The sequence below is a fragment of the Eubalaena glacialis genome, chromosome 6 (genome assembly GCF_028564815.1).
Source record: "Eubalaena glacialis isolate mEubGla1 chromosome 6, mEubGla1.1.hap2.+ XY, whole genome shotgun sequence".
Classification (NCBI taxonomy): Eukaryota; Metazoa; Chordata; class Mammalia; order Artiodactyla; family Balaenidae; genus Eubalaena; species Eubalaena glacialis.
In genome coordinates this window covers 152,504,893-152,649,071 of record NC_083721.1, presented here as the reverse complement: position 1 = coordinate 152,649,071, position 144,179 = coordinate 152,504,893, and the positions used below count along the sequence as shown (strand labels likewise).

Here is a 144,179-nt window from a genome sequence, read left to right as displayed (position 1 = left end):
GTCCCTCCTTATCTCTTGTAACAGTCTTTATTTTAAAGTCTATTTTATCTGATACGAGTATTGTTACTCCAGCTTTCTTTTGATTTCCATTTGCATGGAATATCTTTTTCCATCCCCTCACTTTCAGTCTGTATGTGTCCCTAGGTCTGAAGTGGATCTCTTGTAGACAGCATATATATGGGTCTTGTTTTTGTATCCATTCAGCCAGTCTGTGTCTTTTGGTTGGGGCATTTAATCCATTTACATTCAAGGTTATTATTGATATGTATGTTCCTATTACCATTTTCTTAACTGTTTTGGGTGTGTTTTTGTGGGTCTTTTTCTTCTCTTCTGTTTCCTGCTTAGAGAAGTTTCTTTAGCATTTGTTGTAAAGCTGGTTTAGTGGTGCTGAATTCTCTTAGCTTTTGTTTGTCTGAAAAACTTTTGTCTTCCCCATCAAATCTGAATGAGATCCTTGCTGGGTAGAGTAATCTTGGTTGTAGGTTTTTCCCCTTCATCACTTTAAGTATATCCTTCCACTCCGTTCTGTCTTGCAGAGTTTCCACTGAAAAATCAGCTGATAACCTTGTGGGGAGTCCTTTGTATGTTATTTTTTGTTTTTCCCTTGCTGCTTTTAATATTTTTTCTTTGAATTTAATTTTTGTTAGTTTGATTAATATGTGTTTTGGCGTGTTTCTCCTTGGATTTATCCTGTGTGGGACTCTCTGTGCTTCCTGGACTTGGGTGACTATTTCCTTTCCCATGTTAGGGAAGTTTTCGAGTATAATCTCTTCAAATATTTTCTCAGACCCTTTCTTTTTCTCTTCTTCTTCTGGGACCCCTATAATTTGAATGTTGGTGCATTTAGTGTTGTCCCAGAGTTCTCTGAGATTGTCTTCAATTCTTTTCATTCTTGTTTTCTTTATTCTGCTCCTCAGCAGTTATTTCCACCATTTTGTCTTCCAGCTCACTTATTCATTCTTCTGCCTCAGTTATTCAGTTATTGATTCCTTCTAGTGTATTTTTCATTTCAGTTATTGTGTTGTTCATCTCTGTTCGTTTGTTCTTTAGTTCTTCTAGATCTTTGTTAAACATTTCTTGTATTTTCTCAATCCGTGCTTCCATTCTATTTCTGAGATGCTGGATCATCTTTACTATCATTACTCTGAATTATTTTTCAGGTAGGTTGCCTATTTCCTCTTCATTTATTTGGTCTTGTAGGTTTTTACCTTGCTCCTTCATCTGTGACATATTTTTTTGCCATCTCATTTTTTTTTTGTATGAGTGGGATTGTGTTCCTGTTTTACTGGTTGTTTGGCCTGAGGCTTCCAACACTGGAGTTTGTAGGCTATTGGGTAGAGCTTGGTCTTGGTGTTGAGATGAGGAGCTCTGTGAGACCTCACTCTGATGAATATTTCCTGGGGTCTGAGCTTCTCTGTTAGTCCAGTGGTTCAGACTCAGAGCTCCCACCACAGGAGCTTCCCACAGACCCTGGGCTCACAAATCAAGATCCCGCAAGCCATGTGGAGTGGAAAAAAAAAAGAGAGAGAAAAATAACGAAGTAAAGAATAAAATTAAATTAAACTAGGAAACTAACAGATATGTTGGAAAGAATGTAAAAATAAAAATATAGATGAATCCACAACCAGAAGGTACATCAGTACTACAGTAGTAAAAAAGAGGAGAGAAAGGGAAAAATCAGAAGGGTGGGATGGAAAGGCCTTGGCTATGGAGGGTGGGGCCTAAGCAAGGATGAGGTTTGGGCAGTGGATGGGGCCTATGCTTAGAACCCACAGGGCTGGAAACGGCCCTGGGGGCTATAGGGGGTGGGGCTTAGGCTCAAGGAAAAGAAGGGGCCCAGGTGTGCCCCCAAACCCGGTCTCAGAGGGCAGGGGACCTCACCTGGGAGCCCAACAGGCTTCCTGGGCTCGAGTGGGTGGAGCAAATGCCCTCCTCTCCTCTCCTGCTTCTCCGGTCTGGGGTCTGGGGTGGCAACTCCTGCCTGCCTCTCCTGATATCCCCAGCCTCCCTCCTATGCCCCCAAGGACCCACGTAGCCTAGAGGGGGGTTTGGAGGGCAGGGGATTGGCCTGGGAGTTCAGCAGGCTCCCCGGGCCCATGTTGGCAGGGCAATTGCCCTCTGCTCCTCTCCCTCTCCTCCCCAAGGACCCCTCCCACCTGCCTCTCCTGTTCTCCCATTGGCCTCCTTCCTATGCCCCCAAGGACCCACATGACCTGAAGGGGGCTTTGGAGGGCAGGGGATCAGCCTGGGAGCTAGGCAGGCTCTGCTGGACCATTTTTATACACTTAGCAAGAAGAGATCATGGAGGATCATGAGAAAGGATTTTATTGGCCTACCTGGAAGTGACGTGTCTCACTTCTGCCATATTCCATTGGCCAGAACTCAGTCACATTTAGCCTCAGAGGAAGATGGGAAGTGCAGTCTAACTGTGTACCTAAGAGGAAGGTAGTAGTATCCTATTGCTGTTCTAACAAGTTACCACAAATTCAGTAGATTAAAACAGAACAACTTTATCATCTTATAGTTCTGGAGGTACGAAGTCTTAAAATCAAAGTGTTGACAGGGCTACATTCCTTCTGGAAGTTCCAGAGGGGAATCTGTTTCCTTGCCTTTTCCAGCTTCTGGAGGCCACCTGCATGTCTTGGTTCATGCCACCTTTCTGCACCTTCAAGGCCATAAGTATAGCATCTTCAACCTCTATCTCTCATTCTGACCTCAGTTCTTGTCATCATATCACCTTCTCTTGCTCTGACCCCACTGCTTTTATCTTATATAGACCCTTGTGATTACATTTGGCCCATGCAGATCATGTAAGATAATCTTCCCTTCTAAAGATCCTTAACTTAATCACGTCTGAAATTTCCTCTCTTTTTCTATGTCAGGTCACATATTCACAGGTTCTAGGAATTAGGATGTAGACATCTTGGACATCTTTGGGGAGGCTTATTCTTTCAACCACAATGGGGGAAAAGTTTGAGGTGAATATATAGCAGATGAATTAATTAACTATGAGAAGAGAACAAGCATTTCCCTGGGTAGACAGGAAGATCATCTTTGACTTTCTTCAACTGAGTATAGTTCCCTAGCAAATTGAATAAAGTTTAAAGAACTACAGTCTGGAGAATTCAAGCAAGAATAAAATAGGGTTCCAATTTAGAAGAAATGGGACAAATGTCCAGCTCCTAGAACTAGAGTGTAATATGAAGTTTTCTTTCTCCCTTCCTTCCTTCCTTTCTTCTTTCCTCCTTTTTTTTTTTTCTTTTTTGAAAGAATAAGGCAGTAGACTGTTGTTAGAATAACATTTGGCTGGCTCTCTTGTCTACAATAAGGTGTCTCTGTCTCTCAAATTTCTTCTAAGACTCAAACAATGATTTATATGTAGTACCTCAAGATCCTAGACCTGAAAAACTAAAAGTCCTCCAGCAGAAGGTCCCCAGAAGGGCAAAATATGGTTAACACTGTGTTAATTTTATATATCATAATTCTAAAATATTTGTGTTTGCAAAATAGGAAACTTTCCCAACATTAATTAAAATATTTTTGTTAACTTTTGGCAGGAAACTGCTATTCTTAACCTGAGGACAACAGATTTAGAAGAAAGGTTTGGAAATATTAAACAAAAATGGACTTTACAAAAAACAACAACAACAGCAAGAGCAGACTTTATGACTATATAAAACTTGCATACCTATAGCACTAAATTGACTACAATCACAGAAAAAAGAACTCTATTTCTCTCTCAACTTCATAATATTAGAGATATTACATATGTAAAAATTGATTTTTAAAAATAACACCTCTGTTCACCTTTTCCAAATATGTTGTCAAATCTGAATTCCATGGTTCTTTTTCATTCTCATTAGGGTGTTGTGAAGTAGTACTGTTGGTTGAGGTTGTTAGTCACTGACAACAGAATTGACTATAGCTATTAATCAGATGAAGATGTGATTTGGTTCAAGCAGTTCACAGGGGTTCGGTCTTAGATGTTACTAGGTGAAGAACAATGAAGCCAGATGCAATGAAGCTCTTCACTAGAAACATCAGTACTGACATCCCCTACCAGATGCCAGGGCAGAGCCACCCTAGCATATATGTCATATGCCTAGACCTCAGAACACACCCTGTGGTCCAGAATAACTATACCCCTGCTTGCCAAAACTTGGATCTTCTCAGTGTGGGGCACTGCTTCGATTTTCTCCCTTCCCTGCTAAGACATGTGGGATTGTGTCTGTGTGGTGCAATTTAGTTTACTTGTGGATTTCTACCTTCATAATAGTTTTGTTTTGTTTCGTTTTGAGCCATACTGTGAGGCATGCGGGATCTTAGTTTCCCTGACCAGGGATCGAGCCCCTGCCCCCTGTAGTGGAAGCGTGGAGTTCTAACCACTGGATCACCAGGGAATTCCTTGACAGTTTTTTTTCTTTTTAATTTTTTTAATCTTATTTATTTATTTATTTATTTATTTATTTTTGGCTGTGTTGGGTCTTCGTTTCTGTGCGAGGGCTTTCTCTAGTTGCGGTGAGCGGGGGCCACTCTTCATCGTGGTGCGCGGGCCTCTCACTACCGTGGCCTCTCTTGTTGCGGGGCACAGGCTCCAGACACGCAGGCTCAGTAGTTGTGGCTTACGGGTCCATTTGCTCTGCGGCATGTGGGATCCTCCCAGACCAGGGCTCGAACCCATGTCCCCTGCATTGGCAGGCAGATTCTCAACCACTGTGCCACCAGGGAAGCCCTCCCTGACAGTTTTAAAATATAATTTTTAGTGTGACAGTTTCTATAGCTCAGGAAGACGAGCTAGAATCTGTTGAGTCAAGCCATCTATAGTATGTACCATAAGCATTAGACTTTCTTCTTTGGAGATTTTTTTTTTTCTCCCTACATGTGACGTAGGGGCATGTATGGGGCATTGTGTACTTTTGCCAAGATGGAAGGTCAGTAATAGAAATTACATGGACCCTGGGTACCCTTGACCTCTGCCAGGCTCACAGTGATTCTGTAGCATCTCTGTGAAACTTAGAGACTTACTGCTGCCCCAGGCTGGATGATTTTATTTTCAGTTCAGTGCAGCATTATGTTTATCTCAGGCCTGGGTTTCAGAAATCAGAAGAAGATGAGTTTTGATCCCAAATATTATGGAATCTCTGTGTCATAGCATGATTGAATATAGCAGCCCATGGCAGCACATACTTGGAGGCTGGTGTGATCTTTTTCCCTCTGACCTCTTGTTGTCAATGAGGACAGGAATCAAGCATGAACTTTGTCAGGAGGAATGGAGGCCATAAATTGTATTAATACATATTCATTGAGCGCATGTACATTTACAAAGCACTGCTTCGTACATTCTTAAAAGTCTTGGAAGTTAAGCAATTGCAAGGCAAAGAAGGCATGATTATCTTCATTTTAAAGACAGAGAAAGTTCAGCTTAAATTGAGTTATCCAAGTTCATAGAGCTAGCAAATAGCAAAACTAAAACTCAAATCCATATCTTCTAATTACAAACCTACTGCTCTTCGGACCACTCACATTTGCATTTTATGGAAGAGAAGGGTTAGCACCTGAAATACTCATATGTAATGTTCTATGTGCTGGACACCATCTCAGATACTTTCACTTGTTATCCCACATTTCTTCCAAACAATCCCCTGGGGTAGGTATTATTACAGGTAAGGGCACAGGCTCAGAACTGCATCCCACAGGTGATAAATTCCAGAGTCTGTGGAAAGGGGGCTGGCTGTGCTGTGTCTATCAGACTCAGGACCCAGTCCCTTGAAGAGGTCTCATAGACAACTCCTTTCTTTGCTGAAATTTCCTGCCCCACTGATTTCTGGAAACTGGCATCTGTATCTCAAGGTATGCAAGGAACAGAGTTATCATGAGGCTTTTTCCCTGTGTGCTACATCATTCTACTCACAACTCAGGCCCAATGTTCTCTTCAGTGTCCCTGCTACTGATCAAGTATGTCACTAAGTTGCTTGATTGTAAGAGTGGAGGGATAAGCTAGAACTTACTGTTCGGGAACAACATAATTAAAATATGGCTGATACCTGTGTACCCCCCAATATCTCAGTTTGGGGAGTTGCTCACTAAGTTTAAAATTTACCATTTGACACAATTCCCTCACTACACAAAACCTAAAGATATTCACAGCAGCAATTTGGCTATTATTCAAATATAGCCAAAAAGTGGAAACAACGCAAATGCCCATCATCCAATGAATGGGCAAACAAAATGTCTATCCGCACAATGGAATGTTATTCAGTCATAAAAAGAAATGAAGTGCTGATATATGCTACAAATGGATGAAATTTGAAAACATGATGCTCTGTGAAAGAAGCCGGACACAAAAAAACCACGTATTGTATGATGTCATTTATATGAAATATCCAAATCAGGCAAACCCATAGACACAGAATGTAGTTGAGTAGTTGCCAGAGGTTAGGGGGAACAGCAATGGAGAATGATGGCAAATGGATATGGGGCTTATTTGGGGGGTTATTAGAATGCTCTAGAATTAAAGAGTGGTGATAAATATACAACACTGTGAGGATATTAAAAACCGTCACATTCTACCCTTTAAAATGATAAACTTTATGGTCTGTGATTATATCTCAATAAAGCTGTTATTTAAAAAAAATAAAAATAAATGCTGCATACAAAAACACTCAGTCACTTTATCATACAGAATTCATCAAGCATGTGGCTATAAGCTTCTTGTAGCATTTAAGAGCTTTTCAGCATCACATTGGATGTATAGCATTCTTTCTAGAGAAACCTACATTTAAGTCTTTGGAGAGTGAAGTAAAAATAAACTCTTGAAAAAATACGCTTTGGAAAAACAAATCTGTGTATTTCTTTCAATGTGTTTTGATTTAATTAAAATGGCTACCTGCAGAATTTTTCAAGGTTTAAGTCTTTCTTCATTCAAAATATCTTAATGGAGTAGCTACTATGTGCAGGATACCGAGCAAAGGTCTGTGTGAGAGCTGTTATCAAAGGAGAGCCCTTTCAGAGGAGGACCAGGCAAAGATAATGTTAGGACCTCACAAGGAAGACGGCACGTGCCCTGAGACTCCTGAAGTTTTAGTCTTGGGTCTCGTGCTTGGACGCCATTCCTGCTCTGGCCACAGCAGAAGTTGCTTACTAAGCTCTTTCCCACGGATCGCAAGGACTGCCTTAGAAATCTTTACAGAACCCTGCTCCACATGGACCCTACCATTCACTAAACACAAAAGTTGAAACTTATTTGGAGGCCAGATTCATCAAACCCCCTCATTATTAGGCTCAGTGAAGACACTTAGTCACAATTTCAGTACTGATTTAGGACAAGAATCTGAGTCTCCTGATCTCTGTGCTTTTCCCTGTGAAATGTTACATATTAATAAGTAAAAGGTGAATGGTAGCGATATAGGGCTTTAGAAGAGGAAAGAAGTATGGGCCTGGAGATTGAGAACCCTTCACGGGTGGTACAGGGCTTGGATAAATGAGAGGCAGCGAGAAAGCCATGCCAGGACCCAGAAAATGTGTGAAAAAAAGGACTGAGAATAAGGACAGAATTTGGGGGATACATAGGGTATATAGGCACCTACAAGATAAACCTTCAAGGGTATCAGTAGACTCCCCTATCCTTCAGAAATGTGCTCACTAGCTACTGGTACTTGAAAATCAGCCATTTTAACCTTTGCACATCACCACTTGATAAACAAATGACCTTGGGAAAAGCCACACATGGAATTCCTTCATTTTACAAGGATTTATTGAGCAATTAGAAAATGCCACGTTCTGGGCTAGCTTGGGCACTCAGTGAAGGGGAAAAAAGGCTTAGTTCCTGGGAGGCACCTTGGGGAGGCCGACAGATGTCACGGGCTTTGTGAAGCTCAGGATAAGCACAGCCATCTCCCACCTTCTTTAGAATGGATTGTGCGTTGGGTGTGCACGGAGGAAAGGACACGAGTCTAAGTTGGGGTCAGAGGGCTGAGGGCATGGAAAGCCAAGCTGATACATTTGAACTTTATTTCATAAACCACAGAAAGAAGATAGGACTTGTGAATGGAGTCTCCAGGACCTCTGCTGAGGAAGGAGTCCCCAGAATGATCTTGCCCCAGTCTCTGTTTCCTTGAGGGACTACTTGACAGACAAGGCGATGGTTTGTCTGAGGCCAGCCTGCTAGTGGTAGGACCCCGGGCCTCTGATTCCTGGGCTTGCTGTACTACATGGTTCACATTAATTCCCAAATGCCTGATGGGTTGGAGCTAGAATTACAATGAGGGGCAATGTGACCTAGACAAAGCTGGTTCCTCACCATCATTGTCTGTTTATTTTATTTGTTTTCTATGTTCCGTCACAGCAAACGAGGAATACAGCCAGCATATGGATAACACGTGAGTGAGCCACGAAGGGACTGTCCTCACCCCAAGGTGCCACTTCCCTTTGCCTCAGAGAACTGTTCGGTGGGCAGGGTGCTGGGCCTGAGCTTGAAGTGACCCAGCTGGATACAGAAAGATGATGCCGTTTGTCATGAACATCAAGATGCCACTCCCTACTAGATGAGGGGATTCTCCTTAGCACAGAGATTCTGTGTTTTTGGTGAAGGTGAAGTTTTTTTTCTTTTGGCCGTGCAGCTTGGGGGATCTTAGTTCCCCGACCAGAGATTGAACCTGCACCCCCTGCAGTGAAAGCGTAGAGGCCTAACCACTGGACTGCCAGGGAATTCCCAGAGCAGTTCTTGAAGCTGGTTTGAAGGGAGACTTTTGTGCCTGTGGAATGTTACGTTCTTCCATTTCTCCCAGGGCTCTGGCCCCGTGGGTGGCCACATCTAGGGGTGTATCTCCTTCAAGGAGAATGAATTAAAAATAGAACTTAGTGAAATACCAACCTGAGACCTTCAGGCAAAATTGAGAAATAGCAATGAGACACAAGCATCTAGTTAACACAATTAAAAATTTCCTCCCTGGAAGAGAAGAGTCAATTACTTTTTTAAGCAGTAGGTGAATTCTGATGCATAAATTCACTGAAGCTAAGTAAGTGTTAGCTTCAGTGAATCAAATGTAGGAAGACCCTGAATGAAGTCAATAGGAAAGGATCACATAGTAATCTTCCAGAACATCGATCAGTGGCTCAAAGATACAAGAATGATGATGTGAATGGGGCAATAATGGAGTAGAGGGGAACAAGGCAGATGGTGGCTTGCTGTTGACTCTGCAGCCATACGGAACCTGTCACCCAGGCCCTTACTTCATCAGAGATTTTGAAAAATGTGGCTGTCCTGAGATCTCTGAAGATTTCCAGTCAAATCCTCCTGGCACCCTCCACTTTGACCCTGCATTTTAGATGTTCAATTTAGACACCTCTTACTTCTAGTTTTTCAGCTGAACTCTTCACTCTGCTAATCCTGATAGCTTCTTAAGAAAGCCAGCTTGTGTTTGTTAGAGTTTTGTAGGATCACAGGAGAAAGAGGGCCCATCTCACACTCCCCAACCCATGACCTGCTCTTCTGAGTGCTTGGCCCATGCAACATCCATCCATTGCACCTACCATCTTGTCTCCAACGAGCTGCCCTTCCCAGGAGACAAGGGAACCCACAACTGTGGTAACAGGATGCTGCCTGGCTATAAGAGATAGGCTGGTACGCTAGACAGAAAGCCAAAGAAATTTCCTTTTCAATAAAGGAGGCAAAATTTACCTTCATTTTCTTCAATGTACAGCATTTACGCTATTTTCCCCTACCTATTTTCAGGAAAGATCCCTCCTGGGTGATGGTTAGTGACCTCACTCAGTTATTTCTATGCAGTGATTTACCCCAAAAGTAAATTGTTAAACAGATAAAACATTACTTTTCTGTATTGTCTAAATATTTTCAAGCTTCCTTGAAAGCTTGAAAAGCTGTCATTTTTGAAATGGCCGATGGTGTAAGGGAATAAAAGAATAAATGAATGACATAAAGCCAAAGGGTTAGTACTTCATCCACCCACCCTTACCTACCACATGGATTTGTAATTAAATATCCAAGGTATTATTTAAGAAAGCTTTTAAAAGTGAGGTCAGTTTTGTTTTGTTTCAGGAATTTTGTTTGTTTATGTATGTATATATATATGTATTTATATTGAAGTATAGTTGATTTAGAATATCATATTAGTTTCAGGCGTAGAACATATTGATGGTTCAGTATTTTTATAAATTATACTCCGTTTAAACCCCTCGCTCCCCAGGGAGGATCCCCAAACCTGGGGTACCCCCCTGCTCTTCTGTGTGGGTTCTGACCTGATCGCTTTCTTCCCTCCCTCCCTGATTCCATGTGAATCTTTCTTTACAGCCTTGGCTGTATAGGAGTCTTTCTTCCAGCCTCCAATTTGTTTTCAATGAGAATTGTTCCACATGTAGATGTATTTTTGATGTGTTCATGAGAGGAAGTGAGCTTAGCGTTGTTCTACTCTGCCGTCTTGATTTTTATTTCTCCTGTCTTTTTTCCTCCCCACTTCCAAAAGCACCATGACATGTATGATAAATATGCTCAATATAGAGAAGTCAGTCTCAACAAGAATCGTAACTAATGTTTTTGTTTTATCCGTTTGTCTGTGGTTGTTGTATATTTTTCTGTCAATATTATTTGAGAGCTTAAACCCTTTCAGTACTGACATTTGATCCACACTTCTGGATACAAAAAAAAAAAAAAAGTTTTCCTTAGTATTTTTTAACCTTGCGGTGCTTTATACAATTCAAATTTTAAATAACTTTTTACTTTAAAAAGCCATCAGAATGTGACAGATCTGACTTCATATGTTGGAGACCATGACCCACCTATGTAATCTATGTCAGTGATGGATTTTACAAGGTCCTGGGGCTCCTGCTTTACAAGGTTTTGGGTGTCTTCAAAGAGTTGTTCATGAGATGGACCTAAGACCACCATAGCTAATGTCACTGCCATGGGGAACCACTAGAGTTTGGATTTATATGAATGGTTCCCCCTTTATTCCTTCACAATAAAAAGAGTCCCAGTAAGCCTTCACTCAACAAATATTTATTAATCTTTTTTTTTAAACGAATATTTATTCAGAGCCTACTTTGAGCCAGGCTCTAAGTTCAGCACTGGAGAAGTAAGAATAAAAGTAGGGTTTTATAGGATTAATAGGAATTCATGTGGATTGGCTATATATTGACCCTGAATTGAACTACAGCCCTTGGCTAAACTTATGTCATCTGCCAAATTCCAATGTGATGGGTCTTTCTGGAGCTGACCACTTATTTTTCCTGGTGTATGAACTCCAGTTGAGTTATAAAAATCTCCATCCTTTGGACACCTTCTCATTCTTCCAGAAGGATGCTGTAGAATCCCAGAAACCTCTCAGTTGAAAACAATTTTTCCTTGAGAGGGCATTATTTCTACAAGATTATCACAATTGTTGTAGTTTTTTTCTTTAGAAAAGAAGTGGATCAGTCTTTGTCCTCTTTAAACTTTTAAAGTGATAAAAATCATCTACAAGCAGAGCTGTAGATGTCAAGTGAAAGTTTCACAGATAAAAATAGAAAACTTTTCTCCCCCTTCATCTCCAGATCCAAAGAGGCTGAGAAGTCTAGAAGCATCTTATAACCCACATTGCACCTTCCATTCATGAAAAATCTATTTCTCTAGAAATGTCCTATGGCATATATGTTAGGGTGGTCTGCCCTGGGAAGCAAAAGGGGTAAAGGGAGGAAAGGCTGATGAAACAGAGAGCAAAGAATAAGAACTGAAAACATGAAAAGATAATGACAAACACAAAGAAAGGAAGTAATAGGGTAAATCGGTAATTACAGGGATAAGACAATTTTTTAAATTGTCTTATCCCTGTGACACCTACTATTCCTTGATCTTATTTTTTAATGCGGCAATATTTTAAGTGAGGTAAAAAACACTTTAAATCATGTAGTGTGTTAGGCATCTTCACAGAAGGCTTGCTTTTTGAGAATAAGGTAGCAAAACATTGTGGCAGAGAAAAGCTTTTATGAAAGGTTCCCTTTGTGTTGATTGAGGTTTGCAAATCTGCCCCTAACAAGAAGGGTTTGCAATAGAATTATCCGCAATCAACTCGCTGAGCCAAGAAATGGTTTCTTATTTTATCCTGATTTTTAAAAATTAAACCTAATGTTTAAACCCCAATCCTAGAATGATCAAATAAAGTTTGTCCATTGGTGACTTAAGGAGCAGAATTCAATGGCTGGGACTCAAAACCGAGCTACAGTGAGAATAAAAAAAAAAAAAAAAGTCTGGTGGATTGGGTGAGGGATTCATTATTAATTCTAGTGAAAATAGTACTGTTTCCAGAATAGTTTTACAGTAATTTCAAGGAAAGTAACTTTTTACAAATGGGTCATAGCATCACTAGAGACCCACATGTAATAGTTACGAGAACTAACGTGGAATAAGATATCATTAGGAAATTCAAGCTGAGCTTCACTTGGACAGAATGAGTGAAGCGTGAAAATGACACAAAGGATGTTAAAGTTTAAAATCCTTTCAAAGATGCTATTTTTAGAAATATGAGAAAACTTGATTCTCCTTTCCCACCCAGGCCAGCACTAACTACTGTCCACTCTGGAGCACACTGGGAGGGTGTGTGCTCTAGTTATCAGCCCTAGTTATCTGGTTGAGATTCATCAAGTCTGTGAGTAACTAAAGGAGGGAATTGCTGCCATGCCCTGGAAGGACCACAAGAAAACCAGTTCACCTTGGTCACCTTTTAATGGACACGAAGCCCAGCTGGTGTTCCCAGGGTCTGGGCTAAGGCAATGTGTCTTGTTTTCCAGTACCAGCGGGCATCTTGGTCACATGGCTGGCCACATGTAAAGATGTCCGGTCTGATCCAAAGTCATTTACCCAAATCCATCCTCTACACATCTCCTCTTCCGGTCTACTGACTTGGGGGTGAGGGGGAGAGGTACTGGTCATGTTTCCAAGGCTTTATTTTTGCCTCTTGTAGTTTATTTTCCAGTGCCCACTTCTTTCTTCAATCTTCCTTTTCATTCCCAGGTCCTGATGGTGATTCTTTCCCGTCAGTTTCTCTGAATATCCCCTGGGACGTTTTGCCTCCAAGGCTCTGGGTGACTCCTGTCAATTGTACCCCAGTCTCTAGATGAGCACATTCAGCCCCTGCCTCCATTTAGATGTGTGGCTTTATAAAGAAAAGAGGGTCTGAGAAATCTGGAGTCACCTTAAAATTATTCTTTTCATCATAGACAAGACAATGACCGTGTAGCCTGTAATGCACCCATGAGTGTTCAGATTTGGAAGTTCTCCTGAGTCTGTCGTCCTGTGCTCCTACCCACAGCCATGATCTTCCTAGATCTCCCCTGACAGTGTCATCTACTGCCCATGTAAAGGCCCCCGAGAGGATGAGGGACTTGCTCTTCAGAGCGACACTCAGTGTGTGTGGGGGGATCTCTGAGCTGTGAGTCCCCTCCGGTCCCGCTCTTTTCTGAGCCAGATCTGCCTCCCAGTACGTATCACCCCCTGGCGCTGAGCTGACTTTCCGGAGCTTGAGGAAATAAGTTCCAACCCACTTCTGAATAATCACTCTTCCCATATTTGAAAATCATAGCAAAATTTCCCCTGTTTTTCAAACATCATTGTATGTGTAGATTTGTTGTTCTAACGACAGCCTCCTAAAGATACGGGTTTTGTCAATGTTCCTCTTAAGGCATTTGTTCCAGAAACAAACATGCTCCTTGTGAAGAGAAGAAGTGGGCAAATATGGCTTTGGCTCAAGACTCTGTACCTCATTTCTCACGGCTAGATTATGAGTTGATGAAGGACTGAGATCTTGTTTGATTTTCTGTATGCATAGGGTTTAACACTGGACTTGACCTAGATTTTTTGTGAATAATTGAATGAATAAATAACAGCAACATTAATCTATTGACTTAATTTGCACTTGCATTTCAGCTAAAATGTGTACATATTTTATATTCATTAGTCCTATTATTTCAGATCTCTTCAACCAAAACTTGGGCTATTGATTTCTTGGACCTAAGGTGTGGAATATTCCATTTATTACATTACAGTTTATCATTTTAGATTTGATCTAATGGACTGTGTCTTTTGCTTCCGAACTCTTGAACACTTTTCAATGGCTGGACAATTGTGGGCTAGCTACCTCATGGTGTCCCTTTTCCCACCATTCCATTGAAGGAAGGAGGACCTGACACAGGTTATATTGCAGTGTATTCCTGGGGAGATTTGACAGCTGGAGAACCCTGCGTTGTCTTTCATTTTATTAGCCGCATCCCCACTCTTGGGAATCCTGCCTTTTCCTTACGTTTTCCATGTGCACCTACAAACAACACCTTCTTAAAAGTGAGTTCCAAACTCACTTCATGGAGTTGCATGGTCATGTTAGGGTAGAAAGTTGCTCTATTAGCCACAGCATAACTAGCAAAAGTGAGACCTAATGCAAAAAAGTCATGAGGACCCACAGACCACAAAATTGTGAGCACATTTTCTCTCCTGTGAGCAGGGGATTTAGACTTGGTTATGAAAGAATGTGGTATTGAGAGAGGCCATGATTTTTTTCCCATTTTTATTGAGATAGAATTGACATATAACTTTACAATTGTTTAAAGTGTAAAACATAATATTGTATATGGGAATGTATATGTTGTGAAATGATGACTTTGGGGTTTTTTCCTCTCCCTCTCTCCCTCTCATCACTGGCTAGAGCACAGGGGTTTCTCTGAAACCCCTAAGGCAGCTGCTGACTTGTATATGTGCCCCTGGTGGCTTACTGACAAGAAAATACACTAAAGCCAAGTGTTGTCCATGGGCCAGAAGCGTCAGCATCACCTGGGAGCTTGGGAGAAATGCAGAAGCGTGAGCTCCAGCCCAGACCTGCTGAACCCGAGTCTTGATTCTATCAACATCCACCAGTGATTTCCCTGTCTATAAAACTGAGAAGATGGGCTTCCCTGGTGGCGCAGTGGTTGAGAATCTGCCTGCTAATGCAGGGGACACGGGTTCGAGCCCTGGTCTGGGAAGATCCCACATGCCGCGGAGCAACTAGGCCCGTGAGCCACAACTACTGAGCCCGCGCGTCTGGAGCCTGTGCTCCGCAACAAGAGAGGCCGCGACAGTGAGAGGCCCGCGCACCGTGATGAAGAGTGGCCCCCGCTCGCCGCAACTAGAGAAAGCCCTCGCACGGAAACGAAGACCCAACACAGCCAAATAAATAAATAAATAATAATCAAAAAAAAAAAAACTGAGAAGAAATTAAGCTATAGAAATGGGACCTGGAGTAACCCAAGAAACTTAAAAAATACTGATACCTGTGTTCTGCCCGTACACAATTCTGACTTAATTTGTTTGGTCTGTGACCTGGCCAGTGGACTTTTTAAAAAAGAAGTCGCCCCCACGTGCAGCAAAGTTTGAGAACCATTGTCATCCACAGCATAGTTTCTGTAGACCTGCACGTTACCACAGGGGGTTCCCAAAACTCCTAAGCTGCTGAGGGATTGAATCTGTGCTTCCTGGTAGCTTCCTGACATGAAAACGTACCAGTGCTGTGATTCACGATCTTGGCTGCATGTTGGAATCACCTGGGGACCTTAAAAAATACTGATGCCTGGGTCCCACCCGTGAAGATGCTGAGCTACTTGGTCCAGGCATGAACACCAGGACTTTTAATGTCCTCCCAGGTGACTGTAAGGTGCAGCCAAGACAGGACCTCCCTGGACCAGATCCTAAAGGCCACAGAGCTCACATCATTTGCCCTAGTCACTCCTCCCTGCCTCCCTCTTACCGATCTCCATCCCCTGCTAAATTTTCACAGGGACTGACATGACAGACTCGAATGAAGAAACTGCTACAGAGACTTTGTCTCCATCTGGAGTAAGTTGGGCGCTCACTTCATGGGGCCTGACGGAAGGCGTTGGCTGCCAGGCATGGTTCCCACCAGCTATTTGACTTGTTGGTCATCCTATACATCATGCCCAGATTTCTTTCTTTTATTTACTGTCTCATATCTATACAGTCAGTTCTGTAACTGCAAAACATAACTGAAATATTAACCGAAGAAGCAGCCCTGTCTCGCTCCTGTTTTCCTGCTCTCAGTTAGGCTGTCTAGCTACGATCTGTGCGAGGAGAAGCTGGCAGGTTGTAGGGACTCAGCCTTTGTGTGTTTCACATCAAGTAGTTGGTCTCAGATAGAAGCTCCTTCCTTTCCCATGTTGTGTCTAGGGAGCTACATCTGCTCCCCAGTGATCAGGAAGGAAGGGAATAGCTTCTCCACTCAGTAGATCCCAAAGAGGGCTTAAAAAAGTCCTTAACTGAAGGGGTTCTACCCAAAAGAGTAGAGAGCCGAGGTAGGAAGATGGAGGGTATGGCAACCCATCCTACACCCACTTCTGGGAAATGCACATGAAATAGCTAATAACCTGCAAGCCTCTTAAAGGAGGGGTCAGCCATGGACCTCCTTGTTACTCGTTTGTTTTTTTCTTCCCACTTCCTAAACTTTTTCCCCTAAACTTTTCCCACACTTTTTCATTCATGTCCCCGTTGTCCATTTTTTCTTTTGGGAACCACCAGACTTACCAAGAACATGAGCAAATCTTAGTCTCCATCTCTCTCTCCTTTTTTTAAAATTTTATTTTATTGAGGTATAGTTGATTAACAATATTGTGTTAGTTTCAGGTGTACAGCAAAGTGATTCAGTTATACACATAGACATATTCATTCTTTTTCAGATTCCTCTCCCATTTATGTTATTACCGAATATTGAGTACAGTTCCCTGTGCTCTACAGTAGGTCCTTGTTGGTTATCTATTTTATGTATAGTAGTGTGTGTATGTTAATCCTAGCTCCTAATTTATCCCTTCTCCCCACATCTCTCTCTCCTAATGTCCTGTAAGTTTTATAATCTTGGACATTGTTTGTCAGTCCTTTTTCTCCTCTGCCTCGTTGCTATTGCTCTGGTCTTGGTGTCCAAGACTCACACAGCAAAGAGGTTGATCTCAGCTCCCATGCATTCAGGGTGGGGAACTACAGAAGTGGGGAGGGAAAGAATGAGAAGGTTGTTCTTCTCCAAGAAATGGATGGTTCTCTCCAGGAAAATCTAAATTCAAACACACCACATGACTGCAAAGTTTAATTTCCTTCCTGGATTCTCAAGTCTGGACAACGTGAAAAAAAACAAAACAAAACCCAAAAAACCAACCAAACAAAAAACCCACAACTGTTCCTCGTATTAACTTTGACTTTTTCTTTCTTATGAACTAATAGCTTGGCCTTATAATTTCTAAGAAACCATTTACCACTTTCCCTGAGTTCTATTGAAAAGCATCCCAAATTACCGTGACAATGAGACTTTCTAAACCCAAATCACAAATCCCTAAGCCCTGGAAGATGTTCAGTCAACACCACAGAATGTTAGTCATCTAGAGTTTCTAACTAAAGGAAGGAATTACATGCTTCAGATTATTTGGAAATTGTGAGATACTGAGACACAAACACATCAGACATAAACAGATAACATTGTCAGTTTGGCTTAAAAATAAAACCTCTATTCCAAAATAATAACTGAGGAACTCTGTGTATGTATGTCTGTGCATGTTAAACATTGATACTCAGAAGCTATTTATATCATCCATAAAACATTTAAAAAATATCAGTAAATGGCCTATATCTTTCCTATCTACAATGGAGTTGGGATAGGAAATCTCAAAATGTAACTATTTTATTTTGAAGTTTAGCAGTTCTTTTTAGGTTGGTAATATGATTTTGTCCATTAATACAGGCTTTTGAGACTATATTTCAACTTCTAATTCTAATATTTTGACACAGAACCACACTCCCAGAGTAGAAGAGAAAGAATTTGGCTTCAATTCTTTTCCTAAAAGCATGACTCCTGGTTTCCTATTTCTATAATGGGATTTTGGGGGGAAAGTTTGAAAAGTACCATTATTTTCTTTTAGTGATCATATTTTATGTCACAGATATTTGTCAAGCCTTCATTACACCATGGCTCCCTTTTTCTTCTGTACATAATGAAAAAAAAAAAACATCAAGGGAGAATTGACACTTTCCATGAGTTTATCCTGAGGTTGGAATTCATGTACATCATATCAATGATATTTTAGTAGTACACTGGGTACAGTAAATTCCACAGCTGAGAACAATGAAAATTGATAATGTTTCTGTTCAAAAGAAAGCTACATGGGAAAAAATTGCTGTCTCTTTCTTTCTACAAGAAATCCTTTGATTTAATTTACATTCTTTGAGTATGACAATTTGTTTTAAAGGCACAGAAGCATTTCCTGCATGACAACAGAGACCCATTCAGCCACATTTTTGTTTCCTTCTTCTGGAAACAGGGGGCAAGAAATGTGGAGGCCAGCCTCCAATGAGATGACACAGGAGTTGGTTCACCCTGCTCACTCCTGGCTGACTCCTTGCTTTCCTCTCCTTCCCTTTTCAGACTCAGTCTAATCCCCACCTTCTTCAAGGAACCATCACCAGCTCTTCCTTCCCAGTTACTCTTTCTTCAGATAGACTGTAGTCTCCTGAAGTTTAGGGACCTTGTTTCATAATTCTCATACTCTTACAGTGTGTTAGGTACATGGCAAATTCAGTTGACTTTTGCATTCATTGAATCAATAACTCATTCAACACATGTTTGTGGAGACTCCTCTGAATGTGAGGCATTCCTCTAAGTACAGTGAAGGCAACAGGGGACAGCACAGTCACTACACCTTATTTAGTAGAATGGTTGAAACTTCAGGAAGAAGTATCCCTTAGGGAGCTGTAGCAACCAGCAACAGAAGATGTGCCATCTCCACTTCTGTCCTCTAAGAACTCTTTACACTCAAGCTTCACTGGGGGGTATAAGTTCAGGCTCACAGACCAGGAAGGTCTCAGGATGCTGAGACACAGCCTGGCATGTCCCTGGGGTGGTCCTATCAGATCACAGTGGGGCAAGACACCCTAGAAATGTTGAGATAATTAGCATGGATGGAATCTGACTTTTCATTCCTGTGTCCTTTACATTATGGGTCACGTCGAGGAGGAATCAATCATGCAGGCACCTTGATTTCTCCCCAGTTGTGGTGTTCACTCCTCTCCTTTGACCCCAGTATTCAAATGTCAGCTCTGGGTAATGACAGATAGAGGATGAACACCTCTATGTCTTAGAGAAGGGCAACTTTATTAAAGGGGTTTCTAAGAGGCTGAGAGCAATTCTAGGGTTTATTTTTCTCAAAAACTATGACATTATTTACCATTTATTACTTGCAGTGTGCTAGGTATTTGTTTTCATTGTCTCCTCTTTATCACATTGTGGAGAGAAATTCCTACCTTGTAGGAATGGCCAAACAGAAGACATCCAACCATGGGCAGATAAAGGGTTGACATATATTTATTAGCCACAGGTACTCACAGCCCAGGGAAGAGAGCACTTCATGTGTGCAGAGTTACATAGGGGTTGCGCTGAAGAACAGAGTAAACAGACAAGGGCTGTGGAGGCAGGCTTTGTAGTACCAGGGAGACACGCTGGGACCTGGGACCTGGGCCCCTTTGCTGCAGTGCTTGCACCTGGGCAAACTTCTCCTCCAGCAACAAAATACAAAGAAACTATGAGGGACTAAAAATAGCTGCGTGCATGCACAGTTGGGGCAAATTATGGACAACAAGATACAAAAAGACCAAAAAGCCCAACTGCCACTTCTGAAGAGCCGGAAGCAAAAGCATGGGGTCAGGAGCAAAAGCTGGGTACTGTGCATGCCCCCTGCACACAAAACCACCAAAGGGGTGGGCAAAACACCTAAGCCACCCCTGCGGCCTGACCCCTGGACCTGCCCCTATCTTCACCCCCTATAAGGAACCATCTCACTCCCCCTGGGAAGTGAGCAAGGGAAACTGTTACTTGTTCTCACTCCCTCCTGCTGAAGCAGGGGCCCCAATAAAGCCTTGCCTGAATTTCTTGGCTGGCCTCATCAATTTCTATTAATTAAGGAGGCCAAGAACCCTGGTCGTTATCACCAAGAAGGTGGGGAACCCCTGCTTCCCACAGGAAGAAGTGATTGGCTTGTTGGAATAATTCTGTGGGCTGGCAGGAAACTGAAGCCTGCTATTCAGGGGTAAGCAAGGACCGTGACAGGCTCCCATGATAAGGAGAGTTGTTTGGCCTGGGGAACTCATCCATGGGAGCAGAGTGGTAGGGGGGGGAATTAGTAGTTAAGCCATTCACGCCCCTCCCAACTTCACCAGCTGTCAAAGCAGCACATAAGATTGAAACTTACTTATTCTTAGGTCTTATATCTCAGTATTATAGCTTGACACACAATATCTCATTTAACCTACATAATAACTCCTGTAGTTATTCTTATTTCTTACTTTACAGTAAAGAACTGAAGTTCGTAGAATTTAAGTCACCTCAGGTGACTTCTCAGGAAATGGAAAATCCAAGATTCATAGCACCCTATGGCTGTGATATATGCAGTGATACAGCTTTGAGGGATTCTTTGCTAATAAAGAATACCAGGCCAACTAAGAACACATTTTGACACCATGATGTGAATGAGAAAGTGAAGGGGAGATTCTTGATGCTTCTGCCATGTACATAATGTCTTCTCAATGAGCTGCAGCCCCAGTGATGGGAAGCCTTTGGATACAGTGAATACCTTGGTCCTTAAGCAAAGTGCTAATTATCTTATAAAACCTCCATTCCATTCCCCATGGGTTCAGTGTCCTCTGAGTTTTATGAAGTTTTCAGGCCAATCTCAGGGAGACACTTTAAAATGTAGACACATGACTTGGAATAATTCTAATCAACTTTATCTATGGTGAATTTTGGAAATGAGCTAAATATTTACTGATATTCATACCTACAGTTATTTGCTTTTTATATGAGAATCAGATTGAACACAGTAGAGTGGCATTTTGATATTGATGGAAGGTTTGCCCAAAGAATTTTACAAAGTAAGGGCATGGCTTGTTTCTATGCACAACACACGCATACTTTATTTCCCCTTGAAATAAAGTGTGTCCTCCAGTCTTGGAATACAGTAGAACCGACCCATTTCTCCCCACTGATCTTGGGGACCATTCATTTATAGCAGTAGGCAAATTCCTTGAGGGCACCTTTTTGCTCATCCCTATTGGTGTACTTCTAAGGTTATTTCTTAGGGTTTGTAGTAGTCAGCTACAGTGACATAATACCACATAACAAACAACCAAAAAATCTCAGTGCCTTAAAGGAGAGTTATGGACTGAATTGTGTCCCCTTAAAATCCACATGTAGAAACCCTAACCCCCAATGTGATGGTAGTAAGAGGTAGGGCCTTTGGGACATAGGATCAGATGAGATCACGAGGGCCAAGCCCTCCTGAACGGGATTAGTGCTGTTACAAGAATCCTGAAAGGTCCTGCTTCTGTCTGCTCTCTGCTATGTGAGGATACCACGAGAGGATGGCCATCTGTGAACCATGAAGTGGGTTCCCACCAAACACTGGCTCTGTCAGCACCTTGATCTTGGACTTCCTGGAGTCCAGAACTGTGAGGAATAACAAACTGTGTTTGTTTTTTCAGGCAACGTGTCCATGGTGTTCTGTTATAGCAGTCTGAACAGATTAAGACAAGGAGGAAACATTTATTTCTCTTGCTCTTAGTTCTGACAGTCAGCAGGGGTGACTCTGCTTTAAGCTACTGGATGATTTGCTTCAGGAAGTTTAGGGAGTCTGCTTCATGGGTCTTTCATCTTCTTTGGGCCAGTGGCTACCTGACGCATGTTTTTCTCATGATGGGTAGCAGGAGCACAGGGGGGTGAGTGCAAGTATTTGATGTCTTTTAAGGCCTAGACTCTAAATCAGCACACTGTTAATTCTTTCCAGAAAGAGGTAGTGCTGGTCACATGGCTGCAGATAAGATGTGACGGTAGCATGGTCCGATGTACCACAGGAGTATTTGTTTTCTTCCTATTGGTTTGTTTTTTTTTTTGAGGTTAGTTTGTGCTTTTATTTGCCAGTATAATTTAACCACAGTGGCTTGCAAATTTTTTGATCTAAAAAGTACATTTTATATCACAATCCAACAAACACACACACGTATAATATGTATACATATATAAAAGTGAAACAAAAGTTTTGCCAAAAATGTCTACCCTGAGTGTTAATTCTTTTTTAAGACTTTTTTTTTTTAACCAAGGATGAACTGCACTGACACATCATAGTCACCAAAGTCCCCAGTTCATCTTAGGGTTCACTTTAATGAAGTGAATACACCCACTTTTAATAATTATTAAGATAATTATTAAATGTGTTTCACTTGTACCTCCACCCATTCCTCCATCCTCTGGAGTATTTTTTTTTTTTTAACATCTTTATTGGAGTATAATTGCTTTACAATGGTGTGTTAGTTTCTGCTGTATAACAAAGTGAATCAGCTATACGTATACATATATCCCCATATCTCCTCCCTCTTGCGTCTCCCTCCCTCCCACCCTCCCTATCCCACCCCTCTAGGTGGTCACAAAGCACCGAGCTGATCTCCCTGTGCTATGCGGCTGCTTCCCACTAGCTATCTATTTTACGTTTGGTAGTGTATATATGTCCATGCCACTCTCTCACTTTGTCACACCTTACCCCTCCCCCTCCCCATATCCTCAAGTCCATTCTCTAGATCCCACATGCCTTGGTCTGTGTCTTTATTCCTGTCTTGCCACTAGGTTCTTCATGACCTTTTTTTTTTTTTTTTCCCTTAGATTCCATATATATGTGTTAGCATACTGTATTTGTTTTTCTCTTTCTGACTTCTGAATAATATATTATGTATATGAAAGGCCACTTCAAAGTGTCATTTAGTTTAGGCAGAGCTAAAACTCCAGGAAAAGGAAGACTAAAATCATACAGGGACTGCTTCATCCCCAAAACTGCTTATTTTTCTTACTTTTGATTTTTTTTAGATGGATCACTAAGTTGTGTTTTGACGATATCTCTCCTGTTTAGGAAAAATGAGAAACTAAATTTACTGCATACTTTCCCAAGGAAAAGAGTGTGTGTTATGGCTAACAGCACCCAATCTGTCATGGAGAAGAGCAATTGGAACATTAATAAATTGGGATTCAACATGTACCCACAATGTGATACACTGTAATTTATTATCTTAAGACCTTTTACCTTAACTATAGCTGTCAACTCTCAAAATGGTTGGCACTTTCTCAGTACTGACATGTACTGTCATATAGGTGAAAATCAAATATTCCTGTAGTTATTAAATTGTATAGTCTGTTCCTTATGATGGACAAGAGTTATTAAATCCTGGCAGCTTGGTTAAGACATACAAATTGTTAACTTGGATAAAGTCCAATGTCGCTTAATTCACAAAATGTCCAGCTAGGCCTCCCCATGACAGGCAGTAGCTAATTTCAAGAGTGACAAACACAGGCTTGGAATGACGTATACTGATACAAGAAGAGGCAGCGTAGCCCTCTATGTATGAGAAGACTGTGGTTACGGTCTCTATTCTGCCTAACTAAATCGTGGGACCTGGAGAGTCACTAAAGGATGTTGGGTATAAATCCTTATGTAGAGAATGAGGATAATAATTATATATAAGGTTCTCAGGCTTAAATGAATTAACTCACGTGTTAATTATCATGAGGATGACAAACATGGAGCAGTACTGTGAGGCTGCCGCTGGAGTCCGATCATGGTACTGAAATCCCTGCTGTACCTCAGAGAAGGCATGGCTTCAGTGTGTCAATTGCTCTCTTCACGCTGCTGTTCCCTCATCTGTAAAATGTGAACCATAATAGTTTCTACTTCAGGGACTTCCCTGGTGGCAAAGGGGTTAAGAATCCGCCTGCCCATGCAGGGGACACGGGTTTGACCCCTGGTCCTGGAAGATGCCACATGCCTTGGAAAAACCAAGCACATGTGTCACAACTACTGAGCCCGTGTGACACAACTACTGAGCCCTCATCTAGAGCCCCTGCTCTGCAGCAAGAGAAGCCACCGCAACGAGAAACCCGTGCACCACAACGGCGCCCCGGCTCACCACAACTAAAGAAAGGCCGCGCACAGCAACAAAGACCCAACGTAGCCATAAATAAATAATTAATTAATTAATTAAAAAAAAATAGTATCTACTTCAGAAGGTTGCTCTGAAGAGTAACCAAGGAAGGCCAGGAAGTGCTCAGCTTGATACCTAGCACATAGTAATTGTTTAATAAATGTTACTAGCTGACGGTGATAAATTTTCATTATTTTATGGTAGATGTTAAATTTCTGCAACACAGAAGGGTCCCAGGGAGAATTTTCTTATATTGAGTCTTAAAAACATTGCACTTAATCTTATTTTTTGGCAACTAGGATTACCTTTATAATAGAACATTTTTTTATTGGCCTTTTAGACTCCATGAGATGCCATTTGAGTGGCGTGGGTGAGCTCAAGGTATGGGCATCTCATACTCTACTCTCCTGAATGAAATATAGAGGTTGCCTAGGTCTCCCAAGCAGCAGGTCCCCACGTGTGTGGGAGGAGCTAAAAAGACAGAGATTCCAGCTGGTTCCAGCTCTCAGGTCAAGTGTTAGACAAGGAATTTAATAAACTGCGTTAGCCTGAGCTCAGTCATCTCCCTGCAAGGTGACAAGCAGTTACGGCTGCTGATTTAAAGCCTTCATTAAAAGAGGTCTTCAAACGAAATGAACTTCATCCTTTTATGACAACCAGAAGGAAAAATGTAAGACCATTTAATCTGCAATGCAGTTGAAATCAAACCTATTTTTGGCTACATCAGGTTGAACGCGACAGTGAAATCATGTGGCCCGGCTAGAATAATTAGGCTGGTTTTATGAAGCCTCTTCACTGATTCCATTATTTTCATGTATAATCATTCGACTTTAGGGTTGGAGCACGACCCCAGCAGTAACAACTATGAAGATGATAGTGACCATGATGATGGTGACCACGGTCATCTCCCTAACCTCTCTCCAAGTCACTGAAACTCCATCTCCACTGCCACATCTCTGCCCAATTCATTGGCGTGTTCTACCTGGATCTAGTGCAATAAATACCTGGGCTCCTCATCCCCAATCATCCCACCGCTCCTGACAATTCGTTCTGACCACTTCTGCCAGGTATCTTTCAGAAATGCAAAAATTGACTACCCTCTCATCTGGGCTCGAACTCTCCAAAGGATCCCACAAGAGGCAGTGGGAGTTTCCAGGAACTTCAAGATGGGAAAGGCAGAAGCCTAGTGGGTTTGGGGGATAGAGGCAAGAGATCATTCTGGAAAACCGGACAGAGGCGGTCAGGAAGGGCCATGTTAGCATTAAGGGGCCTGGTCTTGCCATTGTTGAGGGGAAACAGGAAGCCATTACATGCCTCTGCACAGCAAGCATAGTATGTCCCTTTTCTGCAGATGTGTACAGACAGAGAGGTCCAGAGGGAGGCTGAAAATATCAACAGGAGTTCTGAGTGGTGGGATTTGGACTACTTTATACTTTTTGCTTCATGTTCTTTAATATTGCTCTCATTTGCTACATGATTGTCTTCTCAGATGTTTAAACACAAGTTATTTTTATTTTGTAAGCGAAATAAATCCTGTGCCCTTTTTGCCATACCACAAGGCAAATTGAAACACTGGCTTAATTGGGCCTCTCTGCTCTTTATGCCTTCACAGCAACTGAATCTGTGGCACAATTAACTGTTTTCTGATGGGCTTCCTGGTGTCTAAGTTTCTTGCCTGTAGAAAAGTCTTTTGAGTCTCTAGCTAACTGGTGCCAGCTGTGTGCACCACTGACCAAAGGTAAGCCAACTCCAGTGACTGTCTGTATTGCTCTGTGAAAGGTAAGGGTCTTCATGTACGATACTGGTTGGAGTTTTCAAAGCCCCTCATCAAGACGTGATCATTGAAGTTGTAAACTGAGCCAATCTACCCTGAAAATGGCTGAAAAGGAATTGATAAAAAAAAACTTTCCACTTTTTAATGTTTTTTTATTGTAATCAATATTTTTTAATTGAAGTATAATTGATTTACAATGTTGTGTTAATTGCTGCTGCAAAGTGATTCAGTTACACACACACACACACACACACACATTCTTTTTTTTATAGTCTTTTCCATTACGGTTTATCATAGGATATTGAATATAGTTCTCTGTGCTGTACAGTAGGACCTTGTGGTTTATCCAAAAAACTTTCCACTTTTCAGCCCCTGCTTTTAAGGACAACTAGTTTAATGGAGTGGCTGGGATTTTTAACTCCGGGGAAATTTTCTAATGAAGCTTGGACAGGAGGTGGAATTCAGATGTGATTAAATAGGGGACACGCAAATGATTATATCATTCCTCCAATTAAGTTGTTTTATTACCTATGGCCATTTTCCCCTTTAAAAATAGTCTTTGTGGGGCTTCGCTGGTGGCGCAGTGGTTGAGAATCTGCCTGCCAATGCCGGGGACACGGGTTCGAGCCCTGGTCTGGGAAGATCCCACATGCCATGGAGCAACTAAGCCCGTGAGCCACAACTACTGAGCCTGCGCGTCTGGAGCCTGTGCTCCGCAACAAGAGAGGCCGCGATAATGAGAGGCCCGCGCATCGCGATGAAGAGTGGCCCCCACTTGCCGCAACTAGAGAAAGCCCTCGCACAGAAACAAAGACCCAACACAGCCATAAAAATAAATAAATAAATAAATAAACCCAAAGTTAAAAAAAAAAAACTGAAAATACAGTATGAATTCAACTTCAAAAAAAAAAAAAAATAGTCTTTGTTTTCTGGAAATGGAGCCAGCACAACCTGATCACATATTCACTCTGTCTCTTGTTCCTATACATCCACACGAAAGTTCTCATTTCTTAGAGCTATTATACTTACTTTCCAGCCCTGCGGCATGTCCAAAGGACAGAGGTAGATCCATTTCAAAAACCAAATTCTCCCTGGAAACTAAGGGCAACACAGGAAGATCCAGACATGCGATGGCATACATTGATTGATTGCATTTCTTCACATTTCTCATAGTGCCTCTCAAGAAAACCTTCAAATTCTCCCTGGGAATCAAGAGTTAATGTGATGTCTTAGCTTGTTAGGGCTGCCGTAACCAAGTACCGCAGACTGGGTGGCTTAAACAACAGAAGTGTATTTTCTCACAGTTCTGCAAGTCCAAGATCAAGGTGCCAGCATGTTGGTTTCTCCTGAGACTTGTCTCCTTGACTGCAGACGGCACCTTCTCTCTGTATCCTCATGTGGTCTTTCTCTGCACATGCATCCCTGCTCTCTGTACATGCATCCCTGCTCTCTGTGTGTCTTGATCTCCTCTTCTTACAAGGACAACAGTCAGATTGATGAAGGCCCATCCTAAAGACCTCATTTTAACTTAATTATCTCTTTAAAGGCCTGTCTCCAAATGCAGTCTCATTCAGGAAATTCCCTGGTGGTCCAGTGGTTAGGACTCGGCGCTTTCCATGCTGGGCCCGGGTTTCAGTCCTTGGTCAGGGAACTAAGATCCTGCAAGGCGCACGGCATTGGCAAAACAAAACAAAACAAACAAACAAACAAAAAAACCCCCACAGTCTTGTTCTGAGATACTGGGGGTTAGGACTTCAATATATAACTTTGGAGGGGACACCACTCAGCTGATAACATATGGCATCAGTTGGAAAGCACAAAGGGAGGAAAAAAACAATAAAGCACTAAAATATTACTTGTTGTCTTTAAATAACAGTAACAACGACAATATGATCTACCAACTTTGAGTAGAGATGCATATGGACTTTTTTCAAAACCCCCCAAAAGTCAAGTGTTCTCTTGAACCAGATCATTACTCCTCTCCTTGCAAAGGTGCTCATCGTTCATAAATGAGAGGTGGATCAAGCTTCCCGCAAGGCCCAGCTCTCACCTCTTACCTGGAGACACCTTGGCAGGTCACTTAGCATCTCTAGGTCTCAGTTTCCTCATTTGGAAAGTGATGCTCTCATACCCTGTACCTCCTCCTTTCCAAGGAGGGTGAGGGAATTATATGAACAAAATCCATTTGGGGGCTGTGAGTTTGTGAGGCTTGAACTTATGTTTGATTCTGAATCTTGTTGATTCGGGCAGATGTAGTTTCATAGCAAAGGATGATTGGATATCACACATTTGGGAGACATGAAAGCAAGGGGAAAGAAATGATAAAAAAATTAGAACTTAAGCAATACAGAATAAGAAATGAGTCTAATAGAGAATAGACTGCTGGTTGCCAAGGGGGAGGGGGCTGGGGGAGGGATGGAGTGGGAGGTTGAGGTTAGCAGATGTCAGCTTTTATACATAGAATGGATAGACAAGGTCCTACTGTATAGCACAGGGAACTATATTCAATATCATATAATAAAACAAAATGGAAAAGAATATTAAAAAAGAATATATATGTACAACTGAATCGATCTGCTGTACAGCAGTAACTAACACAACATTGTAAATCAACTCTACTTCAATTAAAAAAGAGAAAGAAATGAGCCTAAAACAATCTATACATTTGAGAGAAATGTAAAAGGTGGGAAATAAACATAAATGTTTTCCCTGTTTAATGACATCAAGGGTTTGAGGGGTCTTAAGGAGATACTTAAAAACATGCAAATAATAAATTAAAACCAGTCAGAATAACTGACAACTTACATGTAACAGCAGGTCAAAATAAAGGAAATTAAACTGCAGCTAGATGGATTATGAGATCCTCTATAGTTACTAAATTAGCAGCACGGATTTTCTTTTTTTTTTTTCTCTTAATTTCCTGGCATGTGAGGCGGAAAGGAGAACTTTATTATGGGCTCATGTGACACTCACTCTGTGTGAGAGGAGAGAAGCTGACTTTTTGTGGCAGCAACGTTTTGAGAAGCACAAACTCTGATGATCCAGAGTGGGTCGCACGTCCTGGCGAGGGAGGGGCCGTGTATTTACCCACCAAGTCCCCAGGAGTTGTGGCTTGTGGGCCGCTCCTAGAAGGTGGCAGCTCCCTGGTGCCTCCAAGCTTCTGTGTAAGTGCAAAGTGTGCTGTGGAAGCCAGAGAAAACCCTCTGGTGAATGCCTGCCAGAGCTTCCAGGGTGATTTGCCTGGTGCAGATGAATATGGTAGGACCGAGGGAGATGGGGCTCCACAAAGCAGGGCCTTGAGCACCACCCTGAACCCCGTCCCAGCGGCAACCCGGTAACTGAGGGTCATCGTTCCCAGGACTGAGAGCTACACATGCATGTGTCCCACCAAGAACGTGGTTTCCTTTACGCGGCCGTGGGATTTCAGGGCTGGGCACAGGAGGATGGGTGTGAAAAGGGGATGAACTGATGCGGTTCGCAAGCACAGGCTCTGCTAACCAGCTGAGTGAAAAAGCGTGCTTCTTTTCTTTTGAACTTCCTTTCTCCCTTGTGCCAATTAAGAAAAATCTCTTGCTCTATTCTCCTCCATTTATCCTCATGAAATTTAAGGTGAGACTTCATAAAATGAAAGGATGCAGCATAACTAAACACTGTGGCTAGATGACTAGACCTGGGCTCTGCTATTGCACATCAGCCGAGTGATCCTGGGTCATTCTGGACCTCAGTCTCCTCATCTGTGTCATGGGAACAATGATAGTATCCACTTGGCAGGGCTGTCGTGAGAACGAGGGAAGGTACAAACAGAACTTAGTACTATGCAAAGTAAACGATACCTGTAGTGAGGGAAAGGTAAAACTATTTGATGAAGGGTTCTCCTATTTTATATAAGGTTCTTTATCTGTGACTTACACACAGGGATTCCTCAGCCCGTGTTTTAATATGAAGATGAAATGTCTTGTCAATGTCAGTTAAAGTCCATCCTGTTTGTCCCCCCAGAGCCCTGCTTCCAGGTAGCGCTTTCTCGAGTTTTCTTCACTTCTCATTCTCCTCTTGTCACTGCAGCTTGTTTCTCAGAGAGCCAGGGAATGAGCATGACTGTCGGTGAGGATGAAAGACTTTGAGAGCAGACCAGCGTCTTTCCTATATCTTTCTTCCAGAAGAAATGTGGACAAGCTAAGGAAGCTGGATTTGTGTAAATTAGTACCATCCTCCTTCCTATGAGCCACTTTATCTTACTTTTAAAATTTTATTGGAGTATAGTTGATGTACAAAGTTGTGTTATTTTCAGGTGTACAGATGCAGATATATGTATATAAAGGTATACATATACATCTATCCATTCTTTTTCAGATTCTTTTCTCATGTAGGTCATCACAGGATATTGAGTAGAGTTCCCTGTGCTATAGAGTAGAAACTTGTTGGTTATCTATGAGCCACTTCATTTTAAAATCTATTCAACAAGCAATGCCATTAGCTCAATAGCTGGCTTATTCATCTTTAGCCCAACAGCCAGACTTTAGATCACCTTTCATCTTGCAAATGCTTCTCTGAGGAAAAAAAATAAATGAAATATAAAAGAAAAAAAGAGAATTTTGGTCCCAACCCCAGAGAAACCCACAATGTATTCATTACAGGCTTAGCTTTCGAGGTCAGATCCAGAAAACTTTTGTCAGTTGGAAGCTCATATGGCCACAGGCAAAGAAAGTAAATGCATTGATTCTTTTTTGAAAATAGTGAGCAAAATGTAGGCGATCCATCAGCTAAAGAAAGAGTACGGTTCACAAACTTGATCGACTCAGTTGCCATTAGTGACAAATGTAAATGTTTTCACTGAACTTGGGGACAGTCTTGAAAATACATCTAATAATTTCCCTGGAAAACCCAAACCTGGGCTATCTCTAGATCAAATGACTGACAGATAGATTTTGTTTTCATTGCTCCCACTATCTCTTTTCCTGATGCTTTTGGGACCCAGTTCCCCACATTACCCTAACATGCGTGTGGACACACGCTCGCACGCACGCACGTGTGACAGCGCACACTTCTTAAGCGATTTACACCAGTTTCTGGTTCTTTTAACGTTGAAGAAGTTAGAACCATAAAGAGAAATGGATTTCCTTTTACTGTCACTCACCCATGAAACATAGGGCTCTATGTGGCCCTATGAAGATTCCATGTGGTCTTGTGGCCTCAAGATCATAAATTCCCTGGGTTGGATGGAAAAGGTGGGCTTTGAGGAGTGCCTCCTGCTGGGTCTATGTGACCCACTAATTCATGTGGTATATTTGGGACCATCCATATAATGAGTTTGGGCAAATGTGGGGTGAGGAATTCAGGTCTTCCTTTTCCCTAAATCCTACTTCACCTATTTGGATTTGGAAAGGGCTGAGGAGGGCATTTGCAAATGTGTGGTAAATGAATTAGCCTCGGGTTCACTTTGTCTGGGTCAGACCCAGCCAACTTGATGAATCAGTGGTACCACTTTGGGAAGCCAGGCTGACAACAGCTCTGGAAACAGAGTAGAACGTCACATAAGGGCAATCACTCCCCTTTTGCCTGCAGGGCTGTACTTGACCACCCTCGGTTCATGCTGCTACTCCAAGAAGCAAATGCTAATCATCTCTCCCTACCCAGGAAGGTGCATCAAGATCATCTTCTCCATCTCTCCATGGGGAAGCCAGATCATGCACAGCAGAGAACACATTATCCAGGGCCTATTTGTGAAAGGGAAAATAATCCTCTCATCATATCATATCTTAACATTCATAGATATTCTTTATTACAACCCTGTGGCAATGTAGGAACCTTAAGTGCCTTCCAAATCCTCAAAGACACTTGCTGATAGCCAATGATGTTTTCACAGTGTGTAATACTATGTTGTTCTGTTTCTTTGAAGACTGGGGAGCAGTTTATCAGGAGAGGCAGCCAGTGTCCTATTAGGGACACTGCATGGGTATATGGAGATGTGAGCGCTAATCCCCAAGCCTGTAGGGATTTCAATGAGAAATCAGTGGATGAGATCATCTCTAGGAGTCTTCCATTCCTGACATTCTAGGAGTTCACCTATCTCTAGTAACGTGAACATTTAATTAAGCAGAATTTTCCACTCTCCAGCTGTGCCAGACAAATGAGAGAACTCACTGTATGAGCCAATAAGAAAAACCTACCCACACCCCAGGCTGCCTTATGCTGGTGGATGTCAGAACAAGAATTATTGTGGGTAATCAAAGAAGGATATAAAAAAGAACAACACGTACATGGCAGACTTTGTATATCAGTGCCTTATGATTTGCCAATGCGTTCTTGAAAGTTAAATCTTCCATTACATAACTTTTTATCACTTTCTGAAAAATGTTTGAGTCGGGTTGGCATGTTTTATGATTTGCCTTGCTTCAGAGATAAGCACTTTGTCAACGATTAGATTAAAATTCCCAGGTATTTTTTTCATTTAAAAGGTTGAGGTTAGGGAGGGGTAAATTGGGAGTCTGAGACTGGCAGATACACACTACTATATATAAAACAGATAACCAACAAGGACCTACTGTATGCACAGGAGACTCTATTCAATATTCTGTAATAACCCAAAAGGGAAAAGAATCTGAAAAAGAATAGATACATGTATATGTATAACTGAACCACTTTGCTGTACACCTGAAACTAACACAGCATTGTAAATCAACTATATTCCAATAAAAAATTTTAAAAAAATACATGAGGGTAACTTTCTCAAGTTTCCCACCGGACATTGAGAACTATTGAGATATTTATCTCTGTGATATATATTGATACTATGTGAAAACAACTGCTGAGATAACCATTATTATTCAACAGCTGCAGATATTTCAACCCATGTTAAATCCTGGGAAGAGGTTGAGAGACCACTGGGTTCCAGTCTAGGACTCTCTGAGACTGGGGCTGAGTCCCTACCCTGTCGCCTCTGCTGGCTGCATTGATGCTGTGATAGCCTTTAGGTGGCCACCTCTGACTGACCAAGATCATACGGAAGGGAGTCTCTAAGCCTGGGCAAGATAAGCTTTGACAGATCTATGAAGGCCTGTGAATAGTGAACCCATTCCTCTGGCAGATGCAAAAGAGAAATAAAAGTATTTCCTGCATATATATGTGGAGCCTAGAAAAATGGTACAGATGAACCAGTTTGCAGGGCAGAAATTGAGACACAGATGTAGAGAACAAACGTATGGACACCAAGGGGGGAAAGCGGTGAAGGGTGGGGGAGGTGGTGTGATGAATTGGGAGATTGGGATTGACATATATACACTAACATGTATAAAATAGATAACTAATAAGAACCTGCTGTATAAAAAAAATAAATTAAAAAAAAAAAGTATTTCCTTATACCAAACAAGCTTCCAAGACACTAACCAAGCTCCTCAGGAAAAGCTTCACGTTGTAAGTCCCTTAGTTTAAGCTGAATTCTGGGAAGAAATTTAGTTTGGAAAGAGTGTCCGTTCATTCAACAAACTCCAGACATTTAATGATAGAAAGTAAATTTTCTGACTTGATCTGAGTTACTCCCAACCCTGTACATTGTAAAACTGTGTAACTCACATCTCTCCTTTTTTTCTCAATGCATTTTGTTGAGTATAAAGAATACATGCTTATATATGTATAACTGAATCACTTTGCTGTACACCTGAAACGAACACAACATTGTTAATCCACTACACTCCAATATAAAATAAAAATTAAAAAAAAATAAATAAAGGTTGAAATTAAAAGAGTGATGCCAAAGGAGAGAGCTGAGCAAAGAAGCTGTTATGTAGAATATTTAGAAGGGAAGATGCCATGTGCCTCAGATAATAGTTCGTTTCAAAAACCTTACAGCCCTAAAATAAGTTGCTCTCCGTGTAACGTAAACATGTGCGAGGGTTTGGAAATTAAGGAGCGTGTTGGAATCAAAGCCAGAGCGTGCACATTGGGCCTTTTTCTATATAGCCAGCCGTGAGCTTCAGGAAGCACTTTCCACTCCCTGGCATCATTCCTATAGGCTGATGGGAAGAGTATTTCCTTTCAGTCTTGGCCCTGAAGGGGTCCTGTAGCCTGTTATTTGTTTAAAAAAAAAAAAAAAAGAATTAATTTTCTCCTCCAACAGCTTATATATTCCAATTCATGGCAATTTAAAAGATTAGGTTTTTTTAAGCACTTGCACTTATGGCACTGCTAACTGGAAACATACAGGCAGGGAAAGGGATTAACCTAGGATGCGCTTTTAACTCTACGTATGTGGAGAATTACAAACTAAAATGTGGGAATTGAACTTGGCCACATCTGGATAAGACCAGGACTCTACGTCAACACATTTCAGAGGTTTTTTTTTCCCTTGACAGGTGCTTTCACTCAACTAATATAATTGGGCAGTAGGGAAATAAGCTCTTATTCCTAAGAATATACAGATTATTTTGGAAGAAGCAACCTGAAATGGATTATGTGATTTATGAAAGCTTTTCTAAAATGAATGTGATTCACACACTCAGATAAACACAATTAATTTATTGACTGTTTTAAAAGGTTGTCTTAGCAAAGTCTTGATTTTTCTATTCTTTAGGGAGAAAAAAAAGCATATTCTGTTAGGCATCTTTCTATGGTAATACTCACAGAGATATATTATAAGGTTGTCCTCCAGGGGGTGTTAAATCTCCAGCAAAGCTCCAGTGTTGCTGCAAGGCGTTCAAATCCAGTTAGCACAGGCAGATAATGTGGCTTCCTTCTCACGGGGATGCAGGAGTTCTAGGGCTCGCATCCTGAATTTCACATCTCAGGCTTCTACACGAGACCTCGTACTTTTCAGTAAAGCTAACGCAGGCATGAAAAGCCGGTGGCCGTGAGGTGCGTGCCGTGAGCCCAGCCATACTGCTCTGAATGTCAGACGGCAAATCTTGGGCTGGCTGATCCTCAGGGTTCGCACTGCTAAACTTTGCAAGACACTATTGTTACGGATAGAAACCATGGTGCTTTCCAAGGGCAGAAATGTGATTCCTGAAGGCCCAAAGATAACCTCATATGAGCTGGAGAAGGCTATGTCCGTCAAAATGGCAAAGGATCCTTCCTTCCTACTTAATCCCCTCAAAGGGCTATTTTTGCTGTTATTTCTTAATGAAACCATCACTTGGGAGTCTGCAAACCTCTAGGTCTGGCAAACCAGCAACTTGAAGTAGTAAAAGTCTACGACGGCAAAGCATACAGTATAGCAGCTAAGAGGTCTGTTGGTTCTGGAGTTGACTGACTGGGTTTCAATATCTGCAATACATCTTACAAGCTTATAATACTTCTCTAGGATCCTGAATTAACTACTTAAACTCCTGCATCTCTGATTCGTCATTCACAGAAGACTATCTCATAGGGTAATGGTAGGATTAACCAAGACAACACAAAGAAAGTGTTTGGTGTAAGTGTTCCATAAACAGTATTAGTTACTTTTATTCCTGAGTCTGGTGTCGAGTTCCCATGACGTGGCTCCAGCCCTGTCTCTCGCTTCCTGTTACATAGACCCCTTCGTCCCACACACCTCCCTACTTTTATCCCTGTGTTCTGCTTCCTTTACCTTCCTCACCTACAGCATCTGATGAGATCCCACCCAAGTCTCAAGGATGACCTTTAACTGTAGCTTAAACCCAAAGAAACACAATTCCCTCCTCCGAGCACCAAATGAGCTTTCTCCTATCTCTGAACAATGTCAGGGACAGACTATCTTGATACACAGGTGTTTGCATTTGTCAAATATATGGAACTGTACACTTAACATGGGTGCATTTTTTAATATGTAAATTATACCTCTATCAGCCAACCCAGTCAGAACATAATGAGAAGACCTCTGTCTTTGGAGTCAGGGAGACTTGGTTCAAGTTCGAGTTCTGATACTTTCTACTTGGCAGGTCACTGGACTTCTTTCGCGCACGGCTTCCTCCTCTGCAGATGGGGTGGATGTCACTTTCTCCTCTGGGTGTCAGGGTTTGGAGTCATAGTATACAAATGCCTTGCACCATGCTTGCACACAGTTGATGCTACATGATTATTAAGACCTTCCTTTTTGGCATGGCTATTTCTATGTTGGTCACACACCTCTGTCCACCAGAAGGTAATCCTGAGGACAGAATATGTGCTCCTTTTTTTTTTCCATGTGTCTAGCATAGAGTAGAAGTAGTGTGTTTTGCTAAACACACCGACTTTTAGGTAGCAAACACCTAGAGACATCCCAACTTACGCCTCTGCAGGTTGCCACGCTATGTATTATCACTTAAGTTTGCTAAGGCTTAGTATTTTGAAGTCTGACATATTTTCCTCGGCTGATAACTCAGCTATGGCGCCCCAGTGTACAGTAGAACTTAATAACATCTCTCACTGTGGTCATTCTTTAGGTTCACAAGAGTTGTCTGTTTCTCTTTAAAGCAATGGAATGACTGTACTGTTTTCTGGACCAATAAGTCACTCTGTTTTTCATGGTTCAAAGTTAGGCTTTTATTTGGTTTCAAATTAAAAAAATAAATTTCATTATTAAATACTGAGATGGATAGAACTAAGGTTCAGAGAAGTAGCTGACTCAGGAATATACCACCAGGAGTACAACGGAGGGGTGGATCACCTAAACGAAAATGATTTGTTATGCTGTCATGTTTGTTAAAAGTTCAACAGTGGCATGATTCAAAAGAAACTGAGATACAAAGTTTCAAATGTTTACAATGGATGAGAGAAGTAAACCACTTATTCTACTGCAATCCCAAACGGATTTCTTTTTCCATGCCAGTCAGTTCGGACACTACACCACTGTACTAATATCGTCGGGTTCGTCGGCTTTCTTTTGCCTGCTCGGCAGGGATTTCAAGTATTCAAGGTGTCTTCGCGCATCTTCCTGATTTTGCCTCACATAATACACCACATACGAGATCACCATGGTGAACCAGCCAAACATGGTGACCAGCATGGCATAATCAGTCGTTTTTTTAGGGAGGTTACAAAGGTCAGCATCATTGGCAGCGTTGAGGAACGGTCTCCCGGCGTGTTCATCCAGCACGGAGGTCTTGCAGATCACATTGTGGGCTGTCTCGTGATTGGACACCATGCCCCTCAGAACTTGCTGAAGCGTACAGTCGCAGTGCCAGGGGTTGTTGGCAATCCTGGCCCTGGCCTTCAGGTTATTGAAAGCGTTTTTGTGCACGCTCTGAATCCGGTTGTCAGACAAGTCCAGAGTCTGCAGAGTTTCAGCGACTCCTTTGAAGGCATGCTCATCGATAAACTCAATGCCATTTTTGGACAGGTTGAGAACTCTTAGTTGATGGAGGTCCTTAAAAATCTCATTGGGGATGGATGTGATCTGATTGGAGTCCAGATACAGTAAGACTGTTTCAGGAGGAAGATCTCTAGGTATTTCCTTGAGATTTGCATTGCTACAGGTGACATTTAAACCCCCAGAGGAAGAACAAAGACAGCCCTTGGGACACATACTGGCGGAATGAAAGCACAGTATCATAAGAACAAAACTTTGTAGGAGGAGACACATGGAGAGGGAACGAGTTAACCACAGGTCCACCAAATTCATGCTGGGATGTCAGCATAATCACAAGCCCATTCTTCATTTATTCCAACAAGCAAGTGTGGCAACGCTTCCAGCCCTGTCCACACTGTTGATTTCCTTCTTGCGTGGTTCAAAGGGCTGCAGCTAATACACGTATCTCTTCATTATTCCGGTCCATGCTTGGGTACCTAAAGGAAAGGAAAGCAGATGCAATTAGCTCTTTTGCGAAGGGAGGTACATTGCAATTAAAAATGCTCTCAGGCATCTGGCATTTTATGTGGGCAGGAGAGTTGGTTATGCAGGTAATTTCCATCAACACCACTGGGAGTTATCTGTGTAATGGGGTCTCCTGCTCAAATCCCAGGTCCTGGGGGAAAGGACTGTCAATAAATGACATTTCCAAATGATGTTGACTTGTTGTTCGTTGTGCAGAATTGGAGCAGACAGTCCAGATTTCTCTCATTTCTACTGGCCTTCATCACATCCTGAACCCTTTGTAAATTTTACAGCAATAAGATGTAATTACCCCTTTGCTTCTTCCTACAATAACAGAGGCATCAAGGCAACTGAGCCCTTCACTTGGGCAGCAGTGAGAAATCATACTGATATTTTACAGTTAATGACCATAGATAACAATATCTTTCATGGCTTTTGAATGGATGCCCAATTTGGACTATTTTCTCTAAAGAAATCTCTTACTTGAACTATGGAACATATGAGTGCATTCCATCCTTCACAACAAAATGTTGCTAAGGACCTACAGCGTGGAATCTCCAAAAGAGTTGCCTCCTTTGTGACCTCTTAAGATTACATTTTACCCGGAAGGATGGCCTTAACTGAATTTCCAAAGGATTCTCTCTTTGTTTTCTAAACAATGTATCCCCTCTCCAATAGATCTTTAAATATGACACACACCTCCAAGCCTTTTTTTTTTTTGTATAAAACGAGAATTAAGAAATACTAGCCTCTTATATGTAAGTCAAATCATTATGCTGTGCACCATAAACTTATACAGTGCTGTATGCAAATTATATGTCAATGAAACTGGAAAAAAATGATGTAATTAGCAGCCAAAGAAATGTAACTATAAAATGAGATATGAATGTTTTTCTTCTATCAATATAATTTTTGAAAATACCATCCATACGCTTATAAGAATAGTATAATATAGCATCCTCATTAACACATCTTTTGAGAATATGTTTTGGAAAGAAATTTGGCAATATCTATTGAGAACATTAAATTTTATATACATATACATCTCTCTCTCTATATATATATATATCTTTTGACATTGTAATTTTCTTTCAAGTAATCTGTTCTAGGGAAATGTTCTAAAATTAAACAAAAATTTACCCCCCCAAAAAAGAAATACTAGGCTCTAAGACTTCCTCAATAGCCTATTTTTCTTTCTAATCATATATATATATATATATATATATATATATATATATATATATATATAAATAAATAAATATATATATATATATATATATATATATATATACACACACACACATGTATTAGTGTTGGAAAAAGGCCAAAAGTAATTGCAAAACTTTAGTGATGTGAGCAAGGTTATGAACTTACCCCAGAATGGAGATGAGACATAAGTGAACATTCAAAACTACTCTCTCATGTAAAGAGGACAGGCATCCTCACAGGATAGGCAAGTGGATCTTGGACAGATTATGTGACTTGTCCAAGGTCAAATAGCTTGCGGGTGGTAGAGACAGGAATCAGGCCGAAGACTTTGTTCTGACTCATTAATCTCACAAGTCTTTCCACTCCCCTTACAGCTAATTCCCAATTCCATCCGCTCCATGAGGGCAAACAGAATCCAGGGATTGCTATAACTTCTGATGCTGTTACGTTGCTACTCCATCCCTCATTAAGGACCCCATCGGGTCCCAGGGAGGGGGCCCTCTGCCTTGTGGAGGGGATCCATGCCTGACTTCCGAAGATTCTCTCTCAGGATCTGAGAAACAAGGAGAACACTCATTCCCCTTACAGCAGTGAGCAACAAATGACTCTCTGCAAACTTGTCTTTTCTAAAGATCCCAGATGGATAAATACAGAGGGAAATGACTCCAAATGTTACCAAACGCACAGAAAGGAAGATTAATGTGAGCTGAAAACATAATGAACTGGGTTGTTCATCACGGAAAAAATAAGATTAGCAACAGCAGCATGCAATGAATGTGCTTTTGGAATCCTGAGTCCCTCCAATGCCAGAGATGCTAGAGATGAACCCCTAGGCGCACTAAGCCGTGTGTCAACAGCTCATTTCATCTGCAGTGGAAGTTGAGTCCCTCCAATGCCAGAGATGCTGGAGATGAACCCCTAGGCGCACTAAGCCGTGTGTCAACAGCTCATTTCATCTGCAGTGGAAGTTGAGTCCCTCCAATGCCAGAGACGCTGGAGATGAACCCCTAGGCGCACTAAGCCGTGTGTCAACAGCTCATTTCATCCGCAGTGGAAGTTGAGTCCCTCCAATGCCAGAGATGCTGGAGATGAACCCCTAGGCGCACTAAGCCGTGTGTCAACAGCTCATTTCATCTGCAGTGGAAGTTGAGTCCCTCCAATGCCAGAGATGCTAGAGATGAACCCCTAGGCGCACTAAGCCGTGTGTCAACAGCTCATTTCATCTGCAGTGGAAGTTGAGTCCCTTCAATGCCAGAGATGCTGGAGATGAACCCCTAGGCGCACTAAGCCGTGTGTCAACAGCTCATTTCATCTGCAGTGGAAGTTGAGTCCCTCCAATGCCAGAGATGCTGGAGATGAACCCCTAGGCGCACTAAGCCGTGTGTCAACAGCTCATTTCATCCGCAGTAGAAGTTGAGTCCCTCCAATGCCAGAGATGCTGGAGATGAACCCCTAGGCGCACTAAGCCGTGTGTCAACAGCTCATTTCATCTGCAGTGGAAGTTGAGTCCCTCCAATGCCAGAGATGCTAGAGATGAACCCCTAGGCGCACTAAGCCGTGTGTCAACAGCTCATTTCATCTGCAGTGGAAGTTGAGTCCCTCCAATGCCAGAGATGCTGGAGATGAACCCCTAGGCGCACTAAGCCGTGTGTCAACAGCTCATTTCATCTGCAGTGGAAGTTGAGTCCCTCCAATGCCAGAGATGCTGGAGATGAACCCCTAGGCGCACTAAGCCGTGTGTCAACAGCTCATTTCATCTGCAGTGGAAGTTGAGTCCCTCCAATGCCAGAGATGCTGGAGATGAACCCCTAGGCGCACTAAGCCGTGTGTCAACAGCTCATTTCATCTGCAGTGGAAGTTGAGTCCCTCCAATGCCAGAGATGCTGGAGATGAACCCCTAGGCGCACTAAGCCGTGTGTCAACAGCTCATTTCATCTGCAGTGGAAGTTGAGTCCCTCCAATGCCAGAGATGCTAGAGATGAACCCCTAGGCGCACTAAGCCGTGTGTCAACAGCTCATTCATCTGCAGTGGAAGTTGAGTCCCTCCAATGCCAGAGATGCTGGAGATGAACCCCTAGGCGCACTAAGCCGTGTGTCAACAGCTCATTTCATCTGCAGTGGAAGTTGAGTCCCTCCAATGCCAGAGATGCTAGAGATGAACCCCTAGGCGCACTAAGCCGTGTGTCAACAGCTCATTCATCTGCAGTGGAAGTTGAGTCCCTCCAATGCCAGAGATGCTAGAGATGAACCCCTAGGCGCACTAAGCCGTGTGTCAACAGCTCATTTCATCTGCAGTGGAAGTTGAGTCCCTCCAATGCCAGAGATGCTAGAGATGAACCCCTAGGCGCACTAAGCCGTGTGTCAACAGCTCATTTCATCTGCAGTGGAAGTTGAGTCCCTCCAATGCCAGAGATGCTGGAGATGAACCCCTAGGCGCACTAAGCCGTGTGTCAACAGCTCATTTCATCTGCAGTGGAAGTTGAGTCCCTCCCATGCCAGAGATGCTGGAGATGAACCCCTAGGCGCACTAAGCCGTGTGTCAACAGCTCATTTCATCTGCAGTGGAAGTTGAGTCCCTCCAATGCCAGAGATGCTGGAGATGAACCCCTAGGCGTACTAAGCCGTGTGTCAACAGCTCATTTCACCTGCAGTGGAAGTTGAGTCCCTCCAATGCCAGAGATGCTAGAGATGAACCCCTAGGTGTACTAAGCCGTGTGTCAACAGCTCATTTCATCTGCAGTGGAAGTTGAGTCCCTCCAATGCCAGAGATGCTGGAGATGAACCCCTAGGCACACTAAGCCGTGTGTCAACAGCTCATTTCATCTGCAGTGGAAGTTGAGTCCCTCCAATGCCAGAGATGCTGGAGATGAACCCCTAGGCGCACTAAGCCGTGTGTCAACAGCTCATTTCATCTGCAGTGGAAGTTGAGTCCCTCCAATGCCAGAGATGCTGGAGATGAACCCCTAGGCGCACTAAGCCGTGTGTCAACAGCTCATTTCATCTGCAGTGGAAGTTGAGTCCCTCCAATGCCAGAGATGCTGGAGATGAACCCCTAGGCGCACTAAGCCGTGTGTCAACAGCTCATTTCATCTGCAGTGGAAGTTGAGTCCCTCCAATGCCAGAGATGCTGGAGATGAACCCCTAGGCGTACTAAGCCGTGTGTCAACAGCTCATTTCACCTGCAGTGGAAGTTGAGTCCCTCCAATGCCAGAGATGCTGGAGATGAACCCCTAGGCGTACTAAGCCGTGTGTCAACAGCTCATTTCATCTGCAGTGGAAGTTTACCTCCCTTCCATGTTTTCCTTCCTTCAAAACTTCATCGCATGGCATTTGGGGACTGTAGCAATTGTCTAGATGGGAGAGAAAAAGCACGAACAGGTGTGGAGGGGAGGACACTCAGAGAAGAAAGAGTGTGGCAGTAGGACAAGGCAAATGTGGCTGTGAGCAGGACATGAGAAGGACACAGGAGATGGGAGAAATGAGTGTGATTAGAGAAAACAAAGGGAGTCCCTGTCATCAAGCGACTTCCACCACCTGAGTATGTGCGACCTGAGTATGTGCTGAAAGAAGGAAAGCCTTCTCTGGAGGACACTCCACATCTCTCCAGAGACTGATTCCAAGTCTATCTGGAGGAAAGTGTTCTCCAATTTAGACTCTAAGTTCTTTGAGGGCAGGGACTTGTTTCTACCTTGTGTAGAGACAATAGTAAACAATTAAGAAGTGAAAAGTACACTGGGTTTGTATTTCAGCTCTAATCCTGATGAGCATTATGCTATCTAAACCTCACTCCCCTTCTCTTCATATAGAGATTATAAAAGCATCTAATAACACTGTTGACTTGACCATTATATGAGATAATCCATGTAAAGCATTTAGCACAATGCCTGATAGATAGTAAGTGCACAATACTTGTTAGCTAGAGTTATTATTATTATTCCAGATACATTCCGAACTCCTGGCGTTGTGCCTGGCCTGTATGAAGGACTAAATAAATATCCATTGTATGAATGAACCAATGAAGTATTGAGCAATCTAGCTGTGGTTTTCCTTCCCTACGGTGATTATTTTTATTACTTCGAACATAAGCACTGCCTCATCAAATGTCTGTTGGTTTTACATGTCAAAATGGTGGCCTTTCGAAAAATCACAAATGCACACTCCTATTTGAAGAATAGAACTTTTTCCCAGTACACGTCTCTAGACTTAATCTATTGTTTCTCCAGAATGATCAGTCCAATGGTCATGGTCACAGACAAGAAATGGTGCAACGTTTCTTGAGATGAAATCCTTCATGCCCCAAATGGTCCACCTGAACACCGGATGGAATGCCCATTGGGTGTACAAATACCGAATATTCCTTGCATTCAAAGAGGTTGGACTCAAACTATTTCATTTTCTCTCTATGATCCATAAAAAGGGAATAAAATCTTCTGAGATTGGCTGGATCACTGGGTTGCCATGACAGCCTCTAGAGCCTCCACTCTCATCCAGTATAAAGTGACAAAAGATGCAGGATGTACAGAGCTGAGCCCTTAGATGTCCAAATACATCGAATCAAGGTTATCTTCAGCAGGAAGGACAGAAGAGCTGCCTCTCCACTCTATTGGGCTGAATTACTATTTTCCAAAGGGATTATCAACTTGGCATTGCCTTAAAGTACTGGAAAGGTAAACAGTGATTCCTAGGAAAGGAAGCCGTGGGGAGATGTGCCTCAGAGTAAAACACTGGACATTCTGCAGACATCAGTGTTCATCCAGCAGAGGACAGAGCTAAGGAGAAGCCTGGAAACCTAAAGCTCCCTCCTGCTCTGTTCGTCATCAGGTCTACCCGCAAACCCAAAGTAGCAAACAAGCCATACTGCTGGTGGAAAAGATGCCTCCTTGCTAACTTCAGAATGAGTGGGTGGAACACAGTGAAGGCTTGGGGTCACACTGGTGATGCAATAGTGGTGGCAGCAATTCCCGCCTGCCCTCCTGAAAAGGAAGAAGACCCACCAAGAGGACAGCCCAAATTAAACAGCATCTTTTCTACCTCCTGACTCCCCCTTCAAATTTCTCAACTCATTATACTACCCTATCCTCATACCCTCATTCCTTTCAAATATGTCTGGGGCAACCAGGAAGCTACAGGATTTCTAGATGTGTTGTTCAGGTCTGAGCTGTGCCCCCAAAGAGGGCCATTTTATCCCTATATCCATGTATTGCTGCCATTTCCCTGTCACACGAGTTTCAGAGCTACAGCAATTAATGCTGGGATTGGGTGTCAACCATCAAATACTGTTTCCAGAAGAAAAAAAAACACACTTGGCAGCCTGCCTGAGAAAACTGTTCTTTCAGTGCTGATTAAAATCTCTGTCTTGGGCTTCCCTGGTGGTGCAGTGGTTGAGAATCCGCCTGCCAATGCAGGGGACACGGGTTCGAGCCCTGGTCTGGGAAGACCCCACATACCGCAGAGCAGCTGGGCCCGTGAGCCACAACTACTGAGCCTGCGTGTCTGGAGCCTGTGCTCCGCAACAAGAGAGGCCGCGATAGTGAGAGGCCCTCGCACCGCGATGAAGAGTGGTCCCCGCTCGCCGCAACTAGAGAAAGCCCTCGCACAGAAACGAAGACCCAACACAGCCATAAATAAATAAATAAATAAAAACAACAACAACTCTGTCTTGTTTCCTGTTTCTTTCTTCTCATCATTAGGGGATACCCAGGGACACTCAGGGCTTTATGAACTCTTTGGAGATAGCTATATGCCTTGATTCAGAGAGGAATACCAGACACACCAATTTCTTCCAATTACCTTCCATGCAGCTCTGCTAGCAAACAGAAGGATTTGATTAAAAGGCCAAAAATAGAAAAACAGGAAGGTATTTCAATTTAGGACATAAAATTCAAACCAATAAAAAACCATAAAAGTAAGTACTTAAAATTAAAACTTCAATACGGCAAATATACAAAGTGAAATGACCAATGATAAAATAAAAGGCTGATTTCTCTAATATACAAGAAGGTCTTCCCAGAGGAATAAGAAATGGATCCAATAGAAAAATGGACAGAAAAACAATATATACAAATGGACAATAAATTATTGAAAAGATTCTTGATCTCACTGACAGTAAAATGAATTCACGTTAAAGTACCTCTCATTTTGGTTAAAATTAGGAAGACTATCTAGTGTCAATGAAAGGGTGAAGAAGAAAGCACTCTCAGACACTTGATGAGGGAATAAATGGGGCACTCTTTCTGTAGGAGCAATTTAGGAATATCTATTTCAAATTTAAGAACACATTAGATTGACTTGTACTGATGTAAAGATTTCCAAAGATGACCTCCAAAAACAGCCTGAAAAAGGGTTAATAGAAAAGGGATTATAGTATAATTGCATTTGTGTAAAATTTTTAAAAAGAGGAGGTAAATATGCAACCACAGGTATATAAGTTATACATTTACATATGCATAGATCATTTCTGAAAGGATGTATAAGAAACTGTTAATAGTGGTTAGCTCTGAATAGTGGAACTCAGGGGCTGGCAGGGGGAGAAGAGGAATTGTCTTTTTGTTTCATAGCCTTCTGTATGGTTTTGACTTCTTATGGTATAGAGGTGTTTTGTTTGCTTTTGGTTTTGTTTTACAATAAAGATTTAACTGATTTAATACAAAAGGACCAGGGGTTAGCTGAAAAAAGCAATCCAAATGTAATGCCTCTGAAAGCAAGTTTTGAGCACATGAGTTAAAACAACGGTGGCCCAGAGGGACAGGCAAATGAGAAGATGATAAATTTTGAAAAGCTGAACATTTTTCAACAAGAAAGACTGAATATACAAAGGGACAGTGGTGAGATCCTATATAAAAATAGAACCCTAACCCACAACCTGCAGCAACCAGCCTGGAAAGTTAAACTATGACCTGTAGTTTGTACCAAAATCACCAGGATTTGATCAATAATTCCAGCTTCCCTGATCTTTGTCCCTGCTTCCAACGTAGGACCAAACCAGGGAAAACCAAATCTGCTCCCATAACCCATCACATAGGATGCTCTGGTTCTATTTTGCCCACCTCTAGCTTGCCCACGCCAAGAGCCTCCAATCAGGGCATATTTGAAGGTTTTCTTTTTTTCCACTATACAGCTTTTACACATCCCTGTCTGCATTTGAATCTCTGCCAAATGCAGAAGATGGTGGTTGACACCCTTGCTATAGAAAGTGCTGAATAAATAGCCTTTGCTTGTTCTCAGTTGGTCAGTTTTCATTTGTTTCCAAAAGACTAACTTTTGAGTACATGATATTTTCAATGCCACATTTCCAAAATTAGCTTTCCAACCTATTAGAGAAATTATATACCAATTTCTTTATTCTCTATCAACTAAGCATGGGTTGCATATGCCATCAATCTGCATAATTCCTGACCAAAAATTAGGGGAAGTGAGTTGGGACCTGAATAATTCAGGTGAATGAACTGCAGAGGTAGTTTTCGCCACTGCTTTTGGAGGCCACAGTTGTATGTACAACTCCTTATTCCACATCTTTAGCACAGAGCCCCGCCTTGAACTTTAGTTCTACATTTCCATCCACAGCCACCTACTGTAACAGGGAAGACCAGAATCTGGCCCCATGTTGGATCTGTTTCTTTTACTTTGACCTTTGATTCCATTGCTTTTGTTCTGTCTATAGCTATAGGCATACATAATGGCCTGCCTCAGGGAACCCTGCCCCTCTGCCTGAATGTTAAACTGAAGTGCCTTTGTTCAGCTCACAGGGAAACCCCCGGACCCCACCCACCTGTGGATGGCTGCAGAAAAGAAGAAATTAACACATCCCCTCCCTGAGGCTGGCCAAAACCAGGAGATATTTTGCAAGATTCATGGCCTTTTTACTTTACTTCCTCACCTCCTCCCGCTCTCTGTTCTGTAAAAGAAACTGGCATCCAGACCCCGATAAGATGGTATTCTAGGACACTAGTCCGCCATCTTCTCGGATGCCCGGCTTTCCAAATACAGTTGCTATTCCTTGCCTCAACACCTCGTCTCCTGATTTATTGGCCTGTTGTGCGGCAAGCAGAGCAAGCTTGGACTCGGTAACGTCTATCACCAAAAGATTCCACCAGGGCTTCAAACTGGGCATCCCTAAAAGCAAAATCATTTTCACCCTTCCACCCCACCCAACAACCTCTCTTCTACCACAAACCATATCCCATATATAGAAAAGCACTAAAATCCTTAACTTGAGATGTCTGGTTTTTGTTTGTTTGTTTGTTTGTGACTACAGCAATCTTTTGATTGACTACCAGGGTTTTTTTTGTTTGTTTTTTGTTCTTTTTCAGCAAAAACTCCTATATATCTGGGCTCCTCCCTTACCTCTTCTGAGCAGTCCCTCAGAGCTACCTGAGAGGCTGTCTCTCCTGGGCTATAGTCCTCAGTAAGGTCCCCGAATAAAACTTAACTGGAAACTTTTAGGTTGTGTTTGGTTTTTTTTTTCCAGTTGACACTAACAAATAAACAGCACCTTTTTTTTGAGCCCAGCATCTATCCCTCTCTGGGTACTAACAAAGACTAAAGATAAGATTATATCTTGGCTCACATCTGTATTTATTATTCAACATGCTGCAAGTTTATAGGAAGGCTGAGTGGGAACCCATCTGTCTCATTTTCCTTCTGCTTCTCTGTTATTATTTCTCAGTAAGTACCTAAGGCATTTACAACCATGAGAGCTTTGCAAACTCTTAACACATAATCTACATAAATGTAGGGTCCCAAAGATGCTCCAGGGTCCAGAGGCAACTTGAAAGCTGCTTTTAGAAAGCACTAACTTATGCTGTATTCAGTTGTACTTCTGAGTGGGGTGAACGATTGTTATCATTTTTTAAAAGCTTATCGTACTTAACCCTAGCCAATGACTTGGTGGCAAAAGGATAGGATTCAGATCCAAACCCAAGGTCCAGAAACTGGATTCAAAGTCCAGCTTCCTTGAATTCTAGGAATTTACTGAATCACTTACACACCCATGCCTTAGTTGCCTTAGGACTATCACCAATAATATCCACCTCACTGGTCTCATAATTATAAGGATAAAATAAAATAAATATGTGTGAAATGTGCTTCAGAAACTGTCAATGACTGTTCAAAGATTATGCTCTATTATGAGTTTTAGTATTTAGTTGTTTTTTCTCAAATATCAATCATCATTTTTTCCAGAGCCTCACATTTATTTTTCTTAAGCATAATCAACTATGAAATAGTTCTCACATCACTTATACAGCTGTCAGTGAAAACAGGTTGCTGCCATATCAGTAAACAAAGGATGCTGCAGCCATCACATTACAGCCGCCAGGTGAGCCCTGAGGGAACTCAGGATAGAAACTGGATGCCTTCCATCAGGCCACCACCTGCTGCAGACACCCTCTCCCCCCGCCACACACACACACTGTGCACCCTGAAAAGACTCAGGATGTGAACACACAGGATACTGGTCCCAGAAAGCTGAGGTGCATATCAAAGGAATGATTTCAACGAGCCCAGACTCTTGCATCTTCCCATACATAGAAAAGCACTAAATTCCTTAACTTGAGATGTCTGGTCTTCTTTAATGAACAGTAATCTTTTGGTGTTCCAACTACCTGGTGTTTGTTGCAAAAACTCCTATATATCCTGGCTCCCCTCGACCTCTTCACAGCAGTCCCTCAGAACGATCTGAAAGGCTGTTTCCCAGGCTTAAGACCTCGGTGTTGTCTGCAAATAAAACATAAATCTCAACTTTTATGTTGTGCTTTTTTTTTTTCAGTAGATACAGTATGCCAAAATATATTTAACCTGAATCTAATCAAGAGGAAACGACCTGACCAATCCAGAACTTGAGACATTTTATGACTGATCAGGATTCTTCAAAGAGTCACTGAAGGGAAAAAAACAAACAAACAAACAACAAACAAAACCAAAATCAAATAAGAATAGGCTGAGGAACGGTTCTAGATTAAAGAAAAAAGAGACGTGACAACTAAAAATGTTACCGAATTAGTTGCCTGAACCCACACTGGGGTCCTAGCCTGGGCTGAGACCCTTTGTCTCGGCCAGGGAGGTTCTTTTTCTGATCAGATTTGCACAGCCAATAACAAAACCAGTGCTGAGACTGGAACAGCACAAGCTTTATTCAATGGCCAAGAACGGAGACGCAGGAACTTAGTTCGCAAGTCAACTTCTCCTGTATATTTGGAGACGGCAAATATATAGGAGATTCACAGTAAAGGGAGGGGTTTGGAAAGAGTGGGAAGAATATTTGTGAGTTATCTGAGAACAGGAGTGTGGTTTGGACCTGAGGCAACACTCCTTTTCAGTCCTTATATGGACTTTTCTGGCTGTTGTCATGGCAACTGTCAACTGTCATGGTGCTGGTGGGAGTGTCACTTAGCTAATGTAATGAGCGTATAATGAGGATCAAGACCCACTGGAAGTCAAATTCTCTGCCATCTTGGGTCCAGCAGGTTCCAACCAGTTCTTGTTTTTTCCTCTTTGTAGCTTCCTCCTTAAACTTAAGTAAGAGTAATTGGTTTCCATTCGAGGGAGGGGCAGGGGTATGATTCTGTGGCAAGAGCCTTGGTAACAAAGGCATTGTGAGAGATTGACTTATGGATTTTTAAAAAAATGCTAGAAAAGGGCATTATTGGAACGATTGGGAGAAATTTTGTATAAAAGCAATGTCAGCTATTATTGTATCACATTTAAATTTATTTGGTTTTATCATGATATAAGTAGAAAGGAGAGAGTCCTTGTTCTTAGAAGGTACAAGATTTGGTGGTCAAGAGTCACGACGACTGCAACTTTCACATTGTCCAGCAAAAACAAAACTATATTTATACGTAGAAAGAAAAAGACAAAAGTGGCAAAAGATTAACAATTGGTAAATGGAAAGTGATGGGATGAACGTGTTCATCGTACCGATTTTTCAACTTATCTGAAAGTTTTGAATTTTTTCAAATGAAAATTTGGAGGGAAGATTCTATGTTTTAAAAATAAACAACCACAAAAAAGAACTTCAAGAGGAGAAGAAACCCCTTCCTGAAAGCAGGAGAATCTTAGGAATGCTAATCAGAGTTTGACTTATCTCCTCAGAGATACACAAAATGGAAACCCAAGGTGAAAGGAGCAGCGATTCTTTAAAACTGCATTTCATGAATATCAAGACTAGAAAAAGGAGGGCACACTGACATAAGACTCATGTGTCAGGTGGACCTAGTTTTAATTGGGCAGCATGGAGATCATGGCTTGGCTCCTTACTAATTATGTAACCTCTCTATCCCACAGTTTTCTCAAATGAACATGGGGGTAATAATAGTTCGTACCACAAAGGGGTTTCATGAGGATTAATTTAGATAACATGTATTACTCAGCCATAAAAAGGAACAAAATAGTGCCATTTGCAGAGATGTGGATGGACCTAGAGACTGTCATACAGAGTGAAGTAAGTCAGAAAGAGAAAAACAAATACCATATGGTACCGCTTCTATGTGGAACCTAGAAAAATGGTACAGATTAACTTATTTGCAAAGCAGAAATACAGACACAGTTGTAGAGAACAAACTTACAGATACCAAGGGGGGAAGGGTGGGTGGGATGAACTGGGAGATTGGGATTGACATATATACACTATTGATACCATGTATAAAAGAGATAACTAATGAGAACCTACTGTATAGCACAGGGAACTCTAGTCAGTGCCCTGTGGTGACCTAAATGGGAAGGAAATCCAAAAAGGAGGGGATATATGTATATATATAACTGATTCACTTTGCTGTACAGCAGGAACTAGAACAACATTGTAAAGCAGCTATACTCCAATAAAAATTAAAAACAAAAAAAACTTAAAGCTTCGGTTGCATGAAAAACTCTCAGCAAGAGTTACTGTTACCACCACTTCTGCTACTACTACTGTTATTGTTATCATTATCATCATTTTATATCTTGTCTTCTCTCTGCTAGGGCAATGTGGAGGCTACAAGTGTTACCCTCCCCTTAATGCAATGAAGGGAATAATTCTGATGGTGGCTAACATTTCTACTACATGCAAGGCGGTGAACCAAATGCTTTACTTTAAAAATAAAGAGGAATTTTGCCCCAGGGTGGGTCATACCTGGAGTCTCCCCATATCTACTTTGAATAATTTAGATGATGAGATTTGGGACTTTAAAGCTGATGCTATTTAGATGAGATTTTGGATTCTGAATTGATGCTATAATGGGTTGAGACTTTGGGGAATGTTGGAGTAGAATAAATATATTTTGCATGGTGATGAATATAAATCTTTAGGGGCCATAAGGTAGGTTGTAGTTGGCTAAAAGATGCCCCCCAAATATCTAGGTCCTAATTCCTAGAACCCATGAATGTTACTTTTAGGAAAAAGAGACTTTGCAGATGGGACTGAGTTAAGGATCTTGAGATGGAGAGATTATCCTGAATAATCTTTGTGATCCTCAAAGTAGGAGGCAGAGGGGCAGTTGACACAGAAGAGGAGAAGGCATTATGTCTACTGAGTTAGAGCTTGGGGTGATGTGGCTACAAGTCAAGGAATGCTGGCCGCCACCAGAAGCTGGAAGCATCAGGGAATGGATTCTTCCCTAGAGCCTTTGGAGGAGATACGGGCCTGCCAACAGACTGATTTAGGTCCAGAAAGACTGACTCAAAATTATGGCCTCCAGAATTATAAGAGACATGTGCTTTTTTTAAACCACAAAGTTGTTGGTAATTTGTTCAGCAACCATAGGAAACCAATACAGTAGAGTAAGTGGGAAACAGAACTCGAAGTCCATTCTATCTGACTCCCCATTACACTGGGTTAAGGACTTTTGCTGCAACTAAGTACCTGGTTTAGCTCTGAGTTTCCAGGTAGCCAGAGGAAGATAAATAATGTCGTTACAAAATGGTAATTATCTAATACAGTGAAGGATGACTGGTTATTGACAGAGATAAACTTTTTCAAATTTCAGCATTTTTAGAAGGTCCTGTGAAAGGGTTACCATACAGCATAAGGGATAATATCTTTTAAATTTCACCTTATGCTTGAAGCTAAAGAGGTCCCAGTGAATGGAGTTATATGTTAAATCTAACAGCTAATTATAATTTTGTTAGATATTTTGGGCTTTTGTCCCCATTTTTGTTCTCATAAACAATGTGGAATTGAAAAGAATGTTTTGCATCAATGCATTTATCTCTTTTGGATAAATTCCTAGAGGTGAAATTAATGGGGTTAAAGGATTCTCAACTTGTCATCTGAATTCAGTTCATGGTCTACATCATTGAAAGGGCCATTGCATAACATAATGAGCAATGTCTTTAAAATGACAAAAAAAGTTGGTTACATCTGTCCAATGCGTGTTGCATCTGTGTCTACAGCATCAAAAACAAACCATGCAGAGCCGTCCAGTGGGGAAGGTAGCAGCTCCAGGAGGCTAAGTTGCCTTCTCCTCGTTTATCCATCATTGATCTTGGTCATAAAGGCACCTAATGGGACCAGTGGCTCAGTCATTTTGCTCCCTGGTAAGAGCCCAGCCCACCAGATAAACAGGATACTATTTCTTGGTCAAAAAATGAGTATTTAAAAAAACCTGCTTATTTACAGCTCCTATAATATTTTCTTGGCAATAGTACACTACTTTTCTATGACATGGTACCCTGCATTTTTTTTGTTTTGTTTTCCATTAAAAATATAACTGTGCAAAAATATATGTATAATATTGTTTCTTCATTGAGGCACTGTTTGTTATAGCAAAAATATATAAATATATACATAAATAAATGAATAAATAAAAAACCTACAAGGAACCTAAAAATCCATCACACAAAGGCTGATTAAATAAATACGGTACATCAATACAAAACAAAGAAATAATCTACAAATCCTGATAAAAATGATGCCAAATAAGGTACAAACTTCCAGTTATAAAATAAATCCTGGGGTGTATAGCATGGTGATTATAGTTAATAACACTGCATTATACATTTAAAAGTTGCTAAGAGAATAGATCTTAAAAGTTCTCTTCCCAAGAAAAAATATTGTGTCACTATTTGCAGAGGACATGATACTATATATAGAAAACCCTAAAGTCTCCACCAAAGAACTGTTGCAGGATACAAGATTAACATAGAGAAATCTGTTGTATTTCTATATACTAAAAATGAACTAGCAGAAAGAGAAAGCAAGAAAACAAACCAGTTTAAAATCGCATCAAAAAGAATAAAACACCCAGGAATAAACTTAACCAAGGAGGTTATAGACCTATACTCTGAAAACTATACTCTGATGAAGGAAATTGAAGATGATACAAAGAAATGGAAAGATATCCTGTGTTAATGGATTGGAAGAATTAATATTGTTAAAATATCCATGTTAAACAAATCAATCTACATATTTAATGCAATCTCTATCAAAATACCCATGACACTTTTCACTGAACTAGAACAAATAGTCTTAAAATTCCTATAGAGCCACAAAAGACCCTGAATAGCCAAAGCAATCTTGAGAAAAAAGAACAAAGCTGGAGATATCATGCTCCCTGACTTCAGACTATACTATAAAGCTACAGCAATCAAAACACTATGGTACTGGCACAAAAACGGACACATAGCTCAGTAGAACAGAGTAGAGAGCCCAGAAATAAACCCATGTGCCTATGGTCAACTAATCTGCATCAAAGGAGGCAAGAAGATACAATGAAGAAAAGACAGTCTCTTCAATAAGTGGTGCTGGGAAACTGGACAGCTACATGTAAAAAATGAGATTAGAACATTTTCTCACAGGATAAACAAACAAACAAAAAAACCCCGAATGGATTAAAGACCTAAATGTAAGACCAGAAACCATAAAAATCCTAGAAGAGAACATAGAAAGAACACTCTTTGACATAAACTGTAGCTATATATATATATATATTTTTTTGATCTGTCTCCTAAGGCAAAAGGAATAAAAACAAAAGTAAACAAATGGGACCTAATCAAACTTAAAAGCATTTGCACAGTGAAAGAAACCATTAACAGAATGAGAAGACAACCTACTGAATTGGAGAAGATATTTGCAAATGATATGACCATTAAGGGGTAAATATTCAACACATAAAAACAGCTCATACAACTCAACATCAAAAAAACAAACAACTCAATTAAAACAGGGAAGACTTGAATAGACATTTTGCCGAAGAAGATACATAGATGGCCAACAGGCACATGAAAAGATGCTCAACACCAGGGAAATGCAAATCAAAACCACAGTGAGATATCACCACACACCTGTTAGATAGCTGTTGTCAAAAAATAAATAATAAATGTTGGCAAGGATTTAGAGAAGAGGAACCTTAGTACATTGTTGGTGGGAATGTAAATTGGTGCAGGCACTATGGAAAACAGTATGGAGGTTCCTCATATAACTAAAAATAGAACTACCAGATGGTAGTGGAATCTACCAGCAATTCCACTCCTGGGTATATATCTGAAGAAAATGAAAACACTAATTTGAAAGGCTACATGCACCCCAGTGTTCACAGCAGCATTATTTACAATAGCCAAGATATGGAAACAATCTACGTGTCCATCAACACTTGCATAAAGGATGGATAAATAAAATGTGGTATATGTATAGACAGTGGAATATTACTCAGCCATAAAAAAGAATGAAATCTTGCCTTTTCCAACAACAGAGATGGACATGGAGGGTATTATGCATAGTGAAGTAAGTCAGAGAAAGACAAATACTGTGTGTTTTCACTTGTATGTGAAATCTAAAAAATTAAACAAATGAGTATAATAAAACAGAAACAGTGTCACAGACACAGAAAACAAACTGTTGACAGTGGGGAGAGGGGTGAGGGAAGAGGCAAAATAGGGAAAGGGGATTAAGAGGTAACAAACTACTAGGTATTAAAAAAAATAAGATACAACGATGTAATGGACAGCACAGGGAATATAGCCAATATTTTATAATAACTTTGCATGGAGTATAATCTATTAAAATATAGAATCACTACATTATATACCTGAAACTAATATAATACTGTAAATCAACTAGTTGTAACTATACGTGATGATGGATGTTAACTAGACTTGGAACAATTTTTTGCAATATATACAAATATCAAATCAATGTTGTATACCTGAAATAATATGTTACACATCAATTATATATATATTTTTTTTAATTAATTTATTTATTTTTGGCTGCATTGGGTCTTCATTGCTGTGCGCAGGCTTTCTCTAGTTGCAGCGAGCCGGGGCTACTCTTCTTTGTGATGCGTGGGCTTCTCATTGCGGTGGCTTCTCTTGTTGAGGAGCTCGGTCTCTAGGCATGCTGGCTTCAGTAGTTGTAGTACTTGGGCTCAGTAGTTGTGGCTCACAGGCTCTAGAGCGGAGGCTCAGTAGTCGTGGTGCAGGGGCTTTTAGTTGCTCCACAGCATGTGGGATCTTCCCGGACCAGGGCTCGAACCTGTGTCCCCTCCATTGGCAGGCGGATTCTTAACCACTGTGCCACCAGGGAAGCCCCCATCAATTATATTTTAATAAAAGGTTTCAAAAGATATATTAAGTGAAAAACGTACATATACGATCTCATCTGTGTAAAACAAAACAGAAGGATACACACACACACACACACATACCCTTGTATAGTTAAAATGTTATGGAAGAACATATAAAAAATGGATAATAGTCTTTACTTTAGAGTATGGTTCTGGAGCTGATGGTATGGAGAATTTTTACTTTTTATCTTATACTCTTCTCTACTATTGCAATTTTTGCCATGAGCATGAGGATAATAATAACTAGGTAATAAAAAAAGGGACTGGCCTGTAGGTACTGACTGATAAGCTATTTTCTATTAGGAGCTACAGGGACTACAAAAGTATGTAAGACATGGTGTCTCTTCTGACCATCTGAGTCATCCTAAAAAGTCACTTAAACTTTCTGAATCTCAGCAAAGGCTACAGGACACACCCTAGGCCTGAAGTTAGACAAAACCAGGGTCAACTTTCAGTTTTGGTACCAGCTGGGGGATCTTGAGCAAACAGAGTAACTGCTTGCAGTCTCAGTTTCCTCAACTATCAATAAGAATAAAACCTATTTCATGGGTTTCTGATGTGGTTCTAACAGTGCCTTTCTCACAGCAGATGCTTCACAAAATACTATTGACTCCAAACATACCTTCAAAGGGATCGGAATCAAGGTCAGATTTCCCAAGGGTTCTATGGAATACTAGGCATCTGTGAGTGGCACCAAATAAATGAATATTCTGCAGTTATGTAAATCTGAGAAATGGACTCATTGAGAATTACAATGGTCATCAGCCTACGTAAGATTCTGAGAAATTACAGCAAAGTAACCTGTTAACTCAGAATTTCCCAAACATACCTGGTCACCCTGCCAAAGGTCTCCCATGTCCCATAGTTTTTATAGTATAACCACCCACAGAATATGATACTTGGTCAATTCAGATCTAATTAAAGAACATTTAATACTACCTCTACTGCTGCTATTACTCTTACTTTCCCCAAATATTCTGAAGGAATATAGGTGACAAGTTTTGCAAATGAGAATTCTATTTGCACTGGATCCTTCTCAAGCCAAATAATATTACCATACAGAAACACCCACCACCACCAAATATTTATTGCAGGAAGAGATGAAAAAATTAATAATCCATAGCTATCACAAAGGATCATTTTGTTTAATGAAAGAAATGCCCCTTGATTAAAACATTCATGCCTATAAATAGACTGCAACAAATGGGCTATTATTATGTTTGAATTTTCTCCTCTCCTATTTCCTCATCCTCAGGCACCACTTTCATTTTTGAAAAAATCATTAATAACGTGACCCTTAAAGGCCTTGAAAACCTTATACAGTGGTAATTCAAAGAAAGGGCTTTGGAGTTAGACATACCTAAGCTTGTCAGACTTTGACATTCAACAACTTACTAGATACTAATTAATGCTAGTAACTTACTACTTATTAGTTTTAGGATTTTTAGGGTATGTTACTCAGCTCTGAGCCTCAGCTTCTTCATCTATAAAATGGGCATAATACTACTCATTTTTCATGGAAAATGTTCTTTAATTAATCTGAATTTAGCAAATATCATATTCTGTGGGTGGTTATGCTATGAAAACTACTGGGCAAGGGAGACCTTTGGCAGGGGGACCAGGTATGTTTGGGAAATTCTGAGTTAACGGATTACTTTGCTGTGGATTGTTTTCAAAAATGGCTCCCATGATCCCCTGCCTTGTATTGTTCCTGCTTTTTCCCCAGGTAACCTGAAAACTCCTCCCACCAAGAAGTGGGGTCTGTTTCCCCACCCCTCGGATCTAGGCTGGCCTTGGGCTTTGCTTTGACCATAGATGAGGGAGAAGTTACGTTACGCCAGTTCTAAGCCTAGGCCTTTTCAGGAGTCAGTACACGCTCTGGCCTCTGCTCGTGGGCTCTCCCCAGCCACCGTAGGGACAGTCCCTGGCTAGCCTACTGGCTAATGAGTGATCCTGTGAAGGAGAGGCCCGCTGTCCCAGCCTAGAGCCAGCCACACTCCCAACATGTGAGAAAGCCCAGCCAGATCGTCAGAGCCACCGCCCTGACCTGCGGCTGACAACAGACTCATGGGAGAACCCAGCTAACACCAGAAGGGCTACCCAGGTGCTCATGAACTTGTAAGCAATAAATGCCACCGAGTCTGGGGACACCGTTATGTAGCAAAAGCTAGCTGATACGCATGACCGTTTTAACCGTTTAAAAAGCTAACATATTTATGTTAATCATCACAAGGCCTGATTGATGTTTAACAGATTTATACCAACAACTGTTAGAAGAGTAAACTTCTTAAAGTCTCATCGAAACCTCATTCAAGAATGTTGTGATGGCTCAGTGCTGAAGGACATTAGCAGTTACATTAACAGTAGAAACCAAATTATTTAATTCTACCTGTTGACCGTGATCATCAATAATGTTCCAAATTGTTATGGGATCCTCCCAGTAGCCCAGGAAAACCAATACATAGATGAAAGATATCCATCCAATGCCAGGGCCAAATCTGAATAATACATCTAAATACTGTTTGCTCCCATATCCCTGGTGCCTATGGCTCAGTGGCCAGCATGAAGTCAGTGCTCTGTCTGTGTAGCCCGACAGCCAGGAGCAGGGGCTCAGGAGTCAGACTGTCTGAGACGGAACCCCAGTTCTGTCCAGGACTTCGCCTGACTCAGTCTCCTCATTTGTAAATGAGGATAAAAGCAATAGTTACTTCTATTTGTAGTGAGGATGGAGATTATTTAGGCAAAGCAGTTAAAATAGTACCTGGCACAAAGTCAGTGCACAATAGATGTTAGTTATTTCTCTTTGTTGAGTGATTTCTGCTTGAAACCTACTTTTGGAGAAGGAGCCTGTGTGGTTGTTCTGGACATTTGTGTTATAGCCGTCCTAGTGCTAGCCGGTTCTGCCAGGCTTCAGAAACTAGCATGCAGACACAGAGACAAATATCAAAGAGACAACTACAGGGAAACCAAAGTTTCTAGAGATTCAGTGAAGCATTTAAATGTCATGTTTTAACAATCGTGATGAAACAGAACTGAAATAAATAATGTTTTATTAATTCAGGAGCTACTGCCAGCATATAGTTACTCTGAGATTCTCACCTATTGTTTGTCTGTAAAAGGTTCCCATCAAATGAAACCTGCTCTCCATTACAGACACCTGAAGGTAGAACCCCGAGGGACTGTTTTCTTCAATTTCAGGTTGGCCATTCACCCATCAGCAAGCCTGCCCAGACCTGTGACTTCACATAAATTGTCACCGAATAATCCAGGCTGATAACCTGGGGCTGACACCTGAACCCTGATTTCAATTTAAGGTGAACAGAGAACTCGTGTGCATTCAGATTATCCTTCCTTCTAGAACCTCATAATTTTTCCTTTCCAGAATGACTGTCTGTCAAACCAAGTAGAATTGCTACCCCTCCAATCTGTTAGCAAAAACCAAGTGGTGTATAAATCATCTTCAATCTTCACGTGATTTGCCTTTGATTTCAGACTTAGAGTCTTCATTCTAAGTACCCTACTTTCAGATTTCATCTTCTCAGTGATCACATGGGGGATCATGCAATATGTAACGTTTCCTCATTAATTTTATCCTGTGATACATGTTTTTCAAAAAACTTAAGTCCTCTACTGTGTAGCACAGGGAACTCTACTCAATACTCTGTAATAACCTACGTGGGAAAAGAATCTGAAAAAGAATAGATATACGAATATGTATAATTAAATTACTTTGCTGTACACCTGAAACTAACACAACATTGTGAATCAACTATACTCCAATATAAAATTTAAAATTTTTTTAAATAAATAAATATGCTAATCTGCGTTAAAAAAACTTAAGTCCTCCTTAAAGAAGAAGATAGAATGGAAAAAACAACCAATATCCGTAAAGTCATACGAAGAACTTGCTTGGATATTACTGATGACAATTTAATTCTAACAGAAAGCTCATCAGACAGGCCACCTCCTGTTTATGAAATTACGCCAGTGGGTTAATGAAGCAGTGCTTTTTAGATCAGTGGGTTGGATCTAGTCTAGAATTGTTCTTATCTCTTCCTGTTCTCCACCTGAGTCCTTTATCTTCTCAGTTAAACATAGGTTTCTCCCCCAAAACTTCCTTTTACGTAAGGAAACTCAACAAAACAAAAAACGGAAATCAGAACTGAGATCTCCATATTACGTAGTTCACCGAAGTTCCATAGGGAAATGTAGGGCCCTGTGTTGGCTTGGTTTTCCTCTGGGAATCACCCAGAAAAATTAACAGCCATCCAGGGAGTTAGTTTTTGTCAACAACAAACCAAATGAAAACTTTCCAAACTCATTTAATTGTCTGCAGGATGCAGTAAGACTTCCCCATCTCCTCGCTCAGACATAAGATGCCAATGTAAATGAAATGGAATTTGTGTTCTCCATCTTAGCATTTACTCTATCTTGGGGAGCCAACCAGCCAGCTAACATAAGTTAAAAAGGTAAGAATCAGTCCAGGAAAAGATAAGAAAGTCAAGCAGAGAAGAGAAAGGCACTCCCAGAAAAAGATAACAAATTCCCATTTTGTCTCCTCTAAATACTTGCACAATTTAAAAAATGTAAACCATCACAATATTAAACTGCAGTCACAAACTTCATTGCCTATAGGACAGTTTCAGGAATTGTGACCAAACTGCTATTGCATTAAACCAAGATTTATACGTATTCAGCTGAAATAATGATTGGTCAGGTGACAGTGTGTTCTTTTTACCCCACCTGCGGCTTTTTGCTTTGCACAGGGTCTTAGGATGTGAGAATGGGAGGGATGTGAGTCTGGGCTGGTCTCCCAAGTCCCTGACGTAGAAACAGTTGATCTAAGCATGAGGGGGGACACCGCTCCCCCCCTCCACACAGCAAGCACTTCTTTCCTTTTTACCCTTTCCACCTCAGCAGTTCCTAAAGTAACAGGTGGGAGTGTGGACAGGGTAGAGCAAATGCCCAGGCGTGGGTGGGTGTGAGCATCCCCAGGGCTGTCTTGGGGCCAATGACACAGCAGGTGCTCAGGACCTCTTTGCTCAGTGAAGGGCTAAACGGCTGAAAACAAAGCGGAAGTTTCTCAAGAAGCTAAGAGCCTGATGGGGTGCAGACTTCCCCCGCTTTCATCTAGATGGCAACCCATGTGGAAACGCAGGAAGAGAGAGAGCACCATTAAGTGTGACCTGCTTCTCTTGCAGTCGGGCTCAGAATAAAAACAGGTAGCTTTTCACACTGAGGAAAGGGAGACCACAGCGACCAATTCAAGAAAACCAGCCTCTAACACATATATATGGAATCTAAAAAAAAAAAGGTTCTGAAGAACTTAGAGGCAGGACAGGAATAAAGACGCAGATGTAGAGAACGGACTTGAGGACACGGGGAGGGGGAAAGGTAAGCTGTGACAAAGTGAGAGAGTGGCATGGACATATATACACGACCAAAGGTGAAATAGATAGCTAGTGGGAAGCAGCTGCATAGCACAGGGAGATCAGCTCGGTGCTTTGTGACCCCCTAGAGGGGTGGGATAGGGAGGGTGGGAGGGAGACGCAAGAGGGAGGGGTTATGGGGATATATGTATACATATAACTGATTCACTTTGTTATAAAGCAGAAACTAACACATCATTGTAAAGCAATTATACTCCAATAAAGACGTTAAAAAAAAAAAAAAAAGAAAACCAGCATCTAGCAAGATCAGGAGGACGACAGCCAAGCACGGCCACAGTCGCAGGAGGTCGGGCCCTGGGAGGGCTCACTGTGTTCAACACGTCGAGATGGGGCCCAGTCTCCCAGACACACTGTCATCAAGCCTGTGACATTGGCCTGGCCTACGAGTTTCAGAAACACAAAGTCAAAGCATGAAGGTAAAATATTTATGGGGAAGCAGTGACAGACAGAGACTGAATCTGTACCAACTGTATTTTTCACTTTAAATTTGCAGCATTGCCCTCTTTGCCTGTACCGTTGTCTCATCTAATCATCGACCCTGGGGAAGATGAAGGGTCTCTGAGTCTACGAGGCCTCCTGGTACTCCAAGGCAGGGAATTCCCCGGAATCGAGGCAACCTTGGCAGGACTGAGACACCGAGCTCTCTCCAGCTGCAAAAACAGATGGCACTCATCCCGTGATGGGGAAACCGAGGCCTTGACCACAGGAAGAGCTGACTCTTTTAGTATCCACGTAGTAGACTCTTATCTCTTTGGGGATCCAGGTAGATCTGTTCCAGCAGATCAGCAATTATATATGGCATGGGCTGTGCTTGCCTTTCTGTAGGCAGAAGTAGGAGAGAGTGATTGAAAAGTCTACTCTAAGCAGGGATGATTGGGGTGGTTTGGAAAAGGTCATTATTCTCTGTTGATGCTGGCAGATATTCCCTGATGAGACTTGACTTTTCCCCCAGCACAATAAAGCAGCAAGCACCCTTCCTTCTGTGGTCCTTTATTTAAAATGTATGTCTGTGGAAACTACCTAAATGTCCATCAACAGATGAATGGATAAAGAAGATGTGGTACATATATACAATGGAATACTACTCAGGATCAAAAAGAATGAAATAATGCCATTTGCAGCAACATGGATGGACCTAGAGATTATCATACTAAGTGAAGTAAGTCAGACCAAGACAAATATCATATGATATCACTTATATGGGGAATCTAAAATATGACACAAATGAACTTATCTACAAAACAGAAATAGAATCATGGACATAGAGAACAGACTGGTGGTTGCCAAGGGGGAGGGGGTTGTGGGAGGGATGGATTGGGAGTTTGGGATTAGCAGATGCAAACTATTATATATAGGATGGATAAACAACAAGGTCCTACTGTATAGCACAGAGAACTATATTCAATATCCTGTTATAAATCATAACGGAAAACAATATATATATAAAAAGAATGTATGTATGTATAACTGAATCACTTTGCTATACAGCAGTAATTAACACAACATTGTAAATCAATGATACTTCAATAAAAAAATAAAATAAAATAAATAAAAATAAAACATATGTCTGTTATCCTCTGCAGGGGAGAATTACTCTTATCTGCTGACCTGAGAAGGGCAGATGCCTGGGTATCTGTTTGTGGACATATTTTTAAAGACCTCTTTCCTCTTAATCTATCACAAAACTTCCATGTTATGTCTTCCCAGGTGACCTGGGGTACCTGAGCCTCTTTCTGCGATGACCAGGATGGAAGCTTCAATGAGGTGTCTCTACAGTGTTAACACCCAGACAGGCACCCTTCCCGAGACCGCTTTGGGAATGTCTCCTTGTTTGGAGGCTCTGCCCCGTGGCCACAAGGTGATACACCTGCGAGAGGGTAGAGGAGCCAAGGGCTAATGTTTGATTAGTCAGACTCTGGATTCTCTCAACCCCAGTTCTCGCTTTGATCTACCTCCTGGGTCCCAGGTCATTTTCCAGCCCTTATTATCACCAGCACCAGAGGCAAGGCAGAGGAAATGAAAGCAGATGAAATTCAAATGAATCAATTCTGCCACTTGTTAGCAGCTCAGCTCGCAAGTATACAAGGGGGAGAAGGCTGCAGCTCTTCTGTGGGTTCCCATTCTCTGTGCTATTCCCGTCCCCCTTGCTGCCAGGCAATATTGAGTGGGAAGGATGGAGATGATCTGTGGGATGACAGAAGAAAGGCAGGGGGAACGCCCACTCCAAAAGCAACTTCTTCAAAGAAAAGGGAAAGGGTGTCACACAGAGTAGCCTGAATTTTATTAAACAAGCTCATGTTTGGACTCATCTTATCCCCTCAGAACTAGAGGAAAAGGGGTGCTGAGACCATATTGAGAGCAATTATAATACAGAAGATGCACGGATTGTCATAGCAACAAAAAGAAAGTATTCTGAAAAGATTATGGCAAGGACCACAAAAGCAGAAACAAGTAAGGACTGTATGAAAACCTTAAAGGATAATGAAAGGAAAGCAAAACACAGTAAGACCTTTAACCCTGCTATCACCCACACAGGTAGGATGGCAGGAGAGGGCAGGGAATGTCCTCTTCTCTCTGAGCTTATGTAAGAGGAAGGGATTGGACTCTGGTTCCCAATGTCCTGTCCTGCTCTGCAGTGGACCCTGTGATGTGCCACCCACACGGCCCTGCAGTGGAGGTCTTGTCCCAGCTACTGGGATGCCGACGGACAGGTTCCCCCTTGGGAACTGTGCCCATGGCAGAGTGACTTTGCCTTCCAGGAAGAGCCTACATCCAATGACTGACCAACGTAGGAGAGAAAGTCCTGGCCACGGCGGCCCAATCTGAGCAGCTATGGGGCTGGCTGAGGCTGCTGCAGGGCCTGCATCACAGTTAAACTTCTTCCTCTCTCCAGCCCATCCCATCTCGTCCACAAATGTTGAGCCCAAAAGCACTTCTTAATAAACCTCTTGGGTATAGAGTCCCATTTCCAGAGTCTTCTCCCCTGAAAGCTCAACAAGTGATCATCCTGCCTGGGATGTACAGCTGATCATTTTTTTCTGAGCTAAAAGATTTACTTTTGTTTATGATATTGGTGTATGCAGGAGAAGCTATAAAGCACATAAAAGAAGAAATATAAGTTGGGGAGATGGGGGATGCAGGAGAGAAAAAAGCTATGCATGAGTGAAATGCAAACAGGATAACGAGATTGGCCTTCAAATTGAAAATTAAAAGAAGCAGGTGAAGTGACCCTAAGGAAAAGGGAACACTAAGAAGTCACAGCTACATCATTCAGCAAATGTTATGGCACCCAGATCAGGTCCAAGCTTTGCAGGGAACAGCGAAGGGGTCAAGCGTGGCGTTCACCTGGTGAAGGCAAGGGGTAGAGTCTGTGTGGCTCCTACACCACAGATGAGTCCATTAATGGGAAAGTGACCATTTGGGGCCAAACCTAAGAACATGGTATTTTCTATCTGGGGGAAGTTTTGGCAATACAGCCATAAGAGAATGTTTGCCACCAGATAAAGATGTCATAACAGAGAGACTGGACTAAATTATCAGTAAATCTGGACATACTCCCCCCCCAAATGGCATTAGACACAGTCTTTAGACCCTACGTCTGAGGAGGGTAAGGCAGGAAACAGGTCAATGAATGGAGACGCATGAAACCATGGTCTTCTTGAATTGTACTACAGGAAGTTTTAATCAATTGAACGGCAATTAAGATATGGCCAAAAAACAGCATAGTATGTAGCTATTTTTAAAAACAAGATGAATACACACACATATATGCACAAACACACACACAGAAGTATATATATATATGTATATATATATGTATATATATATAAAGTCTACCACATCTTAATATTAAGAGAAAAAAGCCAGTTGTATTCCATTTAATAAGCAAATACATATTTGGCATCAGGTACTCCATCTGATAATTTCACAATCACTAACATTTAACATGCATAATCACCTCTGGAGGAATTTACAATTGCTGTCCCCATTTTCCAGGTAAAGAAATTGACGCCCAGAGACGTTAATTTGCCCAAGATCACAGAGTTAGTAACTGGTTAAGGTAGTATTTGAACTGGTGTAGAATTCACGCTAGCTACTTCTTTCTCTCTCTCTCTCTCAATCTGTGTGTGTGTGTGTGTGTGTGTGTGTGTGTGTGTGTGCTCTGTCTCTCTCTTATCTCCAGATTGACGCTGGCCCTTGCAAAGAGGAAGTATAGTGACTCCGCCTGACAGCTGTATGATATTCTAGGGTTTACCAGGTGCCTTGACGGAGGGGTGCTGTCATCAAAGTGCTTCAGAAAATTGTCAGCACTCCTTGAGGGAGGAGGAGGGCTACACCTCCCCATCCTCTTTGCAGTTAGTTGTGGCCATGTGATCACTTTGGTGAATGAATTCTGAGCAGAACTTTGGTGAGAATTAAGGACCCTTTTAATCCCCTCCTCCATCTTCCTGGGTCAATAAGTAACTGGGAAAAGCAGATCCTGTTACTGATACATACTGGACACATAGCATGAATGAGAAATAAACTTTTGTCCTTATTTATTTATTTTTTTGCTGCACCACGTGGCTTGTGGGATCTTAGTTCCCTGACCAGGGATTGAACCTGCGCCCCTGGCAGTGAAAGCTCAGAGTCCTAACCACTGGACTGCCAGGGAATTCCCCAACTTTTGTCCTTTTAAGCCACTGAGATCTGGGGATCATTTATTAATGCAGCGTTACCAAGCTCAGCCTCACCATTGTAAATTGCTTATCCTCCTTCTACAGATAAAGAAACTAAGGTTCAGAGAAGCTTAATGATTTGTCCATGGACACAGGCTAGTAAGATGAGAAGCCCTTTGACAAGCAGAGACTCAGGAGAGGAATCATTTTAGGAAGCGCACACATACACACACACACACACACACACACACACACACACTCCAGCAAAGTCAAGAAAGCAAAAGAGTACATTTGAGCCACTGTAAATATTCCAGTGTGGGGAATGGAGAGCTGCTGACAGGGAAAATCAGAGTTCTGAATTCCACATGAATATCAAGTTCATTCTGAACTAAATATGTTTATAGTAAGTCAGTAAGAAAGCTGGAGCAAAGGACTGGAAATTGTCAGAAAAGAGATAGAAAACTGTCAACATGGATGCAGCACACATCATGCTCAAGGCCAGGACACCATCAAGATTTTCCTACCAACTCACCCAATTCCTGACACTGCCTGGTCTTTTAAATGGCACGTAGAATGATTCTCTGACTTGATGCCGTGGGAACCAGCTCCACTGACCAGTTCCAAGCAACCTGCTTTCACCTTTGGTTCCTTGGCCACTATCAGAAAATGCAAAGCCTTCACAGAGAGGGCTGGAACTTTCCCAACTTTATTTTTTAAAATGTTGGGGGGGAGCTCCTAAGGAAATTGTTCATCCAGCCACGATCCCTCTGAATAACTGAGGCAAACTGTCTAAATTGGCTGATTCACCAGCAGAAATGGGACAAGGCCACGGCAGGCGCTTCAGCTAGAAGGATCCTGAGAAAATACTGAGAGGAACAAGCCATGTGGGCAGAGGATCAGCCTCTGTCAGACTTCACCATGCCTGACACTCAGAAAACAGCCCAAAGAGCCGGCACCAAGATTTGTCTGGCGAAGTGTCGTAAGGTAAGAACAGAGGTTTATTCCCCAGAAATTCTATGGCAGGTATTTTAGGAAAAGTGAGCATCCCAACTCTGTAAAATAAGCAGCAGGATACAAAACGGAAGCCTGAGCGGCTTCTCTCTTGGCCCAGAAGAACTGATGACCACTGGGCTGGGCAGGGTGGTAGAAGCAACCGGCTTGAAGCAGGCAGGATTTTATGAATGCAGTCTGGGATGCATTCACTGCTTCAACAGGCAGAGACCTACGGCACCCGTGAGTCCACATAGCCACAGCCCATCCACGTTGGACCAGACCTTTGAAAATGGCTGCGCTTTCATTCCTGATCTGCATTCTACAAACCCTGGGGGGAGCCCTGCCAGGAACCTCCTTGCTCCTTGGGGATCCAACTCCCGGGATACTCTTGTCACTCCCCTTCTTCATGTTTCTAGATCTTGCTAGAGCTTCTGCTGGGTCCCCAGGAACGGAGGTGCTGCAAGTGCTCAAATCTGGCTTTGCCAGCGGTTAGAGGGTCCAGCTGCTGTCTGTGCTACAACTTACCCAACAGATGAGATGGCTGTGATGCTAATGCCACCCTGTGTCAAGCCAGTGTCTGCCATGCCCCTATTATAGGTGTGGCCTGAACTGCTGTCCCCTTCTTGGATGGGCCAAGGGAAGCCTCAGAGCCTCCTGAGTTTCCCTTTCCCAGATCCTGACCTTTCCGAAGCTCCTCCCATTTCCCAGAGGTGTGGCTGCCTCCTCAGCGTGCCTAGGAACTAAGCATGACTAGAATATAAAAAAGATCTCCCGAACTCAGCTGCCCAGGTTTAACTGGTACAGAAAGAAAAATGCAGCCAGAATTGTTTTAGTGTGCCGCTCTTCGTACATGCTGCAGAACGCCTGTGTAAAGAAACACAGGGTGTCAATTAGGAAATCTCAGATTTTGCATTGTTTGGGGTAAACACAATGGAAAAGGGAAATAGGAGATAATTGATGTAGAAGGAGGAAAAACAGCAAGCTTTTGATGCTGACATTCTGTGGGCGGACACCACATGCAACTGCAATGGAAGGGGAGACCCACCCCTCTGGGGTAACGATGCCCCCGGTGTGAGTATCCTGAGTGGGGGCAGTGCACGGGCCCAGGGGTGCTTTAGAGTGAACAATGCCACCACCAAAGGGGGTGTCTGCTTTTTCTCCAGGCTGGGGACTGTCTTTCCAGAGGCAATCGGCCAGGAAGCGTGTTTTCCCATCTCAAGGACAGGACTTCCTGGGGGAAAATAAATAGCTCTTCTTCACCATCAGGGAAAAAAGCAAAAGGAAATTTCGTCATGCAGTAAACCAGGTGACGAGAGAGCCACCAAAGAAGTTCTCTTCTGCAGGTGACATGTGTGTATGCACTGGGAGGGGAGCAAAGGAGAAAGAGGAGGCATTTAGAGTCTGCAAGGGGAAGGTGGTGATACCTGGATACAGGTAATGTCCAGAGGGATCTAAATTTTAGGTAGCATGTGAGAAAAACAAAATGAACGTAAAATAAATGGGTTGAACAAAGAGGAAGGAGTGGTTACAAAACTTTTGCCAAGTCCCGAGTGAGAAGGGATTCAGTATTAACTGTATAACTTGGCTATGGTGTAAAATGGGTGTGGTTAACTGCTAACTCTGGTAAACACATTGCACAGACTGGTTTATTAAATGAATCATTTTGTTTACATTTTCAAGAGCCTTTGCCCATTTCAGAAATACTTTTGTTTATACCAGGTTCGTCAGCCATCTGGCTTCTACTCTAGTATCAGACGGTGATTGACATTAATGATAATATAGTGATGACAATGATGATTATAATTGTGGTGGCTGACAGTTATTTAGCCCTTACTTTGGACCAGATGCTCTATACACATTGCATCATCCTATCCCACCCTCAGAGCTACCCAGAGAGGTGGGAACCACTGTCTTCCCTTTCATAGATGAAGGAATGAAAGCTCAGAAAAGCTTGCTGAGTCAGTGACACAGCCTGGATTTTGACCCATATCTGCCAGTTCATAATCTTGTGTTCATCAACATTATGGAATATCATCTCTTGCTGAGTGGAATTGATGCGGTTTACATCTATTCTTGCCTATTAGATTGTGAGGAAGAGAGATTTCACGTGCTACCATGTTCTCGTAAGTACATTTAATTCAGCCTTCGTTTTCAAATTGCTCTCCCTGTTATAACTACATATTCAATATTACATGTTTTTAACCATAAAATCAACACCTATAATTATGTTTGTTAACACAATTTACTGTGATCTCAGATTACCTGTTGAAAAGAACTTCAATAAACACAAAAGAACAATAAAAAGAACAAGTAAATGCCAATGAGAACAGAAACTATATATTACTATCTCACCTTCCAATCTTTCCCTACTTCTTTCTCACTCCCTTAAAAGCTATTTTTTTAAAAGCCTGATCTAGACCACAGTATTTAAATTGTCTTGTGTAGCATGTAAGTGACAAAAACACATTTTTGAGAGAACAAAAGAACAGATTTTCTCTTATCTGTCCAATGTTACCTCTGGGTTTTAGCTTCTAAAAGAAAACTCGATGATTAATAATGAAATAGGAAAGATAAAGTCATCTTTCTAGATTAGGATACTTGTCTGAAATAGTTGGAAATCTGTGTTTTGAGATATGCAAAAATAGGTTCTCTCTCTGGGCTGGAACATACTTTGATTCTTTTGATCACAATGAAATAAAAGTTCTTGGAGACCAAGAAGGAGAAGCCGGCTATAGTTTCCTCTACCAAATGCAAAGCCCAAAGAATGTTTGCATATTACCCATAGGCTTTTGGCAGGCATTCGCTTTGAAGGTGTAAAAGGTCAATTGTTTGAACAGCTCTGAGCAGTGGAGTAGAAACTGCACTTTTGTGAGTTGAGGTGAGAGAGGCTTAAGGAAACTACAGAAGTACCTTATGTGTGTGTGACATTTCTGGGATAACCTTCCAGCAAACGGATAAAATGTGAAATCCTACGTCCCAGACCCATTGGGAAATTTACAAACTCTGCCCATGGCATTAGACTTCGTCCAGGAGAAATTCCCACCAGAACTTCTTTTTATTTATTTGAGAAATAAAGACATAGTCAATCCCTAAATTAAGAAGACATACATTCCAAAATGCAACTTAGCAGGATTCTTAAACATAGAAACTTCAAAAAGAGCATTTATGCATGTCATTTTTTTCTCCATGAATATTTTTACTAGGAAAGTTCTTGAAACTTTGGGACAAGAGCCACAATTTATTGATACCTTTGGACTCATATAAGAAGAAAAAAAATTGAAATGGCAAGAACCAGGAGATTCAGATTCCTATGGAAACGACCTAAGGCTCCCCCATCAATTTCAGTTAATACTAAAGCTCTGTGCATCCTTTTCTCAATTTAAAAAAATGGACTATTTAAGCATATTTGATATTTCCTCCATAAAATAATAAAGCAGAATAAAAGGAGTGTTCTGGGGTGCTAGTTCAGATAGAAGAGTTGGTAGAAGCCTCTCCAAGGAGGTAACTTTTGAGCAGAGAAATGATTCATGAAGCTGGTGGGGGGAACAGTGTTCCAGGCAGAAGGAACAGCATGTGCTAAGACCCTGAGACACCCTCAGCTTCTTTGAGGAAGAGTGAGAAGCCCAGTAAGTGGGCAGGGGAAGGGTGGTAGTAAGAGGTTTAGGGAGGTCAGGAGGGGCCAGACCTCGGAGGTCCTCACAGAACATGGAGGGGGCTGGGGTTTATTTTAAGCATGATAAAAAGCCATTGGAGGATTTTACACAGAGAAGCAAGATGGTCTGATTTATTCATTAGAAAAGTCACGCTGGCTGTTGTGATTGCACCAAGGCCGCCACCTGCCATCATCTCTCCTACAGAAACCTACAATACCACAGAATGTCCATCCTCAAGGACTTTGTGCCTTCCTGTTTAGATGTTTGATGACTGAATGAATACGCCAATGAATGGTTCTAGTTGTCCAGATTTTGGCTACCCAAGGCCAAGAATCCAGTGTTATCCCATATTCATTAAAATCTTTTCTCATCAAATCTATTTGGACTTGTTATAGGCCAGCAGACACGTTGTCAACAGAAAGTCCACCCAAATATTTATGGAAGAGGAATTCTAGTTTTCACTTTGTTTCTAAGGGGGAGATAAGAAAAATATACATTTTTCTCATGACCAATCAGTGATGGAGCGAGAATGAGAATCCATGCTCCCTGACCCCTAGACTAGTGTCATTCATAGTCTACTCCAACACCTTACCCAGCTCGTACTTTATACCGTGATTCTGAGTGGCAAACATTTCCGTTCTACATGTGAATCCAGGGCAGTGCCTACAATGAAGCCTAGACCGCCACCTTCCAAAACCACGCTTCTAGCCCACTGTTCACAGCAGTGTACAATTTGGAAATGAAGCAGACCAAGGACTGACATAGGGTTGCTACATTTTGCCTAGCCTGTCACCACCATTATTTCCTAAAAGTGACATGTTCACCATGAAAATAAGAAGGGCAACACTTAAGAGTTAGAGCTTAGCCTTTCTAAGAAACAACCATGAAAGCATTTTATATCACTTTATTTTTTAAAATATAATTATATTTTTGAATTTAAATGCAGAAAAATTAAAATAACTTTCCTGTATGCTTTGTATATAATTATTAATTGTCAGTCTCAGTACCTGTAGATATGTACATATAATATATATGCATATATATTCGACAAGGTAAGGAAAAATATTCCATTTAACTTTATTTTTATCCTTATCATTATCAAACCTCCAGTTTCATTTCTGTTTGGCAAAAATGGAAACAACCCTCACTGGGGCTTCTTCACACAGCTTGGAATATTCTGGGTAAACAAAGAAGTTGAGGATTAATTGTTTCCATGCCACTAGCTGCTTTTCTGACCATCTCTCTCTCTGGAGCGCCAGGAAGGCGGTGGGTAGTTGGCAGATTGTGTAACTGGCTGAAGGTGGCAAATGCTGAAAGAAGGGGGATGTGGTACCCAGAGCCACTGCAAAGACCCAGCCAGACTCACAGCCCCGTCAGTCTGTCAGCTGCAAGTTACTGATCATGGTATCACATTGCAGACCTGACTGTGAGAATCTCTGGCTTTGTTTCCAGGCTATACCTGAAAGTCTCCATTTATTTTAAGAAAATGACACAAGTTTCTACCTGAATGGTATCTACCAACCTATTACTTACATGCAATTGAAATCAGGGAAGAACTCTGTACATAAGACATTCTCCTACAGTACACAGAAAACATACACAACACACCATTAAAGAGAAGAATTCTTGTCCTTTTTGCTTGTGGTACCTCAGGGTGCTTCCAATTATTTCAAGTCAAGTCATGGAACATCAACACAATAGCCAATATAAAACTACTTTGAACCCATTTAAGTTCTATTTAAGCACATGCTATTTGAGAAATAGTCAGGAGGGCCAATGAATAGGACTCAGTCCATGTTGACACTCAGGTCAAACCTGGTGACTCTTCACTGAGAAAGGAAATATGGAAGGAGCAGATAAGAAAGGAGCAAATTTGAGTTCATTTTTATAAATGCTCAGTTTGAAGTACTTGTGGGACTTCCAGGTTGTGAGGTCTGGTACGCATTTATAAATCCACCTAGTTATTTAAAAATGTTTATTATATACATTTACTGAATGTCAAACTCTGTGCGAGGTATGATGGGTAAGAAAGAACGTGGGCGCTGCTTCCGCAATGAACCTGGATTTTAACAGCAATAATTTCTGAGGTAACTGATAGCATGTTTTTACTCTTTAAGAAAACTTGTTTTAAAATATACCATTCATTTGGAAATTTTAAAGATCATCCTTCATTCTTTTTTTATGAGAAAACAGAAATAGAAGCCAAGTGCTGTAATTTGCATAATACTTTACTTTTCTTTTTTTGATCTAGCTACATTAGTCAAGAGCTTACATTTAATTTTGGTCCATTTAATTTCATCTTAATGTTTTTCGTTCATCAGTACATGTGTTTGCTTTTGTCCTGTGAGAGCATGACAACATATATTGACCAAATGTGCATAATTAACCTGTTGAATTGGAGATATTTAACGTCGCACAGACTTCAGAAAAATCTCCATCAATTAACTTTGGGATATGGTAAACGTCATAGCCACATTTCTGATGGTGCTGCACCATTAATTCAAAAACTAACTCAATCTAACCTCTCCTGTAAAATGCAGAGTATGCTTGCTCTAAAAATTCAAGTGGTTTACATGACTTCTCTCAAATCATGGAGTTGACTTAGTTCAGAACCCCCTCAACAGCAGATCTATTTGTTTCTTTGTTATTTATTATTACTTGTTATGTACCGTCTACAGAAGGCCAGGGGTTGAGACTGGGTCTCCTGCAGCCTGTTTAACTTTCTGATGTGGTGCACAACCCAGGAACAAGGAATTCAGTGGAGAAGGGTGAGTGTCACTCACCAAGTCACGTGGCTGTGTTTAGAAAACGGCTTTGGCACTAGCAGAGTTCATCCACCTTTATATCTGAAATCAGGTGGGAAAGCATTCCATAGGGAAGGCATCGTACTACAGGACACAGAAAACATACATCCAAACTAGAAAATGACGAGAGGAGGATTCTTTTCCTTTCTGCTTAGGAAATCCCAGGCTGTTTCCAATTATTTCAAGTCAAGTCATGGGACATCAACACCAGAGCCCATATAAACTACTCTGAATCCATTTTAAATTGTATTTGAGCACATGGTCTCCTATAAATAGTCAGGAGGGATGATGGGTAGAACTTGGTCTAGGCTGACACCCAGGTGTCAGACCCAGTGATTCTTCACTAAGAAGGTTGAGAAGGATGCTATCCAAGGACTGAAACAGGGATGGGGACATTCTCAGGGAGATGGTGGCCGAGACCTCACAGGGCTTATGACATCATAGAAGGAAGAGCAGCCAGAGAGACGCAAACCAGGAAGAAAGACTGAGGGCGCTGCTCCCACCCACCCCACACCAGGGGACCAGGACCACTGGGTTCTTCTCCCTGCTGTGTTACAGCCTGGAATCAGGTATGGAACAGGCAAGCACTCACTAGTAGGTCTGAGTATCCACCCCACCCCATGGAGCTGCCCCATTTCCTAAGACTGCCCCTCAAAACCACCCCAGGCAGCTGAGAAAAACCTTAATAGAAGGAGACTTTCATTGTACTGTGGCTCAAATCTGGTGCCAAGTTTTTCTCCCCATCTACAAATTCCACAATCCCCCTTCCATGTAGATGGGCTTTCATCTCACACAGGTACGTCTAAAGACACAGCACTGCAGTTACTGCTTGAAATGAAAACTTTAGCCTAAGAGAAATAAAAGACAGTGTAACCTCAGTTTTAGACAATTCACATTCTTTTTTTGGTGTTGTTTTTTAAGTTATGACTTCTAGGAAAAAAATGAAAGCAACCTATGAACACTGATTTTTTTTTTTTTTTTTTGATTTGACATATGTGCAGAAATGATGGCTCACCACAACACATCTTTGTTTGGACAATTCAGGAGTGATCGCTAAGGTTTGTTTCACATGGCAACATCGACAGATGCTGAGGCTAGAATTGGAATCCCAAGTGCTATGAGGCTGGGTGAGTGGACCTTTTGGACAGTGAGTAACTAGCCCACCTCCCACCCAGCATCCTCACCTCACCTCAAGTGCAGCTTGCTATTCTCCCAATACCACACTGAACTCTTTATGTGGATTGTTGCTTTCCACTCTCCTAACCTAATGAGGTAGTTACTATGATTATCTCTATTTTATGCTCAGGGAAACTGAGATACACAGAGGTCAAATAACTTGCCCAAGGTCATATAGTTAGCTACTATGGCTGGGAATCCATACCCGGACTCATGATCTCCTTCTACAATAAAGAAACTAATTTAAAAAAAACTAAAATAGAGCTACCATATGATCCAGAAATCCGACTCTTGGGCATATATCTGGAGAAAACCATGGTTTGAAAGAATACGTGCACCCCAATGTTCATTGCAGCACTATTCACAATAGCCAAGACATGTATGCAACCTCAGTGTCCATCAACAGAGGAGTGGGTAAATAAAACATGGTATGTATATACAATGGAATATTACTCAGCCATAAAAAAGAACAAAATAATGCCACTTCAGCAACATGGATGGACCTAGAGATTATCATACTAAGTGAAGTAAGTCACACAGAGAAAGATAAATACCATATGATATTGCTTATATGTGGAATCTAAAAAAAAAAAAAGATACAAATGAATTTATTTACAAAACAGAAACAGACTCACAGACATAGAAAACAAACTTATGGTTACCAGGGGGAAAGGTGGAGGGGGAGAGACAAATTGGGAGTTTGGGATTAACATACACACACTACTATATATAAAATAGATAAACAACAAGGACATACTGTATAGCACAAGGAGCACTGCTCCATATTCTGTAATAACCTAAATGGGAAAAGAATTTGAAAAAGAATAGATATATGTATATGTATAACTGAGTCACTTCACTGTACACCTGCAGCTAGCACAACATTGTAAATCAACTATAGTCCAATATAAAATAAAAATTTTAAAAAAACACTCAAAAAAATAAAATAAATGGCCTTTGCCTTCAGCGTTCTCATAAAATCTTTGATGCAGTAATAATTCCTGATATTTTTATAGCATGTGTGATATTTCATGACCCAAACAACCTGGGAAAAACATTAGCTCCATTTTATAGGTTAAGAAGCTCAAAGCTCAGGGACTTCCCTGGCGGTCCAGTGGCTAAGACTCCATGTTTCCAATGCAGGGAGCGTGGGTTTGATCCCTGTTCAAGGAACTAAGATCCCACATATGCCACAGAGCCAAAAAAAAAAAAAAAGCTCAGAAAGAAGAAACAAGACTTCAAGTCTTCAGGATAATAACAGAATGAAAATTCCCTGTATCATCCACTGTGCCCTTCTAGCAAGTAGGAAGGAGGGGATGGGCCTCAAAATCAAATCCCTTGAGTTATTTTGAGTAACACACTGTGTCTCCACATTCTAGGAGACTGCTTCCTGTCTCTAATTGCTGAAAGTAAAAGTGATGAAATAACTTCTCCTTGGAGCTGAGCATACTCCAGGAAATGTCCATCATTCTCTAAGCCACCCTCACTTCTCCTGTGATGAAAGCAATGAACAGCACATGCAGGAGAAAAATGAATGGGACAAAGGAGAGAAATGATGAGGATGAGGCTCTAAACTGATAGCAAACTCAGGCAAAGAGAGGGTCAGGGATATTAACGTAAGCAATTTACAAAGAGAAAGCTAAGCAGGGTGTAGAGAGGGTAAAAAGCATTTTATTAAGCTTAAAAAAAATGTGCTTAGGGATGTTCAAGATGGCGGAGGGGTAAGACGTGGAGATCACCTTCCTCCCCACAAATACATCAGAAATACATCCACATGTGGAACAACTCCTACAGAACACCTACTGAATGACGGCAGAAGACCTCAGGCTTCCCAAAAGGCAAGAAACTCCCCACGTACCTGGCCATGTGGCTGACCGGGTCTTGGTGCTCTGGCCGGGTGTCAGGCCTGAGCCTCTGAAGGGGGAGAGCTGAGTTCAGGACACTGGACCACCAGAGACCTCCTGGCCATACATAATATCAATCAGCGAGAGATCTCCATCTCAACGCTAAGATCCAGCTCCACACAATGACCAGCAAGCTACAGTGCTGGACACCCCATGCCAAACAACTAGCAAGACAGGAACACAACCCCACCCATTAGCAGAGAGGCTGCCTAAAATCACACTAAGTTCACAGACACACCAAAACACACCACCGGACACGGTCCTGCCCACCAGAAAGACAACATCCAGCCTCATCCACCAGAACACAGGCACCAGTCCCCTCCACCAGGAAGCCTACACAACCCACTGAACCAACCTTACCCACTGGGAGCAGACACCAAAAACAATGGGAACTATGAAGCTGCAGCCTGCAAAAAGGAGACCCCAAACACAGTAAGTTAAGCAAAATGAAAAGACAGAGAAATATGCAGCAGATGAAGGAGAAAGGTAAAAACCCACCAGACCAAACAAATGAAGAGGAGATAGGCAGCCTACCTGAAAAAGAATTTAGAGTAATGATAGTAAACATGGTTCAAAATCTTGGAAATAGAATGGAGAAAACACAAGAAACGTTTAACAAGGACCTAGGAGAACTAAAGAGCAAACAAACAATGATGAACAACACAATGAGTAAAATTAAAAATTCTCTACAAGGAATCAATAGCAGAATAACTGAGACAGAAGAACAGATAAGTGACCTGGAAGATAAAATAGTGGAAATAATTACCACAGAGCAGAATAAAGAAAAAAGAATGAAAAGGATTGAGGACAGTCTCAGAGAACTCTGGGACAACATTAAACACACCAATATTCAAATTATAGGGGTCCCATAAGAAGAAGAGAAAAACAAAGAGACTGAGAAAATATTTGAAGAGATTATAGTTGAAAACTTCCCTAATATGGGAAAGGAAATAGTTAATCAAGTCCAGGAAACACAGAGAGTCTCATACAGGATAAATCCAAGGAGAAACATGCCAAGACACATATTAATCAAACTATTCAAAAATTAAATACAAAGAAAAAATATTAAAAGCAGCAAGGGGAAAGCAACAAATAACATACAAGGGAATCCCCATAAGGTTAACAGCTGATCTTTCAGCAGAAACTCTGCAAGCCAGAGGGAGTGGCAGGATATATTTAAAGTGATGAAAGGGAAAAACCTACAACCAAGATTATTCTACCCAGCAGGATCTCACTCAAATTCGATGGAGATATTAAAACCTTTTCAGACAGGCAAAAGCTAAGAGAATTCAGCACCACCAAACCAGCTCTACAACAAATGCTAAAGGAACTTCTCTAGGTAGGAAACACAAGAGGAGGAAAGACCTACAATAACAAACCCAAGACAATTAAGAAAATGGTAATAGGAACATATATAGCAATAATTACCTTAAATGTAAATGGATTAAATGCTCCAACGAAAAGACATAAACTGGCTGAATGGATACAAAAATAAGACCCGTATATAGGCTGTCTGCAAGAGACCCACTTCAGACCTAGGGACACTTACAGACAGAAAGTGAGGGGACGGAAAAAGATATTTCATGCAAATGGAAATCAAAAGAAAGCTGGAGTAGCAATTCTCATATCAGAAAAAATAGACTTGAAAATAAAGACTATTACAAGAGACAAAGAATGACACTACATAATGATCAAGGGATCAATCCAAGAAGAAGATATAACAATTGTAAATATTTATGCACCCAACATAGGAGCACCTCAATACAAAAGGCAAATGCTAACAGCCATAAAAGGGGAAATCGACAGTAACACAATAATAGTAGGGGACTTTAACACGCCACTTCCACCAATGGACAGATCAACCAAAATGAAAATAAATAAGGAAACACAAGCTTTAAATGATACATTAAACAATATGGACTTAAGTGATATTTATGGGACATTCCATCCAAAAACAACAGAATACACTTTCTTCTCAAGCGCTCATGGAACATTCACCAGGATAGATCATATCTTGGGTCACAAAACAAGCACTGTTAAATTTAAGAAAATTGAAATCGTATCAAGTATCTTTTCTGACCACAATGCTATGAGACTAGATATCAATTACAGGAAAAAAAACTGTAAAAAATATGCGCACATGGAGGCTCAACAATACACTACTAAATAACCAAGAGATCACTGAAGAAATCAAAAAGGATATCAAAAAATACATAGAAACAAATGACAATGAAAACAGGACGATCCAAAACCTATGGGATGCAGTCTAAGAGGGAAGTTTAAAGCAATAAAATCCTATCTCAAGAAACAAGAAACATCTCAAATAAACAACTTAACCTTACACCTAAAACAATCAGAGAAAGAAGAACAAAAAACCTTCAAAGTTAACAGAAGGAAAGAAATCATAAAGATCAGTTCAGAAATCAATGAAAAATAAATGAAGGAAATGATAACAAAGATCAATAAAACTAAAAGCTCGTTCTTTGAAAAGATAAACAAAATTGATAAACCATTAGCCAGACTCATCAAGTAAAAAAGGGTGAAGACTCAAATCAACAGAATTAGAAATGAAAAAGAAAGTAACAACTGACACTGCAGAAATACAAAGGGTCATGAGAGATTACTACAAGCAACTCTATGCCAATAAAATGGACAACCTGGAAGAAATGGACAAATTCTTAGAAAAGCACGACCTTCTGAGACTGAACCAGGAAGAAACAGAAAATATAAACAGGCCAATCACAAGCACTGAAATTGAAACTGTGATTTAAAATCTTCCAACAAACAAAAGCCCAGGACCAGACGGCTTCACAGGTGAATTCTATCAAACATTTAGAGCAGAGCTAACACCTTTCCTTCTCAATCTCTACCAAAATATAGCAGAGGGAGGAACACTCCCCAACTCATTCTACGAGGCCACCATCAATCTGATACCAAAACCAGACAAAGAGGTCACAAAAAAAGAAAACTACAGGCCAATATCACGGATGAATATGGATGCAAACATCCTCAACAAAATACTAGCAAACAGAATCCAACAGCACATTAAAAGGATCATACACTATTATCAAGTGGGGTTTAACCCAGGAATGCAAGGATTCTTCAATATACGCAAGACAATCAATGTGATACACAATATTAACAAACTGAAGGAGAAAAATCATATGATAATCTCAGTAGATGCAGAAAAAGCTTTCAACAAAATTCAACACGAATTTATGATAAAAACTCTACAGAAAGTAGGCACAGAGGGAAATTACCTCAACATAATAAAGGCCATATATGACAAACCCACAGCCAACATCATTCTCAATGGTGAAAAACTGAAAGCATTTCCTCCAAGATCAGGAACAAGACAAGGTTGTCCACTCTCACCACTATTATTCAACATAGTTTTGGAAGTTTAGCAACAGAAATTGGAGAAGAAAAAGAAATAAAAGAATTCCAAATCGGAAAATAAGAAGTAAAACTGTCACTGTTTACAGATGACATGATAGTATACATAGAGAATCCTAAAGATGCTACTAGAAAACTACCAGAGCTAATCCATGAATTTGGTAAAGTAGCAGGATGCAAAATTAATTCACAGAAATCTCTTGCATTCCTATACAGTAATGATGAAAAATCTGAAAGAGAAATTAAGGAAACACTCTCATTTATCACTGCAACAAAAAGAATAAATATACCTAGGAATAAGCATACCTAAGGAGACAAAAGACCTGTATGCAGAAAAGTATAAGACACTGATGAAAGAAATTAAAGATGACAGAAAGAGATGGAGAGATATACCATGTTCTTGGATTGGAAGAATCAATATTGTGAAAATGACTATATTACCCAAAGCAATCTACAGATTCAATGCAATCCCTATCAAACAAGCAATGGCATTTTTCACAGAAGTAGAACAAAAAATTTCACAATTTGTATGGAAACACAAAAGACCCCGAATAGCCAAAGCAATATTGAGAAAGAAAAATGTAGCTGGAGGAATCAGACTCCCTGACTTCAGACAATACTACAAAGCTACAGTAATCAAGACAGTATGGTACTGGCACAAAAACAGAATTATAGATCAATGGAACAGGATAGAAATCCCGGAGATAAACCCACGCACATATGGTCGCCTTATCTTTGATAAAGGAGGCAAAATTATACAAAGGAGAAAAGACTGCCTCTTCAATAAGTGGTGCTGGGAAAACTGGACAGCTACATGTAAAAGAATGAAATTAGAACACTCCCTAACACCATACACAAAAATAAACTCAAAATGGATTAAAGACCTAAATGTAAGGCCAGACACTATCAAACTCTTAGAGGAAAAAATAGGCAGAACTCTCTATGACGTAAATCACAGCGAGATCCTTTTTGATCCACCTCCTAGAGAAATAGAAATAAAAACAAAAATAAATAAATGGGACCTAATGAAACTTAAAAGCTTTTACACACAAAGGAAACCATAAACAAGACAAAAAGAAAACCCTCAGAATGGGAGAAAATATTTGCATACAAAGCAACTGACAAAGGATTAATCTCCAAAATATACAAGCAGCTCATGCAGCTCAATATCAGAAAAACAAGCAACCCAATCCAAAAATGGGCAGAAGATCTAAATAGACATTTATCCAAGGAAGATGTACAGATTGCCAACCAACACATGAAAGGATGCTCAACATCACTAATCATTAGAGAAATACAAATCAAAACTACAATGAAACTAAAAATAGAACTGCCATACGACCCAGCAATCCCACTACTGGGCATATACCCTGAGAAAACCAAAATTCAAAAAGAGTCATGTACCACAATGTTCATTTTAGCTCTATTTACAATAGCCAGGACATGGAAGCAACTTAAGTGTCCATCAACAGATGAATGGATAAAGAAGATGTGGCACATATATACACTGGAATATTACTCAGCCATAAAAAGAAACAAAATTGAGTTATTTGTAGTGACGTGGATGGACATAGTCTGTCATACAGAGTGAAGTAAGTCAGAAAGAGAAAAACAAATACCGTATGCTAACACATATATATGGAATCTAAAAAAAAAAAAAAAGGTTCTGAAGAACCTAGAGGCAGGACAGGAATAAAGACGCAGATGTAGAGAATGGACTTGAGGACACGGGGAGAGGAAAGGGTAAGCTGGGACGAAGTGAGAGAGTGGCATGGACATATATACACTACCAAATGTAAAATAGATAGCTAGTGGGAAGCAGCCGCATAGCACAGGGAGATCAGCTCGGTGATTTGTGACCACGTAGAGGGATGGGATAGGGCAGGTGGAAGGGAGACGCAAGAGGGAGGGGATATGGGGATATACGTATACGTATAGCTGATGCACTTTGTTGTACAGCAGAAACTAACACACCATTGTAAAGCAATTATACTCCAATAAAGATGTTTAAAAAAAATGTGCTTAAAGTTGGAATTTACTGGAGTGGAGGAGGAGAGCTTTATCTTTCACCTGGGGGCCAGTTTCCACCCCTAAGTAACAGAACTGAACCAAACCAAACTAAAACAAACTAAACTAAAATAATTGGCTGGGAAGGGGTATCTTTTAACACATCCTGCTTATGGAAAATCCAGGAAATCATCTTTCACCAGCAACCATATGATTTCAAGTAAGAGTCAACTCTGGAGAAAGAAAAGTAATGAAGTGTGAGATAGGTTTTTCTTTAGAATGGCAAATAGGAAACGCCTTTTATTTTCCAAGTTATTGGTTTGCTCTCTTCAAATAGGACAGATTGTACTGAGAGAGTAAATCTTAAGACTACATTTCAAGTAAGTAGCAAAGGTTGGGGTTCAGCCATAGTACTCTTGGGGTCACCGTGGGGTACAAAGGTAAAAATCACCATCTCCGTATTTTACAAGTAATGGTATATTTAGATAATATTTTTGCTTTGATAATCAAATCTTTCATTTTCTGGATTTAGCTAAGCCAGTTAAAGTTAATCCACCTGTGGAAGAAGGATCACCCAACAATGTGAGCAATTTGCTCCCTCTTAATGAAAGGATCTAAATGGGAAAATCAAAGGCAAAAGAGGTGTCCTGGGCCCATGTGACCAGCGTGGGCTGAAGTATGACATGGTGGAAACAGCAATGACTCTGCACTCCTTCCCTCATCGCATTTTTGTTTTCACCTTTATAAGCACAAGAACCCCTTTGGAACATCAGCACATCTGTGGCCCATAAAACCGTTGAAGTTATTTAATTATTCATTGACTGAAAGAAATAACTAATGGCAACAAGCTACTCTAAATTCAGTGGGGCTTGTGAATGCATTTGCATGTATTAATCTCAATGAATAGCATATTTGTATGTTTACCCAATGGTTGAACGTGTGTGCAACATACTAAGTTGTTCAATCTACAGACGATGTTTGCTAAGCATGTGGATTTGAAGACCCTTATAAAGTAATCCATGGCTCCCCAGGATTTTCAGCTGCCAGACGAGAACTACTGAACCCTTCTCTTCTACTAAAGACTCCATGGTCTAAAAATAGACTTTGGAAGGTATTCCAGCATGTTATCCTGCAGAAATTTGCAGCCTATATGCATTAATAAAGAACCGGAATATCACATGTTGAAATGAACAACATTCACTGCTGACTAGAATAGTTTAGGGAGGTTTATTTGCTTTGCTGTGTTTTCCAAGTTCTCAGGAATAATTATTCATCCCTTTTGTAGTAAAAACAAACAACGAAAAAGCAAAACAAAGAAACAAAAAAAGGGCTCCATGCCACTTGATCAGAAAGGCCCCAGCAGTAGTCTGTAAACTTAACAAAGAGAGATAAGAGTCACAGATGTAGGAAACAAACTTATGGTTACTGGGGGTGGGGGAGAGATAAACTTGGAGGTTGTGATTAACATATACATACTACTATATATGAAATATCAATAGATAACTAATAAGGACCTACTCTATAGCACAGGGAACTCTGCTCAATATTATGTAACAACCTAAATGGGAAAAGAATTTGAAAAAGCATAGATACATGTATATGTATAACTGAATCACTTTGCTGTACACCTGAAACTAACACAACATTTTTTAATCAACTATACTCCAATAAAAATTTTAAAAAAACAAAAACTCAGATTCTTGGAAAATGTCCCTAATATCTGCTCCCAGTCATCCTGGGGACCCATTCCTACAAAGTGACATAGGAAATTATGGAAACTGAAATGTTCATTCTACCATCACGACATATTCCACAAAAACTAAGTTTCTGGCAAGAACAACTACCTTGTCGTTGCACAAGTAATCCTGTCACGCTTCTGCTTAAGTCCTTCACCCCATTAACTTTTAAGGTAACACCATGGTGCCCCAAACTGCCTGATCCTGTCCTACTAACCGCTCTAGCCTCATACCTAACCACTCTGTTGAGTAACCAACCCTGGATCTGTCAGAATCGCCTTACTGGCTACTTCTTGGAAGAGAATGTGCTCTGGAGCAAGGCTCCCCAGTTCTCCTACCAGAGCTCCTTTTTGCAGGGAGAAAGAAAGCCATCTCGCATTCTGAGGACACACTACAAAGACAGCAAATACATTTTCTTTAGGATTTAACTGCAACCCAGATATGTTCCCATCATCTAGTTATTGGAAAATTACAGGTCCAAAACACTGTTTATGCAAAAATTAATGAGAGGTCTAAAACAATGTTGAGTCCAAAGACCCAACATGGATGGCGCACTGAGAACTGTTAGTAAACCAATCATCTGTGTCTATATGTGCATGAGGGGTTGAATAGCGTTGCCAAGTGTGGTAACAACCACTATTTATCTCCCAGTTTCCAGTCTCATCTTCATCTTTGGTGAGAGATAGTCCCTTTTGCCAGGCACAAGAGCCCCACCATGAAAATCATACACCCCAGCTTCCTTTGTGCTGGGGAGTGCCCATGTGCCTAGGTTTTGGTTAAGGGGTTATAAAGAGGCAGCATCATGCTGTACTTCCAGAAAGTCTTCTTATAAGAGAGAAGACACACCCTCTTCTTGCTCCATCCTATTACATGGACTGTAGAGGTGATGACCAGAGTTTTATCCGCCCCTCTGGATCCTGAGGATGTGGCCACACTCTGGGGATGATAGAACAGTGAGCCAGAAGGAGCTGAAGTCCCTAATTAAGTAATTTCTGTAGCTTCTATTCCAGGTCTGGATTGCCTACTATGCATTGTTCCTAGGTGAGAAAAGAATAAACATTTTCCTCCTTCAAGTCTCTGTATTTGCAGGCCAATTTTTTTTCAGGTCTTTTTACTTGCAACCAAACCTAATCATATAGAATATATGGAGCTTTGCTTGACACCAGGCATTTCAGCAGAATATAGAATTAGAACCCTTAATAAACTTAATAATGCATATATTAAGTTAGTGAATACAAGTGTTAGTGATCCTTAAGAAGTCACTTAGAAGGTTAGCATCCTCAGCAAATCTCCCAGGGGCTGAAAGGCCATGGGATTGGGTATACCTGTCTAAACCGAGGCTTTTTTCTTTTTGTTGGAAGGGAGCCTTTACTAGCAGTGAAAAAAATCACAGAGGGAGAATTCCCAGAATTCAAGGAGCCCAGGCATTGCTACAAAACAGTTCATTCTTAGTTTTAAATGTTGCTGGCAAAAGTTACTAGTGATACCTCTTTTTTTTTCCATTTTTACAATTTTTTAATTGAAGTATAATTAACATATAACATTATATTAGCTTCAGGGATAAAACACAATGATTCAATATTTGTATATTGCTGCACTATTTTTATGTTATTTTATTTAACTATCTATCTATCTATTTATTTATTTAGTGGCCATACCATGCAGGAGCTTAGTTCCCCGACCAGGAATCAAACCTGCACCCCCTGCAGTGGAAGCACAGAGTCTTAACCACTGGACTGCCAGGGAAGTCCCAGCTGCATGCACTGTTTTTAAAGGTCAGATGTAGACTATTACATCCATAGCAAAGTTCTGTAAGGTTATATGAGAAAAAGTTAGCGGATGTTAACTCTGGTTAACTCCTCTCTTTGGGACTGGGGACTTTCAATTTCCTTTCTACAATAGTGAAACCTCTTTTCAGCTGAAATTCCTATCTTTGATGAAAACGTTGCAGTCGATATATTTCTATTGGTATAGCAATTTCCACCCTGTGAAATAGCTCATCAATGATCCTCAAAACCGTCAAGGTCATGAAACACAAGGGAGGCCTGAAATATCATCACAGACCAGAAGAGAGGGTGGCAGGAAAGCGGAAGATAATCTGGATCCTGGATTGGACTCTGGAAAAGAAAAGCACAGTAGTCGAAAACAGGCGGCATCCGAAAAATGTCTGGAGTGTGGTTGAGAGCAATGCACCAACATTTGTAACTGGGACAAACAAACCAAACTAACATAAGATGTGAACAAAAGGGGAAACGGGTGATGGCACACAGAAACTCTCTGTTCTATCTTTATAACTTTGTGTATGTCTAAAATCATTCAATTTTTAAATTTTTATTAAAAAAATTAGCAATATTTACTGCTAAATAGTCAGGAGGATTGGTTGAGATAATAGGTATAAAGCCTTGTAGAAGGAATACAATAAGTGTTCATATACTTCCTCTCAAGTAAACCCTTAAAATCCCACCAACCCTTTTGTTATTAGATAAATTCTTTTTTTGTTGTTCGTTTTTTTTTAAATTGGGTCTGTTTTAGTAGAAGAGCATATGGTCCCAAGACAGAGTCTCACACTCCCTCAAAGCAAACTCTTTGCCCTAAAATAGTTAGTTTTGAGATGATATTTTCATAAAGTAAATATTTATCATTATCATGTATCATTCAAAAATGTGGTTTACTATGACCTATGGGGCTGAGTCCATATCTGTCCAGTAGTACGTGAAATTATGCATACATGCATACCTACTTGAACATTTTTCTTAGCTCAATTCCTCTCTCATGGTAAGACTCAGAATTGGTTAACTTCCTCTCAGACTCAGCAGACAATCACCCAATAACTACCCTGATAGAATGCCAGTTGGTACTCACTCCCCCCTCCCTCCTACCTGATATAAGGAACTTCATTTGTTTTCGCCCATGGATAAAATATTGGATCAGTTGTAAAGTAATCTAATTGGGACAAGATAAACCACTTACTTCATCATTTAACTGAACTTATCAGATACTTTCTTTGACATGTACTTCTGTCTTGGCTGAACAACTTACCCTCTTGTCATAAACTTTCATGAATTTGAAGATGGGTTTTATGTTTTCCAGCCCTTTCCTTCTCCACCATGACTGAGGTATTTGTTGTCAGCTTTTCCTCATACACTTCCTTGAAGGCTTCTCTCTGTAGTCTTTCAAATTTCCACATATAGACTAGATTTAGGATCCACATCATGTGTCTTTTTTTTTTAATCGTTTATTTATTTATTTATTTATTTATTTATTTATTTATTTATTTATTTATTTATTTATTTTTGGCTGTGTTGGGTCTTCATTGCTGTGAGCAGCCTTTCTCTAGTTGCAGCAAGCAGGGGCTACTCCTCATTGCGGACTTCTCATTGTGGTGGCTTCTCTTGTTGCGGAGCACAGGCTCTAGGCACGCAGGCTCAGTAGTTGTGGTGCACGGGCTTAGTTGCTCCGTGGCATGTGGGATCTTCCTGGACCAGGGCTCAAACCCGTGGTCCGCTGAATTGGCAGGCAGATTCTTAACCACTGCACCACCAAGGAAGTCCCATAAGAAGTGTCCTAAGGACAAAGTTCCTTTTCTCCATGGGGATCCCCCCCCCTTCCCTCCCTTCTGGTCCATAAATATGTGGCCACACTCTAGGCATGACAGAATAAGTTTTACACCTAGTAGGTTCTCAGTATGTTTCTGTGAACTTGATTTAAATTACTGAACACCAACACCAAGCATAATGAAAGGACCGTTTCATGATTTTTGAATGATTTATTACCTTTGCAAGCATTCCAGCATGATGTCAGATTTAATTATGACACGAAACACTTAGTTCTTTCATATTTATTTCAAAGCACCAAGTTAAACAGGTTTCGCAGTACATGAGCTCCTCTTGAGAACATTAGGTGACTCTGGGAGCTCCATGAACTCTTTCAATCAACCACAGCAATGGAAACTCTCTTAGTAAAATAAAAACATACCTTAAGGTTTGACCATAATTCCCACAATTGCCAAAAAATTCCTCCCTATTTCCAAAGAATGTCTGGCAAATCAACCACTTTTTTTTACTCTAGGTTCTTTCTTGCTCATTTAGCAATTTTGGTATCTGGTTATTTATTTCTTTCACTGTACATATTTTTATGATTTATTGTCTCAACTCTCTTTTCTATACTTATCAGGACTGAACTCTACCTTTTTCTAATAACAACATTTTGAAATTTTGGTCAATTATAATAAAAGAACACACAAAGGTTCAGCTGGGAAGAAAAACATGTCAATAAGACAAAGCAATGGTGCCTCCAGGAAATATTTTTAGCAGAACTGAATGAGGAAGGATAAAAGATGACCAAAGATGGTAAAAAGAAATAGTTTAGTAAGTGTGATTTTCAATCACGGCAAAGTGAAGTTTGGTTTGAATTTGGATACTCAGCTGAGTCAGTCCTGCAAATTGGGACCTGAGTTACTTGGATTATAAATGGGGCCAGCAGCTCCCTGCTCTCAAGAGCTCAAATCCTCTTGGACATTAGTCAGAGCCCACCCCCAGAAGCAGGTGCTGGTGATGCTCTACCCTTGTCTCTGTGGATCCCTTGATGAATGCTTCTGGTGTGTTTCACTCCCAAGAGCCTGCACGCATACATTTATTGTAGGATGACCCTGGGGTTGCTGTAAACTTAAATTAGTGCTCCTCAAAGTGTGATCCACAGACAAGCAGCAGCGACATCACGGGGGAACTCGTAAATGAAATGGAGGTATTTGTAGTGAGGTGGATGGAGTTAGAGTCTGTCATACAGAGTGAAGTAAGTCAGAAAGAGAAAAACAAATACAGTATGCTAACACATATATATGGAATCTAAGGGAAAAAAAAAAAAAGGTCATGAAGAACCTAGTGGCAAGACAGGAATAAAGACACAGACCTACTAGAGAATGGACTTGAGGATATGGGGAGGGGGAAGGGTAAGATGTGACAGGGTGAGAGAGTGGCATGGACATATATACACTACCAAACGTAAAATAGATAGCCAGTGGGAAGCAGCCGCATAGCACAGGGAGATCAGCTCGGTGCTTTGTGACCACCTAGAGGGGTGGGATAGGGAGGGTGGGAGGGAGGAAGATGCAAGGGGGAAGAGATATGGGAACATATGTATATGTATAACTGATTCACTTTGTTATAAAGCAGAAACTAACACACCATTGTAAAGCAATTATACTCCAATAAAGATGTTAAAAAAAAAAATCTGACTAAATGAAAAATAAAAAATAAAAAAAGAAATGCAAAGGTGGATCCCACCCAAACCCGCTGAATCAGAAACTCTAGGAGTGGGGTTGCTAAATGTAAGGCCAGACACTATAAAACTCTTGGAGGAAAACATAGGCAGAACACTCTCTGACATTAATTGCAACAATATCTTTTTGGATCCACCTCCTAGATTAAGGAAAATAAAAACAAAAATAAACAAATGGGACCTAATGAAATTTAAAAGCTTTTACACAGCAAAGGAAACCATAAATAAGACAAAAAGACAACCTTCAGAATGGGAGAAATATTTGCAAATGAAGCAACCAACAAGGGATTAATCTCCAAAATATACAAACAGCTCATGCAGCTCAATATCAAACAAACAAACAACCAAATCAAAAAATAGACAGAAGACCTAAATAGACATTTCTCCAAAGAAGACATACAGATGGCCAAAAAACACATGGAAAGATATTCATCATTGCTAATTACTAGAGAAATGCAAATCAAAACTACAATGAGGTATCACCTCACACTGGTCAGAATGGCCATCATCAAAAAACCTACAAACAATAAATGCTGGAGAAGGTGTGGAGAAAAGGGAACCCTCCTACACTGTTGGTGGGAATGTAAATTGATACAATCATTATGGAGAACAGTACGGAGGTTCCTCAAAAAACTAAAAATAGAACTACCATATGATCCAGCAATCCCACTATTGGTCATATACTGGGAGAAAACCATACTTCAAAAAGACACATGCACCCCAATGTTCACTGCAGCTCTATTTACAATAGCCAGGACATGGAAGCAACCTAAGTATCCATCAACAGATGAATGGATAAAGAAGATGTGGCACATATTTACAATGGAATATTACTCAGCCATAAAAAGGTGAAATAGTGCCACAAACTGTATTTTAATAAGCCCCCTAGGTTCTTCTGACACATGCTAAATGTTGAGCCCCACTGACCTATCTACATGGGCAGCTGAGTGACTGGGAGTTTATATCTTGGGGAGAGGCAGCCCTGAGCCAATGCTGGCACAGTGGGTGTATCAACACCCCTCTGCCTCACTGCTGGTGGGGCCCTGACTGTTTCCAGACCCCCCCCTGCAGAACTGAGCCACAGTTACCCTCTGTGGGACTCTCTCAATAGCACAACCTCACCTGGCCTCCTTCCTTTCAACTCTTTGTCTCACTTTCCCACTCCCCCACCAGCTTTTCCTAGGACCACTTCCTAATCAATCAATTTCACAGGAATCTTCAGCTCAGAGTCTGCTTCTAGGGAACCAAACCAAACTTACCTCTTTCCGTGAAAACTTCAACTTCATTGGTTACAGCATGGTGTCCTGGCAATTTTTTCTAGACTAGGTACTAACTAGAGTCTGAGGATAACAAGGTTAGAACTCTCTCCGACCTCACAGCACTTAGGGCTAGTGGAGTCGTGGTGCGGAGCATACACGTGAATGGATCTTGTCAATAGAACAATATTGAAATTCTCAACAGTGCTAGGAAAACATTTCCCCTCAAAATTCCTGGAAGAGGTAGTAGGCCAAGCTAACTGCTGAAGTGTGGTTGAGGGTCAGTGAGTTAGGTTACGGAAAGTGAACAAAATATTCTTGCCAAAGTCATGGACCAAAACATGGAAGTGAGGAACACAGAAGACCATGCATCACTTGACATTCCTCTGGTGTTAAATTCAAATTGAAGAGGGGCAGGTGATGAAGTTGAAAAAAATAGAGACACAGAAAGACTGCTATGCCCTGTTAACTAGTGGGGCCTTTATTCTGTGCACGATGGGCATTGCTGATGGGTTTTCAGCATAAGGATTCTCCTGGCTGAATTAAGAGGGCAATCTGTCAGCAAGGAGACCAAGTCAAAGACTACAGTGATAGTCTAGGCAAGATATAACAAGCGCCTGAACTTGAGGAGAATGTGGAACCCAGGAAAGATTTAGGAGGTGAAGCTGGCAGGGCTTCAACTGAATAAATGTAGTAGTGAACGACAGGGAGGAGTGAGACCAGGACAAACCCAGGTTTCTGGCTTGAGTGTTGCAATTAACTTAGAGTCATAATCTTTTCTATTTTGCCAAACTTCATCAGTGCTGAAAGACATAAGGCAGCTCTGATTAGTGCTGGCACAGAATTGCTTAATCAACAAAAACACCAGGCACAATTAATACACAAGACTTTTCAGTTAAACACAATTTAGGGATGATCACTTTAAATGGAAAGTTTATGAAAATTTTCAGTATTTAATTAATGAAATTCTAATTCTTGACAAAAGTAGACGTAAAGACACGCAGAAGTTTACTAGAAGAAGAAACGGTACGATGAACAGTAATGGGTGGGGAGCAAAAACATAATCGGAGTGATCTGTCAACAAGCAAACTGCAAAATGAGTCCCACAGATTCCTATTTGGACAGAAGCAAAACACAACCCTAACCTTAACCCTAACCCTAACCTTAACGCTAACCCTAACCTTAACCCTAACCCTAACCCTAACCCTAACCCTAACCCTAACCCTAACCCTAACCCTAACCCTAACCTTAACACTAACCCTAACCCTAACCCTATCCCTAACCCTAACCCTAACCCTAACCTTAACACTAACCCTAACCCTATCCCTAACCCTAACTGTGGTTCATAAAGACTAATCATTAAATGTGCCCCTTTGTCAGAGACAGAACCCGATCAAGCCAAAAGCCGCTGCCAATAGGGGAAGCCTGGGGAAATGGCTTGGAAGAGGTTGTTTACTGATGTCACTGTGCCTGGAGGGGTCACAGCACAACCCAGTTTACCCTGTCCTCTTGCACCTGAAGCCTTGGGAGGAAAAGGGACAGAATGGCAGAGCCAGAGCAAGAGTCCAGTTACCCTTCTGCCTAACTGTTCTGTCTCTTGATTCTTAGAAAGGCCCCTGGAGTAACAAAGATGCACACACTCACATCTTCCTTTCTGCTCTATTTGACTTCAACTACTTGGTATCCAAAATGAGGGAAATATCAACAGGAAAGGCCAGTTTCAGGCTTTCCTAAAAATAATGGAGATGCCAATTGGCCTCATCACCCACCATCAATCTGAGAAAAGGCTTCCAGTAAAGGATTGAGTAAAAGCACGAGGCAGTGGTAGGAATCAATGATATCACTACCACCAGAGCAGGTAGATTCTCTCCAAGAAACTTATAGTTACAGACTCAAATCCCAATTTGAATAAAGCAAAGGGTGGTATTAACACACACACACACACACACACATCTGTCTGTTTATCTTAAGATAGAGACAGAAACCAATCAGTGTGGACAATGTCATAGCTACAGTAAGTCCCCTACATACAAATGAGTTCCATTCTGAGAGCATGTTCATAAGTCCAATTTGGTCATAAGTCCAACAAAGTTAGCCTAGGTACCCAACTAACACAATCGGCTATAGAGTCCTGTACTGTAATAGCTTTATAATAGTTTTCACACAAATAATACAGAAACAAACAAACAAACACAAAAAATAAAGAAGACATTTTTAATCCTACACTACAGTACCTTGAAAGGTACAGTAGTGCAGTACAGCAGCTGGCATACAAGGGCTGGCACCGAGCGAACAGGCAAGAAGAATTACTGACTGGAGAAGCAAGAAGAACTAGTTCTGCAGCCTGTGAAATAGAAACCACATTCACAGAAAGACAGACAAAATGAAAAGGCAGAGGACTATATACCAGATGAAGGAACAAGAAAAAACCCCAGAAAAACAACTAAATGAGGAGGAGATAGGCAACCTTCCAGAAAAAGAATTCAGAATAATGATAGTGAAGATGATCCAGGATGTCAGAAAAAGAATGGAAGCAAAGATAGAGGAGATGCAAGAAATGTTTCGCAAAGACCTAGAAGAATTAAAGAACAAACAAACAGAGATGAACAATACAATAATTGAAATGAAAAATACACTAGAAGGAATCAATAGCAGAATAACTGAGGCAGAAGAACGGATAAGTGACCTGGACGACAGAATGGTGGAAATCACTGCCGCAGAACAGAATAAAGAAAAAAGAATGGAAAGAAATGAAGACAGCCTAAGAGACCTCTGGGACAACATTAAACGTAATAACATTCACATTATAGGGGTCCGAGAAGGAGAAGAGAGAGAAAGGACCTGAGAAAATATTTGAAGAGATTATAGTCAAAAACTTCCCTAACATGGGAAAGGAAATAGCCACCCAAGTCCAGGAAGCACAGAGAGTCCCAGGCAGGATAAACCCAGGGAGAAACACACCGAGACACATAGTAATCAAATTGACAAAAATTAAAGACAAAGAAAAATGATTGAAAGCAACAAGGGAAAAACGACAAATAACATACAAGGGAACTCCCATAAGGGTAACAGCTAATTTCTCAGCAGAAACTCTACAAGCCAGAAGGGAGTGGCATGATATACTTAAAGTGATGAAAGGGAAGAACCTACAACCAAGATTACTCTACCCAGCAAGGATCTCATTCAGATTCGATGGAGAAATCAAAAGCTTTACAGACAAGCAAAAGCTAAGAGAATTCAGCACCACAAAACCAGCTCTACAACAAATGCTAAAGGAACTTCTCTAAATGGGAAACACAAGAGAAGAAAAGGACCTACAAAAACAAACTGATAACAATTAAGAAAATGGTAATAGGAACATACATACTGATAATTACCTTAAACGTGAATGGATTAAATGCTCCAACCACAGGACACAGGCTCGCTGAAAGGATACAAAAACAAGACCCATACATATGCTGTCTACAAGAGAACCACTTCAGACCTAGGGACACATACAGACTGAAAGTGAGGGGATGGAAAAAGATGTTCCATGCAAATGGAAATCAAAAGAAAGCTGGAGTAGCAATACTCATATTAGATAAAATAGACTTTAAAATAAAGAATGTTACAAGAGACAAGGAAGGACACTACATAATGATCAAGGGATCAATCCAAGAAGAAGATATAACAATTATAAATATATATGCACCCGACATAGGAGCACCTCAATACATAAGGCAACTGCTAACAGTAAGTAAGTCAGAAAGAGAAAAACAAATATTGTATATTAACGCATGTATGTGGAATCTAGAAAAATGGTACAGATGAACCGGTTTGCAGGGCAGAAATTGAGACACAGATGTAGAGAACAAACGTATGAACACCAAGGGGGGAAAGTGGCAGGGGTGGGGGACGTGGGATGAATTGGGAGATTGGGATTGACATATATACACTAATATGTATAAAATAGAGAACTAATAAGAACCTGTTGTATAAAAAATAAATTAATTAAATTTTTAAAAAAGTATTCATTAGGAAGTGACCATTGGGCTGGAAAACAAGGAAAAGGCACGCAAAAAAAAAAAAAACGAAGAAGAAGAAGAAGAGTTACTGACTGGAGGAGGGAGTGGGGGTGGGAGACGGTAGAGGTGAAGATCGTCAGCAGTAGGAGACAGAGGGCAAGCTGCAATTTCACTCACGCCTGATGTTGATGGCACAGGTTCTGGGCTTGAAATAAAGATACTGTACTACTGTACTCTCTACAGCACTGTACAGTAAAGCACACAAAAGCACAACAACCTGCAGAGGATGCACACATGTGACAATATACACCAGACATGTGAACTAACTTACGTGATTGGACATGCAAACTCACGTTCACATCTTTGAAAGTTCACAACTTGAAGGTTCGTATTAGGGGACCTCCTGTATAGCATCACTGAGGAGCTGGATGGCAGAGAAATTTCAGAGAGGGGGCTGGGCTTGCCAGGGCATAGTGGGAGTGGGAGGAAGTTCAGGGGTGAATGGGGGCCCTTTAAGGGGACATAGTGGCAGAAACTATTAATCTGTACTAATGCATTTCAATATTTCAGCAATTGGTATGTTGGTACCATGTCTATCAGATGACAATCAGTCCTAGCAAACAAGAATGTTTTCCTTGTATTAAACTCCATAAATCCCAGAATGTGAAGCATGATTAGGGCATGGCAGAGAGTCTAAGAACAGTAATGAATTAAATTGACTATAGTGATGTATAAAAAAAAAGATAGGACAGGCTAACTTTAATAGCTAGAAGAAAGGACTTAATTATCTAATTCAAGAGATGGATAAAGGAAGACTTTCATGAAAAGACCTGAAATTTTTGTTTCTTTCAAGGTGAGGTGAGTATGACTGTTTGCTGGGACAGACAAGGGAATGCTGGGGAGATATGTTAAGGATAATAGCATTTCACAGAGGAGCCACAGGATCCTCAGATAATTACTAGAAGTTTCTGAGGGAGTCACAAAGACAGCACCTGTAACCCCAGGGACATAGTGATCAGCACAATTTATCTGAACAGGATAGATACCCTCTCACCATTCTGAACCTTTCTGCACTTTCCTGACCTTCCAGCCTTTCAAAAGAACTGAAATGTCTGAGACCCACTCTGGACTTTGATCTTGAGGCTGAGGAATCTAAGAATATCAGGAAATGCAGTGTAAGAAATTGATGGTGGCTGCATCAACCAGGTGAAACCGAGCAGGACCCTGTGGGGCTCCTGGGCACAAAAGCCTTTCCGTGTCCCCCATTTCTTGTTTGCAGGAAATAGGTTTCATTCAGCCTCCATGACCTCCCCTGAGATCCAAAGGGCAGGTTCAAACAGTTGCTGATCAGGGAAGGGAGGGGATGCAGAGACAAGGTTGGAACAGTCAAGAAACAACAGTGCAGCCTTGGGGCAGGGTCCTGGTTCCCCCTCAAGGGATACACGTAACAATACCTTTGAGCTGTTTCGCAGATACTGAAATACCCACCAGGTGGGAGAAGTTAAAGCTATGCTGCCCACAGGCATGTAGACCCCAGACCTGTTGGAACAAGTAGGTTGATGATGCTGACGCCTGCTTACCTCCCCATCAACCAATCAGAAGAATGTCCACGAGCTGACCACACCCTCCTCTTTGAACCATTGCTATAAAACTCCTCACTACCCGCTCCAAGTTGGGACACACAGTTTTGAGGGCACTCCTCAAAGGGGGCACACCTGTGGCCCCCTTTTCCTGGCAAAGCAATAAAGCTATTCTTTTCTACTTCACCCAAACCTCTGTCTCTGAGATTCAATTCGTCAGGGTATAAGGGCCGGATTTGGCTTCACAAGTTCCAACTCTAACGACTGTCACAGGTTTGGCACACGCAGGGCTCGGATGACCACTGCCATAAATGCCACAGCATCAGTATTTACAGAGACATTCATGGCAGCAGTGTGTATGACAGCAATCACCAGGGGAAGCATAAATGTTTACAAAGTTGGCTAGATGATCAACAACACATCCGTTCAGGGTGATGTTACACAGCCATTAAAATTATGTTATAAAAACTTTGCAATAATGTATTTATATATATAAATAAAAGGAAAGATATAAAATTGCCTGTATAGTATGATTACAAATAAAAACAAAAAACCACCTAAAGTCATAAAAATCACCAAAATATTAACAGTATTTAGGGGTGAAGATTGAGATTTTGAGTGTCATTTCTTCATCCTCCTATTTATTAGTATTTTCCCAGTTTACTTTAAATAACCATGTAATAACAAAATGAATTGAAAACAGTAGTGTGCTTTGGATGAAGTGTAGGCACTTATACTAGTTCTGTGGGTAGTAAGTGTAGTCTTCAGAGAGGAATTACCCTTTTGGCTTCACAGTAGAAGCTATAACATTTCACATGCTGTTCGCACAAGACCTTCCCCTAAACAAAGGCCAATATATACGTGGGTATATGTGTGTGTGTGTGTGTGTGTGTGTGTGTGTATAGTGAGGGGATTTCAATTAAAGATGCACACAGCTCTGGGGTCAGCATTTCTATAGGCTTGTTTGAAAGACACTCATAATCCATTCAGGGTGTTTTTGAAATTGTTCAAAGGTCTAAGAAGATTTATTGGAGCTGTTAGGATCCCACATGCATTAATGGTAGGTCAAAGATAAATTCATAACATAATTAACTTTCTTTTTTTTTTTTTTTTATTTGGAGAGAAGAATAGGCTCCCTGGAGTAAGAAGCATTTTTTAAATTTTCTTGGAGTAGAGTTGATTTACAATGTTGTGTTAGTTTCAGGTGTACAGCAAAGTGACTCAGTTATACACATACATATATTCATTTCTTTTTCAGATTCTTTTCCAAAATTAACTCATCTTAACAATTTTGTTTTTTAAGAAATATATGATATGTCACACACCACAAAGCCCTGAGGTCGGTACTACTATCATTCCCCTTATATGGATGAGGAAACAGACGCTTAGGCAAGGTAAGTGACTCACTCAGGGTCACACAGCTAAGAAATGGAGCTGCATACTCTCTGACCTCAAGGTCTGCCTCTTTGACCACACTCTATATTGTCTGAATATTTTGATACCAGAAATACACACCTAGATATCTTGGAAGTCGCTGGTCCTCACAGACCATCCTTCTCTATCAATGTTTGCTCTAGAACAATACCGGAGAAGACAAGCAACGTTCTGGAAGACACACACATATTAACTACTGGAGTTGCTTATATCAGCCACTCCAGAAACCTAAATGAACCCTATCTTAGAAGCCACAGTTAAAAGAAAATGATGATGCAATTGTCTGACGCTTCTCCTTTTATTAAATCAGCTTTAAAATGTTACCTATTTGCATGCATAAAACTCACTGCATCTTTGTTCTGGTTTGAATTTGCTAATTAATTTTAGAGAGCTAACTGTATCCAGCTCTAATATTTACTCTGAAAGACTTATCATGATCTGTTGCCGAAAAGGAAACAGATTCTGACTGGCTAAAATGAATGAAATAGAATCAAGTTCTGGTTTAAACTTTACTTGCTTTCGTGGGGGAAGGATAAATTGGGAGTTTGGGATTGACATATACATACTACTATATTTAAAACAGATAACCAACAAGAACCTACTGTATAGCACAGGGAACTCTACTCAATACTCTGTAATAACCTAAATGGGAAAAAATTTGAAAAATAATAGATATATGTATATGTATAACTGAATCACTTTGCTGTACACCTGAAACTAACACAACATTGTTAATCAACTATACTCCAACATAAAATAAAAATTTTTTAAATAAAATAAAATAGTTTACTTCCATGGATTTCTGACAAAAAGAAAAGGAAATTCATCTCTAATTATAATTTTCATAATTTAATAATTAGGAGGCACTTCCATCCCCTGCATCCAGGATCCAGAGACATAGAAATCCTGGCCCTAGCAACACAAGCAAAACCCCCGTCATCCTTCCTTCTCACAGTTCCATATTTTCATAAGTCCCCTGAATTCTTGGGCTGAGGGGGGATGTAATAATACAATGATGAGGGAAACCCTATACTAATTCCTGCTAAGATTCAGAGGGAGAAAAATGTGTGCAGCTAGAACATTAAAACTATAAGAAAAGTGAGGGTTTTTGAAGAATGATAACTACGCTGGGATGAGACAAGGTAACAAAAAAATCATGATCCACATCCAAGTGCAAAGTTCTAGGGTGAAATTGATTTCATCATAAAACACCTTTCCAAATGAAGAAGTAAATGCAAGAAGCATTGGAAAATCATTTCAATCCAGATGGGCTAACACTTCAGAGAAGTACTTCCAGGGAATAATATCACAAAATAGGAATGAATGAAATCAGCTGATAGACCATCAACTGGTTTTTAGCCTCTACAGAATAGTCTATTTTCAGAAAACCTAAGAAAACAGATCCAAAAATATTTTTGTTGTTGTTGCTTTTTGTTTAAGGGTCCCAGCAAAACTAGTTCTTCCGAGGAAGCAGCAGAAATACAGAGATTAAAGAAACATAAGTTGGCTATTTACACAATACTATTCAAAATATAACAATAGTAATCAAATGCATCCATCTAATCTTTGAATCTGTCTGTACAGTTGTATATAATTTATAACGTTTCACATGCATTGTCTTATTTCAAATTCCCAACTGTCCTGAGAGGTTCCCAGGGCATCATGAGGACAGAGAGACTAGAGAGCTTATTCAAGGGCAATTACAAATGGCAGAGTCTGAACTTGAACTCACATGTCCTCACGGTATGTGAGTCCAGGAAAAGCATGATAAGAGCCAGCCTACCCAGATTCAAAACCTGAACACTGGTGATTTGGAGAATGTACTTAACCTTTCTGTGACTCAGTTTCTTTATCTATAGAGTCAATAATAGTACATACTGCATAAGGTTGTTGTCAGAATGAAATGAGTTGATATTTGCAAAGTGCTCGGAAGCACCATACATGTGGCTGTTATTAATAGAAGTACAGGTATCTGGTTCCACCTCCTCTTTTAAACATACAAATATGTTTGTAAAGTCATGTTCCCAACATTTATTTTTGGATATCCCAAAACTCCCAATGTACTGTGCAAAATCATTAGCAAGTTAGCATCTGAGCCCAACCCAGATCCTTAATTTCCTGTGATCCTGATACATCCCTGCTTTTGTAGTTAAGGAGCCCTTTCTGCCAGGTAATTAGTGGTAGTGACGCCCATACCGTCACTCAGATGGAATGGGCTGTTACCTTCCTGTTCATTGTCAGTGTAAATGCAATCTTAGAATTAGAGCTGCCTAACTTATGCAAATTCACAATGACCCAGAGGAGGAACTCTGCAAAATACTGTAGATTGAAAAGACATAAAAGATCCCACTTTCCTCCTGATTGCAATTTCTTATCTGTTTCTACAAGTGCAGCCTGGATATTACTCCTTATTACAGAAACTACATCATCTGAAAATATGTATAAAGAATGAGGCCTTGGTACGAATGGGCCCTTCCTCAACAACTCTTCCCCCTCCTCAAAGTGTGGTAGCTGGCCCAGCAGCATCCCTGGGGAGCTTGTTGGAAATGCCAAACCCCTGGTCCCACTTCAGGTCGAATGCATCAGGATCTTCATGGTAAGAAAACCCCAGGTGATTCCTGTGCACGTGAAAGTTTGAGAAGCACAGAGTTCCCTCTCTGCAAGTGCTTTATTTGCAATTTCTCTTTTCTTGGAGAGGCCATTTACGGAATGACATGCTGCTAGTTGTTCCGTGGGTGGATAAAGTCAAGATTAGCCTAAGTTGGATCGTCAGTGCTACACTTCGGCAACCATTCTAGAACTAAAGGCAGCCAGTCCCTTCCTGATTTTCTCTACTGTCTCTTGTTACTTATTAAAGCTTGAAAAAAAGCAGATGCAGCCTCACCTGCAACAACCCAGAAAAATGGAAGAGTGAATCATCCCACGCCACGATTAGCAGAGCAAGCTCTGCCTGTCGGTTCATAGCTGACTGAGCCCAGAAGTGAATGAGAAGGCAGGCCAGACGATCATCCCTCTGCACGACTCGACTCAGAAGGCAACCTGGAAGGAAATCAGTGCCTTGGCTGGAATTAAGAAGTTACAAGAGAAATAAAAGAGGGAAAGGAAGATAACTTAATGAATCACTCTAATTCTGGAACCACTCAACGCAGAAAGAAAGCATGAGTCTGTTTAAGTGACTATTATCATATTCAGAGAAGTGACTTAGCAAATAAGAAAGTTGGAATGTGATCAGCCAGGATAAACCCTCCCTTCAAAGACAGAATGGCAGGGGGGAGAGCTTCACATTACTGCCAATGTCACTAACTATTACTGTGCTGGCCCCTTGGTCACTTTGTCTTTGGCCAGATAGTCTATTTGAAACTTCAGGGGCTTCCCTGGTGACGCAGTGGTTAAGAATCCGCCTGCCAATGCAGGGGAAACAGGTTCAAGCCCTGGTCTGGGAAGATCCCACATGCCGTGGAGCAACTAAGCCCGTGCGCCACAACTACTGAGCCTGCGCTCTACAGGCCACGAGCCACAACTACTGAGCCCACGAGCCACAACTACTGAGCCCGCATGCCACAACTACTGAAGCCCGCGCAGCTAGAGCCCATGCTCCACAACAAGAGAAGCCACCGCAATGAGAAGACTGCGCGCCGCAACGATGAGTAGCCCCCGCTCGCCGCAACTGAAGTCCGCACACAGCAATGAAGACCCAACGCAGCCATAAATAAATAAATAAAATAAGAAACTTGAATGTATCAGTCCCAAACTCCCAATTTATCCCCCTACCGACCACCTTTCCCCTTTGGTAACCATAAGTTTGTTTTCTAAGTCTGTGAGTCTGTTTCTGTTTTATAAATAAGTTCATTTGTATCATTTTTTAATTTTTTAAATTTAGATTCCCACTACTATATTCAAAATAGATAACCAACAAGGATCTACTGTACAGCACAGGGAACTCTACTCAATATTCTGTAATCACCTAAATGGGAAAAGAATTTGAAAAAGAATAGAGACATGTATATGTAAAACTGAATCTCTTTGCTGTACACCTGAAACTAACACAACATTGTTAATCAACTGTACTCCAATATATAAAAAAAAAACAAAAAAGACACACTCTTTACATTTGACTTGTTTATAAAAAGAAAAAAAGAAAGAAACTTGGATGTAATTCAGTGAGTATCAGTTGGGCAGGGACTATACACACCGGGCATGATGGGAATTTCAAACACGGAGGTGATTCGGGCTGTTCCCTCAGAAGTTTATGGCCACTCATGGTGTGTGCTGAGACATCTATTTCAATTTTTTGAAAAAAATATTATTTTGTGCATAAATGTCCTACTTCATTCAGTCAGGAGGAGAGGATAAAGCAGGGAGTTTGGGTTCAGAAAGCACTCTCCAAGGAAAATAGTCCCCAGTGATATCAAAAACACAAATTTGACATTTAATGACTTTCAAACACTTTTGCACAGGCTGCTGATTTGTATATGCTCTGGATCCCTATAAAGAAGGTAAGGTAAGTGCTTTTCCTTCTAACTTAACAGAAAAGGCTTCCCAGCTCAGAGACCTCAAATGAGTGAGTCATGCTTGCACGGCCACGGAGTAGTGGAAAAAAGAATATCAACTTAGATTCCATGTCCCAGTCTAGAACTCTGTCTACTCTCCCATGCTAAGTCTTATAAAGTTGCTTATAAAGCATGCCCACATATCTTATTTAATTCGAATTTTGATCTTAAATTATCCTATGGAGTAGAAAGTAGCAGGGGACAGTGATTCTGATTTTCAGATGAAAAACTTATCAAGTGACTCTACAATGGGTCATCAGGACTGAAACATCAATCTTTGGATTCCTGACTGGGGAGCTTTCTTCTTCTTCCCTGGTATGAATACTCTCTAAAATCTATTTCCTCTTCTTCTTGCATACCTGGCTTGACTATATTTCACAGCCTTCTTTGCAATTAGCGATAGCCATGCAACTGAATGCTAGCCAATGAAATGGGAGTGCAAGGCATGTATGCCTCTTCCAAGGCTTGGTCCGTAAAAGTCTCCCAGGTACACACCTCTAAGCCTGCTCTGCTCCTGGCTGAGTGCAATGGAGACAACAGTGACAAACTTGGAAGCTATGTATTGATGATAAGAGTGCCATAGTCCCTCTCGGCCCCTGAATGCGTGGAGCCAAGTCCCCTTCCCACCTCACCACCAGCCTCAAATTGCCCTCAAATTGGACAATCACATGATTAAGAAATAAACTTTCACTGTGTTGAGTCATGACATGTTTTGGTGGATCCGTTATGGATTTTCTTGGCTGTGATACACAAGCTGTAGTGAATGCCAGCTCAGTGGGGCAGCAGCTCCATGCCTCCTGCTCTACTTCAGAGACTATGAAATCCATCCCTGCTGTGATTCTTCAGGGCATTCGGGGATCCGAGCAAGCAGGCAGAGCCATTTGGAGGCAGTGTAGAGAAGCAGAAGAGACCAGGCTTTGTGAACACACCTCAGTTTGAAGTCCTGCTCTATCATTTATTAGTTACGCAAATCCTGGCTGCTCCCGTAGCCTCTCTGAGCCTTGGTTTCCTCATCTGTAACATAGCGATATTAAACAGCAATAATGTTATGGTGAATTTTAAGCTATATCACGACTTAAGTGACATGCTCGGCACAGACCCTGGTACATAAAGGATATTTGGTCACCAGTAGGCATTATTCATCTTCAGCTTGTGTGAGCTTTTCTATCACCACAACACAAGTAGAATTGTAGCTGAGGGTAATATGGGTGGTTAATAGTGGAGAAGTAGAGACTGCAGCTCTTCATTTGTTATTCTAAAGAGGACGCAGCTACGAAAGACAGTTAAGACAATTAAAAAGGTAAAGGTAAGTGCTGTTGATGCCACTGGGACAGATGAGTTAGTGAAATGAGCAGAAGCGTATTTGTCTCCAGTACTACCGGCTTCCACTAATAATTCTAGGTCACCCTGCCAAGTAAGATCTACGATCAGCAAAATGGCTTAGTCACGTCATCGTAGGAGGCTGTGGATTGGATTTTACTAATAGTCTACGTAATCAAAGCAGCATGTAACCCAAATACAGACATGATTACACCTCTCAGAGTCCTTAAGAGAACTCCACAGGGTTAGAGAGAATTACATCTCCTTATCTCTTGGCCACTGACTTTAAAGATAGGGTCATAATATTTGTTCTATGACTGCAGGCTTATTTCTTTCATTACTTTCTTTGGCTAGTAATTTCAAAACTTTACTTTGGAAAATTCCCGTTTACCCTAGCGCTTCGTGACCATCTCACACACACACACGCACATATGGACACAACAATTGTCCCATTGCTTCAAACCTAATCCAACCATCACCAAAATAAAATGAGCCCATATAAAACAATAGCCATGCGGTACACGGTTTTCAAATTCCATGACATTTCAAGTTCGTATGTTACTCAATATTGCATTTTAAAAATGACACTCTCTAAATCCAAGTATGTTGAGTTAAATTACATGTTACCAGTTCAGTTCATTCACAGTGAGAACAAGTACATTCTTCCTGAAATTATCAAACCCTTGGGAGCTGCCTTTCCTGCAAGCAGAATAAAAGGGGATGATTATGGGGCTTCCCTGGTGGCGCAGTCGTTGAGAATCTGCCTGCCAATGCAGGGGACACGGGTTCGAGCCCTGGTCTGGGAGGATCCCACATGCCGCGGAGCAACTGGGCCCGTGCGCCACAACTACTGAGCCTGCGCGTCTAGAGCCTGTGCTCTGCAACAAGAGAGGCCGCGATAGTGAGAGGCCCGCGCACCACGATGAAGAGTGATCCCCGCTTGCCGCAACTAGAGGAAGCCCTCGCACAGAAACGAAGACCCAACACAGGCAAAAATAAATAAATAAATTTATTTTTTTTTTTTAAATTAAAAAAAAAGGGGGGGATGATTAGATCTGAAAGCGCTTTCAGAGATTTGCTGTTGTGATTTTTACCATGTTTCTCAGCCAACCCCTTGTAGGTATCTCAGCATTCAAGCTGACACACGGCAGACTCTGCATTCTCTGGGGCAACACTGATGAAATGCCCATGGCCCCGGGCAGAGTCAACAAGGGCCACTGGCCAAAGCCTGGGTGTGTCTGTCCCTGAGCTGTCTCACTCCCAGCCCCTCTCCTCCATCCTCACTGCCACCACCCCGCTCAGTGCTATTCCAGCTTTAACACCACTTGCAAATCTCCTCTTGCAAAGAGTTAAAGGTGTTAAAGACAGAATCATTGGCAGGTGATGGTATCTAACAAGAAACAACTTTATTTTTATGGTACTGGTTCCTAAGGTTAAACTTCTATGTATGAATAGTGATACCAGTTTTCCACTAAGATGGTATGAGCCTGGCATCCAAGACCCTTTCCAGCATATTCTGATGCTCCCTGACATTCTCCCCTGCTCTTCCTTTACGCTTCCATGCTCTAGCCAACAGGAACTTCACACTGGCCCACTACCTGCTTTCTTATTTCTGTTTTTGCCCAGGTTGTACCTTCCACCTAGCATCCCCTCCTTACTCCCTGCCAAAGAAGTCTTTGCTATTTCTCTTTGAAGTACTCCTTGAGCTATCTGCATTTCTCATGAGCATTATTATACCTTACCTTATTTTATAGCCATGTATCAGAACCACCTGGGAGATATTTTAAACTACTGATACCTTAGCTCCAGCCTTAGAAATCCTGGTTTCTAGAGTAGAGCTCAGGCCTTGGAGGACTGTAGAACCTCTGCAGGAGACTCCAGTCTGCAGCAAAGTTTGAGAACCATTGCTATAGACACTTGTGATCTTCTCCAGGCCCCTGCAACCGGATGGTCAGTCTCATATTTGCTCACCTTGGCATGGATGGAATGGCCGAGAAAGGCTTGAGCATTCATTTCAGTGTCCTGAACCCATCTGGGCCTGGGCTTGCTAAGTCCACCCTGGTCTTGTTCCAGGACACCCAAATCTCTGATGGCTTTTCAATCATGACTCTATTACATCATTGTACACGTTATTAAAAACAGACCACCAGGAACAGGAAGGCAGCACAATTCAGCCAAGCATTGGACTGCTTCCACATCTAGGAAAAGTATCATGCAGGCTATTTTAGGTTGTTAATTAAACATGGAAAAAACAATAGCCATCTGGTGCCACCAAGTATGGACACTAAAATTTTTTCTCTCCAATTTCCACATGATATAATTCACCTCTATAAACTAAATGCTATCGATTAGAGAAACCATTGTTTTTAATACGGCGTCTCTCAGTATGGCCGTGCCTAACTCCTCATGGCATACAGGTGGGGATAGTCTGGTCTCCAGAGGAATGAGTTTAAATGGGTGCCATTATAAGTCATGGTAAAACCTAACACCTGGCCATGAGTTGTAACCAGAGAAATGATTTAAGAGCCTAAAATACCCAACATGATCAAGAGCTCTCGCAATCTCTGCCAGACTTCAGGTTATCTTACTGTGGTTTAAAAGACACTGTCAGCTTTTTTTCTGTGAGTTCTTCTGACAGTTTACAGGTTTTGTTTTGTACTCCATCTCTCTCAGCCTCCCAGGTTCTGAAATCAGTGAGAAATGGCAAGTCTGTTTCTCCTAAAACATTATTAATGACAGACCAAGGTCTGCAACATCTGAACTCACATGTATATCCAAGTGCATCTTTGAGAATATTTTAAATCATTCTTTGCCATTTTCGTTACTCTGCCTGTAGAAAAATGACAGACATTCCAGGTTTCACGGAGAAACTGTCCAGATAGAGATTGTGGCTAGTACAAGTCAGCCGAGCTAAATGTCAGGGAGATGCAAGTCATTTTCCTTTCATTAATTCCCACTAATATCTTCTCCTCCCCCCATTCTTCTCTGTCCCCACCTACGTTCCATGTTTTGTATTCAGTCTTTTAGGCCCTTTTGTTCTCTCTTCCTTAGAATCTTCTCTGATACCTCCTTCATTCTTTTATCTCACAAGCTCAGCCTCTAGTTTGGGGGAGACCTCTCCCTAAGAGTGAATCTACCAGGGATGCTCTCACCCCTTCAGTTCATCCTTGGCCCTGGTGATGCCTTGCTTGTACTGGTAGCCGTGGAAACAACTGCGTCTGGAAACAGATCCTAGCATATTAAAGATAGAAGCATATGCCATAATAAAAGCGGGAGTGCATATGCACAACGACCGGAAAGGAAAAGACCCAGAAAAAATGGAAAATCTTTTGTAGTGCTGTGTGTAGATGCTTTGTTTATTTTCCCTAGTGTTGTTATCACTTTGTTAGTAGAATTTTAAACTTTGGAATTAAAAAAAGCATGCACTTTTTTAAAAAGTGACTTATCTCTAAAACATTTACGGAGTGTTAAAAAAAAAAAAAAAGCGGGGCTCTAGGGTGAGGAATTCAAAGAGTGAGACAGAAAATAACGAGAACTTTTGCAGAGGCAGACTTAACTTAGTACACGGATGTTTGAAAATGGCCCGTCTTCCTTGCGCACGACTCTCTGGAATAAGGGCTTCCTACACATCCTTCCGCAGAGGACCGTCTTCTGTATTCTTGCAGGATTTGAGCTGACACCGCTCTCCCACCTCTCTGAAGCCTTGCATTACGCTCCCCGGCTCTGCTGTGCTCGTCCTTTTGCTTCTCTCTTCCGCCCCACTTCCCAGCTGTGCGGTGATGCGGTGACACCTAACACTTCGCGGTAGCATATGCCGGCGGTAGCAGGTGCCAAAGCAGCAGGGGCTGTGAGAGATGGAGAGGATCCCGCGAAGGGCCGGGCTCTGCCTCGCGGGCCCCAGCTGCTCTTCCTTCCTGGTCCGTGGTCCCGGGGACCTGGACCTTCCTTCCCGGTCCCCGTCCTGGGGGGACGGGGCAGGCCCAGATGACCACGCTGGTGGCGTCATTTTCTCACCTATACAATGGCTTTTTGAGAATTCATTGAGATAAGACATTTTAAAGGGCCTAATTATAGTACATTGTCAATATATGGTCATTTTTATTATACCGCCACCTTCCGAGTTAGGTTTACAGGTTAAACGGATGCGGAGGGAAGCTGAGGCAATTTTCCACCTACCTCAAGAAAACCACGTTCTTTTAAGATCGGCAAAAGGTACTTCTGGAACCCGTCTGAAGGTCTGTTCATTCTCCCCACTTCAGATGGGCTCCGGAGAGAAGAAAATAAACGAAAGGCCTCTGTGGCATTTATTCTGACACTTCTCTCATTCGTTCATTTATTCAGTCACTCAGCAAATATGGATTGAGTATCGACCACAGGCCAGACCATCTGACAGGCGCCTGGGATACTGCGTCGATAAAACAAATTTCCTGACCCTATGGAACCTGAGACTAGCAGAGGCGACAATACTAACAAACGAACACACACACACACACACACACACACACACACACACACATACACTCATGTATAATATATCAGGAGGTGATAAGTGCTATGGAGAAAAACTCACTGGGGTAAGAATGCTAGAGATCGGGCAGGAGCGGGTAGAGGAGTGATCACATCTTGCAGCTGCTGGATAGAAAAAGCCTCTCTGATATTTGTGTAGAGCCTTCTCTGGAGACTTCTTTGGAAACTGTTCTTCAGTAAAAGGAGCACAACGGATACACAGAAATTCTTACTATATAGTACTCTCAGAGTAATTCGTTTTTAATATACCCTTCCTCTATCTGAAAAAGTGATTTTCAGTGATAATCATGAAATGTGCCCTCACCAAATGAAATCACATACGTGAAGTATCCAAACGATAAACACAAATAAAAATGAAAAATGGCCTCAGAGAATGACAGAATGCATGTAACTCAAGGTTTATTCATTTTTATAATCATTGTGTTCTTGTGGTTTATTCCAAAGCTACTATTGAAATGCAAGAATATCAAAGGTTCTGGAGACCTGAGCTGTGCCTGAAGCAGGAGAAAGGTCCCAGAACGGGTGTGTCCTGGGACACACGGGATGACTGGGAACAGTCTGCATAGCCGGGACTTCTCCCCTGGAATTAACTTCCACGTAGACTACAGCGTTTATTAAATAATAATAACAATGTGCTAATTTGGAGCTTACGTATATTATTAAAATTTAACAGTAACCACAACAACACATATTTTGGGGAAGAAAGAGTATTTTATCACTGACATTATTTAGATATGCTAGTGTTTGGTGATGATAAGAAACAAAACGACTGAGTCCATTTCACATTAGTTTTAAATTCTCTATGTGCCTGCTATTATTACCTGCCCCCAGGATGTGCCACTCCCACTGCCCCCCTAGAGATGCCACCGATGGGCTGAGATGGGTGACCCCTCTCCCCTCATTTCCAGATCTAGCAGGATCCCCTCTTCAAAATATGTTTCACACTTTCCTTCATGGACCTTTCAGAACCTGGAATACAGCAGCCCACATCCTGAAAGTAAAGTGATCTGACATGGCTGCTGAAGCTCAACAGAAAAGCTCATTTGACTCCTTCAAAATGGAAGCCAGCCAGCCTTCCTGTTTATTAGAAAGAGCATTACCTCACTTTTGAGAGCAAATAACAGATATTACTCAATACTTACAATGTGTAAGTTGGTGAGATAGGCAGTGAATGGGGGTACGCAAAGTTATGAGACGTGGTCTGGGACCCTAAGACATATAGTCTGGGACACAGCTTATGAAAGGCAAAAAACATAGAGCAAATAAATTCAAGAGATAGAAGTTTATTTAAAAGGAGGGATTACTTTAATCAGGGGTGGGGAAAGAAAACTTCTGCATTAGTATTTGACCCAGGTCTCAAAAGGATGCAATGACTTTGGATAAGTAAAGAGGAAGAGGAGAGAGAAGATGCAGGGTGTGTTAAAGAGTCAAACGACAGTTTGGATGACGGTCCAACGTGAGATGCACCATGAAATATATCAGGAGGGTAAAACAGGGCCACGGGGGCCTCGCACGCCGGGTTTAGGAATCTGACGTTATAGACAACTGAGAGTCACCAAATGCTTTACGGAAAGAGGTAACCCACTCAAACTGGTATTTTTAAAAAAAACCCGAATCTGGTGGAAATATAAAGTAAGAACTGAGCTGAGGAAGGGGGTAAAGAAGGAGCACATTTGGATACATAAAGGCAAAAAGTGATAAAGGCCCAAACCGAGGAAATTCTCCTTCAAATAGAATGGAAATATATGACATTAGACAAGGGATCAAACACCACAAATTCAAACTCAGAGTCTGAATTTATTTTTAATTTGGAGACCATGAAGATAAGGGTATGGGGAAAATAATCCCACAACTGGCATCTAGGAAAGTTCTTTTTGATTTGTTGATGCAGTATTCTGAATCAAAGATGAAATGTTCTGACCTAAAGGTTCCCGAAGAAGCAATAGAGACGTCTGAGGAACAAAGAATTTTCTTTGAGCGTTAGAGCTCAAATGTTAGTTTCTCCACAAAAGCCAGTAAAAAGCTTTCCATCCTCCAAAGCAAGCAAACAAGCAAAAGAATCACTTGCATAGAGTTCAGGAACATTCTGTCTGGTGGTTGGCCTCACCCAAGACAACCTGGCCTTGAGTCAGATGATGTGAAACCCTTAGTCCCTTAGGAATTTAGGATCTACCTTCTGTTTCTAATTCTTTCCTTGAAAACATACGTAACTTCAATTGAAAAAAGAGGTGTGTTTTAATCCTCTGAATGAACCGTATTTCAGAGCTGTTTTAATTTGTGATGGCTTCTGTGCTAATTAATTCAACTCTCCTCTTCAAAGCTCCATATAAGAACCCTTAAGTTCTCCAGAAGAGAAAAGTGCCCCATTCTTATTTATCAGTTGACTTAAGGGAGGAATGTAAGTTTAAGAGAGTTTATAAAGTCACTATATTTATCTTTATTACAGATAATTTGCTGATTTTAAGGCATAGTCCGTGTTAGAAATTTGGTGTTGCCATGGCCATGACCTTCAATGTCCCTGGATTCTCTTAGCTTCTCATGAACACTAGCAGTCTACCTGTCTAATGGTATAATGTTTGTAAGACAAAATCTGTAAACTGTAATAGTCTTAGCCTCTACTTAGTAGGAGATGAAAGTGTGGTTCTTGTCAAGCAAGTTTAAAGGTTCAAGTATTTATTTCTAGATACTGATAAAAAATTTAGTCACTTCTCCTATGCTCAGTTATTTATTACAGATAAGTTAGGCTCAGGATGTTGTTAAAACGAAGTTCAATTCTAAGAACAGATATTGTCCATTCTTCAAGTTTACTCATTGTATAGGGAAAATCAATGAAAGTATTCAAAGGGTACAAACTTCCAGTTATAAGATGAAAACATTCTGGGGATGTAACGTACAGCTGGTGACTATAGTTAACAATACTGTGTTGTATATTTAAAAGTTGCTAAGACAGTAGATCTTAAAAGTTCTCAAAAAAATGTTTTATAACTATATGAAGTGATGAATGTGTTAACAAAACTTGCTGTGGTAATCGTTTCACAATGTGTACATATATTGAATCATTATAATGTACACTTTAAACTTACACAATGTTATATGTCAGTTATATCTCAATAAAGCTAGGGAAATTTTTGCTTAAAAAAGAAATTTCATGTTGCATTGTTCATTCTAATTAAACATTAAAAAGAATATAATTAAAATATTTTTGCATCAAGCCTCAACATCCTTGTGCTATATACTTTTTTTTTCCAGTAGATATGGACATTTATGTGAGGAGTTTGACAAAGCTGGGAGTTTGACAAAGAAACTGCATGTCCCAGGAGGTGGGCAGGATCTGGTCCTCTGGGGAGGGGAGAGGAACAGAGTAGATGTGCAATTTCCTTTTCTGACCCAGTTTACCAAAATCTTTACACTTCAATAAAGAGGGAGACTATCCATCTTGAGAGCCACAGATAAAGTAATTTTTTTCCCAAATTCAAGGTTTGTTTTCATTTTCTTAAACTAGAGATTCCAATTTCCACCAAAACTTGAATCCCTTTTCATTTCCTGGAAAACCTGAGAGGGAGTGGGGAGAGGAAAAGGCACAGGACCCTTGCACACTGTGTCTACAACGAGGTGGCCGAGAGGGCTTTGGCCATCCAAAATCAGCGCTGTCCACTGCCTGACCCAGCCTCTCTCAGGATGATTGTCACACTTCCAAAAAAACACATCTTTCTAAACATGAATCATGGATTGAGATTTCTGAAACCCCCTTCTTTTCCTTCCACAATTTAAATGAAGCTCTTTCAAAGCCAAAATACTACATCTTTTTTTTTTTTAAACATCTTTATTGGAGTATAATTGCTTTACAATGGTGCATTATCTTCTGCTGTATAACAAAGTGAATCAGCTATACGTATACATATATCCCCATATCTCTTCCCTCTTGCATCTCCCTCCCACCCTCCCTATCCCACCCCTCCAGGTGGTCACAGAGCACCGAGCTGATCTCCCTGTGATATGAGGCTGCTTTGCACTAGCTATCTATTTTACATTTGGTAGTGTATATATGTCCATGCCACTCTCTCACTTTGTCTCGAGGTGGATGGACCTAGAGTCTGTCGTACAGAGTGAAGTAAGTCAGAAAGAGAAAAACAAATACCGTATGCTAACGCATATATATGGAATCTAAATACTACATCTTGATTGAAGCCTGAAAAGGTTATAAATGGTAAAGGTTGAAAATTTTCCACAAAGGTAGGTAGATGGGGAAAATATGTCCTTACACTGCACCCAGGCAGGATGTGCTTAGAGGCTCATGATCAGCGCTGCCCTCCTGGATCACAGCACTGCTGTCTTGAAGGAACACAAGGAACAAGGGCTGTGCTCACCTCTGAGCCGAACTCTGTGCATTTGTCTCCTCCTCCCCAAACCAGGCACAGGATGCCGTTATCTTGAAGCCAAACTTGGCACAGGGAAGCTGTGTGGAGCTTGAATGCTGGGCATCACTGCAATGCTGCGGGCTCTGCGTGCTCCCCGGCACCGAAGCTGCACCTGGGAACGGCTTGCTGATGACCAATTTCCAAGCCGAAGAATTTTTCCTCTTGCTTCAAATTCCTCCGAGTTTCATTTGAAACTCCTGCTAATGAGATGTATCAGGAGTTAAGGCATGTGTCAGAAATGCCAGATCTTTACAGAAAATGCTGCAAGAATATGAAGAGTATGCCTTAGTTTGGGGCAATGAGAAAGGGGTGCTTCCATGGGAGGGAAGACTGAACGATGTGTTATTTGCATAGAGTTTTATAACTTCTAAAGTCCTCTCAGAAACCTCGTACCATCTGACCTTCAGACCGGCTCCACGAGGCTCTTCCACCTCGCAAGGAGTCCCCCGTAACTCCCATGCAATATTTAGTGAGCAACTAGTATATGCCAGGGGCTGGTGCACCTACAGTAGTCAAGGCCACTGCTACCACGGAGCTCAGGGTGGAAAGGTCATCAAAACCAGCAAAGGAAGCATCAAGATAACTTAGGAGAGGGAGAGAAGCCATAAGGAAAACCCATCAGTGTAATGTGTTGGTGTGACCGAGGATGGGAGCTGCTCTGAGTGGTGACGTCTGAGCTGAGAGCTAAGCTGAAAGCAGCCACGGGTGATCTGAAGGGGGGACCCAGGGAACAGCATCAAGTGCAAACTCAGCAGATTTGGAGCAGGAAGATGCTCAGAGTCTCCTGCAAACAGAACGAAGGCCAGCAGACTGGCCGGGGCTGAGCGGGTGGGTGGTGAGAGGTGGGTGGGAGTGTGAGCCACCAGGCATAAAGAAACAAGACGGGGGGAAGGAGGAAAGCAGGTTCACATCTGCTGAGTGTTTACTCTGGTTCAGGCCTTGAGCCAAGTTCACAGTTGTAAGTGGAGGGGCTGGACCTCGGATGAGGCTCTTGGACTCTAGATCCTTTATGTGCTGTGCTATGGCCCACACCCTGCCATCCAGAAGGCCAGCTCTGGGTCACCTAGGTGGAAACGGGAAATAAAGGAACACAGATATCTTGAATCCTACGTAGGATCTTTTTTACCTGCCGGCCTATCTCCTGAGTGATTTTATATGAGGGACATCATTTTGGCCTGAATTTTGAAAATTGGAATTTCTCTAATGCTAAGGAATACTGTCTTCACGTCCTGTCCTTGGCGGCCTCCGGGCTAGAGAATCAGCTCACTGGTTCTATGCTCTGGGATAAATTCAAGCACTGCAGATAGAATATAATTATCAGATGAAACTGAAAAGGTGGCTGAAAAGGAAAAAATAAAACATATTTAATGCCTCCAGGAAATGAATCTCAATGGATCTTGCTTGGTGCTACAAGGAGAATGTCATATAGTTCTTTCCTCCACCCTCCTTTACGCAAGTTTGAATAATCTCTCTGTCACCGCTTTTACATGAACTTGAATTGCTTTAGAAACCTGTCATAGTGAATTAGCAAAAGCAGATAGTAATTCAGAGGGGTGCCAGTGCGGCGTTCCTGAAAACTGCTGGTTGGAAGACTCCCTGCGGCATTATTCGGGGGCAATAACTCACTTTCATCACCATGTGTCAGTGTGAGCAAATGATGGGCTTTCTGTGGTTTTTAGATTTAACTTTCTTAAAAGTCCATCATAAAGATGAAAAGTGCACAGAGAACATCCGCCTTCATCAAACAAGAGAACGAGGAAACGAGCACACCCTGCAGTCACTTGGCGTGGATAAACCAGACGCACAGACCCCATGGCAGCCCGGCAGGCACTCAGGTTTCAGAAGATCCTTGACTTTGACATCAAGGGCAAACTTGAAGGCTGGGGGAATGAGGAGTCAATAAGAATGTCAATAAACATTCTTCCTCGTGAGCTTGATGATGGGTCACCTCCTCGGAGAAGCCTTCACGTCATGACTATCCTGTCGCACCTGCCTCATCACTCTCTGTCCTGTCACCCTCATGATTTTCTTTTTCTTTACAAGACTTAGCAATTTTTGAAATCACCCAGTGATTTCCTTGCTTAGCGACTTCTATCCCTCCCACCCAGAGCACAATTTCCAAGAGAAGCAGGATCCCAAAGGTCTTCCATGAGCCCCGAGGAACAATGCCTGGAGCATGGAAGTCCTTGATGAGTAGTTAGTGAAGGACTTCTGAATTCACAAAATTCTTATTATACCAGAGGCTATTCTGTACGTAACAGTGTTGTTTGATCAGCGGTCATAGTAAAGCCTGTGCAAACTAGAATCCAGGCAGTCACCGTGAACCACCCTTGGCTCTGCTGATCAGAGACCGACTATGTCTAACGGTTACTTGGAGGAGGGAATCTTAGCTGTGGAGCAGCTGTAGTTCTATGCACTATGGAAGCACATTCCTTAGTGAAACCGTGCACAAGCCCCTGTTTCCTTGTCTTTGGAAGTAAAAGGCTGAATCGAGAGTTAATGATGGGAAACGTGAAGATGGAGAAACAAAGAATAGCTGTTGGGCTGGGGAACTGGTAATGCTTTAGACCATAAATCCGCCACATCGCAGAGTCACCGAACTCCCAGTTCCCTGAAAGCTATAGATAAAGGCCTGACACACCTTCATAAGTTGTTTGTACAGGAAGCAGAACCCACCAGATGAAAACTGCTGACTGCAAGAACAGAGACCCCAGACTGGTTGAAACCAGAAGGTCAATGATTCTTGAAACTTCACCTTGATGCCAACCAGTCTGAGAACTGGGCACAAGCTAATCACGCACCTACAGCCCCCTCCCTCCCACTGCCTTTAAAACCCCTTCTGTGAAAGCCACTGGGGAGCTCAGGTCTTTTGAACAAGAGCTGCCTGTTCTCCTTGCTTGGTGCCTGCAATAAATGCTATACTTTCTTCACCACAGCCTGGTGTCAGTAGGTTGGATTTACTGTGTGTGGGTGAGTGGACCCAAGTTTGGTTTGGTAACAGTAGTAAGCTCGAGAAACTGTTATCCACATTCTCAACACTTACTTCTACTTGATGAAAGTCTTCAATTATCACTGAGATTTCTCTACTTCACAAAGTCTAATAGTTTCTGCAACTTTTTATTTTGAAAAACATTTAAGTCTGAATCTATGAAAAGGGTACAAGAATTGCACAATGGGCACTTTGGATGAACCAACTGTTAATTTGCTGTCACACTTGCTTTCCCTCTCCTTGCACATATGTGAGTGTGTATGTGTGAAGGTATGCATGTGTGTCTATGTATACGGGCAGGTATGTCTATGTCTATGTATGTGCATAAGTGTGTCTTTGTGTGTTTGTATCTGTGTGTATATGGGCATGCATGTCTGCATGTCTATGTCTGTATGTGCACACGTGTGTTTTTTGTGTGTATGTATCTGTGTGTGTATATGGGCATTATGTATGCATGTGGGTATATGTGAATGTATGTATATTTTGGCTTGAACTACTTGAGAGTTAGTTGTAGACATTAATGTACTTCAACCCTCAGTACTTCACCATGAGTCTCCTAAGACCAAGAATAGTCCCCTATATGACGATTATCACACTTGGGAAATTTAAAATCGATAACTCTATTCTTGTCTAATAAGCAGTTGATTTTCAAATTTCCCTAAGTGTCCCAACATGTCCTTTATAACTTCTTATTTTTTGATCCAGGGTCCAATCAAGGATCATGTATTATATTTAGCTGTCAAACCTCTAGTTTCCTTTAGTCTAGAATGGTCCCCAAGCCATGGCTTTCTTTCTGTTTGTTTTGGAGGGGGTGGTGTTTCTGACATTGCCATTTTTGTAGAGTACAGGGTCAGTCGTTTTACAGAATTTCCCTTCATTTTAATTTGCCTGATTTTTTCCCTTAGTTAAATCCAGGTTAAAATCTAACATTTTAAGTACCTAACATGACCAATATAAAGTAGATATAAAAAGCTCAGGTCCCCAGAAGGAATTTTTAGGCTGAAATACCAAACCCATGAAAAATAAAAACACTTCCAACATAGGTATAAGGATCAGGGATCACCTGATAAGACCATCTCCTTTTCTGAATTTGTTAAAAGCTCCATTAATATGATTAAGTTAATGTTACTCACATATTAGTCACTCACATCCTGCCTTCAAGAATTTTGCTACAGGGCTTCCCTGGTGGCACAGTGGTTAAGAATCTGCCTGTCAATGCAGGGCACACGGGTTCGAGCCCTGGTTCGGGAAGATCCCACATGCTGTGGAGCAACTAAGCCCGTGCGCCACAACTACTGAGCCCACGTGCCACAACTACTGAAGTCTGGGCGCCTAGATCCCGTGCTCCGCAACAAGAGAAGCCACCACAATGAGAAGCCCGTGCACTGCAACGAAGAGTAGCCCCCGCTTGCCGCAACTAGAGAAAGCCCGCGTGCAGCAACGAAGACCTAATGCAGCCACAAATAAATAAATTTATTTTAAAAAAAGAATTTTGTTACATCCAAGTTTTACCTGCATTAGCATTTATTTAATCTTTTTAAAATTCAATTTACTTATTTAAACTCTTTCTTAGCCTATGAAATAATACCAATCTAAATGGTTTTGCTATGCTTGTTCTATTTTTCTATACTATCAAGGTATACATAAATACCATCTGTGCACATCTAAAACCACCTCCAATTGCACACTTGGGGAATCACTGAGCAGAGTAGGGTCAAACTGCTCTGTGTGCGCACATGTGTGGACAGAATTAGCACAAAAGGCTTTCTCAAGGACTAAGGAAACAAGAGGGGGCCAGGTTGCCAGGACAAGCCGGGGACCACATTCAAACCAATGACAAGACCTGCAGCTCCTGAGAGACACAGTTGCTGTCCCTGGACACCAGATGGATTGCTTCTCTGTTCATTTCCCAACCCCTCAGCAGGCGAGGTTGAAAACGGGGCTGGGAAAACATTACTTGAGCGAACGCTGACACTGATGGAATCGCTGTATCCTCCAGAAGATCACTCTTTGTGGCCTGTAAAATACCTGGATTGGATCACGCGATTCCTACGTTTCACACCTTCTACATTTCCCAGACAAGGAGCTCGAGACCCTGAGATGCCTAGTGGGTTGTCCAGAGTCACCCTGGGAGTTGGTGGTAAACCAGGACTTTCATCCACAACTTCAGATGCCCAGGCCAGTTCATTCCATCCCCCGGAATTCCCCACGCAGCTCCTTGAGCCTATATAGCTATTTATATATAAAACCATACACACCATATACATATATAAAACCGTATTTATACACATATATATAGAACACACATATACACATACACATGCGCACACACACTTACATTGTGTAAAACCACGTTCTGGCTTCCTGAGTGCCTTGTAGATGCTCTTTCACCACAAATGCGTCCAGTCCCCAAAAGAAGGGCGTTCCCCAAACCTCAACCCTTGTCATCTTTGCTACTCACCAAACAGCCTTCTCTCCCTGTGTCCCTGCATACATGAACCACGCAGCCTGGAAGGCTTTCAGGAACTCTGCCCATCCTAAAAGATACATTCCTGCCAATGTATAATCATACCATAGAAGGCAGCTTTAGACCTGCAGACAATTACTCTAGGGCTGGACCTGACACCTCCCTTCCCCCTCAGCTGTGACCCTGAGGAACAGAGGGCTGGCCAGCTCAGGGCTGGATACCAGCAGCTGTTTGATCTCCATTGACCCAGGACATCCTCAGGGCCTCTCCCATCTTTCATCCCCACACCCGCTTGGTTGGTTCTGTGGCATCTGTCTCCTTAGCATCTCTCCCTCACCCTCCCTTCTCATCCCCACTGATACACCTTGATGCAGGCCCTCCCTCACCTCCCCCGACACCGTTACGAGGTCTCCTCCCCATTTCCTGGTCACGGACTGCCTGCTCCTGGTCACACACCCTCCTCACCAATGGCTCTCAAAACGTGGTCCAGGGACTCCTGGGGGGTTCCTGAGGTCCTTCCTAGGGATCGATGGGGATGAGACTCTTTCCATAATTCTGTAGACATGACCTGACTCCAGTTATGATTAGACTAGTTCCATAATACCACAGACACGACACTAAAGACATGACTTGTCTTTTCTGCTCTTCACCTGTCACAAGTGGACTAGGGTTTTCCCAAGGCTTTCTGCCATGGGCTATCACAACAGAATGAACACAGAAGCAGGCGTGGGAATCAGATATTAATGTGATGTGCAGAAACGTAACATGACGCCACTCTCCTCACTGAATTTTTGTTTTGGAAAATAAATTATTTTTCATAAAAAATTGCTTTTATGTCAACACAAAATGTGCTTGCGATTGTTATTTTTAATGAATTAGTAAACTTTTTTTTTTAATTTCTCAGTTTTAACTTCTAATTTAGCATATTTGGTAAATATGGATAATATAACCCATGTCAACAAAAACTCTCTGGGATCCTCCATCATGGTTGAGAGTCTAAAATGTTTCTGATGCCAGAAATGTGAGAACCACTGCCTGAGTTATTCTCGTAAAGAAAATTCATTTATCAGGTCACACCTCCAATGTAGAAGCCACTGCTATCCAGAGGTAAAGTCCTTACGGATTTAGCAGGGCCCTCGAGGCTGGACATCCCACCCACGACCCCACGCCCTCCTGCGTGGAGCCGACCCCAGCACAGGTGTCCCAAGGAGCTGCAGTGGTTTTGTATTGGGTTGACTTTGCTTTGTTTGGCCTTGTTCTCCAGAGTTCCCTTGCCTGTGGGTTTCAAGTGAAGGTCACCCACAGCAGAAATCTGTGTGAACCACAGCAGCGGAAGTGAAGCCACAGCATCAGACTGGACAGTTCTGCGGCATGCACAGTTGGGGCATATTCCGGACAACAAGATACAAAAAGACCAAAAAAACTCCCCAAAAAGCCAACTGCCACTTCTGAAGAGCTGGGAGAAAACGCAGGGTCCTGCGCACGCCCCCTGCACACAACACCACCTAAGGGGTGGGCAGACCACCTAAGCCACCCCTGCGGCCCGACCCCTAGACACGCCCCTACCCCTCACCCCATATAAGGAACCAGCTCCCCCCCCTCAGGGAGCAAGCAATGGAACCGTTACTTGTTCTCGCTCCCCTCTGCTGCAGCAGGGAACCCAATAAAGCCTTGCCTGAATTTCTTATCTGGCCTCTGATCAATTTCTACTCATTAAGGAGGCCAAGAACCCTGGTTGGTAGCAGGTCTCTGAAGCCCTTTTGAAGCCATTCTCATCAACTCCCGACCCAGGTGCATAAATGACTCTTGTCTTCTTCGTGTCCTCAAGGTGCCCAGCACATATATGTGGCACTCTACCTGTAGTGCTTTATGACCTCAGTTTTCCATAAATCTGCCTCTCCCTCCTATGTCTGCAAGCTCTCTGCTGTCAGAGACAGGATCTCACGATCTATATTTTTCTTTCCCCAGTCCCTGGAACAAATGCATGTTCGTTAAATAACCCTAACACAGGGGAGGTAGAATAAATATGGCAAGTGGGTTTCTAAAGGTCAGACATGGGGGAAGGGTGAATGAGAAGGGATGGAATTGAAGAATTCCAAATTTCTAAGCAGGAAGGTCTGCATAAGGTTTGTTTGTTTGTTTGTTTATTGGAGTATAATTGCTTTACACTGTTGTGTTAGTTGCTGCTGTATAACAAAGTGAATCAGCTGTGTGTATACATATATCCCCATATCCCCTCCCTCTTGTGTCTCCCTCCCACCCTCCCTATCCCACCCCTCTAGGTGGTCACAATGCATAAGGTTTAAAGTCTTTAAACTTTAGGAGGCATAAGAATTACTTGGGGAGCTTGTTAAAAATGCCAATTCCTAGTGTCACACCTTCAGATATTCTGATTTAGCTGGTTTGGGGAAGGGCCTACAACTCTTCAGGTTAAGGAGACACAGGGCCTTCTGATGAAGAGGGTCTTCAGAACACACCTTATGAACCACTAGCAAAAAGAATACGTGGGAGGAGGGATGCTTAGGTCAGCAGTTCTTAAATTAAGCTGTTCTGAGTCACTTGGTGGGGGAAGGTAGGGAGAGCAAGGAAGACTTGATAAAAATGCAGTTTCCTGGGCTCCACCCCAATTTTTCAGAATCAGAATCAGAGGTACTGGACATCCAGTGGGGCTCAGAGTCAGAAAACTTTACTCTCAGTCTTGAGACCCTGGGGCAGAGGCATGAGCTTCCTGTCTCCATCTAATCACCTACCCTGATCCCTGAACCTTCCTTCTAGGAGGCAGAAGCCATAGGATGCTCCTGGATGGAGGGGATCAATAGTCCTAAGAAAAGGCCCTTTTGGGGGGGTGGTCATATAAAAGATTCTAAAGAAAAGATCAGGAGCTTCTGGAAAAATACTGGATTAACAAAAAGACTAATAGGACTGATTCACAGAAAGGACAGACAACTGCAAAGACAAGCCTCTCTCCATAATTTTGCCAATGAGTTTTGACTGTCTGCTTGGTGCCTATGGATTTCTCTCCAGTGGTGTCCCATACAGTTTTGTTGTTTTTTTTAATTTTTATTGGAGTATAGTTAATTTACAATGTTGTATTAGTTTCCAGTGTACAGCAAAGTGAATGAGTTATACATGCACATATATCCACTTTTTTTAGATTCTTTTCCCATATAGGCCATTACAGAGTATTGAGTAGAGTTCCCTGTGCTATATAGTAGGTCCTACTGTATATATAGCCCCATACAGTCTTGACCTGCACCATCCAGTACGGTAACCAGCAGTCACGTGTGGCCACTCAGCCCTGGAAATGGGGCCTGCAAGACTGAGAAGCCAAAGGTTGAATTTTAATTGTGATTTATTTAAAATTTAAAAACTAATACTCATTCAGTTATTAGAAAACGTTTAAGTATATTTGCTACAACTTGGATACGTAAATCTGATTTTTCAATGGTACATTTTATGAAATCTAAATATAGGTCAAGTGTTTCTGATGAAAATTCAGTGTCCAAAGTGCAATGTGCTGTGGGTATAAAATACACATGAGATTTCAAAGACTCGGTGTGAAAAAACATTTAATAAATTTTAATTTGGTTTTAAGTTTAAATGATACTTTTGGAGATACTGGGTTAAGTAAAATATACTATTCAAACTAATTTCACCTTTTTCTTTTTACATGTGTAGTGTAGCTACTGGAAAGCTGAAATTGCATAGGTAGCAAGCATTATGCTTCTCCTGGGCAGTGCAGTTCTAGTCAAGACTGTGTAAACTGTGACACTGAATATTGTCACTAAATATTTTGAAACTGTCTTGGTACGTTACTCTATAGAGTGAAGTGCGTGTATAAAGTTGTCACCCCAGAGGACCAAAGGCTGACTCCAAAGATGCTTTCATTTTAGAAACACAGTCTTTTCTGGATCTCATCCCTACCCCACCTCCACCCATGATGGAACAGTCTTCAGGGTAGCTGGCGAGTCGCCTCTGAAAAGAAACCTTGGGATTTTCAAGTCCCAATCTGGTGTCTACACACCTTGATCACCCTCTGCATTCAACAGCCTTACTTCAAACAACTTTGGTTTATTTCAAACCACCCCAAAACAGTTTAAGAATTAACACTGATGAAAATATTCAAAATATTATACTCCCCGCTCTCAAAGAAGACCCAACACTATTTTAGATCAAATCAATGGCATATCTCTCCGAAGGGACCAGTTATGAGGCCAGCCACACTCCTTAGCCATGTTTGTTAAATAAACTACCAAACAGAAAATGACATTCTTTTATAATCCCTTCTAATGGGTCTTATCCATCTGAAAACTGCTTTGTTTGTTATCAGGTGTTTACTCACACCTTGAGACAGAGGTTTTTAACTCAGGGTCCATGCCGTACCCCTCCGTTTATTGTGGCCATAGCTAGAATACAAGGGATCCACAACCGTGGAAGGTCTTTTCTGATTTTTTTTCTCCACTGATCTCCAACTGGAATTTAGCATTTCCTTCAAATTTCAAGGCAAGCAACAAACTACATTAGTATTATCGGTACCTGTGACATGAGCAGTAAAAAAATCACAGCTTTCTTCCACATGACAACACAGTTGTTCCAGAGATCCTGAAATACCGTTTATGTGCATCATAACTTTATGGTAGTTAATTCTTCCTAACTATAGCCCCTCATACTATACAGAGGCAACTCTTAGTCAATTTCTAATCTGGTCATCGTTCAGCTACAAAACAGGGAAGGTGCATTCTCCACCTAGCGACCAGACAACTAGGATGCTTTATAGTCTTACGTATCTACACTTGCTTGTCCTTTATGAATACGTGGGAAGAAATCAGCCATTTAAATTATTTGTTAGAGTTTCGCAAAACTGGACCGTTCAAATGAGAATTTTTAATTCGTCATAAGTTAACACTGTCTTTTGAAATATGAGAGGCATGTGGGCTACAAGTTTATAACAGGCAAGTTCAGACACATCTGATGGTTAAGCTAACTATTAAAGTGTGTTATTTAAAGTAATTTTTAAAATATTGTTGACAGATTGGGCAGTGATATAGGTCATGCATACATTTGTAAGCTCTGTGAAAATCAGTGTGTTTGTCTATTTTTTTTGTTGTTCTTTGTAATCCTACATACTTTTTACATTTAAAAATGTTTTTTACATTTTATTTAAACAAATTAAAAATATTAATTTTAATATTAATATTTATTAATTAATATTTTACATTTTATTTAAACAAATATTAATTTGTTTAAATAAAATTTTTTAAAAATAAGAAGAGATACATAGGTTTCACTAGACTGCCAAGAGGATACATAGCAGGAAAAATGGTTAAAACTCCCTGACCTAAGCATTACATTACTAATCCAGGACCCTGAATATCCATGTGTTTTTTAACTAGAGGCACCTGTATCTAGTAGAATCCACAATGTTACCTAGCGCCCGTCAGGTAACACTCACACTGCCTACTCCACCCACAAGTGAGTAGCAGAAAGTCTCTCTGTATTTCTGTCTCTATTCTTGTCAGCACACAGAAAAGGTGGAGAAAGGAACATTGCTTCTTAAAGAAGTAATGGTGCACAGCTTCACCTGATGAAAGCCCTGGAAGCTGATGATGACTTAGAGTTTTTGGAGCTTGGGAAGCAAACAGTAACTACCTAGTAACTCAATAAAATGCCATTAATTTTCCTGAGAAACCAGTTGGCTCGTCCACCTTCAATATGAAAAGTGAATTAAAATTTTACCTGTTATTTCCAAAGCTATTTCCCTCCATCCATCGAGTACAACACAAATGTATATTTAGAAACAGTACAGCCCTTGCCAATTAAAAAGAAAGTTATGCGGGGTAGTAGTAAAACCAGGCTAGGCAGAAGAAAGTGACACGTCTGGGAGGCCTACATTTCTCAGCACTGTTGTCCCAACATTTAGAAAACACCCCTGGCATAAAAACAACGCTGTCGCTTTTAGAAATTTTATTCTGTTTTTCTTTTCTTTTTTTTTAAAACACCAAAACCAAGATTCAGCCACAATTTAACACTGTCAATACTTATTCTTCATTATACAACTGGCACGCCAACTGTTACCTAAGCACGTCAGACTCTTCAAATCCCACACCCACACATCCTTAACTCATCTGCACCCAGATATGAATAAAGATGAATAGCATCTTGAGGAAACAGTATCTCCATTCTCAAATTGCAAAAGTCATGGAGCAAAGTCTTCCTAGTGTCTGAAGGATCCCTCAGAGGAATAAGAAAGACCCCGAAAGCCACGATTTTGTCAGAAAAAAATCACTTCCTTCTATGGCAACCTGCCCATTGGGTATTTAAAATGAAAAAGGACCTCACAAGTCCTTTCCAATGTTGAGGTTCTATGATTTGTTTATAAAGAAATGACTTTTCTTTGTCATTTTACTAAAATTAAGTTAATTATGTTTTTTTGGTAAGCCAGCAGCTCAACTCAGCATCTCTTTACGGAGAAGCGCTCCAGGAGACCCTATGTGGGGTGAACTAGTAAAAAGTTCAGGGTGTTAACAGCTTCTTCTCTAAAAGAATTTATGTTTCCTTCATCTCCAAACCACAGTTGCAGGAAATTTCCAACACTCAAATTAACTGTTTTCTAAATGTTTGTTTATAAATTGGACGTTTCCCACTCCATTCATTAGTGTTCACTCATTCTCTCATTCAACAAGAAGTTACTGAGTGCCTATTAAGTGCCAGGCTGGTGGTAAGCATCAGACACCATGGTATGAAAAAGGCACATCTTTGCCCAGATATGTTTCACAAGGTGGCTAGGTGCCAGGCTAAATTATAGTAACCTCCTATATTAGTCATCTCAGGCTGCCTGTTAACTTTGTTATAAATTCCATAGACCGGGTGCAACAGGAATTTATTTCTCTCAGTTCTAGTGACTGGAGTCCAAGATCAAGGTGCCAGCATGGTCAGGGTCTGATGAGGGCCCTCTCCTTGGGTTACAGAAGGCCATGCTCTTGCTGTATCCTGATGTGGCCTTTCCTGGGTGTGTGTGCCTAGAAAAGAGGAAGCAAGCTCTCCGGTGTCTGGCCCTACCCTCCTGACCTCACCCAAACCTAATCACCTCCCAAAGGCCCCATCTCTAAACACCATCACATTAGGGGTTAGGCCTTCAACACCTCCTTCACAGCAAACGTGCTATTTGACCCATAATGTTAATTCAATAAACTTAAGTGTTTCAAATCCACCTCAGAAGAGGAGGACCTTGGTTCCTCTGGGGTTTGGTTCCTGAAGTGGTTGGTATGGGACAGGACCCCAGACACCAACAGGGGGTGAGAGCTACAGCAGCACCAGACACCTCAGTCCTGAGGGCCCAGGGGGCTTAGGGCTTGGAAGTGAGTGAGACAGACTCTGAGGCTCAGATCAGCTCCTGGAGAAGAGGTGGTAGGAGCTCGGCAGTGAGGCCAGAATCCAGATCTGAGGTGCTTTTGTAAGTCAGGTGTCCTTACTCCAAGGCCTGCCTGCAACTCCGAAGCTTCTCATGATCAAGTTCAATCAGGCAATACAAGGAAACAAATACAGATAACCCCAAATCAGAATAACACCAGGATTCAATGTATTATAATCACAAAGCTGCAATTACAGGGTGCTTTTCATCAGGCCTGATGAAGTAGGCTGCTGGCCTAGCCACCTCTCTACTTTACGGAAGCCAGCATCCACCAAGCTCCCTCAACTAGAAATAATTCCCCTCTTCTAAGGTTTGATTGTTTTCTTAAAACCTGCTCGATCAAAGCCAGCCTGGAATGGAAGAGACTCAAAAGAGGGGAAATTTCACAAACGTTAAGTGCAGATCTTGACAGGACCCCGACTAACACCTAGCGCGGCTGACTGCTTCTCAGAGAATCTCCCCCGCCTCGAAGGAACAATCAACACACACCGCATGGAAGTTGAGTGCACCTTTTCCCCAGGATCTTAAATCCAAGCAGAAGCGATCAATCGCTCTTAGCTGGATCTGTGACATCCAGCCTTCCAAAATGGAATGTCAAGCTCCTTGTGACGTTTTTAACAGAATGAAGGGGAAAAAAAAATACGCCTACATTTCTCTTCCCCCATCTATTGTTAAAATTAAAAAGGCAGGTAAGGCTATCTGGGTATCTTTGGGTGACTGAGATCAGGCTTGGGCTGTACTGAGTGGACATCTCTGCCACAGTCCGTGGGGTCTGGGAAAAATTCTAACACGTGTCGGGTTCTTTGCAAGGGCTTTTATCTCCAAAAGCCAAAAGGTTCTTTGTGGCAAGGCCATTTGGCAGAAAACCAGGGCTCCAGAGATCTTGAGGCACTCTCACCTGTGGGCCACACAGCGCCCAGCAGAACCACATTCGAAGTCAGGTATTCAACTGCAGACCTTATCCTGGCACAGCTTGAGGACCTAGAATCCCATTCTCCCACAGGAGACTGGATATAGCCTCTGGATAGGCTTTGTTTTGTTAATTTTGTTTATTTTTTAATTGAATGAGTTCTACCATTAACCATTAGGAGCTTTCGCATACAAATCTGGATGTCTGACATTTTTTTGGCAAATCCGAAGCTCAGACCCGCAATGCTGCAGGCAACAGAAAGGCAGAGCTAAGAGGAGACCGCAGCTGACTTCCCTGTGGATGTTACCATAACCCAGATATGATCAGAGCCCTTCTCCCTCCACGCTCTCACGCTCAGCTACACAGAAACTTAACAGACCATGCTGTTCCCTCTTGTGTGCCGGTGCCCATGTGACTCTCCTCCTCCCGAGATGCCTCTGTCTGTCTCGCCAGTTTGGTGGGGTTTTACCATCAGTCTTTCAGGATTCAGTTTCAATGCCCCTGGCTCCATGAAGTCCATTCTGATATGCCTGGAAGAACTAACCAGGCTTTGCTCAAGGCTCTTAAACATTGTCTTGTACTTGTTTTGTTGAACCTCTCTTCCTATGTGCAATATTCAGTGCCGGGTACATAGCAAGCGATCCATAATGTTGTGATCAATACTAGAAACAAAGACTTTTAAATAGTACTTATCATGTACTATTCACAGTACCTTATACGTATTAACTCATTTAAGCCTCACAACGACCAATGATTACACCCATTTTACGTAGAGAAAACTGAGGCATGTTAAAAGTTAGGAAATTCTGCCAGATTCACTCACTCAACTATGAAGTGGCAGGAGAGGGATGAGAACGGAGTCTGGCAACCTCTGGATGAGAAGGTGGATGGACCCTTAGAAGGAAGGGAGGTAGGGAAAGAAGAAGGGAAAGCAAGAGAGAAGGAAAGAAAGACAGATGAGCTATCAGGAGTCGGGAAGTGCAGATGGAGAGACGGGAAAGAGAAGCTTTTGTGGCAGGAAGTGCAAGTCTTTGGGCGAGGCAGGGGCAGTGGTGTGTGCTAGTCAGTTTTAACACGAGACTCTCTGGGAAAACAGCACTGCTTTATAATGCCTGTCAGTTTCTGTGGTGTAGATGCCCCTGCCGTAGTAGCTGATTTCAGGCTGCCATGTGGCATCACCAAGGGCAGAGTTTCAGAGAAGAAGTGAGAAGCCTTGTCACTACTAACTAGTACTAACACACCAGCTGGAACACACCAGGGCGTAGGTGTGCCCAGGAAAACGACAGATGGAGAGATAGGCAGGACCAGGTGACAAAGGACCTATTAAACCATCATAAGGATGTAACCCTCCTGGAGACAACCAGGAGTAACTGAAAAGTTTTTAGCAGGGATTGACATGATTATATGGTTATAAAGAGTGAGACACAGATGAACACACAGTCAAAATTTTAGGAACTCCTCCTCCATCTTCCCTCCATCTTTCCTGAGCGATTATTATTGTTGCAAAAGGAAAGTTATCAGTTGGTCCACTCCTTTCCTACTCTATCCCTTTGCCTCCCGGCTACTCTTCCTCCACCTTCCCACCCCCATCCCCTCACTCTAGTCACAGACCCTAAGGATGGCGGAGTCTCTCCATCTGTCATTGTTGGATCTGTGGTACGTAAGGTCTGGAAGCCCTAAGCAAGAAAGTGAGCCTGGACCCGCTTAAAGAGGAAGGCCAGCGAATGGAGTATAAATAGAGCAATGCCCTTGCAGACCACCACACTAGAAGGGGCTTTAGAAACCATCTAGCTTCCAAGCATCCTCTGTCTGAGGAAGGGGAGCAGGGGGCAGTCATCCTAACCAGCCCATCACCACCGAGCTGGTTAGGGCCAAAGTTGGTTGCCCGGCTCCTGATCAAATACTCTACATGCACATAAAGACAAGGTTTCTGAGATGCTGCATCCCCCCTGCAGAGTCACAGGCTTTCTTAGAAGACACTTTTTTTCTACTAAGCAGGTTCCACTTCGCCAGTGGGTACAGACAGACGCACGGCGATTCCCAGGCTCAGGGACCTGCTGTCATCTTCCCCCAGCACCGGACAATATGAGCCACGTGCTTAGGGAACACTCCGTGACCTCAGTCCTTCTCCGTCACTCGAGGTCTTATGATCCAGTTTAAGAATTCTCCAGATCCTGGCCTCTTCTCATGGGTCTCCATCCACCTGCCCGCACTGAGGCCATTTCCTGGTAAGTAAGAAGTGGGTAGGGACAGGAAGTGAACCTTGAAAAGCCATTGTGGCAGCTCTGCTTTGAAAAAAAAAAACTGTTGGGAGAAGTTGAAACTTTGGGCTGAAATGCACTATAGTCTAATAATTCAGCCTCGCTTCAGGAGAAATTGGCTGAGGCTTCAGGACATGCGGCCAAGGCAGCCAGTGGGAAATGAAATGCAGGCCAGTGTTCACCCAGCCAGGAGCCAGAAGCCGCGGCTCCTCCAAGAGAGCCCATTTTCCAGTTCTCACAAAGGCATCCCATCGCCCGGCTGTGGCCCTGACGTGTGGCTTCTTTCAGCTTGAGTTGTTCTCCATTCCCAATGCCCATCAGCATCTACAAGGGTGACCCCTAGGAATAGGGCAGATAATGCCAATTCCTTGGGCCAGAGAAGTGAAAACTGATCTGGGAAGAGAGACCCCAAGGAGGCCTCCACAGCTGAGGGACCCTGTGCTACAATTTGCCCAGGCCCATCCCAATTCACACCCACTTCTTAGAGGAACAACTATGCTCCCTTTCATTCTCAAAAGTATCCCGGTCATGAATGATATGGTCACCCCAGTCGCAGACCTCCAAGGCATCTACCAACAGGATTCAAGCAACCCATGAACCCGAATGGGACAAAAGTCATGAATTTGTTTACTAATGTTGAACTACAGTTTAGCGTTTCACTCTATTATAAATGCAGGCCACAGACCTTAAGCACAGTACCGGGACCGGTGATGTTGCCACCCAAACATACAGATGGGATGTTTTCCTATCACGGTGCAGGTCTGCAGTCACCCACAGCAGCATATACTCATCCCACTGGCCCACCATCAGATCTTGTTGTGTGTACACTAGTAGGTCACAATGGTTTATACAGCTCGTGTTATAATCTTATGTATTGCAATTTATATATCTAAACATAGGGTCCCTAAATGTGTCAGACTGCCAAAGGGCACCATGGCATAAATAAGATGAAGAGCCCTTGGCCTGGTGATGGAGAAGCCACATTAACCAAGGACAGGGAGTGTGGGAAAGAGAGCCTGCCCTCTGGCTGAGGTCTCAGCCTGCCTCTGGGTTGATCTAGACCTTGAGGAATTATTTAGGTGCATTATAATAACTTGTACACCTCTTCTTCAGGCCTTTATCACACCCATTAGCTTTCTTCATCTTCTCTTATTTTTATGCCTTTTTTCCTTATCCTTTGGATTTGGCTTTTACCAAGTATCTCTCGGTCTTCCTGTGTTAACCGCTGGGCCCTCTTCCTTTGGGTGGTCCATTTCCCCTGATGCTTGCCCCTCCTACTCCCTTTCTCCCTACCCCCCACCTCCACTGCTTCTCTGTGGCCTCTCTCCTGGGCCTCCTGACCTGGCTGGCTCTCAGCCATCCCTCTCTCATGAGTTTTGTAGCAGATGCTTTCAGCACCAAGAGTTTACACTATACCTTTCGTTAGGGAAGGGTATTAATTTTGTTGATAGGAAGTGTTTTTGAGAAGCAACTAAAAAACAGACCGACCACCCAAATAAATGACTACAAAACACTCCATGGCAGGAGATGACATGACTTTGCCAACCCAAGCTTAAATATAATATGTAGAAAGGATGGAAAACATTCCTGCTTGGTAATTGCTCATGACCAGATGTCTAGGGAAGGTCAGCAAGCTGGACCAGGATTCTTCTCAGAGCATAAATTCCCAGTGTAGCCAAGGAAGGGATACTGCTTAGTCACTGCTACCAGGGTGAGCCCTCTGTATGCAGGCCTATGCAAGGACTGCTTTTCTAGACCAGAACTGAGGTTAAAAAACTAGAGGAGAAGCCAGGACCTTTGCGCTTTAGTTCTGGACAAATATACAAGTGCCCGGTGCCTTCTTCCTGCTACTACCAGGGGAAATATTTGTCCAGCTGTCTCTGCCAGCAAGGTACTGATTATTTACATGCAGAATGAAAATTCTATCAGTGACCTAAAAAAAAAAAAAAAAAAAGGAAGAAGAAGAAAGAAAGAAGAAACAGAAGGAAACCAATCTAAATTTGTATTGTTCCATGCTTGAGAATGACTCACAATATTTTATTTTTTATATTTGTTTTCCATTTTACTTCTAATAAAAGGCACAGGGCTTCCCTGGTGGCGCAGTGGCTAAGAATCCGCCTGCCAATGCAGGGGACACGGGTTCCATCCCTGGTCCAGGAAGATCCCACATGATGCAGAGCAACTAAGCCCGTGCTCCACAACTACTGAGCCTGCGCTCTAGAACCCGCGAGCCACAACTACTGAGCCCACGTGCCACGACTACTGAAGCCCGCGTGCCTAGAGCCCGTGCTCCGCAACAAGAGAAGCCACTGCAATGAGATGCCCGTGCATCGCAATGAAGAGTAGCCCCAGCTCACCTCAACTAGAGAAAGCCCGCACGCAGAAACGAAAACCCAGCACAGCCAAAAATAAATAAATAAAATAAATTTTTTAAAAAGGCATAAATCCTTTTTCAAAAAGTGTCTTAAATCCTTTTTCAAAAACTGTCACTGAACAAGTATTAACATAAAAAGCAGCTCAGAGAGCTTAGGAGAAATTGAAACCATAAATTTTATAAACTTAACTATCTGTTAATTTATCCTCTGAAAGAGAAAAATCTTGTTTTTATCTGGGTGGTTCTTTTTCAATATGTATTCTTTTTTTTTTTAATTTATTTAAATGAATTATACAGCCCTTACTCTTAGCTTATTCACTTTGGGAAAATATGTTCCAGGCCTGTCAGCTCTTGAGAAGGTTGCAGACTTCATTCTTATATCAAATGGTCATTTCATATGTCATGTTGTGATGTATTAATTCACCAGGTTTTTACAAAGCACAGGTAGGTAGATACTAGTATGGCAGGTACAAGGGCTGCCATCATGGTTCCCAATCACTTGTAGAATAAAGCTCATGGAAGCCACAATCTGAAGATAAAATAGTAACTCTATTAATCCTATGGATTATTCAAATCTAAACATAGATTAAGATATTATGTTTTTTTTTTTTTTTATTTATTTATTTTTTAATGATATTCTTGTCTGCTTACATTCTTTTTATTTATGTATGTATGTATGTATGTATGGCTGTGTTGGGTCTTCGTTTCTGTGCGAGGGCTTTCTCTAGTTGTGGCAAGCGGGGGCCACTCTTCATCGCGGTGCGCGGGCCTCTCACTATCGCGGCCTCTCCTGTTGCAGAGCACAGGCTCCAGACGCGCAGGCTCAGTAGTTGTGGATCATGGGCCGAGGTGCCCCGCGGCATGTGGGATCTTCCCAGACCAGGTCTCGAACGCGCGTCTCCCGCACTGGCAGGCAGATTCTCAACCACTGCACCACCAGGGAAGCCCTATGTTTTTATTTAAAATAAAATCCATGAGGGACTAGCTTCTCAGGTTCTACTTGCTTATGTTTTCTTTTTCTTTTCTTCCCCCTGCTGTCCTCTTCAAATTCCACAGATCCTTATTATTTGGCTTCTCTTGTTATTAAAAATTGGTCAAGTTCAGATGCTCTGGTTCTTGATTCTCTTTTATTTTTAAGTATCTCACCAAAACCAAAAATTTTATCAATACTTCTTACTGTGTATTGCATACAAATATTTATTCATTGTGTTCTGAATAAAAAGGTTTCTTTTTTTTAATAACCTTTCCCCAGAGCCTGTTGCTTAATAATAATTGTTATTCTGTCAACAAACTTGTGTTTATATGATTTAAGATAAATACACCCCAACGAATTGCCCCATTAGAAGTGTTATGTGGGCCACACAGGAATGAGTAAGTAAGTAAGTAGAGGGGGTATGGACCACACACATGGGATAAGGATACAGCTAACTCCCTGACACCCCTGAAAAGCTAGGAATTGGAAACCAGGATGTCTGCCCAGGTGCAAAAGAATTCTTCTTCCTGAGGTTCCCAAAAAAGAAACCATTTCTCTGGGATGCTGTCACACCTGATTTCAATGCCACATCTTTTATTCTCTAACACTGCAGTAATCCAACTAAAGCAGCATCCACACCTTCAGAAGATCACCCTTCTGGGATGATCTGAGGTTCAGGGCTCTCCCTGAGGACTGGGGCATCTGTGCATATTTTCCCCTCCTTACATAAAAACAATATGTGTTTCTAATGAATTCTCTAGAAAGTGAATGCTTCCCCTGAGATAACTGAGGACGCTGGGATTCAGATCAGTCAACCCAACACAGATGGCGGACTGAGGAGGTGGGTAGGAGGGGAAGGGGGGGAAGGATAGCATCTCTCAGTGCAGGCTCTCCGGGGCCATCTCTGCCACCCCAAGGCCCTTCATCAGCCAAGCCTCCTTTCCATCTCCCTCATCCTCTGCCTCTTCCTCCTTCACCCCAACCCCACTCATCACTGCCCGAGGGCCTCTGTCCTGGTTTAGCACAGCATCAGGGATGGAAATCTCGTTCCAGGTGACATAAAAGGCACCAAATTTCCACCATCCGCCTGTAACTCTTAGCTACCGCCCACCCCCCAAACACACACACACAATGTGACTCTGAGAAACAGGCTTTCCCAATTCCCCTCTCTGTTTACTGACTTTTTGTTGGTTCAGCTCCAGGGGAAGAACATCTTAGTATTGTAGCTACAGAGAAAAGACACGGGATGCTCTTAGAAATCAGAATTCTGTCCTACAAGAATGCCTAGGGGCATATGGAATCCCTAAACTGCTAGAGAAAGTCCCCTTTGTTAAAGGGACTCAGCGAGTGAGAAAAGGACAAAGAATTATTTTCCCCTTTCTGAGCCTCAAGTATGTCCACTAGAAAGATGTGATTTTGCCTCAAATTGACATCGGCCTAAAGTTTAACCCAATGGTCAGAAATCCCAAAGAAATAACACCAAATCATCTCATTGGATGCAAAAGGATTTTTCCCTCTGAGGTCCAACATTTTCTTATTTTCACAAATAATTGGGTTTGGGGCAGGACAGAGCCACTCAACTTGACAGAAGGACTTGGCTAAAATGGTTGAGAATCCATTAAATTTTATTTAGAATCATCTAAAGGGTTGCATGGTTAGTTAATTTTTTTATTGGAAGGCTTATCAATAATATACTGCAATGTTTGGCAAAAGACACACATTTGTGGTGGTTTATCCACTATATGATAGCGGCTTTTTCTGGTTATGCAGATGGAGGCATTTATGAGAAATTAGCAAAATGGTCTACTTTTTAAATAAACAAGCATTTCCCTAATTAAATTTTCACGAATTAATTTTAAGATGCTGAAAAACAGCCACAGTGAACCTAATCTATACATGCATAAACAGAGCTTATTTTGACCATGGGTCAGAAGACAGTGGTTCTAGCACTAGTGGTACCAGAAACACACTGTGTGGCCTTGACCACATCAAGAAGGCCCCTCCCGGCTTCTGGATTGGGAAGGGTGATATCTGAGCCGACTCTAATATTCTGTGATTCGGTCACTAGAAAGGGACTCATTTGCGGAATACTGTGTGTACAGTGTGTGGCCCTAGAGCAGAGCCCTGCTCACATTCGGATCCCCCTTCCACTTCTCCTCACGTTTACAAAGGGAATGTCCTCCAAAAGATTCAGAAAAGAAATCCAGTGCCAGCAGCCAATTCCCTAAATCTGCTTCCGGCGCCAGGATCCCATCCTCTGGAGGTGCGCCCCATGGGGCTCTGAGGGGGTATATGCACCATCGGTCTCCCCAGCGTCACAGCTACAGGGGCCTCCAGGGCAAGGATGGCACTGCCAGCATGGCCTGGGGTTTGAGCAGAAAACGGGGGGCCTCACCCATGCTTCCCTGGGACAAAGGTTCTTTGGTACCAAATGGGGTTCAAAGAAGGGGACACACCAGTGTTCTCTACCCACAAGCCTAACCAGTCCCACCGCTTACTGGCTGGGTGACAATGAGCAAAGAAATTAATTTCTCCATGTCTTAGTTTCCCCACCAACAAAATGGGAGTAATAACTACCTTCCAGGGTTGTTGTGAGGGTTAGTGCCCATGAATGAAATCTTTAGAGCCTGGCACAGAGTAAATGCAAGTGCTGATGGTTATTATTACTACCTGTCTCCCCAGAATAGCTCAGCAACCTGAAAAAAAAAAAAAAACACCTTGGTGTGGATTTTAAGTCTTCCTTCAAGAGTTGCCAAGGGACACGTTCCAATCTGTTTCTACAGGCAAAGCAAGTGGCCCGAGCACAAAACCGGGCGACAAGCACCCAGAAAGAACCAGGTCCTGGGGTGTCCAAAGTTCAGTGGTGCCAAGTGAGGGACTTAATTCTGGGATCCTACCTCGGTTATCCAGGGAATTCGGAGGAGGCCAACGCTCTATCCCCCTCGACGCCTGGCCGGGGAGGGTGTGGAGTTTGTGCTCAGCAGGTGCACCCCAGCCTGTTCCGAGGGCATCCCCTGTCCGCTGCCTGGGACTCTGGAGCTTGCTGTGGGGAGACAGGGAGCTCGCGGCTTCCGGGGGGGCCCCGATGGGAGTGACCGAACTCAGGATTCCTCCGGAGCCCTGGCCAGTCGATGTCTCTTCCGGAAGGGTCTGGCCAGGGCGTAGGGCCCAGAAAAGGGGACTGCGCTGAGCTCTGCTTTCTCCCAGCTCGGGTCCGGAGAGCAGAAGACGTCCGCAGGGCAACCGCAGAGCCGGTGGTGCCCCTCAAAGCCTGCACGTGGGAGAGCTGCACAGGGAAGACCAGAGGGATTTACGGGGCTCCTGACCCACGCAACCTCCAAATTCGCCTCCTATGGAGCCAGGAGGAACCAACCGGGAATTGGATTCTCAGCCCAAGGCGCCACTTGGAGAGGGGCGTGCACCTCCTCAGAGAAAGAGTTAAATGAGGTGCTTCCAGGCCTTTGACAGCCCGGGGTGTTCCCCGCCAGCATCAGTGGATCCCAGGGACTGCCCTTGCCTCGCCACAGCAGTCTAGGCCCCCTTCCAGATTGCCGGGGTGCAAAGGAGGAAAGCGCCTCGCCTTTCCGCATCCGCCAAAGCGTCTGCAACAACCAGAGGATATACCTGGGGGGCTGAGAGGTGGGCAGACGCACCTCTGCCTGGGGCCCCGGGTCTGGGAGCCAGGCCTCCCCTCACCCGATGTCCACACTCCTTAGCCCAGCGCCCTGCGTTTCGCCGCACGCCCTCCAGTGCAGCGCTCCCGAGCCTCCCCAGCGTCTGGGGCTCCCCGGGTCCCTCGCTCCGCCCAGGTGCGAGGTGGGGAGGGGCGGGAGAGGGGGGCGGGGGCTCCCACTGCAGCCTCCGCCCCCTGCGCTGTCCTCCAACCAGTTGGGACCGAGGTCTACTCGCCAGGCGCTGGGACTCTCCCCAACCCAGCACCCAAGCCTGTCGCCGGAGTACCGGAATCCCCTTCCCACCCTGCGGCCGTGGAAACATCCCTAACTCCCCGGCGCGGGGCAGGGAGGGTGGGCGTGGGAAGTGGAAGGGTGTGGAAGCCGGTGTCGGAGAATGGAGGGGACACGGGGGTCCTCTTCGAGCAGGGAAAAGCTCCCCTGGTCCCTGATCTGACCACTCAGTCACCGCCCAAGACGCCAACGTACACAGAATCGGGAGGTCTGTTTCTCCCGGGGAGAAAGGTCGCCCCATCCCAGGCACCCAGAAGCCTGCCTTCCCAAGGCCGCCGGGGCCCGGCATTCCAGGGCTCGGGTCTGCCCCTCTGCGTTTCTCAGGTATCAACCCCTCCGCCATCTGTCTGTACGCACCCGGCCCCCGCCCCCCGGTTCAAATTCCTTTTCCTCCACGTCTGAAGGCAGCCCGGGGCCGGCCCCTCGCCCCCTTTAGCAGAGCCTTTTGGTCCCACCCTCAGCCAGATCCGTCCCCATCCTCAGCTTCCTCCCCCGCCTCACCAGCACCCTGTCCCTCCCCTAACCACTTACTTCACCCACCCGCAGCTGCACTTGCCTTCCCACGGCGCACAGCCTCGAGCCACTCCAGGGGGTTCATTCCCGAGCTGGAGGTGGCAAATGGAAGAGCGGGCCGACTCCCGCCGCGCCGGACGGAGCCCCAGGGGCGGGGGCAGCCTTCCCCCACGTCCCACCTATACTACCTCTCCATCTCCGCTCCCACTCAACCCCTACAGGCAGGATCAGCCCCGCTGGGTCCCAAACCCTCGCCTTTCTAGCGGGAGCTGCAGGGAGCGAAAAGTCGACTGGCAAGAACGCACGGAGAAAACAGGCAGATGCCTAGGGCGAGGGGAGGTTCGGGGTGGGGTGGGGGGAGGAGTGGGGGAAGGGCGCAAGCGAGAACTGGACACGCAACTTGCACCGCACTGGCTGAGCACCACGCAGGGAGGGGGCACAAAAGTTTGCAGACTGTTGCACTGCAGCCAGCGGCACGCGAGCAAAGAGGGTAGACCACCCACCCCCGCCCCCAACTCGCCAGGAGGGGATCTCTCCAAGGATCTGCGCCAGGGAACCGGGGGCGGGGGGGGGGGTGGTTGGACAAGACTCAGAAATGGGGTGATAGTTGTCCTCTACCGGTGCCGGGAGGGATGGCCTAGGCGCCCGGGCCGAGGGGACAATGCCGCGCTTTGCGAAAAGCAACAGGCGGCTGCACCTTACCTTGCGCCGGTCCGCGGCCGGGGTGGCTGCTCCATCCTCGCAGCGCAGGGAGCACTGCCAGACCCGTAGCAGCCGCCGTCCCCACCCGACTGCCAGCGGGGCTGCTGGCCTCGGACCCGGCCGGCCGGCCGCGTGGGCTGGTTCTCCCGCCGCGGCTGCGGCGTTGGTGCGCGGGACGCGGGCGGTGCGTGGCTGGGCCGCTGTCCTCCGGCGCCTCCGCCGAGAGAGGGTGCGGCCCCGGGCGGCCGCGCCGGGAGGAACCGCTGGGCTCCCGCCGCTGCGGCGGCCGCTGCAGACCCTGCGCCGGGCCCGGAGCCTCGCCGGAGGAGGAGACAAAGCCGGGAGGGGGCGAAGCGCCGCTCGCGCAGAAACGCTCGGCTCAGTCGCTAGAGGGGAATCGCCTCCAGACCCGGGCCGGGGAGGAGGGAGGAGGGGACTGCAAAAGCTGCAGGGGACGAACGTGACCGCCGGAGCCAGCCTCGGCGGCGCGGGCGCCGCTCTCCCGCCTCCCGGGCGGTGGTCCGGGATGGAGAGAGAGGGCGGGGGCTGGGCGATTGCTGCGGGGGGAGGGAGCTGAGGTGGGAGTGTTCGCTCGGCCCGCCGCCTTCGCCGCCCTCCCTCCCCCCCCCGCCCCCCCTGCCCCCCCTGCCCCCCCGCGGCAGAGCTCCACTCTCAGGGTACTCCGGGCCGATGCTTTCTCCTGCTTTTCTAACTCTGGAGATCGGAGATGAACCGAGCTGGCAGAGGGAGCATAACGTGCTGATGGGGGGATGGTCCTCTAACGGGGAAAAGGCTGATGCATGAAATCTTTTGGACAAACCATTGCTTACTGGGTGCTAAGTATTGCACTGGGCGATTTTGCGGTAGGGTGAATAAAGTGGGATACCCCCGCCCCGAAGACTACAAGATCAGACCCCGGAATGGTCCCCTGCAGCTCCTGAAGCCCAAAGTTTTGGGACTGAGTCCTGGACCCTGAACCCTACCCCCAACCAGTCCAGTTTCCCAAAGCAGAGGAGGTGTGAGAAATTTCAATTTTTCCTTCCTCTTCCAGGATGACTTTGAACGTGCAGCCGAAATGGAGTATATGTCCCCGAAGAAAGTGTGTGTAAGATTAAAGCAAATTATTGGTTTTCATAATGTTATTGTTTCATGATTTCAAGTCTTTATCAGATCTACACCAAAAGAAGAAGAAAAAAAAAGGTCCAGAGGACCCGGCCTTGCCACGGTCTACAGATATCACCTTCTTTTCCACCCCTATCCTCATCCCCTCACCAGGTAGAATTAATCTTTCCCTTCTCTTTGCTGTCACAGATGTATTTGCCAATCATTTGCAGAATTTACATATTTATAGATTTGTTATAGATTTCTATTGCTTCACTGACCTGTATTATTATTATTTTTTTCCACTGCAACATCCAGCAATGTTTTGTATCTAATGGGTAACGTACTCAAGGAAAGCTTAACCAGCGGAAGGTCACTTTCTCCTTCAGCTAAATCCCAGTGGCCCTAAAATTAAAGGGACTCAGCGATGAAATTTTTCAGAGTTTGGGTGGAAGAGAAGACACAAAAAGTTAAACTCACAGCCCCTATGACCTAGAAATGTAACACTATTTAATTCATTTTTGTTTCTAAACAATCTTCCCACTGACCACCCCACCTCTGTTTGTGGAATTTCCAAAGGCAAAGAAAACCAAGCTGTTGCACAACTGCATATGGCAAGTGGTATATACTCAGCTGCCAAAACCTAGAGCAAACCCATTCCAGGTGGAGAAGGACCAGAAAATCTTTATCATTTTGTGACCTGTGTCAAGTATGTTGGAATCCTGCCAAGATTTCCTCATTTTCCCCATGAGTCTCTCTTATTCTGGATACATTTTTGAACTGTTAGAGCAGTATTTCATTGCTGACTGTTTGTGCTTTGTGGTTTAGGGATATTTTAAATCATTCTTTGTTTTCTGTCTCCACTTTCTATGAATTATAGGACAGATACCCCAGATCAGGTATGCACTGTGAAGAAGGTCCATAATGTGTAGGAGATTAGAAAAAAAAGAAAAAAGACTCCTAAGATATTTTCTATTTCTAAGATGATACTGAGATTGGAAAGGTTGTAGTTTTGTTTATTTGAGTTTTTTTGTTTTGTTTTAAATGAATTCACAGATAAATAAATGGCTGGTGTGTAATTTGGTATAGTTTTTCTGAAGGGAAATTTTACTATTGAAAGCATAAAATGTTTGTATGTCATTGTCCCGATGACTCTATTTCTAGAAATTCATCCTCAGGAAGTAATTAAGGATGTACAACAAGATATATCTACAAGGGTATTTATTGCCGTTGTTTATATTGATACTAGTAGAAAATTAAAAACAAACAAAACCAAACTCAAATGTCTTAACAAGAGAGAAATGGTGAAATATTTTGAAGAACTATAAATGGAGTATTAGTCAGACATTCAACTGTTGTTGTAGTGGATAGGTGAATATTGTCAGGAATGATGGTTATAATACAATTTTAATTGAAAAAATCAGATGCAGGGATGAGAGAATAGTGAAAATTAAAATCTGGAATGGACAGATCTCGGTTTAGAGTTAGACATTTCAACGTGCCAGCTGTGACCGTGACCTCCAATAATTGGGTTGATGTTATTTATCTCATAGTGTTGTGCTTTAAATGAAAGAGTATTTATGAAGAACTTAGTGCAGTGCCTAGGGCATAGTAAAATCTCCATATGTTTTTCTTTGGCAATCGTTAAATGTTTAAAAATGAGTTTAAAGTATAATACATTTTTTATTACATCTATATGTATTTAGACTCCCGTCTAGAGTAATATGCACTCCAGTATTAAGAGGGATAAACTGTGTTTATCCCTGTTAATACTGGGATTATGGGTTTCTTTGTAAAAATGTATGTACTAATCAGAAGCAGTGGAATTAGTTTTCTCTTAATTAAAACAAACAATTTCTAACTATTGACACAGGAAATCTCTAGACTAGGATGCTTTCTGCTCTAGTCGATTCATGTAATCAACAGGACTTGCTGACTCTTGGTATCACCCAGGCTATAAAAAGAATAAATGACAGGGCATGGAGTTTGTCACCTTCCATATAAACTTAGATTTGTTTTGTAGCAACTAGGAGTCAAGTCCCAGCTCAGCAAAATACGCTGCTTAATATGAAGAGCTGGCTGGTTGCTGCCCCTGCCTTATCTTGAGAGCCAATAAAAAAAGCAGAGGAGAGAGAAGGGATGAGAAGCTATATTCGTAACTTGTGATTAGCGATTCAGAGAAGAAAGCCTGGCACTGAAGGGCCATGAGAGTCTGTGACCTTCACATCTACAATAGTGGGCCCTCTGGGTCGGAGGTGGAGCTTTCGTAAAACTTGCCTGTGTATATTACGAATGTTACAGAAATACAGAGGCAAACATCATTTACTGGTGTTTTCAGTTTAACTCGTTTTAGAAACAGGGGTCAATTGTTTTAGAAGCAATATGTTTCAGTAATTTTGCGTGTCAAGGAAATTCCTTGAATTTTGAATTGTCTCCCTTTGAAACTCTCCGCAGAAATGGAAATGCATTTCTCTGAGTCCTTGAGTTGAATTTCTGAAATCTGAGTAGTTGGGGTGTCTAAAACCCTGCTGTCCAAGGAATGAACGGGCTCAAGGCAAAAAGATGTTACTGTCATGAGTCTTCTGTGGAAGGTGTTCCCATTAACTGTTCTTTATAAGGAACCACCCTAGAACTTCTTGGCTTAAAATAACAATCCTTCATTATCCTGAATCTGGAATTTGGACGAGGCTCTCGGGAAGGCAGGCTCACTTCCACCGGCTCTGGGTCAGCTGAGGCTCACTGAACTCAGAGCTGGAAGTTTCAGTACCTCCCAAATGGCTCACTCTCGTGCCTGGCAGCCTGCACCGGGCTCTCGGCATCCGGCAGGAGCTGAGGGCCGTGTCCTCACGTTCTTTCCACGTTGACCCCTCCGTGTGCATCTCTCCACAGTTTCTCATAGATTTGCTCACTTCGTGGCAGTTTGGTTCACAAAGAGAGCGTAGGCATCAGACCTTCCATGGGTAATGAACATCTGATATGTTAAGAATCGCCCATTATACAAACAATCCAGTCTTCACACGATACTATAAGTTTTCATCCAGAACTCACCAGGCAAACCAATCATTTGAAAGATTTAGGCAAATGGATCCATTTTTCTTCCACGTATTGAGATTATTTCGTTAAGAATGGGAGGACTAGCTAGGAAAGTAAATTGGTGCAGCCACTATGGAAAACAGTATGGAGGTTCCTCAAGAAAATTAAAAATAGAACTACCATACAACCCAGCAATCCTACTTCTGGGTATTTATTTGAAGGAAACAAAATCACTGTCTTGAAAAGATACCTATACCCTCATGTTCCTCGCAGCATTATTTGCAATAGCTAAGATATGGAAACAACCTAAGTGTCTAGCAACAGATAAATGGATACAGAAAACGTAGTTTACATATGTATAATGAAATATTATTCAGCTATAAAAAAAGAACGAAATCCTGCCATTTGTGACAACATGGATGGACCTTGAAAGTATTATGCAAAGTGAGATAAGTTAGACAGAGAAAGACAAACGCTGTAGGAGCTCAACTCATATGTGGACTCCAAGCAAACAAACCAAAAACAAAAACAAACAAACAAAAAAACCAAACTCATAGATACAGAGAACACATTAGTGGTTACCAGAGGCGGGGGTTTAGGGGTTGGTGGAGGTGGGAGAAATGAGTTTATTGTTTAGTTCCAAAAAAAGAACAATAATTTTAAGATTAGCCATTTAAATGAACTCATAATATTTATTTATTTATTTATCTATTTATTTATTTAGCGGTGGTTCCACATAGTGAAAGACCAAATTCCTAAACATGGCTTTCATGAGCCTCTGCAATTTAACTTTCTTCCCAGCCCTATCTCATACCCTCATAGCCTCCTGTAGCTTCTCATGTCTCTCCGTCCTTTCTGGGCCCTTTGTTTTGATTTGTATTAGAGCTAGAGGTTGACGAGGTCACCTCCCCAACTAGACTGTAAGATCCTTGAGAGCAAGGACTTTATTTCAATCTGTTTACACCCTCACAACCCTCAGCCCAGAGCCACACGTGGTGTGGATGCCTGATATATCCTTATTGCAAAGATAAATAATTCAGCATCATTTGCCTTTCCAACTCAATCATTCCATCTCCAGGATGGCAATACTGCTCGTGAGCTGCTCCACAGGGAAGCTAATTAATTCTCTGAAACTGGAAAATGTTTTTAAGTTCCACAGTACTTTTGAAGCACTCAAGAATATTAATGTGTCTTTTTGAATTACGGTTTTCTCTGGGTATATGCCCAGTAGTGGGATTGCTGGGTCATATGGTAATTCTATTTTTAGATTTTTAAGGAACCTCCATATTGTTCTCCATAGTGGCTGTATCAATTTACATTCCCACCAACAGTGCAAGAGGGTTCCCTTTTCTCCACACCCTCTCCAGCATTTGTTGTTTGTAGATTTTCTGATGATGCCCATTCTAACTGGTGTGAGGTGATACCTCATTGTAGTTTTGATTTGCATTTCTCTAATAATTAGTGATGTTGAGCATCTTTTCATGTGCTTCGTGGCCGTCTGTATGTCTTCTTTGGAGAAATGTCTATTTAGGTCTTCTGCCCATTTTTGGATTAGGGTGTTTGTTTCTTTAATATTGAGCTGAATGAGCTGTTTATATATTTTGGAGATTAATCCTTTGTCCGTTGATTCGTTTGCAAATATTTTCTCCCATTCTGAGGGTTGTCTTTTGGTCTTGTTTATGGTTTCCTTTGCTGTGCAAAAGCTTTGAAGTTTCATTAGGTCCCATTTGTTTATTTTTGTTTTTATTTCCATTACTCTAGGAGGTGGATCAAAAAAGATCTTGCTGTGATTTATGTCAAAGAGTGTTCTTTCTATGTTTTCCTCTAAGAGTTTTATAGTGTCCAGTCTTACATTTAGGTCTCTAATCCATTTTGAGTTTATTTTTGTGTATGGTGTTAGGGAGTATTCTAATTTCATTCTTTTACATGTAGCTGTCCAGTTTTCCTAGCACCACTTATTGAAGAGACTGTCTTTTCTCCATTGTATATCTTTGCCTCCTTTGTCATAGATTAGTTGACCATAGGTGCATGGGTTTATCTCTGGGCTTTCTATTTTGTTCCATTGATCTATGTTTCTGTTTTTGTGCCAGTACCATATTGTCTTGATTACTGTAGCTTTGTAGTGTAGTCTGAAGTCAGGGAGTCTGATTCCTCCAGCTCCGTTTTTATCCCTCAAGACTGCTTTGGCTATTCAAGGTCTTTTGTGTCTCCATACAAATTTTAAGATGATTTGTTCTAGCTCTGTAAAAAATGCCATTGGTAATTTGATAGGGATTGCATTGAATCTGTAGATTGCTTTGGGTAGTATAGTCATTTTCACAATGTTGATTCTTCCAATCCAAGAACATGGTATATCTCTCCATCTGTTGGTATCATCTTTAATTTCTTTCATCAGTGTCTTATAGTTTTCTGCATACAGGTCTTTTGTCTCCCTAGGTAGGTTTATTCCTAGGTATTTTATTCTTTTTGTTGCAGTGGTAAATGGGAGTGTTTCCATAATTTCTCTTTCAGATTTTTCATCATTAGTGTATAGGAATGCAAGAGATTTCTGTGCATTAATTTTGTATCCTGCAACTTTACCATATTCATTAATTAGCTCTAGCAGTTTTCTGGTGGCAGTTTTAGGATTCTCTATGTATAATATCATGTCATCCGCAAACAGTGACAGTTTTACTTCTTCTTTTCCAATTTGTATTCCTTTTATTTCTTTTTCTTCTCTGATTGCCGTGGCTAGGACTTCCAGAACTATGTTGAATAATAGTGGTGAGAGTGGACATCCTTGTCTCGTTCCTGATCTTAGAGGAAATGCTTTCAGTTTTTCACCATTGAGAATGATGTTTGCTGTGGGTTTGTCATATATGGCCTTTATTATGTTGAGGTAGGTTCCCTCTATGCCCACTTTCTGGAGAGTTTTTATCATAAATGGGTGTTGAATTTTGTCAAAAGCTTTTTCTGCATCTATTGAGATGATCATATGGTTTTTATTCTTCAATTTGTTAATATGGTGTATCACATTGATTGATTTGCATATATTGAAGAATCCTTGCATCCCTGGGATAAATCCCACTTGATCGTGGTGTATGATCCTTTTAATGTGTTGTTGGATTCTGTTTGCCAGTATTTTGTTGAGGATTTTTGAATCTATATTCATCAGTGATATTGGTCTGTAATTTTCTTTTTTTGTAGTGTCTTTGTCTGGTTTTGGTATCAGGGTGATGGTGGCCTCATAGAATGAGTTTGGGAGTGTTCCTTCCTCTGCAATTTTTTGGAAGAGTTTGAGAAGGATAGGTGTTAGCTCTTCTCTAAATGTTTGATAGAATTCACCTGTGAAGCCATCAGGTCCTGGACTTTTGTTTGTTGGAAGATTTTTAATCACAGTTTCAATTTCATTACTTGTGATTGGTCTGTTAATACTTTCTGTTTCTTCCTGGTTCAGTCTTGGAAGGTTATACCTTTCTAAGAATTTGTCCATTTCTTCCAGGTTGTCCATTTTATTGGCATAAAGTTGCTTGTAGTAGTCTCTTAGGATGCTTTGTATTTCTGCGGTGTCTGTTGTAACTTCTCCTTTTTCATTTCTGATTTTATTGATTTGAGTCCTCTCCCTCTTTTTCTTGATGAGTCTGGCTAATGGCTTATCAATTTTGTTTATCTTCTCAAAGAACCAGCTTTTAGTTTTATTGATCTTTGCCATTGTTTTCTTTGTTTCTATTTCATTTATTTCCACTCTGATCTTTATGATTTCTTTCCTTCTGCTAACTTTGGGTTTTGTTTGTTCTTCTTTCTCTAGTTTCTTTAGGTGTAAGGTTAGATTGTTTACTTGAGATTTTTCTTGTTTCTTGAGGTAGGCTTGTATAGCTATAAACTTCCCTCTTAGAACTGCTTTTGCTGCATCCCATAGGTTTTGGGTCGTCGTGTTTTCATTGTCATTTGTCTCTAGGTATTTTTTGATTTCCTCTTTGATTTCTTCAGTGATCTCTTGGTTATTTAGTAACGTATTGTTTAGCCTCCATGTGTTTGTGTTTTTTACGTTTTTTTCCCTGTAATT

General features: G+C 42.0%; 1 protein-coding gene across 7 annotated transcripts; it reads right to left on the bottom strand.

The window, feature by feature from the left end:
- Positions 1 to 36,353: 36,353 nt before the first annotated feature.
- Positions 36,354 to 136,061, bottom strand: LRRC3B (leucine rich repeat containing 3B). 7 transcript variants are annotated; one of them, XM_061193726.1, is made up of 4 exons: positions 133,718 to 133,771; positions 111,385 to 111,632; positions 48,357 to 48,468; positions 36,354 to 37,517 (listed from the first exon to the last, which is right to left on the bottom strand). In XM_061193726.1, exon 4 carries the CDS (start codon positions 37,351 to 37,353, stop codon positions 36,574 to 36,576), a length of 780 nt encoding a protein of 259 aa, XP_061049709.1. In that variant the 5' UTR covers positions 37,354 to 37,517; positions 48,357 to 48,468; positions 111,385 to 111,632; positions 133,718 to 133,771; the 3' UTR covers positions 36,354 to 36,573. The 7 variants fall into 7 exon arrangements, with proteins under 7 accessions (XP_061049709.1, XP_061049710.1, XP_061049707.1 ...); XM_061193727.1 differs by lacking the exons at positions 48,357 to 48,468; positions 133,718 to 133,771 and adding an exon at positions 136,001 to 136,061 and having other exon boundaries at positions 111,385 to 111,635; XM_061193724.1 differs by lacking the exon at positions 48,357 to 48,468 and having other exon boundaries at positions 111,385 to 111,635; positions 133,718 to 133,795.
- Between the last annotated feature and the right edge of the window lie 8,118 nt (positions 136,062 to 144,179).

Excerpts from the sequence above, each read along its gene's own strand:
- LRRC3B (XM_061193727.1), bottom strand. The coding sequence starts at position 37,353 with ATGAATTTGGTGGACCTGTGGTTAACTCGTTCCCTCTCCATGTGTCTC.